Here is a 144179-nt window from a genome sequence, read left to right as displayed (position 1 = left end):
ATGTTGTTGTTGTTGTGGCCTTCAGTTCTTAGATGGGTTTGATGCAGCTCTCCATTCTACTCTATCCTGTGCAAGCTTCTTCATCTTCCAGTACCTACAGCAGCCTACATCCTTCTGAATCTGCTTAGTGTATTCGTCTCTTGGTCTCCCTCTACGATTTTTACCCTCCACGCTGCCATCCAATTTTAAATTTGTGATCCCTTGATGTCTCAGAACATGTCCTACCAACCGATCCCTTCTTCTAGTCAAGTTGTGCCACAATCTCCTCTTCTCCCCAATCCTATTCAATACCTCCTCGTTAGTTATGTGATCTACCCATCTAATCTTCAGCATTCTTCTGTAGCACCACATTTCGAAAGCTTCTATTCTCTTCTTGTCCAAACTATTCATCGTCTACGTTTCACTTCCATACATGTATTAAAAACAAAGATTCCAAGACTTACCAAGCGGGAAAATGCCGGCAGACAGGCACAAGAACAAAACACACACACAGAATTACTAGCTTTTGCCTAAATATGTCTGCTTGTGTCTGTGTATGTGCGGATGGATATGTGTGCGTGTGTGTGTGTGTGTGTGTGTGTGTGTGCGCGAGTGTACACCTGTCCTTTTTTTCCCCCTAAGGGAAGTCTTTCCGCTCCCGGGATTGAAATGACTCCTTACCCTCTCCCTTAAAACCCACATCCTTTCGTCTTTCCCTCTACTTCCTGAAGAAGCAACCATCGGTTGCGAAAGCTAGTAATTCTGTGTGTGTGTTTGTGTGTTTTGTTCTTGTGCCTGTCTGCCGGCATTTTCCCGCTTGGTAAGTCTTGGAATCTTTGTTTTTAATATATTTTTCCCATGTGGAAGTTTCTTTCTATTTTATTTACACTTCCATACATGGCTACACTCCATACATATACTTTCAGAAACGACTTCCTGACACTTAAATCTATACTTGATGTTAACAAATTTCTATTCTTCAGAAATGCTTTCCTTGCCATGGCCAGTCTACATTTTATATCCTCTCTACTTCGACCATCATCAGTTATTTTGCTCCCCAAATAGCAAAACTCCTTTACTACTTTAAGTGTCTCATTTCCTAATCTAATTCCCTCATCACCCGACTTATTTCAACTACATTCCATTATCCTCGTTTTGCTTTTGTTGATATTCATCTTATATCCTCCTTTTAAGACACTGTCCATTCCATTCAACTGCTCTTTCAAGTCCTTTGCTGTCTCTGACAGAATTACAATGTCACCCGCGAACCTTAAGTTTTTATTTCTTCTCCATGGATTTTAATACCTACTCCGAATTTTTCTTCTGTTTCCTTTACTGCTTGCTCAATATACAGATCGGAATACATCGTGGAGAGACTACAACCCTGTCTCACTCCTTTCCCAACCACTGCTTCCCTTTCATGTCCCTCGACTCTTATAATGCCATCTGGTTTCTGTACATATTGTAAATAGCCTTTCGCAACCTGTATTTTACTCCTGCCACCTTCACAATTTGAAAGAGAGTATTCCAGTCAACATTGTAAAAAGCTTTCTCTAAGTCCACAAATGCTAGAAACATAGGTTTGCCTTTTCTTAATCTAGCTTCTGAAATAAGTCATAGGGTCAATATTGCCTCACGTGTTCCCGGAATCCAAACTGATCTTCCCCAGGGTTGGCTTCTACCAGTTTTTCCATTCGTCTGTAAAGAATTTGCGTTAGTATTTTGCATCTGTGACTTATTAACCTGATAGTTTGGTAATTTTCACATCTGTCAATGCCTGCTTTCTTTGGGATTGGAATTATTATATTCTTCTTGAAGTCTGAGGGTATTTCGCCTGTCTCATACATTTTGCTCACCAGATGGTAGAGTTTTGTCACGACTGGCTCTCCCAAGGCTGTCAGTAGTTCTAATGGAATGTTGTCTAATCCTGGAGCCTTGTTTCGACTCAGGTCTTCCAGCGCTCTGTCAAACTCTTCACGCAGTATCATATCTCCCATTTCATCTTCATCTACATCCTCTTCCATTTCCGTAATATTGTCCTCAAGGACATCGCCCTTGTATAGAACCTCTATATACTCCTTCCATCTTTCTGCTTTCCCTTCTTTGCTTAGAACTGGGTTTCCATCTGAGCTCTTGATATTCATACAAGTGGTTCTCTTTTCTTCAAAGGTCTCTTTAACTTTCCTCTGGGCAGTATCTATCTTACCTCTAGTGAGATAAGCCTCTACATCCTTACATTTGTCCTCTAGCCATGCCTGCTTAGCCATTTTGCACTTCCTGTTGATCTCATTTTTGAGATATTTGTATTCCTTTTTGCCTGCTTCATTTACTGCATTTTTATATTTTCTCCTTTCGCCAATTAAATTCAGTATTTCTTCTGTCACCCAAGGATTTCTATTAGCTCTCATCTTTTTACGTACTTGATCTGCTGCCTTCACTACTTCATCCCTCAAAGCTACCCATTCTTCTTCTACTGTATTTCTTTCCCCCATTCTTGTCAATTGTTCCCTTATGCTCTCGCTCAAACTCTGTACAACCTCTGGTTTAGTCAGTTTATCCAGGTCCCATCTCCTTAAATTCCCACCTTTTTGCAGTTTCTTCAGTTTTAATCTACAGCTCATAACCAATAGATTGTGGTCAGAGTCAACTTCTGCCCCTGGAAATGTCTTACAATTTAAAACCTGGTTCCTAAATCTCTGTCTTACCATTATATAATCTATCTGAAACCTGTCAGTATCTCCAGGATTCTTTCATGTATACAACCTTCTTTCATGATTCTGGAACCAAGTGTTAGCTATGATTAAGTTATGCTCTGTGCAAAATTCCACCAGTCAGCTTCCTCTTTCATTTGTTTCCCCCTTCCATATTCACCCACTATGTTTCCTTCTTTCCCTTTTCCTACTGCCGAATTCCAGTCACCCATTACTATTAAATTTTCATCTCCCTTCACTGTCTGAATAATTTCTTTTATTTCATCATACATTTCTTCAATTTCTTCGTCATCTGCAGAGCTAGTTGGCATATAGACTTGTACTACTGCCATAGGCGTGGGCTTCGTGTCTATCTTGGCCACAACAATGCGTTCGCTGTGCTGTTTGTAGTAGCTTACCCTCATTCCTATTGTTTTATTTAACCTACTCCTGCATTACCCCTATTTGATTTTGTATTTATAGCTCTGTATTCACCTGACCAAAAGTCTTGTTCCTCCTGCCACTGAACTTCACTAATTCCCCCTATATCCAACTTTAACCTATCCATTTCCCTTTTTGAATTTTCTAACCTCCCTGCCCAATTAAGGGATCTGACATTCCATGCTCTGATCCGTAGAACGCCAGTTTTCTTTCTCCTGATAAGGTCGTCCTCCTGAGTAGTCCCCGCCCGGAGACCCGAATGGGGGACTATTTTACCTCCGGAATATTTTACTTAAGAGGACGCCATCATCATTTATCCATACAGTAAAGCTGCATGCCCTCGGGAAAAATTACGGCCGTAGTTTCCCCTTGCTTTCAGCCATTTGCAGTACCAGCACAGCAAGACCGTTTTGGTTAGTGTTACAAGGCCAGATCAGTCAATCATCCAGACTTTTGCCCCTGCAACTACTGAAAAGGCTGCAGCCCCTCTTCAGGAACCATACATTTGTCTGGCCTCTCAACAGATACCCCTCCATTGTGGTTGCACCTACGGTACGGCTATCTGTATCGCTGAGGCACACAAGCCTCCCCACCAATGGCAAGGTCTGTGGTTCATAAATGCACATATTACAGCTAATCTTTCCAAGTCTGACACAGAGTAAGATGTTTCTGCTTCTGATAATGTGTGACTAGCAAAAGTGATAACTTTGGGCACTTCTTTACCTTCTTCTCCCATCTGGAACAATCATGTCCCCAGCCCTTGAGAGGAGGCATCTGTGCGTAGACATGTCAGGGTGGCAATGTTCGCACTTACTAATGCCTAATTAATGTTATTAAAGTCCTCCTCACACTTATCATCCCCTAACCAAGGCTTTTTTTTAACAAGTTTAGTAATGCATCACTGTTCATCAGTTGCTGTGGTACGAAATTACGAAAAAAAGATGATAGTCCTCAAAAAGCTTTTAGTTCTTTTTTATTCCTCGGAGCTGGACAATTGCTAATGGCATCAAGTTCTTTCGGATCAGGTAATATACCTTTTTCTGACACAACATGTCGTAACAAATTGACTTATTTCCTACCAAAACTAGGCATTTTTAAAAATTTGCTGTTACTCTGTAATCTGCAAATCTTTGAAGCACCTTTTCAATGAGCCTGGTATGTTCTAACCAAATGGGTGTGGCTATCAGCATGTCATCAACATAAACAGTGACTTTCCTTAGCAATTCTGGTCCTAAAACCCTGTCCAATGGAGATATAAACACCCCTGCTCTAATGTTCAGTCCAAAAAGTAGAACGTGGAATTTGTAACTTTTGCCACCACAGACAAAATTTTGTGTATTTTTGACGTTCTTTGTTGAGCTTTATTTGCCAGTAGGGCATCTTGAGATCGAGTATACTGTGATATTTTGTGTTGTAAAACTTTAGAAGCTGTTCATCCAAGTTGTCTGGTTTTATGCATACTGCTCCTATAATCTTATTGATACCTGTAGCATCGAGAACTAATCTTACAGAACCATCTGGTTTACTTAATGGTAATGTAGAACTACAATATGGTGAATATGAAGATTATATAATTCCCCATTTAATTGTATGATTGATCTTTTCCCTTGCCGCCTCTTGTTTTGTCCATGGAATAGGATATGACATTACACAAATTGTTACATGTGGATAGACTTCAAATTTATATTCATAGTCTTTGATTACGCCTGGCTACTTATTGAAAACATTTGCATACTTAAATAACAAGTTAGAAAGTTCTTGTTGTTGCATGTCATTTAGTATCTGTGGTTCACTTAGTTTCTGCTCTACCATTTCGTAACTCACCTCAGTGTTTGCTTCTTGTTCAGTATCAAATTTGTTTGTGAAATATACAGCTGGAAAGGAATATTGTACTACTACATTTGACTCCTCATTTCGTTACTTTCATCAGGTGTTTTGACTGAATCAATAGAAAAAATATGATCCTTTACATAAATGTGACATTTACCATTACCTTTGTCAATCTGTGTTTTGTATGTTCTAAACGTGTCCATGCCAGTAAGACAATTAACTATAAGTTTGTCAATTATAAGAAAATTGCACTTCATTGTAAAATGTTCAGTTTGTAATGGAATAAGTGCCTGATGTTTAACCAATTTAGTCTTACTGCCTGTAGCAGTTTGCGCCTTGCAATTTTGGACAGGAAATGTTGGGAATTTGCCTCTCTTGTTCAATTCACAGAAAAATGCATTTGACATTAGGTTGGTAGTTGAACCTGTATCTAAAATTAACTGTGTGTCAATATTAAATATTTTCACCTTAATAATTGCTTGTATTTATTCTTCCTGTATATTATTTGTTGTATCTAAATCATGCTGATACAGATCATCCTTGATGTCACCTTGTTTGTCAGACCTAATGAAACCTGTTTGTAGTTTTGCTTTGCCCCCACTCCCAGAGAGGTCAATAGCCTGGGGCTTAACTACGACTGTTTGGTGTTTTCCAATGGTGTGGTGTGACTGAATTCATTACCTGGAGTAATTTCAGTTAGTTGCACAGTGTGGGTACTTCGCCAGTTTGTGTCGTTGGCTGCTGTGACGCTATTTTGCTTTCCAAGGGTTGGCTGCAGTGCAGCATAAGGCGTGCACTGTTCCCACGTGTTGGCCACTGATGCGGCTGACTGTTTCTGTTTATGTTTGGCATAGGGCCTTGTGATAGTGGATTGTAATTCGCTCGTGCGTTGAAATTACTCGCGTTGTTTTGAAAAATTCTTTTAAATGGTTTATTTTGTCCGTTCCCATTACCATACTCATCACCTCTGGGTATGTAACTGTGCTGTTCAAACAAATGGGAACATGCAAAGCCACTATTTGTAAAATTAGGTTGCCATGCAGTTGTTTTCACACATATATATATATATATATATATATATATATATATATATATATATATATATATATATATATATATATATAAAACAGAAAGAAACTTCCACATGGGAAAAATATATTAAAAATAAAGATTCCAAGACTTACCAAGCGGGAAAGCGCCGGCAGACAGGCACATGAACAAAACACACAAACACACACACAAAATTACGAGCTTTCGCAACTGGCAGTTGCTTCGTCAGGAAGGAAGGAAGGAGAGGGAAAAATGAAAGGGTGTGGGTTTTAAGGGAGAGGGTAAGGAGTCATTCCAATCCCGGGAGCGGAAAGACTTCCCTTAGGGGAAAAAAAAGGACAGGTGTACACTCGCACACACACACACATATCCATCCGCACATACACAGACAGAAGCAGACATGGCCTTTAAATATGTCTGCTTGTGTCTGTGTATGTGCGGATGGATATGTGTGTGTGTGTGCGAGTGTACACCTGTTCTTTTTTTTCCCCTAAGGGAAGTCTTTCCGCTCCCGGGATTGGAATGACTCCTTACCCTCTCCCTTAAAACCCACACCCTTTCATTTTTCCCTCTCCTTCCTTCCTTCCTGACAAAGCAACTGCCAGTTGCGAAAGCTCGTAATTTTGTGTGTGTGTTTGTGTGTTTTGTTCATGTGCCTGTCTGCCGGCGCTTTCCCGCTTGGTAAGTCTTGGAATCTTTATTTTTAATATATATATATATATATATATATATATATATATATATATTTCCAAGACTTACCAAGCGGGAAAGCGCCGGCAGACAGGCACATGAACAAAACACACAAACACACACACACACACACACACACACAGAATTACTAGCTTTCGCAACCGATGGTTGCTTCTTCAGGAAGGAGAGGGAAAGACGAAAGCATGTGGGTTTTAAGGGAGAGGGTAAGGAGTCATTCCAATCCCAGGAGCGGAAAGACTTCCCTTAGGGGGAAAAAAAGGACAGGTGTACACTTGCGCGCACACACACACACACACACACACACACACACACACACACACACACCCACACACACACACATATCCATCCGCACATACACAGACACAAGCAGACATATTTAAAGGCAAAGAGTATGGGCAGAGATGTCAGTCGAGGCGGAAGTACAGAGGCAAAGATGTTATTGAAAGACAGGTGAGGTATGAACGGCGGAAACTTGAAATTAGCGGAGGTTGAGGCCTGGCGGATAACGAGAAGAGAGGTTATACTGAAGGGCAAGTTCCCATCTCCGGAGTTCTGACAGGTTGGTGTTAGTGGGAAGTATCCCGATAACCTGGACGGTGTAACACTGTGCCAAGATGTGCTGGCCATGCACCAAGGCATGTTTCGCCACAGAGTGATCCTCATTACCAACAAACACTGTCTGCCTGTGTCCATTCATGCGAGTGGACAGTTTGTTGCTGGTCATTCCCATATAGAAAGCTTCACAGTGTATGCAGGTCAGTTGGTAAATCACGTGGGTGCTTTCACACGTGGCTCTGCCTTTGATCATGTATACCTTCCGGGTTACAGGACTGAAGTAGGTGGTGGTGGTGGGGGCGTGCATGGGACAGGTTTTACACTGGGAGCGGTTATAAGGGTAGGAGCCAGAGGGTAGGGAAGGTGGTTTGGGGATTTCATAGGGATGAACTAAGAGGTTACGAAGGTTAGGCGGAAAGACACTCTTGGTGGAGTGGGGAGGATTTCATGAAGGATGGATCTCATTTCAGGGCAGGATTTGAGGAAGTCGTATCCCTGCTGGAGAGCCACATTCAGAGTCTGATCCAGTCCCGGAAAGTATCCTGTCACAAGTGGGGCACTTTTGTGGTTCTTCTGTGGGAGGTTCTGGGTTCGAGGGGATGAGGAAGTGGGTCTGGTTATGTGCTTCTGTACCAGGTCGGGAGGGTAGTTGCAGGATAAGAAAGCTGTTTTCAGGTTGTTGGTGTAATGGTTGAGGGATTCCGGACTGGAGGAGATTCGTTTGGCATGAAGACCTAGGCTGTAGGGAAGGGACCGTTTGTTGTGGAATGGGTGGCAGCTTTCGTTTTAGAATGTTTCCAAATATGTACATTCATGGGCCCCAGCCCTACATTGATACTGGTGAAAGTCATTTTCCAATAGCTGTTATTGTTCCAGAGATATTTTGGGTGGACAAGATAGCTGGGACACCCTGTATATTAGAGAGAGAAACATTCCACGTGGGAAAATGGGAAAAATATATTAAAAAAAGATGCTGTAACTTACCAAACGGGAAAGTGCTGGTAGATAGACACAATAAAAAACAAAGAAACACACACACAAATATCAAGCTTTCGCAACACACGGTTGCTTCATCAGGAAAGAAGGAAGGAGGGAGAAAGATGAAAGGATGTGGGTTTTAAGGGAGAGGGTAAGGAGTCATTCCAATCCCGGGAGTGGAAGGACTTACCTTAGGGGGGGAAAAGAGACAGGTATACACTCGCACACACACACATATCCATCAGCACATATACAGATACAAACAGACCTATGTAAATATATATAATGTTCTAATTTACATAAAAATAATTTATCTAGCGAGGTCGTAAAGGAAGACTTCTTTGTTATAATATCAGAAATAGCAAGAAAATAGATGTGCCATTCTTTAGTTTGTCAAAATCATTAGATAGTTATAATGTTTTAGGCTTAAAAATGGATAATAAGTTACCCTTAGAAATAAGTAATTTACCATTAAATTTATTTAAATGCAAGTTGTATAACAGATTAGCTGGTTTACCTTTTTATTCTGTTACTGAATTTTTTGAATACAATTTTATGGGAAATTACAGTATGAAACATGAATGAGGAGATACCTGTCGATATATTAAGAAAGTCTATCCAGCATAACTTAGTGTATAAACTTATATATGCAGTCTTTTACTTATTATTATTGACTTTGTCTATTGCTTGTAAAAGTTCAATGACAGTAAAATTTATATTATTATTATTATTATTATTACTACTACTATTAATTCTACTACTACTACTACCACCACCACCACCATCATTGCTGTGTGCTTAGATCACATTTTACTGATTGATTTACATAACTATGTTGTTGTGCCTGAGTTTCTGTTGCTCTTATTCGGTACAGGTCTTTCCTCATAGTTTAAGTCGACAGAATGAAGCACCGACAGAAAATATTCAATGTCGTGCTCTGGTGTTGTGACTAACTTTTCTCTAATGTGCAGTGGTAACCCGCTTTTCAAAATTTTTGACACATCTACTTGTGATATTGGGTTTGTCCAGTAGTGTGTCTTGTTCAAGAATTTTTCAAACTATGCACGTAGACTACCGTATTTGCCATTGAATGATGCAGCATTGAAAACCTCGTGTCTGAGACTTTCTTGCACTGCCTCAGACCAGTATTTGTCAAGGAAAGCTCGTAGAAATTGGATATAAGTGGTGCAACTTTTGGCCACCTCAGTTGCCCATAAAAGAACATCACCTTGCGTATATCCCACAACAAATCTGATTAAAGCACTGATAAATTCTAGTGGATTCATTCTTTTACCTTCGGTAGTGAATGTAGGAAACTGTTGTCTCAACCCTTTGTCTGCAAAAATAGTTGATAGGCATGTGGCATTTTCGGTTGTATTTATGTTATTTTTGTAGTTACCTGTAATTTCGGTTGGTTACTGTTCAGGTACCAGAGTTATGGGTATGTTTACATTTTCCGCACTACAACTGTCACTGGTACCTGCTGTGGTGCTCGTGACAATCTGTGGATAAATACTGACAGGTTGCGGTTTGTTCACTGTAGCCTGCGTATTATTTACCTGCTTCTTTAGAGATCTGGTTTTATTTATTTAATCGTATGGCTAGGACCCCCCATTGGGCAGACTGTTCACCAGTCTTTCAATTTAACATCACTTTGGTGACCTGCAGTCTATGAGAATGATGGGCGGAGAAAATTTCCTGACCCAGCTGGGAATCGAACCCAGGCCCAGAGGATTGACAGTCCGTCACGCTGCCATTTTTTTAAAATCTCGTTTTGTTCTAAACCGTTCACTGAATTTGGTCGTAGCGGATGTATGATGACACCCATTCATATTGTTCGTTGATCTGTTCACTCAGTTTTTTTATTACAGATGGTAGCTAAACCCTCTGACCAAACATGCTGAGCTACTGTACCGGCGACCATTCAGCTACCGGGGGCGGACAAGACGTCCGGTGATATTTTCTTCTAAAAATCTGCAGATTTTATTTTAGGTTCATGTTTACCTTGTTCACTATTTCATTGTATTTTTTCTGAATAGCCTTCTACTACATCTGTGTACAACTTACTAACATACCTGCTTCAGCTTGACCAATGATATCACTTAGATGTACATTGATCGTCTCTCTCTCCTCCTTTATGTCAACTTCTAATGTTGCTGCACTTAAAGTAAGCTCTTCTGCAGCTAGAGATACACCTTTATAGTCGTTATTTATTTTGTTTATGACAGTGGTTACCTTTTACTGTCTAACACAACTGGTTTTGTGTGGCTTCAATATTTGTGTTGGCATCTGTGATGTTCTTTATCTGTTGCCCTACAAGATCATTATGGTCATCAAAAGAATCTACCTTCTGTTTTAACTCTGTAATGTTAACTGTTAACTTCAGAAAGTACTTCATGGTTTACTTGTTTTCTCACATCATTCAATTTTTCGTCGATTTCAGTGTGAAAATTGTTGGCTAAGTCTTCTAAATTCTGTGAGACCTTGTCCTGTAAATCTTTGAATACTTGTTTTTGCTCTTGTTTCATTGTATTTAGATCTTGTGTGATGGTGTTCAGATTGCATGTCAAATTTTCAATTTTGGTATTCATATCTTGCTTTATATCACTGAAATTGGTGTTCATATTGTGTTTAATATCATCAAATTTTGTGCTTATGTTAGATATTAACTGCCATAGCAGCGCTTCAGTTGTACTGCTGTGGTTGCTGTCAGTTGTACTTCCCAAATTAATGTTTGTATTGTGACAAAGTGGTGTTTGTAAAGTGTTGTCAAGATTCATATTGGAATCACTCTCCAATGTTTCATCCATGAGTGGTATGTCGCTCTCAGAGATGCGTGACATTGTCTCATCAATTGTAAACATTGTGTTGTCAAGGCTATTCTGCTGTGGAGCATCGCTATCATTTGCCACACCTGTGACACTTACCTCTGACCTACTTACTCTTTCTGCAGTAGGTATGCATGGCTCCTGAACTTCAATTGTTCGATCTCGCAGTTCTATGCTATCTTGGCTGATTGCGTTTTCACTGTTGTTATCAACAATGGACATGTAATTTTCTGCCATTCAGTATGAATACAAAAAAATAAAAAAAATCCACAGAAAACATTAAAATTTCATTTGCTAATTATTACACTTGATAATTGTAATTTACGCAAAGTCAAAAGCTGTTTTACGTCTATTGTGGTGAGCAGACTATTGGTCGCAATTCTTTATGTTTAACTGATCACGTGTATCACACTACAAAATTGCTATAAATTTTCCACCATCAAATTCAAAGAAGGGAATAATGAGGAAAAGAATTCTATCTACAGCAAAAGAGGTGTTGCCAAGTGTAACCATGCAAGCAACTTGCATAGCCATCCTAGCTTTCTGCACCAAACCAAACAGTTTACTATGAAAAATTTTATGTAACCTGTATCCAATTCTTATTCCTTTCCAAAATTTTCTCCTCAGTTTTTGCCTTTTTGCTACCCTTGCTTCCTGTGGTGATTCATGTAAACAGAAAATAAGATTTTATGACTCAAACAGTGTCATAGAAATTTCTTACTATAACAATAGTTAACAAACCCTTCTCACAACCAGTGTCCTGAAATCCTGCCACTCAGGTTGCCAGTTGTGTTACAATAATAAAAATAAACAAATATACATATGAATGGAAAGAAAAAAATATAAAGTATATTACAATTGTGTTATTATAAATGTGCTTGTACAATTTTTGGCTAATCGGACTTCCTCTCTAACATTTCAATTGTAGATGCAGGCACCATACTTCAAGGACACCAGTGCCTGTCAAAAAGAAGAAAATCATCTTTACTTGGTTCTTCCTCACTTCAATAAAAAAATATTTAATACTGATATCAAATCTTCTCTTATTTCACAACATGTCTGATACTAAACACTCGTGGCCCATCATACTTCAAACTGCACATCTTAGCAGAAACTTCTACATAACAGAGAGTGAGAAACAAAACATGTATAAAGAAAAATGATTTTTTTTCCCTCCCTGCACTTTACCGTGAATTCATAATTGACGTCTTTGCCAACACTTTTGGTCGATCTGTGTTTCATTTTTTGTTTTTAATAAATTTTAACTGTACCATATCCAGGCGGGGTGGGGGTGGGGGTGGGGGGTGGTTTTATCCACCATGTACCTACACAGAGGGAAAGGATAGTAGTGTACTGGTGGGAAGAAAGATGGTTGCTATGCAGCATCAGGAGATTGTTGGGCAAGGATGTGGGGAAGAAAGGAGAGGAGCAGGGAAAGATAGGTGGATGCATCATTAGAGGTCTGCAAATAAACAGAGTGGGAGACAAATAAGGGGAGGAGAAGACAGAATAGAGGGGGTGGAAACTGATGGGTGGAGTGTGCAGGGACAGTACGTTAGCATAGACTGAGAGCAGGATAATTACAGGAGTGGTAGAAGGAAGGCTCCAGATGGCACGAGTAGTGAAGCAGCCATTGAAATCAAGTGTGTTTTATTTAGCTGCATATTGTGCCACAGGGTGGTCTACTTAGCTCTTGGTGTGTATGTGCGGATGGATATGTGTGTGTGTGCGAGTGTACACCTGTCCTTTTTTCCCCTTAAGGGAAGTCTTTCCGCTCCCGGGATTGGAATGACTCCTTACCCTCTCCCTTAAAACCCACATCCTTTCTTCTTTCCCTCTCCTTCCCTCTTTCCTGAAGAAGCAACCGTCGGTTGCAAAAGCTAAAATTCTGTGTGTGTGTTTTATTTATTGTGCCTATCTACTGGCGCTTTCCCGCTTGGTAAGCCTTGGAATCTTTGTTTTTAATATATTTTTCCCATGTGGAAGTTTCTTTCTATTTTATTTACAAATATTTATTAAACAAGATTACTTGCTTCATGCCAGAATAACGGTGCTTTCCCTACATACCTCACTGCTGATGTAACAGGCGTTCTCACATCTAGCCGCAGTGCCTCACACTATCATCCACTGGCCGGACCACCAGCTCCTTCAACCAGCATGGGGCCTGAAATCTTACTCCCAACTGTGTGTGTTCTGCAGTACTGCTTTACTCAGTGAATGCTCCATGATATCTGCAGACATGATACAAAATTGTACAACTGATAAATCAGGAAATAAAATGTGGCTTGAACAGAAGGTGTACCTTCCATCCTCAATTAAGCCTCCAATAGTCACAATCAAGATAAACTTCATCAATAAAATAGCTCCCATACTTCAGTCAAACATCAGTGGGGCACATGAGGAACTGAAACTCCTTATGCAAGAACATCACATGTGCTTGTGTTACAGGAAACACATTTTAAATTTACATAGGCCCCTTTGCTAAAATATTATGTCCTTCACTGATGGCCTGACGAGGAAGAGCCAAGGGAATGGTAGTTGTGTTTGTAAACAGTACTCACCACTCCTCTGCTCTGGCCTTGGTTACTGACCTGCAACCAGCTGCAGTTGAAATTCATGTCGAAGGATTGCTCTCCTGCGAACCTTCTGTAAAGTTTGGAAGGTAGGAGACGAGGTACTGGCAGAAGTAAAGCTGTGAGTACCGGGCGTGAGTCGTGCTTCGGTAGCTCAGGTGGTAGAGCACTTGCCCGCGAAAGGCAAAGGTCCCGAGTTCAAGTCTTGGTCAGGCACACAGTTTTAATCTGCCAGGAAGTTTCATATCAGCGCACACTCCGCTGCAGAGTGAAAATCTCATTCTAGTTTAACATAATTCCAAGAAAACATATAAAAACCTTGGCTAACTAAAGGATTAAGAATGTCTTGCAACCATAAAAGAGAACTGTATCTAACAGCAAGAGGGAGTACTGACCGCGAAATTGTTCAATATTATAAAAACTATTGTACAGTACTGAGAAAAGTTATTAAAAAGTCCAGAAGCATGTGTATCATGTCTGAGATCAGTAACTCTGATAATAAAATTAAAGCAATTTGGAATATTATTGAAAGGGAAACAGGGCAACCAAGAGCACAGGAAGACTTTAGTGCCATAAAACTGAATGACAAGTGTACTAACAAACAATCAGAAATTGGAAATATTTTCAATAATCATTTTTTAATTGTTGTGGATAAAATAAGATCTAGATCTTCACTAGAAGAGGCGAGGCTTCCAATAAAAGAGGCCATACCTGTGCAGTTTGAAACAACTGTATTTCCACCAACCTCTCCCTCCGAAATCAGTAAAATAATAAACTTAATGAAAAGTAAAAGCTCTTACGGAATTGATGGCATTTCCAGCAAGATACTTAAAGTTTGTTCCCCACAGATAAGTAGGATTCTCAGCCACGTATGTAATAGCTCTTTGGAGCAGGTGTTTTCCCCAATAGACTGAAATATGCCATTGTAAAACCATTGCATAAAAAGGGGGATACGTCAGATGTCAACAACTATCACCCAATCTCTCCTCTGACAGCTCTATCAAAAATTGTTGAGAAAGTAATGTATTCAAGAGAAGCCTCCCATATTTGTAAAAATAAAGTACTAACAAAATGTCAGTTTGGTTTTCAGAAAGGCTTTTTAACAGAAAATGCTATATATGCTTTCACTGATCAAATATTAAATGCTCTGAATAACCGGACATCACCCATTGGTATTTTTTGTGATCTCTCAAAGGCCTTTGATTGTGTAAATCATGGAATTCTTTGAGATGAGCTAAATCATTATGGTTTGAGGGGGAGCAGTGCACAAATGGTTTAATTCATACTTAACTGGAAGAATGCAGAAAGGTGAAATAAGTGGTTCATGTAATGTTAAAACAACAGCTAATTCCTCAAACTGGGGGGGGGGGGGGGGCTAATCAAGTACGGGGTCCCACAGGGTTCAGTCTTAGGTCCTTTACTGTTCTTGATATACATTAATGACTTACCATTCCATATTGATGAAGATGCAAAGTTAGTTCTTTTTCCTGATGATACAAGTATAGTAATAACATCCAAAAACCAAGAACTAAGTGATGTAATTGTAAATGATGTTTTTCACAAAATTATTAAGTGGTTCTCAGCAAACAGACTCTCTTTAAATTTTGATAAAACACAGTATATACAGTTCCGTACAGTAAATGGCACAACTCCAGTAATAAATATAGACTTTGAACAGAAGTCTGTAGCTAAGGTAGAGTTTTCAAAATTTTTAGGTGTGTCCATTAATGAGAGGTTAAACTGGAAGCAACACATTGATGGTCTGCTGAAACGTCTGTGTTCAGCTACTTAAGCTATTAGGGTTATTGCAAATTTTGGTGATAAGAATCTCAGTAAATTAGCTTACTATGCCTACTTTCATTCACTGCTTTCGTATGGCATCATATTCTGGGGTAATTCATCATTGAGTAGAAAAGTATTCATTGCTCAAAAACGTGTAATCAGAATAATTGCTGGAGCCCACCCATGGTCATCCTGCAGACATCTATTTAAGGATCTAGGGATCCTCACAGTAACCTCACAGTATATATATTCACTAGTGAAATTTGTTGTTAATAATCCAATCCAGTTCAAAAGTAATAGCAGTGTGCATAGCTATAACACCAGGAGAAAGGATGATCTTCACTATGCAGGGTTAAATCTGACTTTGGCACAGAAAGGAGTAAATTATGCTGCCACAAAAGTCTTTAGTCACCTACCAAACAGCATCAACCAACATTTAAAAATAAATTAAAAGAATTTCTAGATGACAACTCCTTTTACTCATTGGCTGAATTTTTAGATATAAATTAAGAGAGGGAAAAAAACTAACTTAAACATTAGTGTCATCCAATATTTTGTGTAATGTAATATCGTGTACAGACATCTTTCATTAACCTGACAAGTTCCACATCATTACGAATTGCTGTATTCATGATCTATGGAACAAGTATTAATCTAATCTCTAATCTGAGCTTTGTATGAAAGACGGTCAACTATTGTCTCATCTGGATATTAAAGACAAAGCATCTTCTTAGCCAATCTCAGTGTGAATTCTAGAGACATCGATCCACTGTCACAACATGACCCTGCAAAGGGCAACTATCCTACAGGCTTTTGTAAATGTGCTGTATGGTATAGGAATATTTTTTCACGCCAATATGGCATTTGACAGTACTTGGAGGCACAATATTCTATGACAGATCCACAAATAGCATTTCTGTGGTTATATTTTTTTAACAAGATGCTCTTATAGGTATTGAGTTGGTCATGTTCTGTCAAACAGTTTTGAGCAGGAGAATGGCATTCCCAAAGAAAATGTTATGAGTGTCATCCTCTTTGCCAAAACCATAAACTGTATGATGTATATGGTAAGGAGACTGTGCATTTCTCATTTGTGTGGATGATTTTGATGTTTTTGTTGCTCCTCCGACACTGCAGCAGCAAGAAACTCTTCAGTTAATACTTGCAGTGAAGTGATTGGAAGAGTGAGCTGCAAAGACAGGCTCTAAATGTCCCACAAATAAAGAGTGTGTGTCTTAATTTTAATTTGTATCATCATATTTTTAATTTACCAGACTTGCATATGAGGGAAGCCATTCTATATTTCAGTCACTCTGTGAAGTTTCTGGACCTCATTTTTTATTCAAAACTGTCAGGGTTATCATACATAAAGGACATGAAGGCAAGGACCAAGAGAGCACTGAATATCTTGAAGTGATTTAGCCACAGCTCTCAGAGAGCTCTGGGACATCTCAGAGAGCTTTTATGAAATTGCAACCTAAAGCTGCACAGTGTGTGGATCAGCAACCTGACGATCATTGACTCTATCTGCCATGAGGGGATAAGGCTGTCAATGAGTTCTTACAGGATGAGCCCCATACTCATTCTCTTTGCTGAGGCTGAAGAACCAGTGTTCACCATCAGGCAAAACACCTCATGGTGTGTCAAGCATACAAGTTCTTTGCTGCTCCCAAATCACCAGCATACCACATTGTTGCTGGTCCAGCTATGAAACATCTTTCTTCAAATCATCCCCATCAACAAGGGGACCTGTGTGAAGCATGAGCTGGAGTCATCTGGTGTGGGGCAAGTACAAACACAAATCCAGGACTAGAATCAACTTGCCACCCATGTTACTGAGAGGCCAAGAAAAATTTTAGATGTAACAAGGCACAGGAGAGATTGCAGTCCTGCATCTGTTTTAATACATTGCTTTTCAATATTTTGAATGAGCACCACAATTGTATAGCTTTATTCATGGATGGATCTAAATAGGGGGCTCCCTTGGGTGCTCTGGTTTTTCTGATAGTGTCCTCAAGATCCAGTTACCTCAAGTATTCACTGTGTTCAATGCAGTATTATAATCAATCCTGAGGGCACTGGAGCAACTGAGATGGGTTGTTATTGTTATATTCCTCTACTGTCCCAATTGCCTGCTTGCCCACATCTCTCTACAACAGCTGCACCCAGCAGATATATTAGTCCAGAATGTCCAGGACACCCTTCTCCACTTACAAAGTGTAGAGAAGGAAGTCTCTCTCTTCTGGGTACCACAGCATGTGGGTATTAAGGGAAACAAAATGACAGATGTAGAAGCCAAGGAGAAGTGTTATAATAATCAGATAGTTCAACATGTCATCTCCCTATATGCTATCACTTCACTGCTGAGGCACAGTCATGTGTGGATGGGACCAAGACTGGCTATAAGTGACAGACAATAAGTTGCACATAGTTAAATCAAGAACTGAGCTGTGGTGTACCTCCTTTCAGCCACACAGATGGGGTGAGATCCTTCTCACTCACCTTCCCATAGGACACAGCCCTGTGATGTAGTGCTTCTTGCTCCATCAAGATGTCTCAACAATGTGTAGTGCTTGTGGCATGTAGATCACAGTGCACATCATTTTAGTTGACTGTGTTTTATATTCAGACAAGAGAGCAACAGCTAATTAACCTACAGATTTGCCCCCTATTTTAACTTATGACAATATGCATGTGAATGACTTAAGATTCTGTGAAATGTCTAATTTGTTGCCTATAATTTTAGGGACAAGCTTTTGTGTGTTACCAGGGCAGCTGGCTCACATACATTTGTAAATGATCAGTCAGCCAAGTATCCTTCTGTAATTCTTTGAGCTTTGCTCTCATGTTACTTGTTTTTTAATTATCAGTTTTAGACCACCTGACTACATTCATGCTCTCTTCAAGAATGGGATTGTGTGTATAATGACCATGAGTGCTATTGGAAGAGAGAAAAGAGAGAGAGAGAGCGCAATTTTATGACACATGATTGTCAGTTTTTTATAACAGATTACATGAGGTAACTACATTCATTTCCACAAATGTTTGTATGGGTGTTGATGACCTCACCATTGTGCATCCATAAACTTCCCTTTGGGGGAGGAGGGGGGGGGGGTTGCTATCTTCTTATGTAGAGCAAACAAGCATTGAAAAAATTGAAGTCTGGTTTTCTCAGCATGATTAATAGTGGTGTGCTTCTGAGTGGTCTGCTGAGTCATTGTTTTCATTTTATGTGCAATATTTTGATCACTAAAGCAGTGGTCTTGTTCAGTTTCTGCTGGTTTTGCTCTTATGTGTACTTACTGCCTTATCTCCAGCTAGACTGTGATTTTTTTTAGTCTCTTACTGTTATTAACGCTGAGTTCCATTCCTGTTACCCACTACACCCTTTGATACTCTTTTGTTTTTCAGAGCCCACACTGATATTCTGTGAACTGCACATTCTCTCAACATTTTTTGGCTATGATGGAGTGACAGCCAGCATGATCTTAATAAACTGAGTGTCAGACCCAAAGCCTAGTTTAATTGAAGTCTCTGTCCCTGTTTACTAGGTTTTCTGAAATCTTTATGTAGCAGTGTGAGGCCAACAATAGTTCCCAATCTGTTTGGAGTCCAGGCAGCGAGTACACATAACAGCAAAACTCACAGCACCCGAAGAAGATGTCTGGATCAGTCATTGAAATATTCTGCACAAAATGGAAGAAACAACTTAGCAGAACACCTGGAAGGACATAATTAAGAACTGAAAAATTAATGAATTTTGTAACTAAAAAACTGTAGTCTTTCACTGCTGGGCCAAGAAGTTTTCATCTTCTGCTATACATTATGAACACCACAGCACATATTTGTTTTTGTGCTGTTAATTGTACAGCATTTGTGTACAAGCTTATTATAATTATAATGTAGGAAAGTGGTGTTTGATGAAAATCTGCTGGTTCTGGAATCTACTCAGCAACTATAGATACAACATATATTTTCATGTAATACACACAGACACATCATACCACACATTATTTTGTCTTGTATGCTTCAACAGTATCATGTGGAGCCATGGAATAAAATTCAGAAACAGGGATAATATTGGCCCAACAGCTGTGTTATGTACATATCAGTAAACTTTCTGGTAGTCTGTTTCTAGATTAGTATCTATTTTTTCTCTGCACCTTACAGATCTATGATCAGTTGAAAACTCAAAGTGACTTGGGACTCTCACATCCTATACAGTTTCTTTATGATTTGATGGCACTTTTAATTCAATTTGGCTGTGGAATATTGTTTTAAGCACAAATATGCAAATAATATAGCCTACTAATGTATGATCTCTACCATTTCTACTATTATTCAGCTTCAACATTTCATTGACAGGGATCAGCAACTTTATTTAACCCTTCAGTGGCTTCACCTGTGGCAGATAGCTGCAAGATTTAATTTTTTGTTAGTATCACAGATGTTGTTACAGTTGCATCCATGTCCAGATATGTATTTGTTGTTCTCAACGGATGTCACCACTTACGACATTTGTGCTATTCATTCTTTCAGCAGTTTGCTCGCTATTGTTGTTTGAAATGTGAGTGTTGCGTTTGCGGTGTGTTTGCTGCAACACGCCTTGTGGTGTAAGTAATTTCTATACTTGTGTTTTTCTTTCACCTCAGGGCAATCTTTCTTTTATGTTAGTATATAATGAATATTGAAATTGGATCAAAGTTCCCATATGCAATTTTCATTACTTTTTACAGTCTTGGATATTGATTTGCTATAATATATTACTTTTACAAATACATGTTTCATTAGGTCTCTTAAGCGTGGAAATGGAGAAAAAGAAGGCATTTGACAGGCACCGTCTAATTGCACATCTTGAAGACTATGAGGAAGTACTGCAAGAATTGTCAGAAGAAGAATTACAAGAATTGTTAGATTCATGTGAAACTGAGTTGGAAGAGGAAGTTATTGAAGAAGAAAACCACAGCAGTGACTCTGAACAATCAACAGAGGAAACAGATGACCACCTGGTTGAAGAGGGGAGACAACAAACAGAGGAAAACTGCTTTTGAGTAGCAATAGATAAAGAAACTATTTGGATAAGTAAAATGCTTCCTTCTTCTCCTAAAACCAAGGCCAAGAACATCCTAAAAATTTTGCCATGTCCAAAAGCAAGTGCTGAAATTATGGAAAAAGAAATTGATGCATTTTACCTATTTATTACTGATAGGATGATTATTTTTCCTTAGGTTAAAAATGAAAACTAATTGTGATGCAAAAGCTGCAATGCACCCACTCATGGAAGCATGAAAGCCATGCCCACCGAAGGGCTAAATTCCTTAAAGCATCTATTTATGGTCCTGTCAACAGTTGCACTAATTTACGAGATGACTATTTTCGAACCCTTACAGGTTCATTCTCAAGCCTGGTCCACTGAGGCTGCACTGACAGTGCTTGATGTTAATAATAAAGTGAAATGACAACACATACTCTATAAAAGTCAGCAGGATGAACGTCACAATCCACACATGCCAGTTACCAACTAAAACTCTAGACAGAACCATCAATAAACACTTTAAAGGATTTCTACTATATGTTGAGAGAGAATTCAGCCAACTGTGTTGAAACTTAAATTTTAAAAAATAATTTACTTTTCCATCTTGGTTGCATATTTTATTTAATAGCAAGATTAATTTTAGTCAACACTGATCATCTTCAGATTATACACTTATGTAAACAACCCATCATGTCTATACAGTAACTCACTATGAGACTACTGTGAAGTATTCTGTTGAGTTCCTGAGTTCATAAGAGGTTTCTCACACATCAAAATAGATCAGAAGATGATCATCTTTGTTTGAAACTAGCCATACTGTAAAAAATGTGTGTTTGAGATGAGAAAATAATTACTTACTAACTTTCCATTGCTTGTCTTTGGTCCAGATGTTTCATCCACAAATGAAACAGGGCATTTTTGTGTAGCCGGATTATTGACCACTTAATATGCCAGTTACTTTTAAATTCATACATATTGCTCAAGAATGTTTCTCATGGTTTACATATTTCGATACCGATTTGAGTTTTTCAGGATCTTCTTGTGGTGTACTGAACGTCTGAGTACCATGTGTTGTATGTGGCTTTTGTAATGATCACCAAGCTTTGTACCAAAGTAGGCATAGCATACATTTTCCATGAAACTATTGATGTCCTGTCTTTGCTTAGTAATTATCACAAATGTAACAGGATATGTTTCACTTATTTAAACACTTGCAGGAACTCATTCCTAAGAAACGCAAAAACTGTAACCTCATGACACTTCAGGATGTCAACAATCAACTAAAGTTTCCTACCTAACAGAGAGATGGGTGTGACAAGTGTGGCCAACTAATCCATCTTACTACAGTAAAATTTCCCTTACTTGCAACAAAATTTCTCTTGTTGACCTTCAGTTTAAATGAAAAATGTGTTTACTTGATTTGTGAAAATAAAATACACAGTAGAAGAAAAACCTAAAACAGATCTGAAAGTAGCACTGAAGTAGTACTTCAGAAACAATCAAAATTATGCAGACATCACAAATTAGATTGCTTGGTGTTATTTGTTAGTTTTAGAACTTTTTTCTCTAATATCCTCATTACCATCTTCTATTCTTTGAAGAGACCTGCCTCATCATAAGAATGTGAGCACTTTGGTGGATAACTGTAGATGATTTCCATGTAACATGTTTTGTTTATTTTCTGAATAACTCTTGCCTTTATCTAAGATTCCTTTGATGCCTGTAATATTACTTCTAATTTTATTTTTTATAATAAAGTCTACATTGAATTTCCATCTCAATCCATTACTGTGTAATAAACTATGCATGTTTTTGCCATACTTTTGATACCCCACTATTCCATTTCATCTTATTTAACTCCTCTTCTAACTATCCTGTTTTCAGGTCTTGAAGTTCTTCAATTATCCAGTGGTAGAAGCAGTTGGGATTCTAAGGTATACATTGTTATTTATTTTGCCAAACTCCTTGTAACAAAGTGTGGATGCAGAAATAGTTGGTCAAGCCTCTGGCCTAAAGCCATTGACTGAGTTCCCTCTGTACACAACTTTGCACACCAGTCAGAATACTGACATCACACAAACTGACATATAGCAGTTGGGCATGTGACTACTACTGCCAGAGGAAATCCAGTTAAAAATACTGGTCCCATTACATTATGATATAGAGGCTTAACATGTTAGTATTATTGCTTGGTTTGAAGTTCTCAATAATATCGTTGCCATGCCCTCAAAAATTCTATGGTGTAATGTACCACATTATACTTCTCACCTTTCCTGGGCTGTACACTGATTTTGCTGCATGGTTATATTTTGGGGGTAACCACTCACTATACAGTTGAGCAATCAACAAGCACACAAACAAGACTGAAAACATGGATGAGCTTTCATACAGTGCCGTGTGTGTGCACATGCATGGTCACATTGCCCCAGTGCTGCAGTTCAACTGGTCTGAGTAAATATGTTGAATGGAATGGGTGAGAGGAGTAAGGTAGTAGGGAAGGGAGACAGACTGCTGATAGGAGAGGCAGGAATGAAATGTGATAGAAATGTGGCACTGGTGTGCCTGCTCTTGTGCAGGCATAGAAGGTTCCATATTCTAGCTAAATATTTTTTTAAAAATTTTACTTCTCATACTTAAATATTGTACATGATGAGAGAGTATGTTTACTTTTATTTATCTATAACAATCAAATCCTACACAAAGCTGGAATGGAATCATGCTATCTGTTTGGGTCATAAATTGTTGTCAAGAAACTTTTCTTTTGTATGAAATGCTAGTAACATAAAACATTGTAATATTTCATAATTTATGTTAACAAACATCTTTCATAAAACAGGTACACTCCAAGCCAAAGTTCCCTGTGATTTTAGCTGGTGGTATTTGAATAAGATCACTGAAAATGTTTCACCGTGTCGCCTATCAGGAAAATCATCAAACTTCTTTAATGTAATGTCAAAAACTGCAGACTGCTTTTTCAGATATACAGAATGGTTGAATATAGGTGAAGCTGACTCTAAACTCTCCCACAAAAACCATGTCTTTAATAAATGGCACTTATCTCACAATATTTTTGAATTAAGTTGTGACTGGGATTGCTTAAATAATACGCACGACTTTGAATAACACTTTGCTTTAAAATTATGTTTTCATCACTCATTCACATTAATTCAGCAATAAACAGCAATCAGAATCAAATCAGCAAAGGAATGTGATGTGAATGAGAATACAAATAGTAATGTTCAAGCACAGTGGCTAAGATTATGTAAGGGCAAGGAAACTAAATCGTAGAGACACGATACAAACAATGTTATGTAAGTACCTACAGCAGGACTTGTTGGTGTAAGACAAGATATTTGGTGGATACCACCATGATGGGGGTTACTGTGGTTCATGGCCAACAATCTTAACAATGAAATGAATATCATTAGAAAAATATTCAGAACAAAAACAGCATTGTGGTTATGACATACACTCACTTTCATTTAGCAAAGAACAAGAGTCCATTCTATTAACTGCCTAGTTAAAATTTCTGCTTGTTGCTTCACCAAATTTAAATCACAAAGCAGATCATTAAGATTCCTTTGATAAAAAAGTGTGCCTCATTTGATTCACAGTGGTTTTGAAACTTTCAGTTGGCATGCATATCTCCTTCTCTGTCTTCTGTTAATTTGCACTATATTTGCCTTCACTCACTTCACATTCTCACCAGGCCCTAGTATCGGCAAGTCTTCACTGTGACATACAGGCATTGTAACAGACAGTAATTTAGGAAACTGCACAATTTTCCTTGTTTACAAGCTTTTTCCTCATACACTGCCTAAAAAAAGGTGAAGCCCCTGGCAGACATTGTCAGATGCACATATACATCACTGGTGGGTCAGAAAACTATAAAAGTTGCAATTCTCTGTGACAGTACAGTCACCAGGCTGCACCAGTGTTGTTCATGTTTAGTGGTGTTACCAGGCCTGAAAGAGTAAGTAAGGAGTGTGAGCAGTGTCAGATGTCGAGTTATCACTATGATGTATGCAGACAAACCACATACTTGTTAGAGATCAGAAATGGAGTGAGTCTGGCTCTAATGTAGCAGGTTGCGTACTTTACAGGTCAAGGCACGACAGTTATATCAGTGCTATACCACCTTCCTTCTTTCCTTCCTTCCTGGCTTGCTTCCTTCCTTCCTTCCAGCTGTAGTTCTACAATCATGACAAATCTGAGAACAGTGGTGATGCAGTAGCTTACAACTTGTTGACTCTCTCTCTCTTACTAAAGTGTGCAGGAGTTTAGGGATGGTCGTGACTTAGTACAGTAGTTGAGGAATGATCATACTGTAATACAGTAGCACTGAAAATGTAAAATTACTGAATGTCAGGATCAGTTGGCTTTTAATGAAGCTGTGTTTTGTGAGACTGTGGAGGGTGTACGATGAAAATTAAGTGATGCAGCATATGAAATTGCAAATGTGTTCCATTAAACAAAAGGTGATATATGGAGTAAGTTCCAAGCTAAACTGCTGGAATTTCTGTTCTGCTCTATGCCGCATAACCACTGTTGGTGAGTATGGTGGTGATGTGGGAAGAGATCCCTTTCTTCAAACATTTTGGAGACACACAGTGGTGCTACTCCTAGCATTATGGTATGGGGAGCCATCAGGTTTGAGTCCAGATCAGGCTGGCATGATTGAGAGAATTATGAGAGCACAACATTACATAATGGGCATACTATGTCCTTATGCGTTGCCTCTCATGTCACAAAACCTTAGTGCCATTTTTCAATAGGTCAATGCTTGCCCACAAGTGGCATGCATGTCTGTGAGATATTGAGGTACTCCTGTGACTAACAAAAACCCCAGATCTGTTTCCAAAAGAAGATGTGGGGAACCAGCTTGGATGTCAAATCCATCTCAATGACCGTATCCAGGATATCAAGGGTCAGTTAACCTTTTCATGGGTGAATTTTTTGCAACATCTTAGTGGAGGTAACTGTCCTATTTTTGAATAACAGTACTGATCCCACAAAAAACAGAAACTGATTGTTGTAACAGTTTTCATACACTTGGTACAGTGTACTACCACAAGATGTCAGGAGCAGACAGCAGTAGTAAGACATCTTCCCAAAATTTTTGGGATACACCTAGGTTGGTGGTAAGTATGCTTCCCAAGGACCCCAAATGGCAGATTAATTTTGCGATAAGAATACTTCCCAAGCCCCTTCCAGAAACTACTTTGGTGGTAACTATACTTCCCAGTAAGCATTAAAACACCATTGTTTGTTGGGATATATGTTTCCCACAGTCCTGAGGGCTATATTACACAGTTATGAAGGCTATATTACACAGAAACTATAGCTGGTGCAACAGACTGCCACTACATGCCAAAGTGTACAGAAGTGGTAACATATATTCCCTTAAACATTGTACAGAAATAATTTTAGTGGGAAATATATCCCCCATGGCCCACAAAAGGATGAAAATAGTAATTGTGGAACAACTTGACTCAGTGGAGGGTACAATAGCTTTGTAACATCTTTCCCAACAACATCAGTGATTGCATCAAGGTCAGCTGGCGTATGACATCGCACTGATAAGTGGTCTCATACTGACAAGCTCTTCATACATTTGACTCAATTTTTTAATCACTGAAATAAAATCATGTACCCTTTCTACCATTATGTCTCATTTAATTTCCTCCTCCACTTTTCGGTGCTTCACTTTTTTTTGTCATGAAGTGTATTTTTTGTCAGACAAAAATCATCTGTTACATGGTCTGCCAGTTTGGCAATCACAACAATTCATATGCTATAAGATAGCTTTAAAACTGGGCATTCTGAGCTGGTGGAGTTGGTAGTCATGCATGTGTGAAGAATACTTGCTTGAGTGAATGTATAGTGTGTGCTTCTGTTTCTCCAATGAAGGCTGTGGCCAAAAGCTTATGTGTAAGTATCTTTTATTAATTGTGCCTGTCTCTAGCTTAGCATGTCATCTTCACAGTAAGTAGAACTACAGTCTACTAAAGGGGACTGATGACCTCAGACGTTAAGTCCCATAGTGCTTAGTGCCATGTGAACAGTCTACTAAAATGTGATACACTGTGGTCTGTGCCACAAGCATCACACATCGGAGGTTCCTCTCACCAGGAACCCATGCATCATAGTGCTGTGTTCTATGCACAGATGAATAAGAAGTACTTCATCCTGCCTGCATGGCTTAAAGGAGGTACATAGCCAAGTTGTTGATTCTACCAGACATAGCTTATTGTCTACCAGTTCCCGCCACTCCTGTTTCCACCGACACATGACTGTACCTCAACAGCAAAGTGATAGTATGTAGGGGGATGGCACACCCAATAACCAGAGTATTGTAACAGTCTTCCTTGGCTCTGCGTCTGTCATTTTGTTTCCCTCAACACTCCTGCTCCCTGGCACTAAGCAGAAAGAGACCTCCCTCTCCAGCCTTTGTAGGTGAAGAAATGCACCCTGGATTATTTTATCCATTAGGTACAAGTGTTGTAGCGAGTGAAGGGCATTCAGGGATTCTGAGCAGATGAGGAATTTGGCAGCTGGAACATATCTCATCTGCTCCATTGTGATCAGGATCATGTATAATTCTGCAACAAACACAGTAAACTGTGGAGGCAATTAGATCTTGAGGATTCCATCATGGAAAACAACAGAGCAACCAATGGAGTGCCCCTCTTTGTACCTCTGTATAGCTGGCATAAAATGTGGTATTAAAAACAGATGTAGGAATGCAGCCTCTCCTTTCCCACACTATATCTAAAATTTTTCTGGGCCTCTGCAGTAACTATGGTGGCAACCAGTTCCAGCTTTGGATTTGAGTTTGAACTTTTCCCACACCAAGTGACTCCAGCAGATGCTTCACATGGATCCCAAAGGGACTTGCTGCTTATGGATGATTTGAGAAAAGGTGTTGCATAGCTGGACAAGCAACACATGGAATAGAGATCTGCATCTGGCCTTTATGCTTGCTTTAATTGCCGAGTTCATGAAATTGTGTGAAAGTCCAGCAGACTTCAGTGTAGTCACTTTGCACGCTATGAATAACTGCATTCAACTTCACTCATGCTCAATGCTTGAACGGCCCGACTGTCCTCTCTAGGAAAGGGCGATCGCGAGTCGATGAAGTCTGCACAGTTTTAGCATACTGGTAGTGTCAAATACTTCTGGGGAGACAAACAAATTACCAAACAACAATGCAGGCCTAGTATCTTGTGATTTTAATTGTTCATTTTCAGGTAACTCCAAACTTATCCAAATTTTTCCCTCAGTGATGACGCTAAAATACTTGGAGGTGTATAAAATTTTGGTGACATAGAGATTATATGTTACCTCTGATTGACAAAACAAACATCAATGTCCTGTGTAATAGAGTGAGTAATAATATCTGTGATGGTTTAGTATGTGTCAAGCCTCTGACACTGATGTAATTCTCTCCAGCAAATGACGTAAGGATCTGTCTACCACACTCCGTGTACCATTTATTATGCATTCCCACTGGTACTGCACATCTTACAGTGGTGATCCCATCTAACTTGCGACGTCATAGTGTTGAGTAAATCTACCATACCGGTTGGACACCCAACAATGCTGTCATTGTTCACCGCATCCCTTCATGGCATCAACGAAGTTGCTGAGGATATTTCACAAACAGTGCCATGTTGTGATATGAAGATTCTGTGTGACGATTTACAATCAACATTTGACGTGGACTAGAGGAACTGCAGAGTGAGATTTAGACAGAAACAATGCTGAGTGGAGTAATGAACAATGGTGCCCTGTTTATCCTGCAACTGTTACCTCATATGCTCCTTGTTTTTCCTTTGTTCATGCTCCTTTCCAGTGACTTTTCAAATGGTATTTTCCAACTATAATTCTATACAGTTGCTCCTAACAGCACCTTTCCAATGCATCAGCTATGGACTCTGTCAAATAATCATGCCATTATCTCACCTATCGCTTTGATGTGCAGACAGCAAATTATGATGGCCAATCTCGCCACATTGTCTGAGTCTCATGTTGCAACTATTTCTGCACCATTCCTTCTGCTCAAAAGTGATCCCCATCCATTTGACAGTGATGTCACGATTGTTGCAGTCACTCCTCCCATGCCATTCACTGTGTTTAAGCTAACCACCACCACACACCTCAGGACTCACGCCTCTCATATGCATTCTGTGTACAGTGCTAACATGCCTTGCAGGCCAGAACTTTTGCAGCTTTCACCACTTCAGGCTCCATCTACATTGTGCCAAACCTTGCCTGATGTCATATCCACAACAGTCGCACCACGCACTTTTGACTTCTTGTACACACTAATGGAGACAGGACATGACCATTCAATTAACTGAGCATTATACATCCTGTGCCTGCCATCTCAGTTTTTGAGCCACACAACACCATGCTTTTATGACCTATGCTCCATACAACATGACACCCATGCCATCCATGTCACATGCTTCTGCAATGCCACCATTCAGGCATTTCCAAGAGATGCAGAATCCTCATTGTACATGCTTCATTGCTCCATGCTGGCTGCTTTGGTCAATGCCATGCTCTGGCTGGCCCCACGTGTATAACCCATGGACAGTCTCCACACCATCCGGTCTCTTTTTAGACTGTCCCCATTCTGTAACGACCTTTCAGCAGTGTGGTTCACTCAGCGTGAGCGCTTGATCTCCAACCACAGGATTGTCAATGAAGACACAAGATCTATGACCTTACTCAGCCATCTTGGCAATGACGCGGACATAATTAGTGACCTGTTCCTGGCAGCAACCACTCACAACAAGTATGAGATGACTACAGCTTTGCTCCACCAGCACCTCTCACATACCCTCGAACAGCAACTATAAATAGTCATCCACAAAGAGACGCTCTTGAGACAACCCACCATCCTCACTCTGGCAACACCTAGGGACGAAGATTGATTCTGCACTGGTGCCTGAGTAGATGCTCTGGACACAGTGGCTATTGAAACATCCCATACACATCCAGACCACAGTGCTGTCATGATAATGATCCCCTCAACACCAGACTTCACCTTGCAGCCCAAATTCATGCCTGGTGCAGCATCATACTCTCATCAACAGCTACTCTGACGTCAGCAAGGCCATCGCCCTGCTCAGCTACGAGGTGACCAAAGCTAATTTCTGACTACTGCCAAGCTGGCCCGAGCTCTACCACTCGCGGCTGGCCACCATCATTGCCTCCACTCCATACAGCCGCGACATGTCCAAGGCTGCCCCTCCCCCCCACCCCCCACCCCCACCCCACCACCACCCTCACTGCCACGCCACGCAACCTTCACAGTGCCGAAAAGACAACAATCGCTGCTGAATGATACAGTGAATACACTCACCTCCCCTGCCTGATGTCCCCCCCCCCCCTCACCACCAGGCACTGTTTAGAAACAGACGCCACTTCAGAGGACAATGCTGTCCATCTCCAACCCTTCAGTGGCCAAGCAATACTGGCGGTTCCACAGCAGATTCAGACAGGAGGCTAGCAATTTCAGAGTGCCTTGTGCTTACCCACATGAGCACAGCAGTGTGCTGTAGGTGCATGAGGTCACTCTACAACCACAAGAGGTCTTAATTAACCATACCTGCACAATTCTACCCCCTCACGTTGCCCTTCTGTTGGCTCATGCTTATATGTTTATGACTGTCTCACCTCACATTGCCCTTCTGTTGGCTCATACTTATATGTTTATGACTGTCTGATCCAAACCCACTTCCTCATCAACACAGGTGCTGATGTCAGCACACTCCCACCAGCTCAAGTGCCAACTACTCTCAAATCAGCATGGCATCAGTTACATGCCACAAATGACTCTGTCATTGCAGTTGCCAGCACCACCTCAGTCATTGTAGTTATCAGCGAAGTTCTCCTGGAACATTTTGTCCACCTTCCACCATTTTATCACACAGAAATACACCACTGGACTTCCTCCTGAAATGTTTAGTGGTCTTCAGCAAACTTCGCTCTCTGATGTCCAACTATTCTTTTTGCTACGCACAGCAAATGACATCACAAGGTGCAAAAACACAAATCTTTGGCAGCCCATTGCTGACACTACGGCACCACTTCACACTCCCAATCACAACCTTGCTGTTCTCTGACATTCTCAACAGCCATGCTGCATGTCTCCCTCTTTGGAGGACACTAACATACCTACAGAGCCTATCTGCAAGGAATCTGAACAAGTTAGTGAAGTGCTGTACCCAACTTCATTGCATGGTTCTGACAGTGTACCCACTGCTCTGTCCAGTGACCTGGCTCTACAACATGGCATTTTCCCGGCCACAGGTGTGCACCGTACTACCAGGCCACATGCAGTTTGAGCTATTCACGATGGTACTTTTCATCGTATGAAACTATACCCAGCCCTCCTGTCCAATATAGACCTTCATGCTTTCCTCACCACATACTGAGAGTGGCGAAGGCCGCCATGGACAAACTAATGGAGGCAGGCATCGTCCATCCATCGGACAGCCCCTGGGTGTCAACTTTAAAGCTCATTTTAAAGGAAGACAAATTGTGGTGCCTGTGTGGTGACTACAGGTGGCTCAGTGACCAAACTGTTATAGACAATTATCCAGTCCCTAAGTTACAGGACTTCACTCAGTTGTTAGCTGATGCCAAAATATTAAGAGTTATTGACTGTAAAACAGTGTATGTCCAGATTCACCTGGTGGAAGAAGACATACCAAAGACAGAAATCACTACACCTTTCGGACTCTTTGAGATTTTGTATATGCCTTATAGATTAAAAAACATTGCACAAATGTGGCAACGTTTTATTGACAAAGTTTTGTTCAGTCTACCATTTTGTTACGCCTACATAGATGATGACGTTATATTCTCAGCATCTGGGGAAGAACATAAGGCTCACTTAGAACAAGTCTTTGACAGACTAGCTGCCTGTGGGGTTATCATTAATGAAGACAAATATAAGTTATGGCAAGCACACCTGACATTCATCCACCACCGCGTAGATGCCTCAGGCATCTGCCCAACACCGAAGAAGACCAACAACTCTTTCCACCTCCCTCCATCTACGAAGAGCTACACAAATTTTTAGGTGTCATAAATTTCTACAGGAGACACAGCCTGCACATGGCTGAGACTCTCCTTCCTCTGACTAGAGTCCTGCACAAGAAGAATACTGTGTGAAAATACTGCCTCAAGCGCTCAGTCTTTGATGTAATCAAGAATGGCTTACTGCACACGACTACACTGGCTCATCCATATCCCGACACCAAATGTACTAAAACAACAGGCACAAGTGACCTCAATATTGGTGCCATGTTACAACAGGAGATAGCCTACATTTCCTACCCTCTGCAGTTTTTGCCTTGTAAACGTTCAGATGCACAGCATAAGTGTTCAACCTTTGACCATGAGCTACTCACCATCTACAAGGCCGTCTGCTACTTCCGACAAGAGATAAAGGGCAGACCCCTTACTGTATATGCAAATCACCATTCCCTGGCTGACGTGTTACACAACCCATCTGAGGACCAGTCCCCCTGATGTTTTTGATACCTCAGTTTCATTTCACAGTTTGTGACTGACGTGTGCTACATCAAAGGCTTTGACAACATTGTCATGGACTATTTGTTGTACATCATCTCTTCCTCTGTCCAGCTCAATTATGACCAGATTGCTGAGGTGCAAGATGTGGCTCAAGACTTACAGAACCTCCTTCATGACCCACACAAGCCACAAACTTGAGTAACATACTTCCCTGGCTTCACCAAACCAGTTTGGTGCAATGTGTCTTGTGACTGGGTCTGACCAGTTGTCCCAAAACCTTTTTATAAAAAACTCTTCAATCTCATCCACAACCTCACACATTTTGGGGCATGGCCCTCTGTACTTTTAGTGACAGAACATTTTGTGTGGCCCCAAATGTGGAAAGACAGAGCCACATGAACCAGAGCATGCATCCCATACCAAAATAGGAAAACAGACTGCCATGCTCAGTCCCCTCTTGGCAAATTCCCAATCCCCAAGGGGAGGTTCCAACATGTGCACATGGGCATATTATGACAACTTCCAGTATCAGATGGACAGCTTTACATTATATCACTAATTGATAGAGTTACACAGTGGTTCAAGGCCACACCTACTGCTGATACATCCGCCAAAACTATCAACAAAGTTTTCGTCAACATGTGAATTAAACAATTTGGTTGTCCTGTGTCGCTCACTACTGACCAGGGCAGAAAATCTCAGTCCTCTCTATTCAATGGACTGCATCATCTTTGCGGCTGCAACCATTTTCGTACCACCGCATTCAGTCTTGTCGAAAGATTGCACCACATGTTAAAAGCGGTGCTAATGTGTCATCCTGAACCATGGACAGAAGCCCTTCCCTGGGTATTGCTTGGCATCTGCACCATCCATAAGGAAGACCTTGATGCATCTTTAGCTGAGATCCTGTGCAGCGAGACATTCTCTCTTCCCACTGATCTTTGTCAGATAGGCTACATCCACCTCTGATCATGACCTACCAGAGCTCATCGCCCACATCAGATGCCACATACAGAACCTGCTTATACCCCCCATCACATCATGCAATGCCATGCGCCTTCTTCCATAAGGACCCATCCAGCTGCTCACATGTGATGCTATGCATTGACGCTGTGAGACTGGCTATGCGTCCGCTGTAGGCAGACCCTCATAAGGTAACTGCTCCCGCCACAAACAAATTCAACATCATGTTCAGGGCAAATGATCAACAGTGTCAGTTAATAGACTGAAGTCACCTTGGACCACCGCAAAACTGTCTTCACAGCTGTCATCTAGCCCTGCACTCAACCAACCATCTTTTCCCTTTCACACTGCAGCTCAACCTTTCTAACTTCCTCCCTGAGGATATATTTGTGACACTCATTTACAAAAACCTGTTCATCTTCGTGCAATCCGAAGACAGGAGATCCAGGATCAGCATGATTTCACACTGTTACCACCACTACACGCCTATACCAACTGACATCTAGACACAGTGTAATTGACATCCTGACTCACTACCGAGGACTCCCTCATAACTACTCTGGTTTATGGTACAGCTGTCGCAACAACATCCGACAATAGAACTATACCACTGGCCACACCACCCTCAATGCTAACAGCCATGGCTGCTACCGACAACAGTACACTGGTACAGACTACTTCCCAATATGGACGTGCCCTATGGCCTCCTGCCACTGATATCTGTCTTCCTTCACAAGTAACTGTTAGCTATTAAATGGTATAAATGCTGTGATGGCAAGCTGACAGAGTCCGCACAGTTTTAACATAGTGTCAAACACTTCAGGGGAGAAAAATGAATTACTATCAAATTATTCAGGCCTAGTATCTCAGGTGATCTTAATCATCCATGTTCAGAAAACTCCAAACATATATGAGTTTTTCCCTTGGCAATGACTGATTATGTGGGAGAATCATCTGCTACCAAATTACAGTAGCCTATATGTTATATCATAAAAGCAATTAATTTTTCTCCATATCTCGTGAAACTGCAGAAGCTCTTCATGCCTCTCCCTTCTTAAATTGATGTTGTAAACAGGAGCTTCTAAACATTTGAGCCTAAGAATTACACTGCATCTTCCAGTAAGTCCCAAGAGCTGAGACCTAGGTATAATCTAAGTTTTCTTGAGGCCTGATACCCAGCTAGTACTGCTTGGAACTCCTCGGTACAGTACAGAAGTTTTTGTGGTGCTTACCACTGTTGCCAATCTTTATGAGGTGACAATGAATGGCACTGTAGTAGTCACCATGCAGTGAACAGCTTATTGTTTGACCTTGAACTGTGGCCTTAATTTCATTTCATATTCATTGTTACATATACCACTCTTGAAAGTAGTTGTAATGCATTTTCAAGAAATCTGGTTACTTCCATGTGTCATTAACATTGCAGCAAGTGATGAGAATGTAGCACAAAGTGCATATGGTGTCAGCACTGCGAGACATCCTCCCACCGAAGCATTCCTCGCCGAAGACACCATTGGCATGGCTCAAGAAAACTTTGACAGATTATTCTTGTAGTTCACACTAACATAATGTAGTTTTAGAGTGGCGGTGGATTCCACTCTGCAATTTCTGTCTGCACTTATGAGCAAGTGTCCAGGTTATTTCACTGCCATGGTAGTAACCAATGCACACGTTGCGTACTGTGGTAATAGCTGATGTGTGTACTGCGTATCGTGGTAATAACCAAGGCACCTGCTGCATATTATTATGACTACTTTATAACTATTTCTAACAATGCTGAATTGGTAGCACTAAAGTTTTGCAGAGAGTAGAGAAGTGCACCAATACAACAATTCGTGCTAGTTTCTGCATGGCTCACTCAATAGATAAATATGAAAACTTGATAGTGAATTAATAAAGGATTGCATGATTGCAGCAGTTGAAGAAACATGTCCAGGAAAAGCTAATTTATTTGAAAATATAATACTGTCAGCAAACATTGTGGCTTGGAGAACAAATGATAGACACGTTGTGCGACTGGCTCCAGTACTTCTGTTCTGCTAGGGTCATCTTTGCTTTCGATTTACCTCTGGGCAGCCTTGAGTCAGTTGTTCATTGTGGGTCCAGCAGGGGTGATGTGTGGTCTGTTGGTCAATTACAAAATCGGGAGGTTGGCCCTTACTTGATGTGCATGCTCATTGCACATGTTACGAGTGGTATGCTGCAGCCGGAGACGGCGGAAAAGTTGGATTCTGGCAGGATGCATGGTGTTTGGTTTTGTGCTTTTGTGCTCACCATGCAGTGAACAATGAAAAGAACAGCTTGCCAGAGCATCACCTGTCCATCTGCTCATACGATTTGATTAAAGCAGGTGCAACTGTGTGCTTAGTTATATCTATTAATGGTTAATCAATGTTGTCTGCAGTCTGTGAGTTTGGCCCCAAGTGTGCCATGGCAAGTTAAGTCACACATGTCATGATAATGGGCCTCAGGCATTCCATCTTGGTTTCTTACTACTTGATAAATGGTCAGCAGATATATGTATGGAAGGCTGGTGAGCTGCTCACTATTTAGTGATTGTAGGTTTATGGAGGTGCTAACCATGCCTTTTAAAAACAAGTATCTACATGTATGTGATGAGTAACAGAAGATAATGCTGTCTCATCAAATCACGTCATGTTTCATGAAAATATAATTCTGCTTGTCCTTGTCCTTAAAATAAACTCAGCTGTTACTATCATGTGGCGTTATGGTGTTTAAATGAATGTTTAAGTTGCTGAGTAAAAACTTTTTTTTTTTTTTCAAACAAGCTTTCCTGTTTTAAATGTTAGTGTTTCATGTTTTGTGTAGTATGAATGTGGAAATGCAGGTGTGCTGTTGTAGTTGATTTATGTTTCAGTTACTTATAGTACACTGCATTTCGTCTTGTACAGTGGAGCATGGCATCAGGGCTTGATGACTTGGCCATTGCCAACAGAACTGTGATTGTTTGACTGGTTCCATGTGGAGGCCCTGTTCCTCAGTACATTTTTAGATTGCATCTCTGGCTCCATCAGGTCACTAAGCTTGCTACCCCATTCCTCTGCCAATGTACTTTGGGGTTGATGTACGACTTTGAACTTGTAATGTTAAGTGGCACTATGTCATTAGTGTCCGATCAGATTCATTAAGGCTCCACTTGGTTAATTGTCCTTTTTTTTATCATTCAGGAGGTTGTTATTTGTACCTTTTGTGTGAGTTATAAAGGCTTAAATTTTTATAAAGCAAGGGGTTTTATGTGTTTATCTTACCAAGCAATCTTTAGATGCAAAGGATCTTTTTTATTAATTGTTTGTTATTTTAATTAGTGTTTATCTGTACTGGCACCTACTTGATCATTCTGTAGTCAGAAGTTTGGGCATTGGCTACCTTCAGTATGGATCATTGAGATTTTACAAGCGTCCTTTTTATTCCTTGGGTTTTGTAATATTTATTTACTTTTATATCTTTGGTATTAAATAATATTACAAATGGAAGTCATTGTATAGCCTAGTCTTGCCAGTTTTGAGTTTGGAATATTTTGGTTTTATTAAATGTTTGTGCCAGGAGCAACTTTAATTAATGCTTTATATATTGGTTAAGTCCCCCGCCCATGAACCATGGACCTTGCTGTTGGTGGGGAGGCTTGCGTGCCTCAGCGATACAGATAGCCGTACCGTAGGTGCAACCACAGCGGAGGGGTGTCTGTTCAGTGCCAGACAAACATGTGTTTCCTGAAGAGGGGCAGCAGCCTCTTCAGTAGTTGCAGGGGCAACGGTATGGATGACTGACTGATCTGGCCTTGTAACACTAACCAAAACGGCCTTGCTGTGCTGGTACTGCGAACAGCTGAAAGCAAGGGGAAACTACAGCCATAATTTTTCCCAAGGGCATGCAGCTTTACTGTATGGTTAAATGATGATGGCGTCCTCTTGGGTAAAATATTCTGGAAGTAAAATAGTCCCCCATTTAGAACTCTGGGCGGGGACTACTCAGGAGGACATTGTTACCAGGAGAAAGAAAACTGGCATTCTATGGGTCAGATCCCTTAATCGGGCAGGTAGATTAGAAAATTTAAAAGGGAAATGGATAGGTTAAAGTTAGATATAGTGGGAATTAGTTAAGTTTGGTGGCAGGAGGAACAAGACTTCTGGTCAGGTGAATATAGGGTTATAAATACAAAATAAAACAAGGATAAAGCAGGAGTAGGTTTAATAATGAATAAAAATATAGGAATGCGGGTAAGCTACCACAAACAGCATAGAGAGTGCATTATTGTGGCCAAGATAGATACAAAGCCCACACCTACCACAGTAGTACAAATTTATATACTGACCAGCTCCGCAGACGATGAAGAGATTAATGTAACGTATGATGAGATAAAAGAAATTATTCAGATAGCGAGGGGAGATGAAAATTTAATAGTCATGGGTGACTGGAATTCGATATTAGTCAAAGGAAGAGAAGGAAATGTATTAGGCGAATATGGAATGGGGATAAGAAATGAAAGAGGAAGCCCCCTGGTAGAATTTTGCATAGAGCATAACTTAATCATAGCTAACACTTGGTTCAAGAATCATAAAAGAAGGTTGTATACATGGAAGAAGCCTGGAGATACTGAAAGGTTTCACATAGATTATATAATGGTAAGACAGAGATTTAGGAACCAGGTTTTAAATTGTAAGACATTTCCAGTGGCAGATGTGGACTCTGATCACATTCTATTGGTTATGAACTGTAGATTAAAACTGAAGAAACTGCAAAAAGGTGGGAATTTAAGGAGATGGGACATGGATGAACTGACTAAACCAGAGGTTGTACAGAGTTTCAGGGAGAGCATAAAGGGACAATTGACAAGAATGGGGGGAAAGAAATACAATAGAAAAAGAATGGACAGCTTTGAGGGATGAAGTGGTGAAGACAGCAGAGGATCAAGTAGGTAAAAAGACAAGGGCTAGTAGAAATCCTTGGGTGACAAAAGAAATATTGAATTTAATTGTTGAAAGGATAAAATATAAAAATGCAGTAAATGAATCAGGCAACAAGGAATACAAACATCTCAAAAACGAGATCGACAGAAAGTGCAAAATGGCTAAGCAGGCATGGCTAGAGGACAATTGTAAAGATGTAGAGGCTTACCTCACTAGGGGTAAGATAGATACTGCCTACAGGAAAATTAAAGAGACATTTGGAGAAAAGAGAACCACTTGTATGAATATCAAGAGCTCAGATGGAAACCCAGTTCTAAGGAAAGAAGGGAAAGTAGAAAGGTGGAAGGAGTATATAGAGGGTCTATACAAGGGTGATGTACTTGAGGGCAACATTATAGAAAGGGAAGAGGATGTAGATGAAGATGAAATGGGAGATGTATTACTGGGTGAAGAGTTTGATAGAGCACTGAAAGATCTAACTCGGAACAAGGCCCTGGGAGTAGACAACATTTGATTAGAACTACTTATAGCCTTGGGAGAGCCAGCCCTGACAAAACTCTACCATCTGGTGAGCAAGATGAATGAGATAGGTGAAATACCCTCAAACTTCAAGAAGAATATAATAATTCCAATCCCAAAGAAAGTAGGTGTTGACAGATGTGAAAATTACCGAACTATCAGTTTAATAAGCCTCGAGTGCAAGATACTAATGTGAATTCTTTACAGACGAATGGAAAAACTGGTAGAAGCTGACCTCAAGGAAGATCAGTTTGGATTCCGTAGAAATGTTGGAACATATGAGGCAATAATGACACTACAACTTATCTTAGAAAATAGATTAAGGAAAGGTAAACCTACGTTTCTAGCAATTGTAGACTTAGGGAAAGCTTTTGACAATGTTGATTGGAACACTCTCTTTCAAATTCTGAAGGTGGCAGGGGTAAATACAGAGAGTGAAAGGTTATTTACAATTTGTACAGAAACCAGATGGCAGTTATAAGAGTCAAGGGACATGAAAGGGAAGCAGTGGTTGGGAAGGGAGTGAGACAGGGTTGTAACCTATTCCCAATGCTATTCAATCTGTATATTGAGCAAGCAGTAAAGGAAACAAAAGAAAAATTCAGAGTAGGTATTAAAATTCATGGAGAAGAAATTAAAACCTTGAGGTTCGCCGATGACATTGTAATTCTGTCAGAGACAGCAAAGGGCTTGGAAGAGCAGTTGAACGGAATGGACAGTGTCTTGAAAGGAGGATATAAGATGAACTTCAACAAAAGCAAAACGAGGATAATGGAATGTAGTCAAATTAAATTGGGTGATGCTGAGGGTATTAGATTAGGAAATGAGACGCTTAAAGTAGTAAATGAGTTTTGCATAAGGAATGAAAGAGGAAGGCCCCTGGTCGAATTTTGCACAGAGCATAACTTAATAATAGCTAACACTTGGTTCCAGAATCATGAAAGAAGGTTGTATACATAAAAGAAGCCTGGAGATACTGACAGGTTTCAGATAGATTATATAATGGTAAGACAGAGATTTAGGAATCAGGTTTTAAATTGTAAGACATTTCCAGGGGCAGAAGTTGACTGTGACCACAATCTATTGGTTATGAACTGTAGATTAAAACTGAAGAAACGGCAAAAAGGTGGGAATTTAAGGAGATGGGACCTGGATAAACTGACTAAACCAGAGGTTGTACAGAGTTTCAGGGAGAGCATAAGGGAACAATTGACAAGAATGGGGGAAAGAAATACAGCAGAAGAAGAATGGGTAGCTTTGAGGGATGAAGTAGTGAAGGCAGCAGAAGATCAAGTACGTAAAAAGATGAGAGCTAATCGAAATCCTTTGGTGACAGAAGAAATATTGAATTTAATTGATGAAAGGATAAAATATAAAAATGCAGTAAATGAATCAGGCAAAAAGGAATACAAAAGTCTCAAAAATGAGATCAACAGAAAGTGCAAAATGGCTAAGCAGGCATGGCTAGAGGACAAATGTAAGGATGTAGAGGCTTATCTCACTAGAGGTAAGATAGATACTGCCTATAGGAAAATTAAAGAGACCTTTGGAGAAAAGAGAACCACTTGTATGTATATCAAGAGCTCAGATGGAAACCCAGTTCTAAGCAAAGAAGGGAAAGCAGAAAGATGGAAGGAGTATATAGAGGTTCTATACAAGGGCGATTTACTTGAGGACAATATTATGGAAACGGAAGAGGATGTAGATGAAGATGAATGGGAGATATGATACTGCGTGAAGAGTTTGACAGAGCACTAAAAGACCTGAGTCGAAACAAGGCCCCAGGATTAGACAACATTCCATTAGAACTACTGACGGCCTTGGGAGAGCCAGTCCTGACAAAACTCTACCATCTCATGAGCAAAATGTATGAGACAGGCGAAATACCCTCAGACTTCAAGAAGAATATAATAATTCCAATCCCAAAGAAAGCAGGCGTTGACAGATGTGAAAATTACTGAACTATCAATTTAATAAGTCACTGCTGCAAAATACTAACACGAATTCTTTACAGGTGAATGGAAAAACTGGTGGAAGCCAACCCTGGGGAAGATCAGTTTGGATTCCGGGAACACATGAGGCAATACTGACCCTATGACTTATTTTAGAAGCTAGATTAAGAAAAGGTAAACCTATGTTTTTAGCATTTGTAGACTTAGAGAAAGCTTTTTACAATGTTGACTGGAATACTCTCTTTCAAATTGTGAAGGTGGCAGGAGTAAAATACAGGTTGCGAAAGGCTATTTACAATTTGTACAGAAACCAGATGGCATTATAAGAGTCGAGGAAAATGAAAGGGAAGCACTGGTTGGGAAAGGAGTGAGACAGGGTTGTAGCCTCTCCACGATGTTGTCCAATCTGTATATTGAGCAAGCAGTAATGGAAACAAAAGAAAAATTCGGAGTAGATATTAAAATCCATGGAGAAGAAATAAAAACTTTGATGTTCGCCGATGACATTGTAATTCTGTCAGAGACAGCAAAGGACCTGGAAGAGCAGCTGAACAAAATGGACATTGTCTTGCAAGGAGGATATAAGATGAACATCAACAGAAGCAAAACGAGAATAATGGGATGTAGTCGAATTAAATTGGGTGATGCTGAGGGTATTAGCTTAGGAAATGAGAAGCTTAAAGTAGTAAATGAGTTTTGCTATTTGGGGAGCAAAATAACTGATGATGGTTGAAGTAGAGAGGATATAAAATGTAGACTGGCAATGGCAAGGAAAGCGTTTCTAAAGAAGAGAAATTTGTTAACATTGAGTATAGATTTAAGTGTCAGGAAGTCTTTTCTGAAAGTATTTGTATCGTGTGTAGCCATGTATGGAAGTGAAATGTGGGCGATAAATAGTTTAGACAAGATGAGAATAGAAGCTTTCAAAATGTGGTGCTACAGAAGAATGCTGAAGATTAGATGGGTAGATCACATAACTAATGAGAAGGTATTGAATAGAATTGGGGAGAACAGAAATTTGTGGCACATCTTGACTAGAAGAAGGGATCGGTTGGTAGGACATATTCTAGGCATCGAGGGACCGCCAATTTAGTATTGGAGGGCAGCACGGAGGGTAAAAATCATAGAGGGAGACCAAGAGATGAATACACTAAACAGTTTCAGAAGGATGTAGGTTGCAGTAGGTACTAGGAGATGAAGAAGCTTGCACAGGATAAAGTAGCATGGAGAGCTGCATCAAACCAGTCTCTGGACTGAAGACCACAACAACAACATTGGTTAAGTTAATGTTCGTAGGGGTTTGAGAAAAGTCATATTGTAACGGTGGTGAGGTTATTAAACTCCAAGCTGCCTTGTTGTATTAAATTGTGTAAGGTAAATAAAATTGTTTAACACAAGATGTGTATGTTTGATATTATGGCCCTGCTGCTTTCTGTATAATGCTAAGGTGAAAATGCATGTAGCAAATGGTAGCAGAGCCTTCGATTCCTTAAAAATGGGTGGTGGGATTGGGGGGGGGGGGGGGGGGGGCAGATACATACATGATACATAGCTTGTGGTGTTGTTGTTTGTGCTATTGATTGTGAACTTGTATACATATTCATCTATATTAATTCTGTTGTGTTTTGCACTTACCATGGTCATGATTAATGCACACACCGTTCCCAGCATTCCTCATTTATGCAAGGAACATCTGGTATATGAACTCCAGATCAGAGGATTATCTGCCAAAGGAGAAGTGTCTTATCTTTCTTCCTGTGTCTGTGCCACAGTACAAACATGAATTACCTTCTCTCCGGAACTTTTGCTGCTCTTGGTGTCTCAGTAGCAGTTCAGGAAGTAACACAAACTGTAGAATTTTTAGAATTGACTCGATCTACCCAACATCAAGTGTATCATGTTCAGGATCATTTGGCACATTGAAGTAATTATTTGGCTGATATAACAATCATCAATCAGATGGAGTTGGATAACCACCTTCATCAGAAATTATGCGATAAACTGCGCTCATTGCAGATTCGCCTGGGTCCTGAATCTGAGGTCGAGATACAACCTTTATTGACTGATCAGTCGGCACTGGATAGTTTAGCTGACCAATTTGCTCATTTGCCTAACCCGATATTGTTGCTTATTAAGGATATTAAGGAACTATTCTTGGATTCTGTGAGTGGTTGTTTGTATGTCTTCAGGTTCATGTGAATGTTTTACAGGTTTGTCACCCCATTTTGCTAGTCTTACTTTATCCAGTAACTAAAGGCGGGTTAAGTATACTTTGGGCAGAAGTCTTGCAGGAACTTGGTTTGTTAGGGCAGCTTAGGCAACGTGTGTTTAATCAAAAACTGTCAGCATGTGTGCGTGTTCATTTAGAGCAAGAATATTATTGGAAAGTGCAGGCACAGCAGGAAACCTTGGGACAATATTTTGACTGCATATGTATCGCTGTCGATGCATTAGACATGCGCATCCCAGAAGCACAGAGCATTGACCACATTATTGAGCAGATGCGGCCCTAGGACCATTCACATTTTATGTTTGCAAATAAGCCTTCATCATGGAGACAGTTGCAAGATCTTGTAGATACAGCAGAAACTCTTGTGTTTGCTGACAAACAGTGCGTTGCTATGAGGTTCAGCACAGGACAGTGTTAGTAAGTCCGCGTATAAACAGAAGCAAACACCCAAGATCCAACATTGTTTTCACTGTGGCGCTGATGACCATTTTATTCACCAGGGTTCGAAGCAATGAGCTTCCTGTCCTAATAGTTGACATTTAAAGAAGAGTGGGTCGGCGCATTGTAGGAATTGGCCAGTTAATCATAAAGCTACTGGTCCATTGGCCACCCGCTCCCTCCCTTATATTTGTACACGTTTTGGCAATAAACCCATATGTGCCCTGCTTGATTCAGGCAGTTCAGTTTCTCTCATTGATCAGGGCTGGAAACTGAAGTATCGACATTTATGTCGATTTTCGGTTTCGAGGCTGGTCCCACAAAGATGTAGACTTGCGGACGGCCAAGAGTTGTATTTGTTAGGCAAGATGTGTAGCAGTTTAGTGGTGCAGGGATTTTCATGGTCCATGGAATTTGCTATTGCTAAAAACTAAGCATACTGGTCATCCTAGGCTGTGATTTTATGTGTCATACTGGGTTAGTACTTGATTATCCTGGCAGTACCTTCCACTTTCAGTTCTCACCTGGAGACTGTTTTGGTTTCTGTGTCTGCCATAAGGGCAGTGGGGTGCATACTGTGCACAGCTGTGAGGGCAACATAGATCTTAGTCACTTAGTTGATCTGCAGTGTAAGTCTATGAGGGAATGGTTGAATCATTACCCTGATGTTGTATTGGACAGGCTGGGTGTCACGACCTTTATCCAGTATGATATCCATCTTCTTGATAGAATTCCTGTGCACTATGCACCCTACAGACTTTCTCCACCTAAGATTAAAATCCTTCATACTAAAATTGACTGTTTGTTGTAGGATGATGTTACTTGTTGTTCTACCTTTCTTTATGCTTTGCTGGTCTTGCTTGTGCCTAAAGGGCGGGGTGGCAATTTTCAAGCTGCCATTGATTATAGGGCACTGAACAAGAGAGTCATCCTGGAATCAGTTCCCCTGCTCGACCTGCAAAATTGTTTCACTTGGTTTTCAGCAACACACTTCTTACCCATACTGGACTTAAATCAGGCATATTATGAAACTCTGCTGGCTCAGAACTCAAAGGTGGCTACAATGTTCTGTACCACTTGGAACTTATTTGAGTTCAATTGAGATCTTATCAGCCTTGCCACTGGCACAGCTGTTCTTTCATGTCTGTTGGATAATGTTCTGGGAGATCATAAGTATAACTGTGTTTATAATTATCTAGGTGACTTGGTTATTTATAGCAAATCTTTCTCTGACCATCTTGATCAGGTTTTTTCTAGACTGTGAAGGGCTGGTCTTATGGTCAAGCCAAATAAGATTAGCCCGTGTCAGCCTTGTATTTCATTTTTGGGACATGTGGTCTCTGCCGATGGTGTTAGAATTGATCAAGAGCGTACTAAGGCTCTCAGGCAATGTCCTCCCCCCAAGGATAAGAAGGGCATTGCCAGGTTTATTGTCATGATGAATTTCTTTTGTAAGTTCATTGCTAATTTTGCGCAACTGGCCTCACCACTTAGTGAGCTGCTTAAGAAGCATTACCCGTTTGTTTGAGGGGAAGAGCAGCTGCATGCCTTTGAAGCGATTAAAACTGCTATCTCCAATCCTCTGGTTTTAGCAGTACCTAACTTTAATGAGACTTTCATTGTGAAGACTGATACTTCTCATGAAGGAACTGCCACTGTTCTCCCTCAAGAACACAAGGCGAAAGGTGTCCTGTAACATCTCATCAGCCTACTTTGGCCGAGGCTAATTATTCCACCTATAAATGTGAGGCTTTGGCGGTCTTTCTCATGCTCACTCTTGAGAAGTTTATTTTTTATTTGGAATGCCAACAGTTTCTCCTTGAGATGGACAGTCCAGCCCTGAATTGGGTGTTAGCCAGACCTCACAAGACCGGTCAGATAGCCCATTGGGCAGTCCGGATATCTGCCTTCCACTTTGCTGATGCTCTTAGCCAGATGCTCACAGAAGAGTTGGGGAAGGTGAGGAGAAATCTTAGGTGGTTCTTGGAGTGAATAACATCCTAACTGAGGCACCTGGGCTCTTTGGTGATCTGAAGGCTAAGCAGGGAGAAGATCACATATGGGGACCCATTCGCCAGCACCTTGAGGCGGGAAAGCTGAGTGCAGAGTACTTCGTGAGTAAGGGCATTTTATGTAAAAGGGTGGGAGCCTGGCAGGAGTTGAGGGTCTGCCTATCTGGTGATTTGGTACCCATGGTGCTGCACTATTTTCATGATTCTGCTGTGCCATCTTGGACTTTATAAAACTGTGAACCAGATCCATGTGGGATTTGTGTGGCCATATATGTATCACATTGCTCATCAATTTGTGGTAAGGTGTGATCACTGCAAACACGCCAAGCCTGTTTCGGGTGCCCATAAAGGTCTTCTTCAGCCTCAGAGGGAACTCTGTCTGCTAGATAGCCTCATCATGGATTATATAGGTCCTCTGCATTGTAGGAGGAGAGGTAATTGTTATGTCTTAGTAGTTGTCGATGTATTTTCGTGCTTCATGTGGTTGCTCCCTACTCACTGTGTTACAGCTGAGAACACTATCAACCAGTTGTCTAAAGTCTTCTCTTGGTTTGGTCCTCTGAAATCTCTTGTGCGTGATAATAATCCTGCTCTTGGTTCTAGGCTCTTTAAGAATTTTTTGCTTTAACCATGGGATTAAACACATCACACCACACCATATTATCCTAACCTGTCGTTTGCAGAATGGATTAATAGGAGCCTTAAGGCTGCTCTTAGTATTTACCATGCCACGACTCCAACCCGCTGGGATGCGACTTTGATGTGGCTTAACCAGGCTTTTAATTCAGCCTGCCATGAGGCTACTGGGACAATGCCTGTGTCACTTATGTTTGCCTACACTCTCAATTCTCTATTATCTAATCTCTGGATTATTAGTGATCTTTTCCCTGCAACTATTACTCTGGTGGCCATAAGATAACATTGGGATTGAGCCAGGTGAAATATTGCTAAAGAGGCTTCTAATAAATCTGAGTCCATCTGTCTTTTTGTGACATTTGTCAGTTGACACAGTTACAGTGTGTTTTGTGTAAAGGACTGTTCGAAATGTCTTCTGACTGGGGCCACAAAAGAGTGAAGTGTGTTGACTATTTGCAAATCCATAAAAGAGTGATATAAAAGACAAACAAAAATCAAATCTTGTTCAGGTTGGTAATAAGAGTTCTCATTTGAAGACTCCGTTTAAAAGTGAAGGTGTTTCCGGTGATGACTTGTTGTGTTCTAAATGTTTTGACAGAATAACAACAATGATAGCATCTGAACAAGCTGAAGCCTCCCATGGTACAGATGATGCAGATTTTGCATCAATAAAGGAAGAATTAAATACCCTGAATCAGTCAACTACATAGGTAGCTTTAAGTCTTGTTAAGAAACTGTGGTCAAAGAAGTTGAGTCATAAGCTCCGTGCATCAAGAAAGTGCAGACAAATTACCAAAGCTATAGATGAACACACTACAGAAAAATTGACCACACTCTTCTAAATATAAATTCCATCTTCAGAAGAAAATGAACCAAAGCATTCTTGCACCTCTTGCCAGGAATTTTTCGCAAATATCAATTCAGCTGTTGAATATTGTGCATCCTACAGTGAAAAGGTACAAGTTTTAACTATTACTCCAGAGACATTTTCAAACAATTTTGAACCATGTTCCATCAATATCAAAGTACATAGTAGACAAATCAAGAAATGTGACATCTGTAAAAGGAGTCTTTGGAAGACAGATCCCTATTATGGTCATCCTGTAGAAGCAGCTCAAATTCAAATAGTGCAGTCATTTTATCTGGAAGATAAATGGGACTGTTCTCACCAGAGTGCCAACAAAAAAGACACTATAACTGTAACAGCTGAAGGTCAAAAAGTTGTGAAAGTAAAGAGGTACACGAGTCACAGTATTAGAGAAACTTTTGCAATTTATAAGAACAACTATACAACTTCACATATTGGAAGATCAAAATTTTATGCATTACAACCTAAGTGGGTAGTTCCACACCCACCTAGAGATGTCTCTTTATGTGAGTACTGTGTGAATTTTGAACTTTGTGTGGTAACTTTGAAGAACTTAGTGGAGCAGGTGACATATGACATCTTGGTTGAGCGTGTGAAGTTATTAGTAGTCTGTGACGTAAGGCAGGAGACTTGTTTGTTTCAAGAATGTGGTGACTGCCCTGGAAAGGGACTGTCTTTACAGCCACTTGGCCTGGAAGACATAACAGATAACTCTGCAGAAATTACATGTGCAACATGGGAGGAAAATAGACTAATTAAGAAAACTGCTGCCTTTAAAGTTTCATTGATGTACTTGGTACTTGGTCAGTGAGAGCAGCAACACCAGCATCTGAAGAAATTGCAAAAACAACACATTGCAGAAGTGAAAGGGTGTGCACAGGCTGAAGAACTTTGTTTAGTGCTTCACAGTGATTTTTCTGAGAACTAGTCTGTAATTCGCCCACAGAAAGTACAAGGGTATCATTGGAGTAATAACCAGGTTTCAATTTTTGTAGAAGTGACTTATTTTCAAAACAAGACCGCAAGTGTTGCAGTTATAAGTGATGACACAGGACATGACTCAGCACATGCTTTGCTAGCAATGTGCAAAATTCTTCAATTGCAACCAGGGGCAGAGAAGATCATCTTTATTTCTGATGGTGCTCCTAGTCGTTTTAAAAATCATTACCAGCTGTTTGAATTTGTCGCCTTACACCAAGCGAGGTGCATTTTGGCATTTACCGGTGTGATGAGTGGCTTGTGAACAGCCGGCCGATCATGAAATCCAAGTTTTCGCACCTCCTGCCTAACTGTCATAGTACTTGCAGTGGATCCTGATGCAGTTTGGAATTCCTGTGTGATGGTCTGGATAGATGTCTGTCTCTTACACATTACAACCCTCTTCAACTGTCGATAGTCTCTGTCAATCATGCTGTACATGTCCTTCACATTTCCATTTCACAATCACATCGGAAGCAGTGGACCTAGGGACGTTTAGGAGTGTGGAAACTTCCCTACAGATGTATGACACAAGTGACACCCAATCAACTGATGACATTCGAAGTCTGTGAGTTCCACAGAGCACCCCATTCTGCTCTCTCAATTATTTTCTAATGACTACTGAGGTCACTGATACGGAGTATCTGGCAGTAGTTGGCAGCACAATGCACCTAATATGAAAAACATATGTTTTTGGGGGTGTCTGGATACTTTTGATCACATAGTATATCTGCTAATCCTTATCAAGTAATAAGAAACCAAAGTGGAATGCCTAAGGCCTGTTACCAAGGCATGTGTCACTTGACTTGCCAGGGCACACTCGGAACCAAACTCACACTGCAGACAACACTGATTAACCATTAATAGATATAACTAAGCACACAGTTGCACCTGCTTTAGGCATAGTCAATATCAATTCAGGCAGGCTAGGACAAAATCTTACCTTCTTAGTCTCAGATATAATTGAATATAACATTTATGTTGAATTTAACATTTATGTTAAAATCAAGGACTAAGTAAGGAACATCTATTTTTCTGTTCTGTGATACAGCCCTCCAAAGATGACAAGGCGTATACCATTTTGATGATGCAAATTTTGGAAAAAAGTTTTAAAATGCTGTTTTTGGAACAGTTCTAGATATTTTGTTGGTTTTTTTATTATTTGAAAAGATAACTGCTTTATGATTACAAAGAAATCCTCAATTTGAACTTATTTGTCAAAGTTCTTCTACTAAAGTGTTCTTAAATTTTTTTGTAATTTATGGAAATTTTTTTTCAAAAATGCCAATTCATAAAATTTTGATTTTTTTCTGTTGATTAGTACCATATAGTTCTACATTCCCTGAAAAGGGAGAGCTTCCACTTTTAGACTGAACAGGTTTTGAAAACAACTGAAATTTTTGCCATAATTAAAACCTCTTTTATTACCACATTATCACATAACAGACTCATAAAAATCAAAACCTAGCCATATTTAACATAATTTTAGTTTTCAAAGATGAGTAACAGATTCATTTTTCAAACATTTAAAATGGTTCCAAAATGTTTATGAAAGACCCAAAGACTTAAAGGTTTCAATTTATACAACTTCTGTGCACTCTGTTTTGCACTGAAATTAGCCAGTCAATGAACTAAAAATGTGTTCCACTGCTTAAGTATCTTCCTTTGATATAGAGTGATGCCTCACTGTTGAACCAATAGGAACTGGAGCACTTACAATCTTCAAAACACTGCAAACAGGAAGTGAACAATCATGGCATTGTTGCTGCCCTTCAGCTGGAAACCTGTATCCAGCACCTGGTCCATGTGGTACCATAAAGTTCACTACAATTTCGTTTAACTCATAACTGGTGTCTATAATCACTGCAATCCACAAGTCATAGTTGTTCACACACGTCACAAACATCCCCCTTGTCCGGTTGTGAATCTGAATATTATGCTGCTGTTTCTGAGGCGTTGGCCAAATGAACAAAATTTCATCTTTCTTGCTCTTTATAGTGCATGCAGTATGAATTCGCTCATCACTTTGACTCCAAAAATGTGTCTTTTGAATTCCTTTCACAGGAGTAGTTTGTTTGGACAATTATTCTTTTTTGTGATCATCGAATTCTTCGTTTTCCTCTTTGGATAAAAGAATGAGGACTGTGGATGTGTAAGATTTCACGATTCTTATAATATCTTCAGCATCCTGAATCACAGCTGTATTTGGTCTGGAAGTGTTATGTTTTGCAGCATGGTGCTTAAGCAGGCCTCCTACACCATCATAATGCCCCTTCCCGTGACTAGTAGCACTCTATACTCAGTCAGTTGGCACAAGCGACTTACTCAATTCAAACAGCTAGTAATTATTTTTAAAATGACTAGGAGCACCATCAGAAATAAAGATGATCTTCTCTGCCCCTGTTTGCAATTGAAGAATTTTGCGCATTACTAGCAAAGCATGTGGTGTGCATAACTGTAACACTTGTGGTCTTGTTTTGAAAATATGTCACTTCTACAAAAATTGAATCCTGGTTATTACTCCAATGATACCCTTGTACTTTCTGTGGGCGAATTACAGACCAGTTCTCAGAAAAATCACTGTGAAGCACTAAACAAAGTTCTTCACCCTGTGCACACCCTTTCACTTCTGCAATGTGTTGTTTTTGCAATTTCTTCAGATGCTGGTGTTGCTGCTCTCACTGACCAAGTACCAAGTACATCAATGAAACTTTAAAGGCAGCAGTTTTCTTAATTAGTCTATTTTCCTCCCATGTTGCACATGTAATTTCTGCAGAGTTATCTGTTATGTCTTCCAGGCCAAGTGGCTGTAAAGACAGTCCCTTTCCAGGGCAGTCACCACATTCTTGAAACAAACAAGTCTCCTGCTTTACGTCACAGACTACTAATAACTTCACACGCTCAACCAAGATGTCATATGTCACCTGCTCCACTAAGTTCTTCAAAGTTACCACACAAAGTTCAAAATTCACACAGTACTCACATAAAGAGACATCTCTAGGTGGTGTGGAACTACCCACTTAGGTCGTAATGCATAAAATTTTGATCTTCCAATATGTGAAGTTGTATAGTTGTTCTTATGAATTGCAAAAGTTTCTCTAATACTGTGACTCATGTACCTCTTTACTTTCACAACTTTTTGACCTTCAGCTGTTACAGTTATAGTGTCTTTTTTGTTGTCACTCTGGTGAGAACAATCCAATTTATCTTCCAGATAAAATGGCTGCACTATTTGAACTTGAGCTGCTTCTACAGGACGACCATAATAGGGATATGTCTTCCAAAGACTCCTTTTACAGAGATCACATTTCTTGATTTGTCTACCATGTACTTTTGATACTGATGGAATGTGGTTGAAAATTATTTTCTTTGAAAATATCTTGGGAATAATAGTTAAACTTGCACCTTTTCACTGTAGGATGAAAAATATTCAACAGCTGAATTGATATTTGTGAAAAATTCCTGGCAAGAGGTGCAAGAGTGCTTTGGTTCATTTTCTTCTGAAGAGTGTGGTCAATTTTGCTGAAGTGTATTCAGTATTCAGTTTATTCACCATTGACCACTTACAGCGGAATAGGTCTGAACATTAAATATACAATTAACAATAACTTTACAGTAAAGTTTTTACAATTTCATTCCTTTTCTTTTAGGAATATTCTTATATACTAATGTCAATGATTATTTCAAAATATTCTGTTATCTTATAAAATGGGTGTTTGAGTAACCAGTCATAAACCTTACGTTTGAAAATATTACTGGTCAGTAACCGAGCAGATGCTGGAAGTTTATTGAAAAGTTTTAAACTCATTATTTTGTGTGAGTTTGCAGTCTTTGTGAGTCTGTGTCTACATATGTTGCAGTCCTGTTTGCCTCTGGTGTTGTGAGGATGTATGTTCTCTCTGGTCTCGAACTCATTTAAGTTGCTTTTGACATAAAGAAGTGCTGTGCAGATGTATAGATTCACAACAGTTAATATCATGTGCTTGATAAATAGGGGGTGGTAGTATTCCTTGGGCTTAGCTTTGGTTATTATTCTGATTACTTTTTTTTTTTATTTTATTTATTTTTCAGAATTTACTGACAAAGCAAGAATGTCCCCATAACAATAAGCCATAGGAAATGTGTGACTGAAAGAGAGCAAAAAGATACCACCTTTAGATATTCATCAGTGACTACATCTGTCAGTCTCCAGATGAGATAACACACTCTTGCTATTCTCTTACAGATATGGCTAATGTGTTCCTCCCAGTTTAATTTTGAATCAATGTGGAATCCTAACAATTTTATTGATTTGCTTTCAACAGCTGTAGTTAAATCCATAATTAGTTCTTGTGTTTTATCAGGATTACACAGGAGTTCATTAGAAGAAAACCAATCCATTACTAGTTCTAGTTTTTCCTGTGTTGCCTAATGCAGTTCTGTTGTGTTATGGTGTGTATTGAGCAATGTTGTATCATCTGCAGTTCTGTTGTGTCATGGTGTGTATTGAGCTATGTTGTATCATCTGCATAACACACAATTGAATTTGCTCCTACATGGTAAGGTAAGTCATTAATTGCAATGATGAACAGAAAAGGTAATAGGACCGAGCCCTTAGGCACTCCAGTCTGAACTTCCTTCAGTGAGGAGCATCTATTTCTTAATTGATACAAACTGTCCCTGTTACTTAAGTATGATTCGATTACATCCAAAGATGGTTTGTGTATGCCATAAAATTCCAGTTTTTGCAAGTAGGGTGTTAGATGGTATGCAGTCAAAGGCTTTGCTAAGATCACAAAGTATGACTGGTACTAGATCCTTATTTTCGAATGCAGTTAACATGTGGCTAACAACTTCAGTGACAGCAGTAGTGGTATTTTTACCATGTTGATATGCAAACTGTCTGTTGGAGAGGAGATCATGCTTATCAAAACAGTTATTTAGTTGACTGTACATTACATATTCAAAAACTTTAGAGAAAATTGGGACAATAGAAACTGGTCGATAGTTTTGGGGCAGATGCTTATCTCCCTTTTTAAAGACTGGTATCACTTTAGCAGTTTTGTGTGCATCTGGGAAAACTCCAGATTCTAAACACACATTAAAAATGAAAGAAAGAGGTTGACAGATAAGGTGTATTATTTTTTTCATTACACAGTTAGAGAACCAATAACAGTCCATACTTTTGGAGTTGGTGAACCTTGCCACAGTTTTTACAATATCCTCTGGGGTGACAACATTCCAGTGGAAAGTATACATCCTATGGGGCACAGCACCAGGACGATCTAGTGCACAAGTGCCATTTTGCTTGATTTTGTTTTTCAGCTCACTCACTGAGGTTAGGAAGTAATTATTTACTTCTTCTGGGACCAGCATTGCATCTTGTGTATGGGTTTGTGAATTGTATTGGTTGATGATATCCCATGCTGCTTTACATTTGTTGGGAGCACATTCAATGTAATGTTAACATGCTTGTTTTTTGGCGAAGGACAGTTTGTCTTTGTAGATTTTTTTACATTTTAGATAAGCTCTATAAGAAGCATTATCTAGCTCAGGTCCTTGTTTACAAGAATTTTTATATATTCTGTACAGTCTGAGCATCTCCTCCCTAGTGAGAGCTAGCTCATCTGTATACCATTTTAGCGGTTTGTTTTTCTGTTTATGCTTAGGGCTACTTTTGATTGATGGTGAGCAGGAGTACCATAACTCTATGAGTATTTCCAGGAAGTTGTTAAACACCATTTCACCAGCACCCTTCCCAGGTTGTGTGTTGTATACAAAGTCCCAGTTAACAACAGATATTCCGTCAATAAATAAATTAATATATTCATCTTTCTGCCCTCTTACCCATGTGACATTAGACTTGATTCTGACTGATTTGTCTGATTTAGGCAACTGATCACAGGAGAATGTTAAAATCAATGGTTCATGATCAGCTAGGGCTCCACTGACATGTCTGATGTCATACATATCTCTAGAAAAATTCACTATAATATTATCTAAGCACGCCTTATCCCGTGTTAGTGGGTAATTTGTACATTGTAAATTTAGTGACCTTAAGATATTAAAGAACATTCTAGTAACATGTTCATCACTGTCAGCCATTTCAATGTTGAAATCGCCACACATAATTAGTTTTATGTTAGATTTTAGTATTTTCCTCATAAGCTGCTCAAATCTTTCGAAAAATGTATTTACATCTCCTCCTGGTGATCTATATAAGCTAACAATTATAGTATTCTCTATGTTTAGTCTTATACAGCTAAATTCTCCATCTAGTTCTGCACAGTAAGAGCTAACATCTATTTTAGTAAACATTATACTATCTTTAACAAATATTAGGACACCCCCATTCTTTCTTTCACTTCTACACATAATGTCTCCAACAGCATACCCTTGAGGAACAAAATATTGTACTAGACCTTCTGTCAGCCAATGTTCTGAGATACAAACAACATCAACATTTCCAATACTGCAAAAATGTTCCAATTGTAATACTTTGTTCCTAATGCAGTGAATGTTCATTTGCATCACAGTAACAGATTTATTGTACTCATCCATAGCTTTGGTAATTTGTCTGCACTTTCTTGATGCATAGAGCTTATGACTTAACTTCAATGACCACAGTTTCTTAACAGGACTCGATAGCAATTGAAACTGAGCCAGATCACACAGCAGTTTGTATAAGTGAGCAGTCTCAATCTGCAGAGGGTGTCAAACAGGACCCTGCACCTGCTGCAGACCTTTTTGCAGCTTTATTACACAGATTTGTGCTCTTGCTGAAAACAATGAAGTGCAGCTGCAAAAGAAAGAGAACATGAGAAATCACAAGCTGCTAGGGAAAGAGAATATGATAAAATGCCCATTAAGAGAATCGCAGAACATGACAGGCAACACGATGAAATGCAGGTGGCATAAGAAAGAGAATACGATAAAATGCAAGCACCAAGAGAAAGAAATCACAGTGAAGCAATAGCAGCATAACTGAATACTAGTTTCAAAAGTATTATGAAAGAAGTCTCAGTAATGCAAAAGATCACTAAATTCCTGGCTGATACAGTAACTTAATTAATGGGCGATGCCAATGCTCTACAAACGACACAGAAAACCATTGAAGGGACTATAGATCAGTGCAAAGGGCACAAAAGAAGATGGAAGAGTCTTTTGCACAATTAGCACAGGTAGTAAATAGTTTCTGTCTGAATCAGATCCAGCTGCTATGGCTAAAACAGCTGAGCAAAGTGGGACTGTAAATAAAGAATTCCACGACTGGTTGAGAGAAAAAGAAAAATGATACGTAATCTGATTAAATCAGAAGTAAAGAGCGCAATAGCCAGCACTAGCGGCGAAGAAACCATAGAACTAAATAAAACTAAGAAACTAATAGCCACCAAGATGGAGCAGCTTAAGCAGTTTGGGAAGGACAAAATACCAAAGTGACGCAAAGAAATCGTGACACAAATCCAGTATATTTGTCGTGTTGCGGTAACATTACTGCAACAACCACGTAGTGTATCGCACCCTGATGTACACATGCTTGATGGGTATGAATCTGTCCATAAAGCGCAGGATCAATTTATGAAGAGTATAGTTATATGTGGTGTGAACTCAAGAACATCCTGCAGAGGCTTGCTTAGGGATCTAGGGATGCTAACTACTGCTCCCCAATATATTTATTCCTTAATGAAATTGGCCATTAAAAAATATATCACTTTTTCAAATCAATAGCTCAGTTCATGGAATGAATACTAGAAATAAAAATAATCTTCACAAGGATTTAAAGTCAGTTACTCTTGTACAAAAAGATGTGCATTATTCAGTAACACACATTTTCAGTAACTTGCCAGCAGCCATAAAAAGCTTATTAACCAATGAAATTCAGTTTAAGAGAAGTGTAAAGGATTTATTGGCTGGTGGCCAATTCCCAATCTAACTTCTGCACCATTTCAGTGCAGTAATGTGTTCACTGTTAATAAGTATTGTAGTAGTTCCATTATATGTTTATTACCTTATAAAGAAAAAAGAAACATTTTTTTGACTTTAAATTCAGTGCATTAGTGTGATCTTAGTAAATGAGCATTGTAAAATGATCCTTTTATATAGTGTTCATTAAAAAAATTAAAAAGATGATTACTCCACTTGGGACCTGTGGAAGGTACATTAGCTTTTTTGTTTTAGTTGTAAATATTTGTCATTTATTATTGTTTCTGTTATGTTCTGCATACTGGGGGATCTCCTTGCTACGGATCAATTGGAATGAAAGTTAGTCTAATCTAATTCAATCAGAGAGAGCACCCCAACATATAACAATCACCTAGAGCGATGGTGGCAGGCAACACTTTGACGGGTGTTTTAATGGATGAGAACCTATTAAAATACTGGCAGTTTCAAATATTCATACCAGATAAGATGCCAGTACACCCGGTTGTATTTATGCAGTTGTTTAGGAATGTGCTTCCTAAAACATGGAATGAACGACAATGTATACAGTTTGTAGCATTGTACATCCAAGGCAATGGAGCCTTGTGGGTGGCAGAAGCTATCGAGAATTATGATACATACAGTTAATTTGAAAAGGTATTTCTGTCGAAGTATTGGTCTGCAGGAGTACAAGAGATATTACAAAAAAAGGTCTTTTCACTGGAAAAGTACAAGCCAAAAGTAGAAGAGTTACGCACAGAAAGTGCTCCAGCTGTTAAAGGTGAAGTTGCCACCCAATATCCGAGATATATTAATTACTGTTCCGGACAGGGACTTAGAACATTTTCTTTCATTGGTGGACAGTATCGATTTGATACAAGAGGATGTGACAAGTAGCAACCAGAACCAAAAAACACGAAATGATATGCACAATGGACATGGCAAGAATCGCCATAATAATGGCGGCTCACACCATAATGATGGTACCTTGGATGCCAGCACATCAACAGACGGTGACGGTAACAGAAATGGTCAATGAAAACAATCATATGTGCAAAGACCACACAAGAATAACAACAGATTCCACTCTGGGTACAATAACAGGAATAACCACAATGTTTATTAAAAAAATAACAACAATCTGAACCGTAACTACAAGGGGCAAGGTAATACATCTAACGTGCATGCCCAGAATCGAAATGATGATTGAGCCAACAGGTAAGATGTGCACATAGTTGAAGTGGCAGAGGTGCCAACCTCAACTGCGATGCATCTATAAAATAAGTATAGCTGACTTGTGAGTCACGCTCCCTGATGGCAGCCACACGATAAATTGGGGCAGAACTTTGCTAGCGAATGTGCACATGCTCTGGTACAGTGACGACCAGGACATGAGTCATTTACAGATAAGGGAACAACTTCTGAACAGAATTGTGAATTTGTACAGGTTGCTGTGCAAGCCGTAGTAGGAGGTTTTCCTACACTGTTCATTTTTGACACAGGCGCAAGTGCAAATCTTATTGAAGCAAATTTTTTTCCACAGGATTACGCAGCATCGAAAAGTACCGATGTTACCAGTACAGAATTGTGTGATATCCACTGCTATTGGCTCCAAAGACCAATGATTTATGATACAGGCACAAGTAGATATTAAATACGAAAGTGGATCCGACAGATGCACGTTCTTTGTCGTGAGAGGTCTCACAGTGTCATGTCCTGTAAGCACTGAGTATATGCAGAATAGGGAGGTAGCTATCGATCTTCCTCATGGTCAATATCAGTTGAGGATTGGAGGAGAATTAAAAATTCTGAACCTGAGTAAAACAAAAGGTCGGTATACCAGGCTGTGAAGATATTCGTGTGAAAATCATAAATAGAAGGTTGCTTTGGGTTAAGACGACCCTAGATACCATAGTCTCGCACCAGGTGAATGGGATAGCTAGCAGTATGATGTAAACTCTTATCACCATTCAGAAAAAGTCTATAGAAGCAATGTCTTTGTCAGATGAACAAAGACAAGATTAACGTTTACTTTTGGAGAGATATGCTCAGGTCTTTTCCAAAGGCCTGGCATCACAAAATGATACGAATACCGGATGGTTGTATGCCCCCATAAGACCTCTGTACATGCAACCTACTCCATCCCATGGTCTAAGTGTGAGGCTGCCAAATGATTCAGTGGTGCATCATCGAACCATCTTTCTCTCCATAAGCAGCTCTCTCTTAGATGGGGGCAAAGGAGATGGAGGGGTGCAAATTGTCCTGGATGCAAGAACAATCAACAAGATTATTGTTCCAGAGAGGACTCGACCTGAGAGTTTAGAGGAACAAGGAATTTTATTGGGTACAGTACTTGTCATCACTTGACTTGTGCTGCTCATGCTGGCAAGTGGAGTTAGCAGAAGAATCTAGAAAGCATACTGCTTTCATGTTTGCTGGCAGGTCTTACTAATTTAGGGTTTTTCCCTTCGACCTTAGTGTAAGTAATGGAGAGTTTATCTACGCCCTGGACATGGGCAAGGGGCCGGAATTGCTGGATCAAGTAACATTGTATGTGGATGATTTGCTAGTTGCAACACTCTTGTGGGAAGATCAGTTCAGATTTACTTCTTTTTACATCTTTATTGCCATGCAGTGAACCGAGTAGAGGATGTCAATGAAAAAATTCAATGCCCTCATCTAAGTGTTGCTGCTCTGGAAAAAATATATGAGGATTTGATTTGTATATTGAATGGAAGGCATGACAGTTTTGAACACTTTTGGGAATTGTGTTTAAAAAGAAAACCTCCGTAAGTTGATGATTCTTCACTTCCTCGGAATCGAAGTATACCAAAAAAGTATGAAAACAACAAAGCCAGCTCACCACACACTTTTAAAACCCAAAGGTATACTACAAAGCTATTTACATTGAAGTTTGTGAAATGGTGCAACCTTGCATTACTGAGCGGTTTGCTTCAATTGGACTCACACAGGCCATTGCAGTTGAACAAGAATGATTGCTTTTAGTAAACAGAAGTGAAACAAATTCAGAAAAATGAACTGAGTATTTCAAAAATGACCTAGACATTGAGAGACTGTGCTTACAGTTGAATATGTTAGCCGACATCACTAATAAAAAACAACTGGTGTTAAAAAACACGCATGATGTTAGAAGGTACATTACACATGAGCCTGCAGTTGTAGAAATGTTATGTGACGTAGTGAAGTGCATTAAGCTTCTCCAAGTAGTTCCAATCACAACAGCAACATCAGAACGATCGTTTAGTGCCCTTAGACATCTGAAGTCCTATCTACAATCAACAATGGGACAGAAGTGACTGAACAACTTGGTTGTTCTTCATGCTCACTGAGATGTTTTGGATGAATTGGATATCTGAGCAGTCAACAACAGCTTCATATTCAGTAATCCAGTCAGTCAGTCAACATTTGCACCTTTCTAAAGACACTCTAGCCCTAATAATGGCATTTAGAGCAATATTAAAAATCTTGATAAAATAGAGAATTAAATACCTACATAATGTTAAATTTTCATTTTCGAAATATTGGTACTAGTTTAGTACTGTATTACTATAGTACTGTATCAGTTATTTTCAAATACCTAAATATTTTTAGGGTGTAAGACCCAATTAAAACCTGCTATTTACATAGTTTTTGACTGAAAGTATTAGGCATACTGTATTAAAGCATTAACTTTGTGGTACTGTTTTTATTTAATAGTTCACTTATTGATCAAAGTGCTATTACTGTGCAACAGCAATATTTTATGTTTTATTCTTTTAGTGGTAGTTATGATTTATTTATACATAATTTCAGTCTTTTCCGAGCTATATATTAAGTGCTCTGTAATAGTCTATAAGCAAGATTATTACCGTAAATTAAATTTTTACGAAAATACCATGTGTGTTTATGTTTTGTTTCTTTTTTCAAAGCTAAAAAATGTGTCAGGCTTGTCAAGTTTCCCGGAGTGTTGAGTTATCAACAGTCCAGTTTTCAGGGTTCTAATGTTGATCATATTACTCTAAAATTCTTAAAAATTCTTAAAAAACTTTAAAACTCACTATTTTGCATCTAAAATTTAGAAAATTTAGCAGGGCAATACCCCAAGTCTGCCCCCTCCCCCCCCCCCCCCCCCCCCAATATTTTTTTATAAGTCGATACCGCTGTTGCATATTGCTTTCAGGAAACTTTTAATCCCGTCATACCTCTCTTTATACATCCTACAGAAATATATTTACTTCAGAGGGTGTCTATTTAGTACTAAATTGTGGCACTGACATTATGAAGAACGTGAGCTGAGTTTTGTACAAGTTATGTTTTCAGAATCAATGCTAATTGCAAAGTTTGATGTTTCAAGTGAGTCATCATGTTTCAACTCAGATGTTCTAACTGTCTGCTGCAAACAGATGTGATTGATATAGAACTATAATTCTGTGTATGATTTGTCAATTCTTTTTCATATATAGGTGTAAGCTGTACTCTTTTTGAATTACAGATAACACATCTCTGCTCAAGGTAAGACGTAAATTATGGACAAAAGAGGAGCTAGTTCACTCAATTTCTGTGCAGAAGTTGATAGTGGGCCCTGGGTCCTTACTGAGTTTTTGTAACTTAAGCTGCTTTTCAGTACCGCTAATACCAATCACTGTTTTCCTCATCTTAACAGTGACAAGGCTATTTAATGACTATATACCACTATTTTCCTTTCAGAAGGAACATTTGAGACAAAATTGAATATTTTGGATTCTGTTTTGCAATTTCCTACTTCAGTTGTTTTCTTGTCACGATTACACGAGTGAATTTACTTGATGTTTTGTAATAGGTCCTGTGATATCATTTTGCTACGAGAGCTACAGGAAACATCACACATTACCATTTTAGTAGTCATGAGTGTTACAAATAATATCTGCCTATGAATGGATTTTAGTATTGTTTTGCAGCTATCGTACAGTAGCTGCTATTTCTTAAATAGCTTTCTGGTACTTTTTATATAGATAGTGTTCTCTGTCCCTGTAATTATTCTGCTAGGTACATATTCTTTTTAGAGCTTGACCAACTATCTATTTCAGCTTGAGTTGTAATTCCTGTATATGTTCACTAGGCCTTAATAAAATGATTCTAGGTGCTGATGAGAAATGGGATAGGCTACTCATTATGTTTTTTACTGAATGCACGAAATTTTCTGCTTACTGGCCCAGATAGTCATGTGGGTTACAGTACCACTTCCTGGACATAGAGGTAAGTCAACCATGGATTGAATCTGCTCGGCGGATTAACAATGAGGTTTGGTGTGTCAGTCAAACTGCATGCAGTTTCCCACATCTCACTAGGTGAATACTGGGCTAATACCCAAGTCCCACACCAGTTACATGATTTCACAAATGTTAAGATAACTTTTGCACACTTTTACTTGGATAATACTATGTGCAGACAACTTTAGTGCACACATTCCATTCCATCCAGGGGCAAGGGGTGCTCCTTGTGCCTTTTTGCTGCTACAAATGTTCCCCAATCTCGATATGATCGTTGTTAAATGGGTTGGATCTTTTTGTCAACAAGTAAAATAACTTTCCGTAATTGTTGCGAGGCCTAACGATTGGTTGCAAGTAATTTTCAGAGAATGCTTTTACAATAATTTTACGGGAGGTTCTCTATTATCTGCTCATTGTGGAGTTGTAAATTTACCACTCAGTTGTGAGGTGACTGTTATAGTATGACTTGAAAACAATTGTTCTAGGGCATAGAGGTTTCCTCTGAAATTCTCATTTATTTCTGGAGTTGAGTGGTGGCAAGTAGAATGACCCTGCTATAGCTTTTATCCCAATTATAATTGTTATTCAGGCACAAACCATTTCACATATAGACAACTATGAGGGTAAATCAAATATAAATGGGATTTTGGTTCCTGAGCATCTGTGGTCAGTAAGATTGGATTGGATCCGTGGGGAGAAATCACTGTTCCAACTTCCAATCAATTCATCAATAGTGCTCACGATGTCAAAGCAAAGCAGATGAAGGCAGATGAAAACAATTGTGTGCTTAAAGACATTTTCAAAGTCAACAGATGTGTGTATCCAAAATTACAGAACAGTTCAGAATAAGTTATGGGAGCTGCCAAGCAATCATCACAAATGACACAGTTCCATTTAGATTGTGCCAGGTGGGACCCTCGCCTTTTGACTGCAGATCAGAAGTTGAGGTGGTCTGACAGAGGCTTACAACAAAGTATGCAAAAGAGGATGATGCATTTTTGAGTCAGATTATGATCTGCGGTGAAACATGGGCCCACCAATACACTCTTGAGTTCAAACAATCCAATAAGGAGTGACAGAGGAACAGGAACACAGCCCCAGTGAAAGCCAAGACTTGACTATTGGCTAGCAAGGCTCGTTCAAGTGTTTTCTTTGATGTTGTTGTTGTTGTTGTTGTTGTCTTCAGTCCTGAGACTGGTTTGATGCAGCTCTCCATGCTACTCTATCCTGTGCAAGCTGCTTCATCTCCCAGTACCTACCGCAACCTACATCCTTCTGAATCTGCTTAGTGTACTCATCTCTCGGTCTCCCTCTACGATTTTTACCCTCCACGCTGCCCTCCAATGCTAAATTTGTGATCCCTTGATGCCTCAAAACATGTCCTACCAACCGATCCCGTCTTCTGGTCAAGTTGTGCCACAAACTTCTCTTCTCCCCAATCCTATTCAATACCTCCTCATTAGTTACGTGATCTATCCATCTTATCTTCAGTATTCTTCTGTAGCACCACATTTCGAAAGCTTCTATTCTCTTCTTGTCCAAACTAGTTATCGTCCATGTTTCACTTCCATACATGGCTACACTCCAAACAAATACTTTCAGAAACGACTTCCTGATACATAAATCTATATTCGATGTTAACAAATTTCTCTTCTTCAGAAACGCTTTCCTTGCCATTGCCAGTCTACATTTTATATCCTCTCTACTTCGACCATCATCAGTTATTTTACTTCCTAAATAGCAAAACTCCTTTACTACTTTAAGTGTCTTTGATAGGTGAAGCATTTTTCTCACTGATTTTTTGCATCGGTGATGTCAATTAATGGTTTTTACTATTGTGATCTGTTGAAACAGATAAGGGCTGCTTATTGCTGCAAAAGACATGACAATGCTACACCCAACACGGCATCTCTAATGGTATCAAAACTTGAAGAAATGCAGTGGACTCACTTGATCATCCTTCCTACAAACTTTACCTATCCTCCAGCGATTTTCGTTTGTTTCGGCCACTTAAAGAAGCTATAGGAGGGTACTGTTTTGAAGATGAGAGCATGGAGGGATTCATGCACAACTGTCTCCTGACACAGCCGGCTTCATTTGACAATGCTGGGATACAGAAACCTTCATTTTCACTGCGAAAAATGTATTTCTAAAGGGGGAAACTATGTACAAAAATAAACTGTATTTGCCTTTTATGTTTCAATGAATAATTTTTTTAAATAAAATACCGATAATAATTGAGTTACCTTTGTAAATTTCTCAAGCGATTAAAGATTCTTGTCTGTTGGTATAAATACACTGCGTCAAACCTCATTGAATTTGTCTTTCCAGTAAACACACTTTTCCCACAGAACTCTCACTAATATTGTTTTGAATTTGAGCACTTTTCTGCACGTTTGTATAATTTATCTCTGATAACTTGACATTATTGTATATTTTGAAGCATTTCTTGAGATCTGATAAGAATACATTTTGGAGCCCGCCGCACAACATTTATTCTGGCTGGATGGAAATTTATCTATTCTAAAGTCCCTGTATACATTGCCCACATAGTCAGCTGTGTCTGACATGTTTATGGAGACCCTGCACCCATTAATCCTGTGGCACAAATCTAGTAGTTCGTGGCTTCAGTTGTCAAAGAATCTCCAAAGTCTCTGTTCAGACCTTCGGCTCAGCACAAACCTAGTGGTCCACAATCACAGTCATTTCTGAAAACAATGTTAAGATTGTGAACTTCACCACAACATGACAAGCAAAACATCACCTTCTCTGAAAGGAACCAAATATGACCTCAGAAGACAGGTGACAAAAATTTGTTCCAAAATATGCAGTAATATGCATGTTGTTGCACTATGTGCCTTCAGTTGCTGTGGATGGCCTCTTCAACCTATTAAATAAGTTCCCTTACCATACATACTGAGGACCAACAGATCCCTTTCCGTACACACTTCCTTTGATATCAGTATGTAGATGGTTTTCCAATGGTACAACTGTACACAGTAGTTCAGGTTACCTGCCAGTTTATAATAGCACTCCATACTTGTTTGTGGTGGTTGTTTATCTATAGGTTCTACCCATATTCTGCTTCCCTTGTACAGAGTACTTGGTCCTGTTACAGATGAGCTAAGTAGGCTTCTCTGCAGAGTAAAGTAGGCTTCTCTGCAGAGTAAACATCATCCGTGAGAGTAGACAATACTTGCTGTACGTGGGTGTGTTCAGGTACTTTTTTGTTGGGATAGTTCGTCCAAAACACCCTCACTCATTTGATCACAGTTCCTTTGAGAATATTCAAGGTAGATTTCAACCACGCACAAATTTCAGCCAATCCATTCCAAGTCTGGAGACAGCATATTCAATAGGGTTCCACCCTATTTGAGTTGCATGAATGTACATCCTACACGTATATTGAATGTCTACTTTTATGACATTGACTTTTAGACCACTGAAAGTTCAATATCATAAATTTGTCCGCCAACTGACCACTGACGAATAATTATACTAGTATTCTCTCACAAACCTGCTTTGAATGTCACAACTACCAAAACAGATGTACTATCTCCAGATTTAAATAGGAACAAATTTTCTCAATCTGTGTTTGATTGAGAAGAAAGATAGCGGAATATTCCCCTGAGAAAGTACACAAAAAATTCTCTCATTTGAAAGAGTAGGAGCAATTATTGATTTTCCAAATACAAACATAATAGCAGATGGGACTTCCTTACATTTTAAAACCGTGTGTCATACTATGACTCAAACCTGGACCTTGGCTTTTGCAGGAAATTCCATTATGAAGTTAGCCACGCATCACATGCCTCAAAACTTCCCTCCTACCTCCCGAGCTTCTCAGCAGCATTCCTCATACCTTGTTAGACTAGCATCTCTAGGAAGAAAGGATATTACAGAAAATAGCTTGGGTAGATCCTCTCTTCAGTGGAGATGATTCAAATGCCAAATATTGACCACTGTGAGCAGTTAATTGTCTTGCATTATTCCAACTGTAAGTTATACATAAACAAAAATGCAGAAAAACAGTTTACAAAAGAAATAAGAGAAGTCACTTTTAGGTTATTTGTGTTTTTTTATTTGTTTTCTTTCTGGCTCATGAACAATACTGATAAATCCCGTCACAGATGGCTACTGTGAGCAGAAGTGCCACCTTTCAGTGAAAAGTAAGGGCTAATACCTTAAACACCACTCTAGTGTGTATCCACTGCAGATAATGCTTTGATCAGATGCATTTTATTCTGTTAAATTCTCTTCTACCCCTTGCAATCGGGGAGAGCCCTTTGAATTCTCATTATTATTTAACATTTTATCAACCCATTCTTCATTCACTATAGGATTCGGTCAAAACACACAATTGCTAAACATGGTTGTTTATAATATACACATTACCTGGAATGTAAATACCTACAGCAACTTCTATAATAACTGTATTCCTTTTTTCTATAATTCAAATTTGTTTGCCACCTGGAAGGTCTGTCCAGCACAGTACAATGGGCCAGCATGTTTTTTATCTCTGTCTCCTCACTTGTTAATGGTTACAAACACACGTATCATATACAAACAGTTGGGACATCAAGCAAAATGATGGCTTAAAACTAAAATATTTGTACTGTAGGCTAATTACAGAAGTCTGTTAGCATAAAGGTTTCATTCATTACATTTAAGGACACTGACTAGTAAGTGTGTGCTTCAAATAATTTGAGTTAAGCTGTTAAAATATGCTAATAATTATAAAAATTAAATATGATTAACAAAACAATATGTAATAACATAATCACATTACAGAGTATAAATACTAATCTCTTATGACAGTGGCATTGTGTGGCACCCAATACTACAAAGAGAATTTGATTGAAATTGTTTTAATGTTAATCAAACTTGAGAGTAAAAACTAAATCACCATGTTACTTCCTTCCATTCACACTATTTTTCAAAACAATTGCTTCATTATTAAGTATCTAGTTACACATTTTAACAAATTAAAGACTAATGGAATGATTTTATTTTAAAATCTTTTTATGAAGCAAATGTTTTAAAATTTTGCAAAGACATAATAAAACATCACATTGACTGAACAGACTGCTTTTTTTCTACAATCTGGAGCAAATATGTCATATAAATAAAATATTTACATTTTATAAATGCAAATAAAACTTAGGCATAAATAGAAAATCTTTCCATAAAGCCTTTACAATTATATCACATTTCTGGACAGGCATGAGAAGTTTAACTTCTACACAAATGCACAACAATAAAGCATTACAGTAGCACTATTCCATGATCACGTTCCAATCTGCGTCTAGCTTTCAATGAAACAGTTCCCATTAGGTCAGATGGTGTGGGTAAACCAGCTGTATCGCCAGTACTCTGTTGATAGAATACTTCTGTATTTCCACACTGATAACCATAAACTGTCCTATCTTCACACCTGGAATTAAAAGGAATATATTTGAAACTGTATTAGGGACTGTCCAAAATCATAAAATTCCAATAGTCAAAAAGTAAGTACGGTTTTCAAAATGTTTCAGATTGCTGACAACAAAAAGCAAAATGTCAGGATCTCAAGCTACTGGAATCAGAAGTATTCTTTGGAAGGAAAACACGGGTATAAGGCCGAAACCACCTGTGTCACAGAAGCCGCCACACTGATATAACAATACGAAATCATGTTATGGAATAGAATCCCATCACCAGAGAGCAACAAGTAGGAATTTAATTACTAATGAGTAAATTAGCTTCCTTGCCAGAAATAAAACAACAAAAACCTGGAAGAATAGTATTTAAGATCAAATGTTGGTTGAGAGAATAGGTTGTGGGATGAGAGTGAACACAGTACCAAGACAATTTTACAAACATATTAATAATACTTCACTGATTTCATCACTAAATCAAGAAGGTGTAGTGACAATATATCACTGGCAACATGAAAAAAAGTGGCTTCAAAGAAAAAGAACTGTGCTAACAACAGCACTTCACGCAGTATTTCCCATAGCATAATTTCACATCTAATTCAGTTCCACACACTAAGATCCTTAGCATTTTCCACCATTAATAGTTATGTGTCATAGCTACAATGGGAGACCTGTACCTGTTTAATGTTTATCTGCACACCTTATTCCACAACACAATGTGTAGATTTAAAAAATGCACTGTCTACCATGATCAACAACAACAACAAGCTAAATCTGCCAGGAACAATATAATTCTCTTCAGATTTCTCTGTCACGTGTACAATGTCTAACTCTGTGTTAATTAATAAAAATTTTCAACAAACAGCACCTTTAAATTTTTATACACTTGAAAGATGATCCACACTGAGAAACTTGCATATTAAAATTACATGAAATTATGAACAAGGATTCTCATTATAATAACAGCAATACTATTTTTGTTTATGTCCTTTATTGTGACATGAGTGAGACATTAGAAAGTTGATATAAAAAATATCACTTAAAGAAATGTGGAAAAGAACTCATTCTATACTCTGGCATTACCAAAAGAATTAGTATAATGAAAGGTAAGAAGAGTTAAATATGCTGTCAAGGGTAACTTCAGTAGCATACTATCCAAAAGGAAATGGGGGGAGGGAATCACAATGATTCAGCTCAAAGCCATCATCCCACCATTCACTACAGTCACTTCAGATAAACCATAGAAACCCTAAACCTGAATAGGCGGACATGGATTGAACTTTGCTCTTCCTGAATGTGACTCTAGTGTCTCAACTACTATACCACCTCAATCTGTACATGGTAAAATATCTTGGATGTTCAGAAATAAAGATCTTCCCAGTACATCTACTTTTACTTCCTTAATTCATACTGAAAATTATCATCTCCAGCATGAACACCTCTCATTGCCCTCACCTTATAAATTCTTGTTTTCATACTTCTATATCTATTGCATTCTTTCGTGCACTGTAAAATATATGTCTTGTATGAGAACATACTTCCTGCATAGACTGTTTTTATTAACATTGACTCTTGTAATTGTTAATAAATACAGCGTATGCAGGAAAAATGTTCTCATGTAACTACAAGACAGAATTATTTCATTATGGATACACCACAGTGAGCTGTATATTCTTTATTGTCTGAATAACATAGTCTACATTTGATATTTTTGAAAACAGATTTCAGCCAGTATAGACCACCCTCAGAATTGAAAATGCACACCACTTGCTACAAAGATGTTTTGGATCTGAAAATGACTTATACTGGCTTAAACTGGTTACCATATATATATATAGTAAAATTATTGTATATACTGTGTTATTCAGACAAGTTGTCATGTAAAACATGTACTTCAGTTAACAAGTATCTTAATTCTGCATGTTGATCCTCAGGTTAGTGAAGATGCTGTTACTCAGACAATTCATAACTAAAAATATACATTTACCTTACAACAATTTCCGTAAGATTTGGTGAATGAATAAAGCTTTCATGTAGGCAGCTCACTGTATCAAGTTCTGATGGTCCCCATGGCCCTCCTCTATGCAGCATATCCCAGTTAGGGTCCAAACAGAGGAAACTATACTGGTCTGAAACTTCTGTGTGAGGGAAGTATTCCAGACAGTGTTTCAGACGAGCCTCCAGATGGTTTAAGCCATTGACACTGGTTTGCCACTGACAGGAAGAAAAGGCAAAATAATATTTATAATTTTTGCAGATACATTATAAAGCATGTAAACGGAGACTGTACATGTCTGAAAATATGTTCAGCATACACTAATACACTTTTCATCTAAAAAGTTGAATAAAAAAAAACACAAAACAGCTCTTCAAAATTCATGCCAGCACTGTGATGTACCTTATTTCCTAATACATACAACAACATCATAAACATGTCATAATAGCTTTGTAGCAAGAAATGTCACAACAACAGTCATAAGAACGAGTAAGATTACATATGTAAGTGAGACGCCGATTGCAGTTTATGAATGCAGTTGGAATATCCATATAAATTGCTAGTGCAGACCATCTTGATCATTATTGCTATGTCATGGCTCACAGACCTCCACTACTGCAGAATTGCATCACAGGTGGCCTATGTCACAGGTCACAGGGGCTACATTGGCTAACATCCCACTGCAATTCTGAGGGCATGCCTCACTGGCAGGTGGTTGCGGTATCACTACCAGAGGGCACAGTTGGCATAGCTTTAATTGCTTATGCAGGTTCATGTGCTCAAAAACCGGAGTCACTGTGTTCTGGCACTTCAGTAATATTTAAACTAGCACTCGCCATTCTCAATAGATGTGTTCTCTGGGCAATTACATAAACCACTGCTGCGGTTCCTCAGTCTGAAGCTTTCCTAGAGTCATCCCACAACCTGTCGGCCCTTATCAGCCTACCAATCTTATGCCTCCAGTGTGATGTGGAGCACCCAGCAATCACCCTCAAGCTACACAGAGACCTCTCAGTGTGGACCTCCTGGACTTTGGTATTTGGCCCAACACAAGTGTCGTATGCTTGGACACTCTTTGTGAACCACACATTGTTTCTAATAATTGTTATTCATATTTTTTGTAGAGGTTAGTCCTCAGGGCTTAACATTTCTTTTTCTCTCATTTGAAAGACAGAAACTTAATTGTGAAAAATTACCTATGTTGGCTAGTTATGCTCCAAAGAAGGAGAGTTGAAGTTTTATGTTCAGTTTAATAAATTTACTTTGCATTGTCCACCTGGGCTTTGGTTTCTCTGTGCTAAAACTGGTATGAGCTGCTTCAATATGGAATTATGTTTTCTGTGGACTCACTTTGTATATTTGCATTATGCCCCATGTAGACGTTGTCTCTGTATGTGCCTTCCAAGTTTCTGGTAGACTAACGTTTGTTATTCGCTCCAGTGTGTCTACATTTATGGGTGTGACCATTTAGGTCTTACAGCTTTTCCAAATCATGCAATAGGCTCAGGAGTTAATGTTACAGATGATGGCTGCCATCACAACCTTGCCACCAGGAATCTGTACATGGTTGTCTCACATCAACTTGTTGGTAAAGGGATCCTGGATAGAATTTTCACTGTGTCCAGTGTTTGACAAAAAGGTGAAGGCACAGCCCCCTTGAACAGCACATCATCACCCATTGGATATCAGATGACGCCCAGCAGTGTGGTCTCCCCCCCCCCCCCCCCCCCTAGCAGCAGCAGAAGTTTATCATCTGTTGCAACAGCTCAATTCTGAGGTCAAGTCTCATGCTTTGCATTATGAACGTTCAGAACCCTGTTTGTTGGACTATTTTGGCTCTCAAGTGAACTCCGCAGCTGCCCACAGCAAGTTTTTCAGCTGTTGTACACAAAATGGACAGTCATAAAGGGAGTGGGTAGCCCAGTTGCAAGGCCATTCGAGGGATTGCCATTTCCATTGTTCATATCCTTTGTGCAAACAGTTTTCCTGGTACTGCAGATCAAGCAACAAGCTGTTATGAGAAATGTATTGCCACCTGGGTTCCCCTCCCCTAAACCGTTTTCTATGCAGCTGTAAAGCTATAGTAATGACACCATCGAAGTAAAGTGTCCATTGAGCAGTCAAGTTCAGTACCAACAGCCTTCCTGACAGCCGACATCTTTGTGATCGACACATCAGCTGGTCCATGAACGTTTTGTGATAGAATGTACTCGATGCCCTTGGTTTGGAAGTCCACAGTTCAATCAATCGCATTAAACTGTCTGTCCCGAGCTTCTACCGTCATAAATGTTGTGCAAAATATGCCTCGGTTTTCTCACATCCATAAACCAGTGTCACCAATTTTGAAGTGCACTTATCTTTGTCCTTCAGTGAACATAGGTTTTCTTAAAGCATAGAATGTTCTGTTTGCTTTACACAACAAGCCTCATCTTTAGCTGCAATGCTTGCAGGAAGGAAGACTTCTGACCCCATTACAGTCAGTGGGTCACACCTATAGCGATCGTTAGGAAACCAAGTAGATCATTCAGGATTGGTGGAGATGCCCAGTTCATCATTGACACATACCCTATTCTTAAAGTGAAGGATATCATGGTGCGCCTTGCTGGAGGTGAAGTTTTTGCAGAAATGGAACCACAGGATACTTACTTGCAGCTTCCATTGACGGAGCCTCCAAATATATCTTGGTCATCAACATCCTATTTCGTCTTTTTCAATATAATTGTCCACCCTTTGGTATCATCAGCGCACCAAACAAATTCCAACACTATTTGGAACAATTCATATGGGACATTCTAGGGACAACAAATTATTTGGAGAATATCACTGTCACTGGTAAAAATGTGCAGGATCTTACACATAATTTCAAATTCTTGTTTGGCATGCTCCAATGGGCTAATTTGAAATGTAATAAGGAAAAATGTTGCAGGTGAAATATCTGGCATATGTTTTCAGCATAACTCAAATCAGTGTTAGGTCAACTGAACCACTGCAGAAAATTCATTCCCCATGTGGTAGCCATTGCCAAACCACTACATAAGCTCCTTTGCAGGAATGTTTAGTAGTAATGGTCCTCTGCTTGTGACAACACTTTTCAAGAGCACAAACAGGATCAATTCACTCGACGTGCCTCATGGTGTACAATCCTTCCAAATCCCTGATACTGGTGACAGATGCGTCTGACTGCACTTGGGTGCAGGTCTTTCTCACATTGACCACCTGACTGCATTTGTTTCCAAGACATCAATGCAACTGCAGCGAAATTACAATCAAATAATGTCTGTGTTGAAAAACTTTCAGAATTATCTGTATGAATGGAGATTCATCCTGTTAATGGATCATGCTGGTACACAGACCAGGAGCAACAACTGCCTGCAGAGATGGGCATTTTTCTCTTTGGGTACCACTATGGAATCTAGCATCGGTCCACAATGCAACACGCCACTGTAAACATCCCATCGTGTCTACCCTTGGAACAAGACCCTCAGATTGATATGGCTCCTGAAGCCTGCTTTTATATGATGCTGAAGTTGAAGCAGCAGTAGCCAGCTTGCCCTGATGCTGAAGTCAGGGGGAGGGGGGACATGGTCCTCAGTGCACATCAGCAGAGTTTTGCAGTTTTTGTGTGGAGAACTGCATAGCTTTGGCACATAAAGCACCATTTAACACTGCTTAAAATGGACTGTCAGAGAAGTTAATCCACACTTTCAAAACTCAACTGGCACCTGCACTGGCAACTGCACCAATATCATGGTCTCCTACAGTCCCTCTCTGGCCTCGCATCTGGTGTCTGTATTGTCACTGCTGCTGTCTATACTGCCACCGCTATGCCTTTCAGGATATAGTCTGGGGGAATAATTTTTTCCAGGGGTCACCAAGTGGGTGCCGACTCATGCCATGCACCTTGTGGGCACAGTAATGATCAAGTTCTAACTGCCTCATAACTCCCATTCCAGAAAGCATATCAACCTGGTGTGCTCTCGCAAGGTGTCAACCATCCAGACAGAATAATCCCCACAATTTTCTGTTCCAGAGTTTTTCCCATCAAGGCCTAGGAATATCGATCACGACCATGACCACATGAAATTTTGTTTTCATTCTAATAAACTTAATCTTCATCCAAGTGTCTTTCTTCAGGGCTTCAAAATTATGGAAATTGCATGGGGGGGGGGGGGGGAGGGGGGAGGTTGGGACTTATGGAAGATGTGTAAGGGCTTCCCAGCAAAACTTCCGAAGCATACTCTAAACAGTCTTGGCAACTTGTGGGCAGGCAACTCTGCAATAGAATGAGGTTATCCAACAACATTCCCTGGCATTTAGACTTGATGGGGGCACCTCTGCTTCTACAAAGCCACCACATACTACTGTGCATTAATTGTGGTGCCGTGTTCCAGATAGTCAATGAACAGCAGGCCCTTTCATTCAAAGAAAAAGGTTATCACAACTTTTCCAGAGGTGGCATTTGTGTTGTTTTGAGTTTGCAGCTGAAGTTTTGCTGAGAAGCCTTCACACATACTCCATACCATTCCAACCTCTCTCTCCATGCAATTCCTGCAATTTTGGAGTCCTAAAGAAAGACATTTGCAGCCTTCTATCTGCTTCAGATGAAGATTGGTCCAATCATGGTTCCACAGGCAACTGCAAACATTTTTCCACAAAGCCACTGATCATCTTGCCTCTCAGCAGGATAAATGTATTAACACCTATGGCAATTACTTTTGAAATAATGAACCATTTCTTACTTTTCCCAACCTGTCTTGGTTTCATTTGACTGCCCATTGTAGAAGATATAATGCATCCAAAGAAATTCATTGTGAATAATCCTCCTCCTCCTTTTTAATAATAATAATAATAATAATAATAATAATAATAAATAATAATAATAATAATGTGATTTCTCGAGTTTTTTTTTAGCATGATTTGCATGTTTGGTCCATTTCTCATTTTAATGCACACTACTTCAAACATCCAACATAGGCATCATGTTAAGATGCTGTGAGCTGTGTTATTACTCATATTCAATGCTTGAACTCCATCTTCACTGTGAAGTTTTGTTGGTGTCATACTGCTACTGATGGCAGAGATGGACTTCTGAAGCTCACTATGCTCTTTGATGTTCTGATGACAAGATGGCTGGCAAGATCTTAATAAATTGAGTGGTTTCTTTAACTGAAACGTCTTTCTCAGTCTATTAAATTTTCTGACATCTTTTATAATATTCAAGACAGTGTTCAGTGACAGATGATCCAGTTCTAGTCAGGTATATCACCGATGCTCCTTGCATTTTTGCTCAACTGTCCTAATAGTCTGATCAAAATACGACATGCCACATTCGCATGGAATGTCGTACACACTTGGTTTTTGGAGACCTAGATCACTTTCAACATTACAAAGACTTATTTTTGTTTATGGGAAGGAAGGAAGATTAAGAGTTTAACATCTCGCTAACAATGAGGTCGTTGGAAATGGAGTACAAGCCCAGATAAAGGAACGATAAGGAAAAATCAGCCTTACCCTTTCAAGGGAACCATCCTGGGATTGCCATAAGCAATTTAGGGACACCGTGGAAAATCAAAATCTGGATGGCTGGAGATTTGAACTCTTGTGTCCAGTTTGTTACCCACTGAGCTACCTTGCTTGGTCTTTGTTGATGGGGCTGAAACACAATGGCTGGAACGTTTCCATGGGAATCTACTGATCCTTTCCAGAGACTGGGCCAGAATAAGGCAAGTAAGTCATTCTTCACTCTTCTGTTTCTTAGTTTCAAGCTTTGTCTCAAATGTTGATTCTAAATGCAACATCCACTAAATATGCCAATCTGAGCAATGATTCCTCAGAACATTATTAATAGGTGCTGTAATTCTTCAGTGAGGCTCTCCTTGTCTGCCAGTGTTCGAGCTCTCTGGATCAAAGGCTATGATGTATATAAGTACCAGATGTAGAAGCATATATCACTAGGGATAAGATAGATACTGCATACAGGAAAACCAAAGAGATCTCCACAGAAAAGAGAAACACCTTTATGAATATCAAGAGCTCAGATGGAAAACCAGTCCTAAGCAAAGAAGGGAAAGCCGAAAGGTGGAAGGAGTGTATAGAGGGTTTATATAAGGGAGATATAATTGAGGGCAATATTATGGAAATGGGAGAGAATATAGATGAAGATGAGAAAGGAGATATGATACTGCATGAAGAATTTGACAATGCACTGAAAGACTTCAGTTGAAACAAGGCCCCGGGAGTAGACAACATTCTGTCAGAGCTTCTGATAGCCTTGGCATAGCCAAACATGACAAAATTCTTCCACCTGGTGAGCAAGATGTATGAGACAGGTGAAATACCTGCACACTTCAAGAAGAATGCAATAATTTCAATTCCGAAGAAAGAAGGTGCTCACAGGCTTGAATATTACCAAACTATCAGTTTAATAAATCACAGTTGCAAAATGCTAACACGATTCCTTTACAGAAGAATGGAAAAACTGGTAGAAGCCAACCTCAGGAAAGATCAGTTTGGATTCTGGAGAAATTTAGGAACATGTGAAGCAACACTGACCCTATGACTTCTCATAGAAGATAGGTTAAGAAAGATTAACTTATGTTTATAGCATTTGTAGACTTATATAAAGCTTTTGACAAAGTTGACTGGAATAATCCCATTCAAATTCTAAAGGTGGCAGGGGTAAAATACAGGGAGTCAAAGGCTATTTACAATTTGTACAAAAACCAAATGACAGTTATAAAGAGTCGAGGGGTATGAGAGGGAAGCAGTGTTTAGAAGGGCGGGAGACACAGTTGTAGCCTACCCCCAATGTTATTCAATCTGTATACTGAGCAAGAAGTAAAAGAAACAAAAGAAAAATTTGATGTAGGAATTAAAGTCCACGAATAATAAATGAAAACTTTGCAGTTTGCCAATGACACTGTAATTCTGCCAGAGATAGCAAAGGACTTGGAAGAGCAGTTGAATGGAATGGACAGTGTCTTGAAAGGAGGATACAAGATGAACATCAATAAAAGCAAAATGAGGATAATGGAATGTAGTCGAATTAAATCAGGTGATGCTAAGGGGTGTAGATTAGGAAATGAGACACTTAAAGTAGTAAAGGAGTTTTGCTATTTGGGAAGCAAAATAACTGATAATGGTTGAAGCAAGGAGGATATAAAATGTAGACTGGCAGTGGCAAGAAAAGAATTTCTGAAAAAGAGAAATTTCTTAATATAGAGTATAGATTTAAGTGTCGGGAAGTCCTTTATGGAAATATTTGTATGGAGTGTAGCCACGTAGGGAAGTGAAAAATGGACAAATAAATAGTTTAGACAAGAAGAGAAAAGAAGCTTTTGTGTGTGTGTGGGGGGGGGGGGGGGGGGGGGAGGGAGGGGTGTGTGTGTAAAAATCATAGTGGGAGAGAGAGCGAGAGATGAATACAGTAAGCAGATTCACAAGGCTGTAGGCTGCAGTAGTCACTTGGAGATTAAGAGGCTTGCACAGGATAGAGTAGCAAGGAGAGCTGTATCAAATCAATCTTTGGACTGAAGACCACAACAACAAATACCAGGGAATGAGATCAGAAACTGGAATTAATGGAAAGCTGAAGACAAATCAAATAAAAAAGAAATAAAAGCCAGACTTCACCATTTCTGTCAGTTCTACCAAAGGGAGGGAAACATCTCAAATTCCTTTAATGCTTGTTCTTTTCCAGCCTTGCCATAAAGTTTTGGAAATATTACCTGTTTGAAGACACATCTCTGCAATTTGTATCGTGTCTTAGGGGCCTCCATGTCAAAATACAGGTTGCATTACTCAAAAGTCCTGCACACACAGAATAATTCTACATAGACACAAAAATGACGGAGAACAGAATTGCTCCAACTTATTTCCACAATAATCAGACTGAGACTACCCTTTGCTTGATTGGTCACTCGCATGTAAGGAACAAGCAACAAGTGAAAACTGATGGACTTCAGAACCACTACATGACAAGTTCTATCATGCTCACCCTCTGCATACTCATATGGTGTGGTTAAATATCTGCTTATGAAATGGAGACACACACATACACTATGATTTTCGAAAAGAAGGTGTTTTCCACGAGAAATTGCCAAATAGCAGAAGGTTTCTCTGTAAAATTACAACTGCTGAAGGTGTGGTACTGCATCTAAAACCTCTACATATATAGCCAAAGGGTCCACATAAACTTTATCACGCCAACACATCATGGGGGCAACAATAAAAGCAAAAATTACAATGCTGAATTAAAAATACAAACTATCCCTGATTCTTGAAAACACAGAATTCCAGTAATCTGCTGACCACACACCTATCACTTACAGCTCAGCTGAGCACAATAGACCAAATAACATTTAGGTAAATAAAACTCAGAAAATACAGCCTAAAATCTTTGCATTCCACATAATATGTAAGTGGAAGCTAGTCAATGCTAAAACATTCCCCATTATATCGCACTCAGGAGTCATCCATACCAGGCCTCCAGAAAATCTTTCTGCAATTGGCATCATGAAAAGCTTCATAATACTGATTGAAAGTCCACGAACCTTAGGGCCTGTCAAATTGTCCAGAATTCTTTTACAGTGAAACAATATTAATGTTACTTTTTGTACTATTTATTATTAACAACAGTCTTGTCACAAGCTTCATTAAAGTCTCTAGCAGTTTTCTTGGTAATATCTTTGTCTGACCGGTCATAACAAATTGTTTTCCTTTGGTGTCATTACTGTGGTCTTAAATTTGAAAACTGGTTTGATGTGACCTCCATGCTAGTCTATCCTGTGAAAATCTCTGTCTCTGAATAACTACAGCAACCTATATCAATGTAAAACACTTACTGTAGTCAAGCCTTGGTTTTCCTGTAGTTGTAGAATTACAACCCCCCCCCCCCCCCCCCAAACACACACATACACAAGAAAACCATCACACTGTTACCATATTTGTGGTTCCTTGCTGCCTCAGGATGTGTCCTATCAACCAAAGTTAAGTTATGCAATTCATTTCTTTCATCTCCAATTAAATTCAGTACCTCTTCATTGGTTATACAGTCTATCCATTTAACCATCAATATTCTTCTGTTCACCACTTTTCAGTAGTTTATTTTCTCTGCTTGTCTGAACTGTTTATAATTCACATTTTATATCCATACAAGAGTACACTCCAGACAAATACCTCCAGCAAAAGGCTCCTAACATATATTTTTTTTTCCAGGAACATTTTTTTTGTGCTATTATTAGTTTGAATCTTATATACTCTCTACTTAACTCATGATGAGTTATTTTGGTGTCCAAATGACAAATCTCAATTACTAGTTTTAGTGTTTCATTTCTTCAACCAATTCCCTTAACATCGCCTGAAATGATTTGACTACATACCATTATTCTTGTTTTACTTTTGTTGATATTCATCTTATAACCTCTTTTCAAGACACTGTCCATTCAATTCAACTGATCTTTAAAGTCCTTTGCCATCTCTGACAGAACTATGTTGTCAATGGCAAATCTTATAAAGTTTTTATTTTTTCTCACTTAACATTAATTTCCTTTCGAAATTTCTCCTCGGGTTTTGTTTACTGCTGGGTCGCTGTACAACTACTGCCTCCCTCTGAGATCCTTTGACTCATATAACTGCAATCTGGTTTCTGTACAAGCTGTAGACAACATTCCACTCTCTTTATTGTATCTCAGCTGCCTTTGGTATATCAAATAATGTATTCCAATAAACACTGTCAACAGCTTTCCCTAAATCTACAAATGCTAAAAAGTTAGTTATATCCTTTTCAGTCCATCTTCTACAGTAAGTTGTAAGGGCAGTAATGCCTTGCATGCTTCTACATTTCTCTGCGAACCTAACTGCTCTTCCCCTAGGTTGGCTTCTACCAATCTTGCTAGTCTTTTGCAAATAATTCTTATCATTCTAGCAACCGTGACTTATTAAACTAATGGTTCAGTAGTATATTTACTTATTTTATTTATTTAAGCTAATCTCATCACTCTTACATCAAACCATGGTTTCACACATACAGTGCCATTTTTACACCATAATTACCTAAGAAATATCAATTTTAATATGACAAATGTTATTACACGATCTGAGTGTCTCAAGTGGCAGAGTGAGTAAATTATACTTCCTATGCAATACACTGAAGCACCAAAGAAACTGGTATACACATGCATCTTCAAAATACAGATATATGTAAACAGGCAGAATATGGTACTGTGGTCATCAATGCCTAAATAAGACAACAAGTGTCCGGCACAGTTCTTAGATTGGTTACTACTGCTACAATGGCAGGTTATCAAGATTTAAGCGAGTCTGAATGTGGTGTTATAGTCAGTGCACGAGCGATGGGGCACAGGACCTCCGAGGTGGCATTTAAGTGGGGATTTTCCATATGACCATTTTTGGAGTGTACCGTGAATATCAGAAATCTGCTGAAACATCAAATCTCTGACATTGCTGCAGCCAGAAAAAGATCCTGCAAGAATGGGACCAACAATGACCAAAGAGAATTGTTCAACATGAGAGCAGTGCACCCTTCCGAAAATTGCTGCAGATTTCAATGCTATGCTATCAACAAGTGTCAGCATGCAAGCCATTCAATGAATGTCATCGATATGGATTTTCAGAGCTGAAGGCCCACTTGTGTACCCTTCATGACCACACAACAAATGCTCTATGCCTCGCCTGGGCCTGTCAACACTGACACTGGACTGTTGACGACTGTAAATGTGTTGCCTGGTCAGACGAGTCTCATTCCAAATTGTATCGAATGGCTAGACATGTACAGGTATGGAGACAACCTCATGAACCCATGGACCCTGCATGTCAGCAGGGAACTGTTCAAACTGGTGGAGGCTCTGTAAGGGCGTGAGGCACATGCAGTTGGATTAATATGGGACCCCTGATACGTCTACATATGACACTGACAGGTGACATGTACATAAGCGTCCACTCTGATCACCTGCATCCATTCATGTCCATTGTGCATTCCGACGGACTTGGGTAATTCCAGCAGGACAATGCAACACCCGACAAGACCATAATTGCTACAGAGTGGCTCCAGTAACATTCTTTTGAGTTTAAACACTTCTGCTGGCCACCAAGAAGATTATTGAGCATATCTGGGATGCCTTGAAACATGTTGTTCAGAAAACATCTCCACCTCCTTGTAATATTACGGATTTATGAACAGCCCTGCAGGACTCATGATGCCAATTCCCTCCAGTACTATTTCAGACATTAGTAGAGTCCATACCACATCCTGTCATGGCACATTTGTGTGCTCATGGGGATTCTAAGCGGTATTAGGCAGGTGTACCAGTTTCTTTGGCTCTTCGATGTAATAAAGTTAATACTGGCAGTACTTTTACTATTGCAGCGGCTGCCACTAATAGTGATGATGATGCTGATGAAGATGATGATGATAACAATATGAAAAAGAACAAGAAGAATAAGAATAACGATGACAATAACGTTAGAGGCAGACAGAAGAAAAATTTACATGTGTACAAAATAGATTTTTCTGGTATAGCGAGTTCTGGGGAAAGGAAATTCAAGGAGACTGCAATGGCTACGAATGCTGGGAATTGAGGAAAGTTGGAAAGAACGATGTAAAAGGGTAACAAGTGCACACAGGAATAATGGTAATCCTTAATGTTGCTTTATCAGATATGTCATTAACTATCTTCTGAAGATGATGATGATGTTACTCAGTTGTATAATATAATGTAGGATGTTATTCCAGAGTCAGGTTCCTGCTACTGAGGTGCATTTCAAGAAAGAAGCTGAACAATGTGTGGAGTGGGACACACAGAATTTTGTTCTGATAGGAGTACGCGTTTCTGTCAAGTTGTTCAGGCAAGAGATTTAAGATCGATGAGAGATATGAGGGACAGTTTTCATTAATAAGCCAGTAAAGAAGACAGAGTACGGAAATCTTTGCATCAATTGCCTGCATGCAGCCAGGATATTTGTGCATAATATGGTGAAATATGATCAAAGAGTTGAACATAACAGGCATAATGAACAAAAGCATTCACACCAGATCCAGGTACCACAAGCTTTCCTGAGAATGGCCTTCCAGAATAACATCGCTCTAATCAATAATTGGAAGGATAACTGTTTGTACATGTTTCTTACTCAGGTCCAGATAGAGATTATTTTTGTATTTCTGTAGGGCACAGAGAGATGCTGATGCCTTCTGTTCATTGCAGTTATGTGCAAAGTCCAATTTAGATTTTCTTCTATAATTATTCCTAGACTCTTTGCTGAAGGAGAGAAGTTGATATTTTTCCCATTTATAGTCAAAGATTGAAGGCATTCCTGATATTTTGGGCTGATGAGCCCAGAATTACCATTAAGTACTGCTTGGGTTTTGGATGGGCTGAGCTTTAACTCTATATGCGTTCCACCTATTTTGATAGTGCACCCACGTCAGTAATGAGATTCTTGATAACTGTCTTCAGGTTTAATGCTTTTGCTCTCGGGTACAGCTGGAAATCATCAGCGTGTATGTAGTATTTGCAGGAGGACAAAACTAATGAAATATCATTTATACACAATGAAAAGATTACAGGACCTAACATTGGGCCCTGAGGGATGCCTAATGCTACCCACCTTCACTGTGACTTTATGGTTCCGGGTATGTTACACTGCTGGTGAAACATCAGGTATGAACAAAACTCTTGCAGTGCACTTGGCAAGAAATTTAAGCTGCTCAGTTTGGCAAGTAAAATGTCATACTCAACAGTGTAAAAGGTTTTGCTGAAGTCTAAGAAGCATATGATAGTTGCCTCTTGTGCATCTGCGGCAAGATTCAGATCATCTGTTACCTTTATTAAGGCAGGTAATATGCCGCAATGTTTACAGATGCTGATCAGTATTAGTCTATTCCAGTAGGTTGATTGTAGTTAAGTCATTTGTTAGTTGGTGATGAACAATACGTCCTAATGCGTTGGACAGTGCGGGAAGCATCCAAATAGGTCAGTAATCAGAGGGTACTGTGGCAATGTCCCTTTTAAGTAATGGATTTAACTAGTCCCTGTTTCCATACACTTGTGGTTAAAGACTGGTTGACAATAATCTGTTATATTGGGCAGTAGTGGGTCATTAATACACTTCATCATTTAGACTGTGATGTCATTATGTCCAGTAGATGCTGATCTGATACATACAATGGCTTTCTGATGGCACTGCAAGTAACATGTTTAGATAGAATATTTCAGAGCTACAGTCACTTACCCCCATGAAGTAATCAATGAATCTCTGTTTTGTTTGTGGTTCAACTGTGGTTGTAGGTAATGTGAAGCACCAGTTCAGTTCATCGTTTGGAACTGTAGGATCAGTAGCAGCTTTTACTTTGCCTATACCAAGACCACACAGGTTTTTCCATAGGGCAGTGGTCCATTTCTGTTGTCAGTTATTGTATGGGCATGCCCGAGTTTTGCATTTCTCACAGCTTGACTAACTCTGTTTTGCTTCTGCTTGTAAGTAATATGTTTTTCAGATATGGGGCATAGTTTATATGCTCGATGTGCAGTGTCTCAGAGATTCATATTCACACCTGCCTTTTATGGAACTGGAATGATTTTTTTTTTTATCTTGATGCCTGAGGGTATTTTTCTGTCCCATATATCTTGTATACAAAGTGTGACCGTTATGTTACAGCTCACTCTACCAAATATCTCAATAATTCCATGGGAATGTCATCCATTCTAGGTGACTGGTTTTAACTTTGTCAAATTTTGTCAAATTCTTCTTGCAGTATCTTTTTTCCCATCTCATATACAGTCACGCAAGCATCAAAACCGTCTTACATTTCTCGTTTAGCCTTTCCTGCTTTTGCATTTTTTTTTTTTTGTCAGTATCATTTTTTTAGATGATCTACCCCCTTCCACCTGCTTCACTTTTATATTTTCCCTTTTCGTCAGTTAAATGTATCTTGGATTATTCAAGGATTTCTTCTGGGCCTTGACTTTCGGCTTATTTAATCCTTGGCTGCCTTCACCATACAATCTCTCAAAGCTACCACTCTTATATTGTATCCTTTTCCTCTGTTTCTGTCAGTTATTGCCCAAAGCTCACTTTCAAACACTCAACAACCTCTGGGTTTTTCAATTTATTCACATCTTCCTTAATTTATTCGGTATTAATCTGCAGTTCTTAATCAATAAATTATACACAGAGTCCATAGGTGCACCTAGAAATGTTTTGCAGTTTAAAATTTGGTTCTGAAATTTCTCTCTGACCATTATATGGTCTAACTGAAAAATCTTCACAATTATAGAATTCTGTATGTACAGCTTTTGGATACACTGGACTTGAAATTAAGATTATAACTGCTTTATTAGTGCAAAAATACAATTAAATTAATTATACCCAGGTACATGAATGGCTTGAAGACTTCTTAAGTAACAGAACCCAATATATTGTCCTCAATGGCAAGTGGTCATCAAAGACAATGGTATCCTCAGGAGAGCACCAAGGAAATGTGATAGGACTGCTGTTTGCTGCTGATGCTGTGTTGAATGGAAAGGTGCTATTGTTCAATGATTGTAGGAGGATACAAGATGCTTACACAAATTTTCTAGTTGGTGTGATGAATGGCAGACAGCTCTAAAAAAAGAGGCTATGAACAGGACACTAGTGCGACCCACCGTTAAGTACCTTTTGAGTTTTTGTGATCCACACCAGGTCGGATTAAAGCAAGGTATTGAAGCAATTCAGAGGCGAGCTGCTGGATTTGTTACTGGTAGGTTCAAACAACTGACAAGTGTTATTAAAGAGCAGTATTGAGAAAATTTAGAAACCCGGCATCTGAGGCTCACTGTAGAGAAATTCTATTACCGCCAACGTACATTTTGCATAAGGCCATGAAGATAAGATTAGAGAGATTAAGACTTTTATAGAGACATATAGACAGTTGTTTCTCCCTCATTCTGTGAGTGGAACAGAAAAGGAAATGTTTAGTAGTGGTACAGGATCTCCAAAACGCACTATATGTTAGCTTGCGGAATATGTTTGTAGATGTAGATTATTGGCTGTAATGGTCTTTCAGTCAACGTTTTATTTGTATCATGTTTCTATCACTGGACTATGAAATTTTTGCTAAAGACTCCAAGTATTCTGAAAACCAAACTTTTAATCAGTAGTACATTTATGAAATCAGAGCTCTATTTGCCACATACAAGTAGTGCTATGCTGTGACAGACACACAGAAAGGGCAATAAATTGCTTAGTTTTTGGGCAATGTACATATGCATGCAAGGATGGGTGTTTGGTGGGGACAGGGACGAATAGAAGAGGGTTTGTAAGGATCATGCCAGTGTATACCTTGTAGGTGCACTCAGTGGAGGTGGCAGGCACCTGCATTTAATAGTACTAGGATAGTACTAGGAACAAGAATCTTAAGTTGGATCACATCTAGAGAGGAATCAAACTGTCACACTATATAACATTAAATATTCTGTGATACAGAAATATTTACGACCATTTAAGGTATCAAAGCACAAATGCCAGTTCTGTCAGATAATATCCACTCCCAAAATGAGACAGGACCACAACTAATTCTTGAGAGGCTACACCTATGTTGTGGATGAAATTAAGTTCCACAAATTTAGATACATGGAGGACTCATGTTTAGGTTTCCAAAACATTGACTCCAAGGAAATATTGTGGAATTTGCACGTGATCCGGCGGCAAACTCATGAAGACTATTTACAACATATCCACCAGAAAAGCTTAAGGAGTCACATGTTGACTTATGTTGAACATTGTGTTTCTCTAGTCCCCATCTTCATCAAATATGCCAAAATGACAATCACACACCTTAACAACTATGGAAAAAAGGTTTTTTTTTTTTTTTAAGAATACAACTAATCACTGTCGAATGTAACAAGAAAATAGCTCATGAACCAGAGGTGCACAGCAATTAAATTTGCCTCCCCTACAGAAGTTTTGATTTATGAAAGATTTATTTTTTCTGTGTTGGAATACACCAAAACCACCACTTTGAACCCTCTCTAGCCATGATTTTTCCCAGAACTGTTTCTCCATCTCTATGCTAAGGTAGCACTTCAGTTTTAGAGATGGCGGCCAAGTCAAAAGTGTATCGTGTGTCTCCACGAAAAAATGTAAATTTCAGTAGTAAAAGGAAAACGTGTGCAAGTTGTAAGAATGAAATACTGAAGCTGAACAAAAGGATATCCAGTCTACAGTTTACAATCGACACTCAAAAGGTGGAAATAAGTAAACTACAATCTGAAAAATGTGAGACGCTAATAAAGAAAGAAGACTCAGTCTCTGGAAAATGGAAGATAATGACTGAATGAAGTTGTACTCAGAAGGTGAAAGATCTGATCTGAAAGACAGTGAACATTTAGTGCAAAAAAACCTCTTTTGAAATGCTTTCTGCCGTGGATTCAGTGAACATGTCAGAATGGGTTGAAAAGTTGGAAAACAAAGTAGGCAAACCGTTGCTCATTGTAAGTAGGTCAAACAGTGAAAATACTGCATCAGGAGATATTCTAAAAACTCTGAAAATAAGAGCGCACACCTACACTACCACAGACTTCAATGCAACAAAGGTAACTACTTTAAAAAATGCATCTCCAGCGAAACTGCAAACTGAAGAACATTTAGAATATGTGCGGCAAAAAAACAACACTAGTCAGGTGAGAAGAAGAACCTAAATCCTTACAAAAAGTGTGAGACACAAAACAATTTGTGATAGTCACGGCCATGAAATTTCTGCAGTGTTGTTGAGAACATTTAGTTTCAAGGCATCTGGTTTCATAAAGCCAGGGGCTCCATTGAGTGAAATAATGGACCTAACAACATCAACTGACGTAGCTAGTTTGAATAAAGATGATTTTGCCGTGTTAATAGGAGGATCAAACGCCATCTATAGAAATGAGACATACAAGGTTATTACAGAAATGAGGAAATGTTTAAATAATTTAACCCACACAAATATATTCATTGTGAACATCCCACATTGTCATGATTTACCACCCTGGTCACGTGTGAACCGCGAAATTAATGTTGCAAACAAGTGTATCATTGAAATATGCACTAACTTTAAGAATATCGATATTGTAGATATAAACAGATTGGAGCAAAGGTTCCATACAGTCCATGGACTTCATTTAAATATGCCAGGAAAGAAATTACTAGCCGAAAAAATATGTACTCGCATCTCGAAGAAGAGTGAAGAAAAAAGTATAAGTGACACACAAAAGGAGACTAAGAAGTGCTTTAGACGAGTTACAAGCTGTGCCATCGGCCAAACACAAATTACCAAGTAGTTTAAACCAATTAGGCGAGAAACAAACAATCAAGTTGTCAGCCAAACGAAAATTACGAAATGGTTTAAACTGAAGAGGACAGATGTGGCTGAAGTAAAACTTATACAAGCTCCAGAAGTTAACTCACCTGCTGACTGCCACCAGCAAACAGAAGCCACACACAAGAAAGATACCAAAAATTTTTTAGGGTAAGTGCTATATTAGAAATGCCATTAGATAAAAAATCAGAAACCGTTTCAACTAAAGTTACTAAATACCCAGATTTTGCTATACTACACCATAATGTTCAGTCACTCATAAATAAAATTTCCATGTTGAAAGCACTACTACAGTATGCATTAAACATAAACATGATTTGCATTACTGAACATTGGCTATGAAATGATGAAGTAAAATTAACCTGAATCTCAGAATATAGATTAGAAAGTCATATTTGCCCAGAGTTTTCTGAACATCGTGACTCTGCTATCTTTGTGAAAGAAAAAATAAAGTTCTATGATGTCAGTAAAAGCTATATTGACCCACTTGAAAAAGACTTTGAATTTTCCATTACTAAACTGCCAGAGCTTAATTTCATTTTCATAGTTATTAACATATATAGAGCACCAACTGGAAACCTGCCAGTCTTCATGAATAAACTAGAGGTTCTGCTGAACAGGATCAGTACATTAAATATAAAGACAGTGCTTTGTGGGGATTTCAATATTGATTTTTCAAAAGGCAGTGGCACCAGAGATGATTTGATAAATATGACCAATACATTCAATATGATCCCCACAATACACTGCCCAACAAGATTGACAGTATGCAAAAATTTCATTATTGACCAAATATTCATCTCAGAAACAAGTTACAGTTTGGCAAGCAGAGTACTGAGCATGGGTGATAGCGATCATGAGGCACAGCTGCTGTGTATAGAAGTGCCAACAAGTAGTAGTAGCTATAAAATAGTAGTCAAAAAACTAACCTTTTCTGAAGATAACATTAGAATTTTTAATCTCTTACTGGCGAATGAAAACAGGGAAAGCATTGCCACTCATAATGATGTTCACAGCATGTACAAGAGTTTTCAGAGCATCTTTCTTCACTATTTTAATGTAGCATTTCCAAAAGTAGTAAAAACAGTAAAACCTAACAATAATAAGCAATGGGTAACTAAAGGAATAAAAATTTCCAGTGAGAGAAACAGATTTCTGCAGTACTGTTGTAAGAAATATAGAATAACCCAAGAATTTGCAGATTATTCAAAAGCCTACAAAAGAATCTATGGTAGAGTATTTGAAGAGACAATAATTATGTGGAATGACAATTTGATAAGAAACTCATCTAACAAAATGAAATCCACATTGAGAGTTATAAAGAAAGAAACTTGTAGTTCAACTCCAAAGAAAAAGAATGTTTCATTAACACTAGAAGGCTCAAAAGTCACAGACCCAAATTCAGTTGTGGAAAAATTAAATGAACACTTCATTTCACTAGCTGAAGACCTCATTCAAATACACTGTCAAGGACTAGCCCCAAGTTTTTCCAGCAAGTCAGTGATCTCGACTGCTTCTTTGTATGTTTATGAAAGAAACCCCAATGAAATTATAAGTAAAATTAAATCATTAAGCAATAAAGTGTCAAGTGGTCTTGATGAAGTACCTGATTTCATATTAAAATCATATGTTCACCACATAGCCAACCCCTTAGCAAAACTTTTCAACCTCTCTTTAAAAACTGGTGTAGTTCCAGATATTTTTAAAACAGCAAAAGTTTCACCACTGCTAAAAAAAAAGGTTCTTCTGAAAAAAATATCGAACTACCGACCTGTATCACAGTTAAGGTCCTTCTCAAAAACTCTATAAAAACTCTTCTATGACAAGCTTTTAAGTTTCATGAATAAATATGCACCTCTTACAGTACAACAACATGGTTTTAGAAAGTCTAAATCAAAACAGAAAGCAATTTTCGAATTCTTAGACTGCATTTTAAAATCCCTTGATCAACATAAATTAGCTGCAGGTATTTTTCTAGATCTATCAAAAGTCTTTGATGCCCTGGACCAAAACATTCTGCTCGAAAAATTAGAAAGATGAGGAGTAAGAGGTGTAGCGCATAGCTGGTTGTGTTCAGACCTAAAAAACCGCAGGCAGAAAGTATCACTTCAGTATGAGTTCAACAAAATGAATAAAATAAAAATATGGTGTACCGCAGGGCTCAATCTTAGGTCCACTACTATTCTTGATTTATGAGGACGACTTAGTTGGATATATGAGTCCCACAAAACTATCCTGTTTACCAATGACACCAGCATATTGCTCGCTGGATCCAGTCCAGAAACTTTGCAGGCCACAGCAGAAAGTTCTGTGAAAAGACTTTGAGTGGTTCACAAAAAACAAGCTCATTATAAATACTGAAAAAACTGTGTGTGTTTATTTTCATTTAATTGCTCCAACTAATCAAATGTCTATTCAATCACAATTAAAAAATGATCCCCTATAAAATGTAAGCGTCACAAAATTTTTGGGTCGATGGGTTCAGCAAGACAAAGTGGGACACACATATAAATAACTTGTCTAGAAAACTATCATCTGTGTGCTATGGCCTAAGAATTTTGAAGGCTACAACAAGCAAAACAACAGTACTGCAGGCATACTATGCACAGTTCCACTCACTAGTCCGATATGGGATTATTTTCTGGGGATACTAAACTCACAGTGTATAGGTTTTTAGACTGCAAACAACAGCTCTAAGAATAATTTGTGGCCTTAAAAAGATGGAGTCCTGTAAATCCCATTTTACTGAGCTTTGTGTTCTAATGTTCCTTCGTGTTCTAATGTTCCAAGTTTATTCATTTATGAAACTATCTTGTTCATTAGGGACTACCTCCTGAAAACAGGCAAACTGCTACACAACAAAAATGTACACAACTATAGTACCAGAGGAAAATCAAATATACATCAAAAATATCACAGAACAACCACATATCAGAGGAGCATAATTAACATTGGTGTAATACTACACAATAAGATACCAGAGAAAATAAAAAATGCAACTCATCCGATATTTAAAGTTAAACTAAAGGCATTTCTAATAAAGCACTGTTTCTATTCTGTCAGAGAATTTCTGAAAACGTAACAAAATTAATTGTAATAGGTACCTATTTTTAATTTGCCTACTATTTTGTTAAGACTATGTATTATTGTAACTCATGTTTGACCTGTCCAATATCAATTATACAATTTGTGCTATATGATAAAACTGGACTAATAAAAATCAAATCAAATCAAATTAAATCATATGTCTGGCGCACTGAATAACTAGTCCTTAAGAAAACCATGATCAAATTCCTAATGAATATTCTCAAGTCTATGAAACCATCATGTAAAAGTCATTACATATTTTAAAATTTAGTCTCCATTTTCAACAAACACAAAGTTCATAGAGAGGAAATTTTCTGTACGAGACAATTATTCTTAATCTGCAAAAGAGTAAAAATAATCTATATGAACTGATCTTGAGATCGCAGGCGACTGGTTTACACACTGGCAGTAAGGTACAGTGCAATGGTATGTAGTAACACTTCACATGTAACATATTGTCTGCAACTTATCTTAACACATCCATCAATATATATGCGTTTTTCCCAAAGGACATTTTAGTTAACATATTGATCATGGCTGCATCATACAAAGAAACCCAAATGGAACTTGGTCTACGTCCTGATTGCCAAGACATATGCAAGTTTTTGCAGTGTTAGTTGAACATCCACTACTTTAAAATTAACCAGAAAATGAAAATGACATCAAAAGATGCAGTTCACAGGTAAATAATTGTCTATTGTAAACTATGGTCCTACAAATGAGCTATCCATATACCTGTTGAATACAGCTCAGGACGTCAATCTGACATTACCTCTCTCACACTTTCCAAACTCTGGAAGGCTGTCCTGAATAACCCATTCAGTAAATGCACTGTTCATGAAACTCAAAGATCTGAATATAAGGTCATGTGTGGAGCACAGTTTTTAACTATCAGAAAGTTTCACAGCAGCATAAATTCTGTTGCCAAGTGGGAAGATCATTTTGGAAATTTCCTTGTTTCCTCTTTTCACTCTAATGTGAAGTTTACTTACAGTACTGGCTAATTAAATAAACACTTGTCATTTCCATGAAACTCTACATTTGCAGTTATAACTTACCAGTGAATGAATAATCTCAGGATCCTGAGCTGCAGAAAGTTCTAACACAAGTGCCATGGTCATATGCTGCTGCCTGTATACATATAAACAGGCTTCTTTTGGTAATGCTGATTGGCGGACTTCCTCCTCCATTTTTATGGTGTTACCAGATTTCTCTGTGCACTTTCTATTCTCTGAGTTGGCAGGAAAAACGGATTCTTCATGAATTTTTGAAAATTTTAAATCTGAAAGTTCATTAACGCTTTTATCTTTTTCACTGATGCCACCTGACTTTTCATCATGAGCTAACAAACTCAATTTGGACAGAAGAGGGGTGAGTTGCAATGGACCAGTATATTTTGGTAGCACTGGAGAGTCAACTTCACCTTCACAGCATGAAACAGATCTCTGTCGATCACTGTCTCCACAATCTTCACTCATGTTAATTGTTTTTAAAGGTAAGCTAAGAGAACGTCTGTACATTTCCTGTTTGGACAATGAAGCACCATTATCTGACGCACTTGCAATTTGACCAGTTGGAGCAGACTGCAAACTGCTGGAGTTGGCGTGGTTTTCAGTTGTTGCATTTGAAGAATGGCTAACATCAGGTACACTAATTTCATCCTCATGGGACACAAGTTTCACATTACTTGCAGCAGTATTTTCTTGTGTTCTCTCCATATCTAAAAGCTCATAATGGCGCGAAACATATTCATCAAATAGGGAATGTGATATTGGTACACCATCCCAACGAAAAACAGGAAACAGAGGATCTGTAATCGTATTAAAAAAATGTTTCCCTGGAGATAATTTTTCTTCTGGAGAAATGTCTTCCTCGTGGCACAATTTCCGAGTAACTCGTGGAAGACCAAAACTGTAGCACCTTAATGGAACTCTTTTACTTGTGATCTTTGTGTTTTTATTAATATCATTTAAGCTGAGGCTGTGACCTTCAGTTTCACAGTAATTTGACAAAAAATTGTTGATTGACTTGGAATTTTTCAGGGTCTTTTGTTTAAGTATCATCTCATTGTTTCTTTTAAGGAAAGAAGGAACTTTTTCACATTTGGGCTCATCATTATTCACTGTATTATTTGAGCCACGACAAATTGACATGACCTTTGCATGCAACACCTTACCCACATTCAGTTCTTTTAATGGTGTTGCGGCAATACTATATGATGGTTTGTCAGGCATGTCATTGTTTAGTGATGCATTTTCTCCATTTAAGCCATTGAAACTAGTAGTAGTTTCAACATGTTCTCCATCTTCTTTTTCTTCTGGCACTGTAAATATTCTTGAAGTATCTCTCTTCATAGACGACAACTGTTCCTTTGTTGTCTGTGGTTTTCCACTGGAGACCTAAAACAAAGAACTACAGTAGAAGTGGAACGTGTGGCAAAATATCACACACATATTCTTCTAGTACATCTACTTTAGTAGTCCAGAAAAAAAATTAGAGTGTAACCAAATACAGTTACTTGCAGTTTTAGTTACTTTGCTCCCTTTTTCATTCACAGTAAAAATAAGGAGATGCTAAATGAATGCTAAATATATGCTTTGATTTCAATTTCTTATAATTCATCTGATCAATGGTGTTTTTACTATAAAATGTGTGCAAAAATATTGTCTTTATACACAACCAACAAACGTATTACAGGAAGTACGACTTCTCTTGTAATCTAATGAAACTTCCTCACACACTTTGTTCATTAGTAACTTCAAGTATTTACAGTCAAAAACTGTATGGTAACTCTGAATAGAGCCATATCAAGGAAAGCAGCTGGTGTGCAGAATAGAAATGTACGAAGAAGAGGCAGCAGGTGTAAGGGATAGTATTATGACATACGGATACTGGTGTTACCAGGTTGTGTGATGCACAATGACAGCGACATGAAGGTCTGGATTGGGAGGGGGTGACAGGACGAAGAAGAGTGAAACTGTTGGGAGGATGGTGTGGATGCAATGGTTTATCAGAGACTGAGATCAGGATGATTACAGGAGAGAAGGATGTACTGAAAAGATACCTCCCATCTGCATGGTTCAGAAAATCTGGTGCTGTGGGAAAGAACACCGACGGCAGAGGTTGTGGGTGGGGGTGGGGGGAGACCTCACATGTATGTATGTATGTTATGTGCTCTCTATCTTGTTAAAGGATTTTTTCAAAAGTCATCAAGTTTTTATTGTCTTTCATGTGGCTGTCAACAACTCAGCACTTCTAATATTCAGTGAGTGGTCTTGTTTACTCCTAAATTATGTGCATTCTACCATAACTTTTCTTACTATGTTACTTACCATATTAAGTGTTTATCTGAAAAGATTGACATGTTTTACCTATTTTCACTCTATTATGATTAATAATTTACTGTGGTAATAAACATTTGCTTCAGAAACTAAGCTGCAAGCCAACTGAGCTTGACTAATAAGTATAATGAATAGACCTTTACAAAAATCTTCAAATTTAAGATCCTCTATTCTTTATAGCAACATATCGCTATACTGTGAGATTCAGCAAGGACTCACTGCATATACAAAAGCAATATTATTACTCACTAAACAAAAACTGTTTCGTTGACATTTCTGATAAACATTCTGCTATTTGATTTGAAACATACAGTACGAATTGACAAAAATTAGAGTATATATATAAACAAAGATGATGTGACTTACCAAACGAAAGTGCTGGCAGGTTGATAGATACACAAACAAACACAAAAATACACACAAAATTCAAGCTTTTGCAACCAACGGTTGCTTCATCAGGAAAGAGGGAAGGAGAGGGAAAGACGAAAGGATGTGGGTTTTGAGGGAGAGGGTAAGGAGTCATTCCAATCCAGGAAGCGGGAAGACTTACCTTAGGGGGAAAAAAGGACAGGTATATACTTGCGCGCACACGCACACACACACACACACACACACACACACACACACACACACACACACACACATCAATCCGCACATACACAGACACAAACAGACATTTGTAAAGGCAAAGAGTTTAGGCAGAGATGTCAGTCGAGGGGGAAGTACAGAGTCAAAGATGTTGTTGAAAGACAGGTGAGGTATGAGCGGCGGAACCTTGAAATTAGAGGAGGTTGAGGCCTGGCGGATAACGAGAAGAGAGGATATACTGAAGGGCAAGTTCCCATCTCCGGAGTTCTGACAGGTTGGTGTTAGTGGGAAGTATCCAGATAACCCGGATGGTGTAACACTGTGCCAAGATGTGCTGGCCGTGCACTAAGGCATGTTTAGTCACAGGGTGATCCTCATTACCAACAAAAACTGTCTGCCTGTGTCCATTCATGCGAATGGACAGTTTGTTGCTGGTCATTCCCACATAGAAAGCTTCACAGTGTAGGCAGGTCAGTTGGTAAATCAAGTGGGTGCTTTCACATGTTGTTCTGCCTTTGATCGTGTACACTTTCTGGGTTACAGGACTGGAGTAGGTGGTGGTGGGAGGGTGCCTGGGACAGGTTTTACACTGGGGACAGTTACAAGGGTAGGAGCCAGAGGGTAGGGAAGGTGATTTGGGGATTTCATAGCGATGAACTAAACGATTACGATGGTTAGGTGGACGGTGGAAAGACACTCTAGGTGGAGTGGGGAGGATTTCATGATGGGTGGATCTCATTTCAGGGCAGGATTTGAGGAAGTCGTATCCCTGCTGGAGAGCCACATTCAGAGTCTGATCCAGTCCCAGAAAGTATCCTGTCACAAGTGGGGCACTTTTGGGGTTCTTCTGTGGGAGGTTCTGGGTTTGAGGGGATGAGGAAGTGGTTCTGGTTATTTGCTTTTGTACCAGGTCGGGAGGGTGGTTGCGGGATGCGATAGCTGTTTTCAGTTTGTTGGTGTAATGGTTAAGGGATTCCGGACTGGAGCACATTCGTTTGCCACGAAGATCTAGGCTGTAGGGAAGGGACCGTTTAATGTGGAATGTAATGTGGAATGAGTAGCAGCTTCATAATGGAGGTACTGTTGCTTGTTGGTGGGTTTTATGTGGACAGACGTGTGAAGCTGGCCATTGGACAGATGGAGGTCAACGTCAAGGAAAGTCGCGTGGGATTTGGAGTAGGACCAGGTGAATCTGATGGAACCAAAGGAGTTGAGATTGGAGAGGAAATTTTAGAGTTGTTCTTCACTGTTAGTCCAGATCATGAAGATGTCGTCAATAAATCTGTACCAAACTTTGGGTTGGCAGGCCTGGGTAACCAAGAAAGCTTCCTCTAAGTGACCCATGAATAGGTTGGCGTACAAGGGGCTATCCTGGTACCCATGGCTGTTCCCTTTAATTGTTGGTATGTCTGGCCTTCAAAAGTGAAGAAGTTGTGTGTCAGGCTGAAGCTGGCTAAGGTAATGAGGAAAGAGGTTTTAGGTAGGGTGGCAGGTGATCGGCGTGAAAGGAAGTGCTCCATCAGAGCAAGGCCCTGGACATGCGGAATATTTGTGTATAAGGAAGTGGCATCAATGGTTACAAGGATGGTTTCCGGGGGTAACAGATTGGGTAAGGATTCCAGGCGTTCGAGAAAGTGGTTGGTGTCTTTGATGAAGGATGGGAGACTGCATGTAATGGATTGAAGGTGTTGATCTACGTAGGCAGAGATACATTCTGTGGGGACTTGATAACCAGCTACAATGGGGCGGCCCAAATGATTGGGTTTGTGAATTTTAGGAAAAAGGTAGAAGGTAGGGGTGTGGGGTTTCGGTGGGGTCAGGAGGTTGATGGAGTCTGGTGAAAGGTTTTGTAGGGGGCCTAAAGTTCTGAGGATTCCTTGGAGCTATGCCTGGACATCAGGAATGGGATTACCTTGGCAAACTTTGTATGTGGTGTTGTCTGAAAGCTGATGCAGTCCCTCAGCCCGACGATTAAGTACCATGGTCATGGAACCCTTGTCCGCCGGAAGAATGACAATGGATCGATCAGCCTTCACATCCCTGATAGCGTGGGCTTCAGGAGTGGTGATGTTGGGAATAGGACTAAGGTTTTTTAAGAGGGGTTGAGAGGCAAGGCTGGAAGTCAGAAATTCCGGGAAGGTTTGGAGAGGGTGATTTTGAGGAAGAGGAGGTGGGTCCCACTGTGACGGGAGGACGGAACTGTTCCAGGCAGGGTTCAATTTGGATAGTGTCTTGGGGAGTTGGATCATTAGGGGTAGGATTAGGATCATTTTTCTTCGTGGCAAAGTGATATTTCCAGCAGAGAGTACGAGTGTAGGACAGTAAATCTTTGACGAGGGCTGTTTGGTTGAATCTGGGAGTGGGGCTGAAGGTGAGGCCTTTGGATAGGACAGAGGTTTCAGATTGGGAGAGAGATTTGGAGAAAGGTTACCTACTGAATTAGGGTGTTCCAGATTGTGTTGATGGGAATTTTGAGGTTTTGGAGGGAGTCGGGCTGGAAGTGGGAGATTGAGTAGATGGGAGAGACTGGGTTTTGTGCAATGAGAGGAGGTTGAGGTTTGCTGGAAAGGTTGTGAAAAGTGAGTGAGTTGCCTTTCCGGAGGTGGGAGACCAGGAGATTGGATAGTTTTTTGAGGTGGAGGGTGGCATGCTGTACTAATTTGTGATTGGCCTCTAGGAGAATGCTCTGAACAGCTGGTGTGGACGTGGGAGAAGAAAGATTGAGGACTTTTATTAAGGATAGGAGTTGACGAGTGTGTTCATTGGCTGAGTTGATGTGTAGGTGAAGGATTAGGTGGGTGAGGGAAATGGATTGTTCAGTTTCGAACTGGTATAGGGACTGATGGAAAAAAGGGTTGCAACCAGAGATGGGAACTTTTTAAGTGTGAGGCCTTTGCGGGTAATGCCAATCACCTGCCACCCTGTCTAAAACCTCTTTCCTCATAACCTTAGCCAGCTTCAGCCTGACCCACAACTACTTCACTTTTGAAGGTCAGACATACCAACAATTAAAGGGAACAGCCATGGGTACCAGGATAGCCCCCTCGTACGCCAACCTATTCATGGGTCGCTTAGAGGAAGCCTTCTTGGTTACCCAGGCCTGCCAACCCAAAGTTTGGTACAGATTTATTGATGACGTCTTCATGATCTGGACTCACAGTGAAGAACAACTCTAGAATTTCCTCTCCAATCTCAACTCCTTTGGTTCCATCAGATTCACCTGGTCCTACTCCAAATCCCATGCCATTTTCCTTGACGTTGACCTCCATCTGTTCAATGGCCAGCTTCACACGTCTGTCCACATCAAACCCACCAACAAGCAACAGTACCTCCATTATGACAGCTGCCACCCATTCCACATCAAACGGTCCCTTCCCTACAGCCTAGATCTTCATAGCAAACGAATCTGCTCCAGTCCGGAATCCCTTAACCATTATACCAACAAACTGAAAACAGCTTTCGCATCCCGCAACCACCCTCCCTACCTGGTACAAAAGAAAATAACCAGAGCCACTTCCTCATCCCCTCAAACCCAGGACCTCTCACAGAAGAACCCCAAAAGTGCCCCACTTGCGACAGGATACTTTCCGGGACTGGATCAGACTCTGAATGTGGCTCTCCAGCAGGGATACAACTTCCTCAAACCCTGCCCTGAAATGAGATCCATCCTTCATGAAATCCTCCCCATTCCACCAAGAGTATCTTTTCGCCGTCCGCCTAACCTTCGTAACCCCTTAATTCATCCCTATGAAATCCTCAAACCACCTTCCCTACCCTCTGGCTCCTACCCTTGTAACCGCCCCCGGGGTAAAACCTGTCCCATGCACCCTCCCACCACCACCTACTCCAGTCCTGTAACACGGAAGCCACATGTGAAAGCACCCACGTGATTTACCAACTGACCTGCCTACACTGTGAAGCTTTCTATGTAGCAATGACCAGCAACAAACTGTCCATTCGCATGAATGGACACAGGCAGACAGTGTTTGTTGGTAATGAGGATCACCCTGTGGCTAAACATGCCTTGGTGCACAGCCAGCACATCTTGGCACTGTGTTACACCATCCGGGTTATCTGGATACTTCCCACTAATATCAACCTCTCAGAATTCCAGAGATGGGAACTTGCCCTTCAGTATATCCTCTCTTCTCGTTATCCACCAGGCCTCAACCTCCGCTAATTTCAAGTTGCCGCCGCTCATACCTTACCTGTCTTTCAACAACATCTTTGCCTCTGTACTTCCGCCTTGACTGACATCTCTGCCCAAACTCTTTGCCTTTACAAATGTCTGTTTGTGTCTGTGTATGTGCGGATGGAGATGTGTGTGTGTGTGTGTGTGTGTGTGTGTGTGTGTGTGTGTGTGTGTGTGTGCGTGTGTGCGCGCGCGCAAGTATATACCTGTCCTTTTTTCCCCCTAAGGTAAGTCTTTCCACTCCTGGGATTGGAATGACTCCTTACCCTCTCCCTTAAAACCCACATCCTTTCTTCTTTCCCTCTCCTCCCATCTTTCCTGATGAAGCAACTGTTGGTTGAGAAAGCTTGAATTTTGTGTGTATGTTTGTGTTTGTTTGTGTGTCTATCAACCTGCCAGCGCTTTCGTTTGGTAAGTCACATCATTTTTATATATATATATAATCATCATTTAAGACTGATTATGCCTTTCAGCGTTCAGTCTGGAGCATAGTCCCCCTTATAAAATTCCTCCATGATCCCCTATTCCGTGCTAACATTGGTGCCTCTTCTGATGTGAAGCCTATTACTTCAAAATCATTCTTAACCGAATCGAGGCACCTTCTCCTTGGTCTGCCCCGACTCCTCCTACCCTGTACTGCTGAACCCATGAGTCTCTTGGGTAACCTTGCTCCTCCCATGCGTGTAACATGACCCCACCATCTAAGCCTGTTCGCCCTGACTGCTACATCTATAGAGTTCATTCCCAGTTTTTCTTTGATTTCCTCATTGTGGACACCCTCCTGCTATTGTTCCCATCTACTAGTACCTGCAATCATCCTAGCTACTTTCATATCCGTAACTTCAACCTTATTGATAAGGTACCCCTAATCCACCCAGCTTTCGCTCCCATACAACAAAGTTGGTCGAAAGATTGAACGGTGCACAGATAACTTAGTCTTGATACTGACTTCCTTGTTGCAAAAGAGAGTAGATCATAGCTGAGCACTCACTGCATTAGCTTTGCTACACCTCGCTTCCAGTTCTTTCACTATGTTGCTGTCCTGTGAGAATATGCATCCTAAGTACTTGAAACTGTCCACCTGTTCTAACTTTGTTCCTCCTATTTGGCACTCAATTCGTTTATATCTCTTTCCCACTGACATTACTTTTGCTTTGGAGATGCTAATCTTCATACCATAGTCCTTACATTTCTGATCTAGCTCTGAAATATTACTTTGCAAACTTTCAATCGAATCTGCCATCACAACTAAGTCATCCATATATGCAAGACTGCTTATTTTGTGTTCACATATCTTAACCTCACCCAGCCAGTCTATTGTTTTCAACATATGACCCATACATAATATGAACAACAGTGGAGACAGGTTGCATCCTTGTCTTACCCCTGAAACTACTCTGAACCATGAACTCAATTTACCGTCAACTCTAACTGCTGCCTGACTATCCATGTAAAGACCTTTAATTGCTTGCAAAAGTTTGCCTCCTATTCCATAATCTCGTAGAACAGACAATAACTTCCTCCTAGGAACCCAGTCATATGCCTTTTCTAGATCTATAAAGCATAGATACAATTCCCTGTTCCATTCATAACACTTCTCCATTATTTGCCGTAAGCTAAAGATCTGGTCCTGACAACCTCTAAGAAGCCTAAACCCACACTGATTTTCATCCAATTGGTCCTCAACTAATATTCGCACTTTCCTTTCAACAATACCTGAGAAGATTTTACCCACAATGCTGATTAAAGAGATACCTCTGTAGTTGTTACAATCTTTTCTGTTTCCATGTTTAAAGACTGGTGTGATTACTGCTTTTGTGCAGTCTGATGGAACCTGTCCCGACTCCCAGGCCATTTCAATTATCCTGTGTAGGCATTTAAGACCTGACATTCCACTGTATTTGATGAGTTCCAACTTAATTTCATCCACCCCAGCTGCTTTATTGCACTGCAATCTATTGACCATTTTCTCCACTTCCTCAAATGTGATCCTATTTCTATCCTCATTCCTATCCCATTCTACCTCGAAATCTGAAACATTACTGATCGTATTTTTACCTACATTGAGCAACTCTTCAAAATATTCCCTCCATCTGCCCAAGGTATCCACAGGATTCACCAGCAGTTTTCCTGACCTGTCCAAAATACTTGTCATTTCCTTCTTACCTCCCTTTCGAAGACTGCTAATTACACTCAAGAATGGTTTTCCAGCAGCTTGATCCATAGTCTCCAACTTGTTTCCAAAGTCTTCCCAAGATTTCTTCTTGGATGCTGCAATTATCTGTTTGGCTTTGTTTCTTTCTTCAACATAACTTTCTCTGTCTACCTGAGTCGTAGTATGTAGCCACTTTTGATATGCCTTCTTTTTCCTTTTCCAAGCTGCCTTGACTGTGTCATTCCACCAAGCTGTTTGCTTCACCCTACCTTTACACACTACTGTTCCAAGAAATTCTTTAGCCACTTCTAGTACTGTGTCCCTGTACATTGTCCATTCCTTTTCCAATGAGTGTAATTGACTACATTCAACTAACTGGTACCTTTCTGAGATCATTGTTATGTACTTGTGCCTGATTTCCTTATCCTGAAGTTTCTCCACTCTTATCCTCCTACATATGAACCTGACCTCCTGCACTTTCGGCCTCACAATACCAATTTCGCTGCAGATTAAATAATAATCAGTGTCATCAAAGAATGCCCTGAATACACGTATCCCCCTCACAGCCTTCCTGAATTCCTGATCTGTTATTATATAGTCAATTAGCAGTTATTATGATAAACAATGTCTCCATGATGTTTCTTCTGTTTACACCTTGGTTCTTCAGTTTTTCAGAACTATGGCAATACAGACTGGCTGAATGGGCCAATTCTCAAGTAGAAAGAAGGAAAGGAACCACCTCCAAGGTGAGCACACTTGGACTGAACTAACCTCGTACTTGCCAAATGTAATATAAAGTAATATACTTCTCTTTTTAAACCAACAGTTCAAATCATAGAAACAATACAAGGAATATGGCTTAAGGTCAGTCACTTTAGTCCATAAAGGTGCCCTTCATCAAGGAAGATATTTTCTACAGTCGTCCAACAGCTATAAAAAGTTTAGCTATCAATGTATAGCTTAAGAAGGGCCTAAAAATTAATGGTGGACAACTTTCCCTACTCCACTGATCAGTTTCTTAACAGAACGAATTGATGCACAGATTATTAACTATATCACATTATAAGGATGTTATGTAATGGCAGCTTCAAGACTGTAATGTACGTATGTAAGAGAAGATATGAAGAATGATGAGATGCAATAGTAAACCAGTGAACCTGAACTCCAAAACAAAATTTTGAAGGTTATTCGTTAATATTGTCTGAGTATTATCAGGAATAACTGTTCCACTGACTCCAGTGGCTCATTGCAGAGAGCTTTCATTTCATTTGATTTTTTTTACCAGCACTTATCTTTGTATTTGTTTTGCGTTGAAAACATCTGCACAACAGTACAAATGTCAACAATGTCCACAGTGTGTCTTGCCTGAAAACAATGATGCCTGCTTTACTCTTATCCCTAAATCTTGCAATCAGTGCTGCTCAGTTCTTTTCATTTTCAGGTTTGTTCCTTTCTGGCAGGGAGAGTTGTGCAGTAGCATTGATGTGCAACAATATGTGTAGGTTTACTGATCAAAAGTCAGTTACTGTGAACCCTGTGTATGAGTTCTCTGAATACACTGGGAGAGAGGCATGACGACTATATGCTGAGCTGTTTGCACAGAACTGGCAATCACACTGCAGTGATTTTGCATCTGAGGATCATAGCATTATTTTGTGTTTTGCGTTTGATACTTTCACATTAGTGATTGCCTAGTACAGGGTTTTTCCCTTCTATGAAAGTATTTTCATAGAAACACAGATAGTTGGGAACAAACTAAACTGGGAAAAATCATAATTATGTTGACATGATCCACCAAAGAAAACTAACTCTTATATCAAAATACTCAGAAAATATCCTTAAACAACCTATCAAATTTTGTCAGTGGAGTTCAAACTCATCCTGTACAAAATTTTAGGCTGCAAAATGACATTTGTGAAAACTGATTTACATATAAGGTACCATCTCCATTTTCCTGTATATATACTCATCTAACATGACAGTGACACATGGGGGCAACAAGTTCTCTTTTTCTGTTTATGTCACATTCTCTGAAAAAATTAGCACTTATTATGATAAACAATGTCTCCATGATGTTTCCTCTGTTTACACCTTGGTTCTTCAGTTTTTCAGAACTATGGCAATACAGAATGACTGAATGGGCCAATTCTCAAGTAGAAAGAAGGAAAGGAACCACCTCCAAGGTGAGCACTCTTGGACTGAACTATCCTCGTACTTGCCAAATGTTTTAGTTTATTTTCTCCCAGTAATATCTTGAGGACTACACCGCCCTATTTTATACTACCAAGATTTTTTTCCTAATGTGACAAAAATAGTTACACAAATTTTGTACCTCACAAGCATGAATGTACCAAATATAGACATTAATAATGACAAGTCACATGTTTAACTGAAACCCTGTGTATAAAATGTGTTGAAATCCATGGTGATGACCTGTTAGGGAACTAACACACTGATAGGCGATCAATCAAGTTCAGCAAGCCTCACGCTATCACTATTCTAGCCTGCAGACAAAAATACTATCTTATAAAATTTACATTGTCTGTCTCGTTAGATAATTATTTTCTGAGACAATGCTGCTTAAGATGATGTATTTTTGATACAAGAGCAAGTAGTAAGATTTGTTGTGAAACAGATAATTAGTATTTCACAGAAAATTCTCCAAAGATCTTCGAAGTACTGCACTCATTTTCTAGTACACATGACCTTTAGTGATATTTTTGGTTGATAACAACAATCAGTTTATTGGAAAATGTGACACAAACAACCTCACCACTACACAAGAATCTTTATTCGTCACTGACTATGCATGTAGCCTATGGCTAGGAGTGGAAGTCTATATCCCGATGCAAAACTCTCTTTACAAGTTGAGCATAAATGTAATACCCAAGATTGGTTATGCCTGCAAAATTCAAAGTTAATTAAAAGCATTCTTAACCTCAATAAATTATCTGATGATCTACATACAGAATATATGAATACCTTTAGTAGTGCACTAGATAATGACACTGCAATCATGATCCTTTGAAATTTATTAGTGTACCCATGAAAATGATTCATGTTTAAAAAAGCACCAGGAGATAAAAAATCAATTGACTGTTATAAGTTATAGTGTGACAGTCTCCTTCAGTGTTGGATCTTTCTTGCTAATTGCTGAGATGCTCATTTAATGCCTTCATGTGACAAATCTGATAATCACAAGTTAGTGTTAATTTTATTATAGCAACTATTTATTGGTTCACTTATACCCCAAATTGTTTTACACCCTAGGTGTTCTGCTCCATAATGTACTCTTTGAAACAATTAATGAAAGGAAACAAAGAAGACCAAATCAATATAGTCAGTTCTTTAACTCAGAATGTCAGCAGCCTGGTATCACAAAAAACGACCAGTCCAGATTGTGAATTCTGTTTATTTTTATAAACATAAAGCATCTGCAATAAGGGCAGACTGTTTTTTGTTTCAGTGTACTCAGCTGTGATGTAATTTATTTCCCTCTCCATGAACCATACTGATAATATGAACCCTATCATAAAGCAAGGATAGGTCTTAATTATGATAAGTACATTGGTAAATATCATCCTTTTACCTTTGGTTGCTGTAATTTTTGTATAGAAATATTCTTGACAGATGTTCCAATAGTATTCAAATTTGTTAACATTTTACTATATTCACTTCCATCGACATACACTTTTAACAGCTGCACACCTATTGGGAGGTGGAAATGTGTTTCAAGGTGTTCAGCTGGTGACTGAAACAGAAAGACCAGAGAGATTGAGCTATCTTAAATAGTCCCACTGGTCAGCTGTGTTAAGAACCACATGTCAAAATTTATTTTCTAGTATAAAATAGTGAAATGAAATTAATAATTTAAACAGGTGTGCTTTTAGTACTTACTCTAATTCTATATGGATCAGTGTAGATAATTGTTCTTGTGAGATCTGGGCTCAGTTGTGTTGCAACAATCCTACAAAGACAGACAAAATTTGTGTTTATGAAACAAGAATAGCCAGAAGAAGATCTCATAAATTCTTTAACTTTTGAATTTACCTATTCTGATGTAGAATTGTTCCACTCAACACACCTTTCTTCTCTTGACAAGAATGAAGGATTTGTATTGCTTCTAGGAAAATACTGCTGGCACTCTGAAAACATTTATTAAAAATTTACCAGGTGCTCTCAACAATGACAAAAAAGACCAATGATTATGAGGTATATTACAAAAGTTACTGAAACTGGAGCAAGGCAAATAGTGGCACAAAAGGTACATTTGCTGACTCCAACTACAGAATATCTACATGGGGAAATTTATGGCAACATAAGCAAAAATTTAATTCAAAAAATAATAAAAACATGAAGCCAAACAAGAGTGGGCAACATGTCAGAACTTTTGACTAAAAACAGGCATAAAAGGCAAACATATGATGGTGCATGCACATTACAATATATGTCCCTTTTGGCAAGAAATCTAAGGCACTTTTCCTCCTCTTCACTACAGTATATCATTTCTTAGGCATTGTCTTGGCCTTCCAAAAGAAGAAGCACCAGATCTGAAAGTTCATTACTAATTGTCTTTGCAATTTATGTGTGCTGAAAATCTAAATTTAAAAAACCAATTAGGAACATGCTCCCCATCCTTCTATATATGACTCCAATAACTTAATTAGTTTCTTATATCTGTAACACGTTTCTCAATGGAGAACTACCAAACAGTCAATAAATGTTCAAAGATTGGTTTCCTTGCACTTAGATACAATCTGTAGTATTAACGTCTACATCTACATCTACATCCATACTCCGCAAGCCACCTGACGGTGTGTGGCGGAGGGTACCCTGAGTACCTCTATCGGTTCTCCCTTCTATTCCAGTCTCGTATTGTACGTGGAAAGAAGGATTGTCGGTATGCTTCTGTGTGGGCTCTAATCTCTCTGATTTTATCCTCATGGTCTCTTCGCGAGATATACGTAGGAGGGAGCAATATACTGCTTGACTCTTCGGTGAAGGTATGTTCTCGAAACTTTAACAAAAGCCCGTACCGAGCTACTGAGCGTCTCTCCTGCAGAGTCTTCCACTGGAGTTTATCTATCATCTCCGTAACGCTTTCGCAATTACTAAATGATCCTGTAACGAAGCGCGCTGCTCTCCGTTGGATCCTCTCTATCTCTTCTATCAACCCTACCTGGTGCGGATCCCACACTGCTGAGCAGTATTCAAGCATTGGGCGAACAAGCGTACTGTAACCTACTTCCTTTGTTGTCGGATTGCATTTCCTTAGGATTCTTCCAATGAATCTCAGTCTGGCATCTGCTTTACCGACGATCAACTTTATATGATCATTCCATTTTAAATCACTCCTAATGAGCACTCCCAGATAATTTATGGAATTAACTGCTTCCAGTTGCTGACCTGCTATTTTGTAGCTAAATGATAAGGGACCTATCTTTCTATGTATTCGCATCACATTACACTTGTCTATATTTAGATTCAATTGCCATTCCGTGCACCACGCGTCAATTCGCTGCAGATCCTCCTGCATTTCAGTACAATTTTCCATTGTTGCAACCTCTCAATAACACTGTTATCTGTCTCTAGTGTCTGGTAGAATGTGTGTTCATTTCTCGAATTCCTTTTGAGTCTACTTAAGTACATTTGACCTGGTTATTCTCCTTTAATTCTTATTTGTTACTTTGGGGCTGTTTCATCTTGTACCTCTTGCAAGACTTTTGTCAGTCTACGAATCTCATAGTCAATGCTGCCTTCAATCTATAAAAGGTTGCATGTCACTACAAACTGATATAATTTCTGCCAGTCTGCTTTACTAAATAGAAACTGTGTGTTGTGTGTTTTTGTGTCACACTTGCAGCAAAGTTTGTGATTATGACATTATGATTGCTGTGTGTAGCCATGTTGCATACTTCCCTATTAGATGTTTTATTCGCTACTGTAAAGTCAGTGTTTGCTTTTGCTTCTGCTCTGTTGCTGTATGTGTAGGGCTGACCTCCCTGTTAGCTATATATAGGCTGGTCATGTTTCTCTTGTCATTAATGCAGCATCCCTGGCTTCCTGTCCATGATGAGTGCCATAATGTTGAACAGTTGTTCATATCTGCAGTGATAATTAACTTTTCTCGTTGTTCATGTTGTGCAGTTCTCTCTATCCATTCTCCATGAGGATGGGCTTCATCAGAGAATTGCACATAAATTGATGAGACTAACTGCCTGTCATTCCATTTACATATTTCTCCAGAATTACCTGGTCAAAGCATAGTTGTCACATCTTTGTCACAGTGCACAGCCTGTTGACTAATGTGACCACAACTTCTGGACTGGTACCCCCTGTGATCACTATTGCACGGTTTGCGAGACGAATCAGATGTTCATTCCTTGTGTATGGCTCCTAGGAACATACCACATCCCCACAACTCATCCAGGGCCTTTTGCAACTCCACATTTATGACAGTGCTCTGTACAGTGTTTAGTTGCAACAGCTCCAGGGATGATTGGTGAAATAAGAGCATTTCATGGCTGTTCCTGGTCAGGACAAAGACTGCATGCCATGTGCTCTTGCAGACACACTGTCCATTTGGTCCAGATCGAACACTTGCAATCTCCACATATATGCTCTCCCTATGATTACATGGGGATCTGTTGGGAGAGTTTCAACCTGTAAGATCTTTTGGTCTGATTGTTCTCTACAGGAGAAACATACTATGCTCCTCTTCGAGTTCATCTTGCAAGTTATGAAACACTGTGAGGTTTCAAAGATATCTTGATGTTGCAATCTGTAAATGCACAAGTTCTGCTTTAGGGTTCCAAAGTCACAGAAGCAGTTTTGTTGGATTTTGTGAGCATCTTATTCTACACTCCTGGAAATGGAAAAAAGAACACATTGACACCGGTGTGTCAGACCCACCATACTTGCTCCGGACACTGCGAGAGGGCTGTACAAGCAATGATCACACGCACGGCACAGCGGACACACCAGGAACCGCGGTGTTGGCCGTCGAATGGCGCTAGCTGCGCAGCATTTGTGCACCGCCGCCGTCAGTGTCAGCCAGTTTGCCGTGGCATACGGAGCTCCATCGCAGTCTTTAACACTGGTAGCATGCCGCGACAGCGTGGACGTGAACCGTATGTGCAGTTGACGGACTTTGAGCGAGGGCGTATAGTGGGCATGCGGGAGGCCGGGTGGACGTACCGCCGAATTGCTCAACACGTGGGGCGTGAGGTCTCCACAGTATATCGATGTTGTTGCCAGTGGTCGGCGGAAGGTGCACGTGCCCGTCGACCTGGGACCGGACCGCAGCGACGCACGGATGCACGCCAAGACCGTAGGATCCTAGGCAGTGCCGTAGGGGACCGCACCACCACTTCCCAGCAAATTAGGGACACTGTTGCTCCTGGGGTATCGGCGAGGACCATTCGCAACCGTCTCCATGAAACTGGGCTACGGTCCCGCACACTGTTAGGCCGTCTTCCGCTCACGCCCCAACATTGTGCAGCCCGCTTGGTTGTGCACTGTGTGTGTGTGTGTGTGTGTGTGTGTGTGTGTGTGTGTGTGATTTCCCTACAGTACACTGGCACATTCCATTATCACTAATACATTCCCTGTTTATGACATTATACTCTAATTCCTCAATGTGTAAAGCAAACACTATTTGTGTAAATGTGTGTTGGTATAGTCCATGCTTCAGTTGCCAAGCTATATTGTAGTCCATTAGGCCCTGCATTACAATCTTCTCTCAGTAGTCTATCATACCAAGGTATATGATACATATTTCAGTCAACAGGGCATGAGGCAGAGAGCATGTTTGCATGTTGACTTCGGCCTGGGCAACTGTGTTATGCCAGGCACATATCCTGGTAGAGAGTGATCTGTACTACTTACTCATTGTGTTGGAATTGAAGTTTACGATGCAATCCACTTGCTCACTGTCATTCTCTTGTACCATGTCTGTGAACATGTATATGGTCATATACAGTGATGCAATCTCTCTCTAACATAGTTTTCTGTATGACACACTCTCCAGTCCACCTACCTTATCGCAGTTCTTTATTCACCATTTGCGCAGTGTGCACCCTACACTTTCAGACACCCTGCAATCTGACTGTTTGGAATCTGGTTTGCCACACTTGGCACAAGTTACTTCCCGTTCTCTACATTTATTTTCTGCAAGGTCTAGGTCTTAAAAATTACAGCACACACAAAATCTTGGATTCGCAGCTCCTTAAGTCGATGTATACTTGGTCCTTCAGGGGTAGAAGGTAGCGAACTTAAGGACTCTCTTCAGTTATATTGTTTGGAACCTTTTACCTCTTTCTCCTATTCTGAATCATAACTTGACCCATCTCGTGAATTCCTCTTTATCTAGATCATCACTTAAGATGATTTTATACAATTTGGCAAGAAAGTTTTCATCAGAAAGTGTTATCAGCACTTGATACATTGCCAAGCATGGCCGCCTCTTTTCTGACTCTTCACACCTAATGTCCTTTTATCAGAGTGCAGTTTTACCTACATCTTTTTGTGGTCAATCTGTGATGCTTTTTCTACTGTTGCCATGATGGCTGTGGATCTGATGGTCTTTACCCTAATTTTGTATTGTCTAGGATTGAGTGTCCTCATCAAGGTTACCCTAACAGCATACATATCTTGATTATTGTTTACTTTGAAAAACAGAACATGTGTTTGCTATGCTCACTACTCCTATCCTAGGTTCTACATTATTTTCTGGCTTGCTCGCAGTGCCAGCCCAACTATCTCCATAAAGAAAGTGGGAAGTGGTCTTACTTGGTTTCCAAGTTGTATACATTCCTGCTTCAGTTGCTTTATTCCTACCTCTAGTCTTCAGTCTTGTCCTTCCAGTGCACTCGCTGCAGCCAACTCGCAGCATAGGTACTCAATTTTCTAAATGTGACACTTTATTCTGTTTTTCAAATGTTACTTATGTCAATGTGAAGGCCCAAGTTTTGTTTCTGACTTTCACTGTGATTGTTGTCAACAATCTTGTTTGTTTCATTCAATCTGAAGGTCACTCAGTATCTCATCGACTGCTGCAATTTTCTCTGTAGTTGAGGTGCTCTAAATTGCATCTTGATCAGCTACACTACCTGAATTAGTTTTCATATTAACACCTGGTTTGCTACTCAGTGGTCTCCTGATCGTTTGTTTGTTTTGTTTTAGGAGGCAAAAACAACTGGGGTCACACGCACGCAAGTCAAAAGTACAGAACACAAAGACGGAGAGGAGTAAAAAATAAATAAAAATAAAAGAAACTTCCACATGGGAAAAATACATTAAAAACAAAGATTCCAAGACTTACCAAACGGGAAAGCGCCGGCAGACAGGCACAATGAACAAAACACACACACAGAATTACTAGCTTTCGCAACCAATGGTTGCTTCTTCAGGAAGGAGAGGGAAAGACGAAAGGATATGGGTTTTAAGGGAGAGGGTAAGGAGTCATTCCAGTCCCAGGAGTGGAAAGACTTCCCTTAGGGGGAAAAAAAAGGGACAGGTGTACACTCGCACACACACACTCACATATCCATCCGCACATACACAGACACAAGCCAATAATTCTGTGTGTGTGTTTGTGTGTTTTGTTCAATGTGCCCGTCTGCGGCACTTTCCCGCTTTGTTATATATATATATATATATATATATATATATATATATATATATTTTGTCTGCTTGTGTCTGTGGATGTGCGGATGGATGTGTGTGTGTGTGTGTGTGTGTGTGTGTGTGTGTGTGTGTGTGTGTGTGTGTGTGTGCGAGTGTACACCTGTCCTTTTTTTCCCCAAGGGAAGTCTTTCCGCTCCCGGGATTGGAATGACTCCTTACCCTCTCCCTTAAAACCCACATCCTTTCATTTTTCCCTCTCCTTCCCTCTTTCCTGACGAAGCAACTGCCAGTTGCGAAAGCTCGTAATTCTGTGTGTGTGTTTGTGTGTTTTGTTCATGTGCCTGTCTGCCGGCGCTTTCCCGCTTAGTAAGTCTTGGAATCTTTGTTTTTAATATATATATATATATATATATATATATATATATATATATATATACAGGCGCAATAAATAAAACACACACACGGAATTTCTAGCTTTCGCAACCGACGGTTGTTTCTTCAGGAAAGAGGGAAGGAGAGGGAAAGACGAAAGGATGTGGGTTTTAAGGGAGAGGGTAAGGAGTCATTCCAATCCCGGGAGCGGAAAGGCTTACCTTGGGGGAAAAAAGGACAGGTGTACATTCGCACACACACACACACATATCCATCTGCACATACACAGACACAAGCAGACATTTTTGCTTGCTGCTTGTGTCTGTGTATGTGTGTGTGTGTGTGTGTGTGTGTGTGTGTGTGTGTGTGTGCGCGCGAGTGTACATCTGTCCTTTTTTCCCCCTAAGGTAAGTCTTTCCGCTCCCGGGATTGGAATGACTCCTTACCCTCTCCCTTAAAACCCACATCCTTTCGTCTTTCCATCTCCTTCCCTCTTTCCTGAAGAAACAACCGTCGGTTGCGAAAGCTAGAAATTCTGTGTGTGTGTTTGTGTGTTTTATTTACTGTGCCTGTCTACCGGTGCTTTCCCGCTTGGTAAGTCTTGGAATCTTTGTTTTTAATATATTTTTTTCATGTGGAAGTTTTTATATATATATATGTAAGAGGAGACATCTAAAAACAGGGATGCGGAGAAACAGCTATAACAGACACCACACAGAAACGGAGATCCAGAACTAAAAATTAAATGGCCTTTGACATATTGCTACAACAGGTAAAAAGTAAAAACTGGTCGACAACCCTCATGTCATTTGCTAAAACGGCCAATAACTCAGATGGCATACCAAAGCAGGAATGTAAATGGTTAAAAAATGAGCATTCCATCAGGAAGTGACGGAAAGTTAAAACTTGGGCGCAACGTGCACAAAGGGGGAAGGGGGAGGGGGCGCCACTTAACAAATGACAATGGGTAAAAAGGCAGAGCCCAACATGCAACCTAGTTAAAGTGACCTCCTCCCAGCGAGAGGGCTGAGAGGAGGTCGTCGAAGCCGCAGGGAGAGGCTTAATAATGTGGAGCTTACTCCCATGAAGGGAGGACCAATGGCGATGCCAAAGTGATACCACCTTCCGACAAATGGCAACAAAGAGATCATGGGAGGGAATATAGGAATTAGTTGGCTGAGGTACAAGGACTGCAGCCTTGGCAACAGTGTCAGCAGCTTCATTTCCTGGCAGCCCGACATGACCAGGAACCCACAAAACATCACACGGGCTCCACCAGGAGTGAGCAAGTGACAGTTTTCCTGGACCTGTTGGACTAACGGATGGCTGGTGTACAACACACTTAGACTTTGAAGGGTGCTGAGAGTGTCTGAGCAGAGGAAACAATTGAATAGTCTGTGTCGCCAGATGTAATCCGTGGCCACATACAGAGCGTAGAGCTCGGCTGTAAATACTGAGCAGTGTGCCAGAAGCTGATATCGAAAAATGTTGGTGCCAATGATTAAGGCACACCAGACACCACAGTCAGTCCGAGAGCATGTATGCAAAGTTACTATTGCGAAGTTCCATGCGAAGGTCGTTAAAGGTGATAGAGTGAGGCTGCAATAGTGTCTTTAAGAAGTGAATGACAGCCAAGGTTAACATATGCCACTTCACGAAACCAAGGTGGTGAAGGGTTCACACCCACTGGGAAAGCTGCAGGTTGTGTGAAGTTAAGCCACTGGCGAAGTGGCGAAAGTGGACCCCAGGAGGTAACAGAGAAGAGGGACAAACCCCCTACTGCTGATCAAAGGAATCATTGAAGAAAGAGGCATAGGGTGGGTGGCTATGAATGGCAGACAGACAGCATGCATACCTGCTGAGGGGAAAGTCACGGTGATAGGGCAGTAGTAGTTCAGCAGCTTCAGCATACAGACTCTCAATCGGGCTAATGAAAAAGGCACCAGTGGCCAAACGGATGCCATGATGGTGGATAGTGTTGAGACAGCATAATAGGGATGCACATGCAGATGCATAAACAAAGCACCCATGGTCTACTGTCGAAAGGACAAGGGACTGGTACAAATGGAGGAGAGTGGTTCGGTCAACACCCCAGGAAGTACCACTGAGGACACGTAGGACACTGACAAACCATGTACATGCCAGGTAAGAGACATGCAAGGACCAAGAGTGTCATCTACCAAGCATGAGCCCCAGGAATTTCATAGTTTCAATGAACAGAAGAGCAATAGGCCCAAGATGTAAGGATGGTACAAGAAACCAATTGCGCCACCAGAAATTCATACAGATGGTTTTATCAGTGGAAAAACAAAAGTCATTGTTGACGCTCCAGTAGTAAAGATGATCAAGACATCACTGAAGATGCCGCTCAATGAAACAGGTCTGTGGAGAACTCCAATAGATGGCAAAATTGTCAACAAAAAGGGAGCCAGAGATGCACGGCAGGAGACAGATGACAGCAAAGAGGACAAAGCTCAGGACGGAACCCTGAGGCACACCAGTTTCCTGGATGAAGGTGTCGAACAAGGCAGAACTAATGCGCACCTTGAAAAGTCAGCTTTTAAAAATTTCTGAAGGAAATGGGGCAGGCAGCCATGGAAGCCCCACATGAACAGTGTGCGGAGGATACCAGTTCTCCAACAGGTGTCACAGGCCTTCTCCAAATCGAAAAACACGGCCACTGAAAACCATTTATGACTTGGGTGGACAAAGTGACGAGATGGTCAACTGCAGAACGGCGCGCTCGAAATACACACTGTGCAGTCGTTAGTAAATTGCAAGACTCAAGCCACCACACCAGCCAGGCATGAATCATAAGTTCCATCACCTTGTAAACATAGCTCGTGAGATAGATGGAGTAGTAGCAAGAAAGAAGGTTTTTGTCCTTTTTAGGCTTAGGTATGGGTATGACGATAACTTCATGCCAACGTACGGGAAATGTGTCAACTGCCCAGATGCGGTTGTATGTGTTAACAGAAAGTGCTTGCTCGCAAGAGAAAGATGTTGCAACATCTGAATGTGGAAAGCCTCTGGCCCTGGGGTGGAGGATCGCTATGGATTGAGAGCACGATTTTTCATCATAGGATGACAGTTAAAAATGCAGAACGCCTACCTCCACGCGCGAATTGCATTGTGGCATGCCTCAGTCTACCAAGGGACTGGGACACGGCACGCTAAAGAGGAAGTGTGAGGAATGGAACACTCTGCAGCAGTAAGGATAATGTTTGTGAGATATTCCACCTGGTCATCACAACTGCGGAAATATTGTTCTTCGAATGTCGCCAGGGAGGAGTGAAGCTGCCAATCAGCCTTAGTAAGCTGTCATTTAGGTGTGCATGAAGGTGGGGTAGAAGTCAGAAAACCGACAGCACATAGGAAATGGTCACTTGAGTAGGTGTCAGGAAGAACAGACCACTCAAGATGATGGACAAACTGGGCGGTGCAGAAGGATAGGTCCAACAGTGAATAGATGTGCGAGGAGTCGGAAAAGAAAGTGGGTGCTCCAGTGTTAAGGCAGAAGAGGTTAAGTTGGTTAAGAAGGTCAGCCAAGAGGGCACCTCTCTGACAGGTCGTGGGAGAACCCCAAAGGGGATGATGCACATTAAAGTCACCGAGTAGCAAAAATGGGGAAGGTAGCTGCCCAATAAGCTGAAAGAAGTTTGCCCTGGTGAGACTGAATGACAGAGAGACATAAATGGCACAAAAGGGAAAAAGTCGGGTGGGGGAGGAAAAGGTAAACTGCAACAGCTTGAAGATGGGTAGTCAAGAAGATTGGGTGATTATGAATGTCATCCCATATGACTAGCATGATGCCCCCATGAGAAGGAATGCCGACCTCAGGGGGAAGGTCAAAATTTACTGGGAAGAAACGTGAAAACTCAAAGCACTCATGAGGACACAATTTTGTTTCCTGAAGGCAGAATATGCGAGTGTGTGCACACATGTCACAGAATGGTAAAAAGATGTTGTGAAACCACAATGACAAGCTTCAGGTGTGGATAAATAGAACACTCTCTCAGGTAAAAACGAATACCAGAACCATGACTCAAACAGCAGAAGCAAGTAGTGGCCAATCTTCAGTGTTTGCAGCCAAGTGGAGTGGGTCCTCCCATATGTAGATCTGACCATGAATCACACAGATGTAGCCAATACAGACATGACAAAACAGATAGTCCCGTTGGGAAAAGTGAAGGAAAACTCGCTTTACAATAGGGGGATCTTCCATTGCTTGTTGGTTGTTTGTAGCAGTATAGATGTCTTTTGGAGCAAGAAATTAGTCAAGATCTGAGTGGAAGAAACATCAAGCTCAACAGAGGAAAATGGAAGTCAGAGCAAAGAGATTCTATATGAAACTTCCTGGCAGATTAAAACTGTGTGCCAGACCAAGACTTAAACTTGGGACCTTTGCCTTTCACGGGCAAGTGCTCTACCAACTGAGTTATCCAAGCATGACTCACAACCCTCCTCACAGCTTCAATTCTGCCAATACCTCATCTCCTACCTTCCAAAGCTGTGAGGACGTGTCGTGAGTTGTTCTTGGGTAGCTCAGTTGGTAGAACACTTACTGTGAAAGGCAAAAGCCCAAGTTTGATTCTCAGCCCAGAACACAGTTTTAATCTGTCAGGAAGTTTCATGTCAGCACACACTCTGATGCAGAGTGAAAATTTCATTCTACATTACATATAAACTGCTGCAGCAGCACCAAACCTGGGTTGTCTTTCTAGGCGAAGAATGCCACTGCTGGGGAAAAGGATATGGTGATTCAGGTGTTCAGGACAATTGCAAACATGTATTGTTTAATTCAGTAACAACTTGCAATGCCTTATATGTAGAGGAGGAATCCCAGGAGTCTGTCTAAAAGGCCAACTGGAAGTCTCATCCCTGAATCATGCACAGGGTGTAACACACATTTTGCCAATTGAAAACTAGAAGTCATGGGTGAGAGCCCACAGCTGAAGTTTCATTATGGCAGCTTGTAGCTGGTGTTCGGCAACAGTCGTAACTGAACAACTGCAGTAAATACAAATGTCAGTGTATAGGAACAGTGAGACCATAAGCCCCATAACCTGTGTGTGGGGCTCCTTTCTCTCGTGTATGAAGTGTACTGCAGGATGCTCGACTTGAATGTGAAACAACTGAAAAAATGGAAAATCGTGAATAAAACTCAGATGGTGAGTTCTGAAACCCCAATCACACAGTGAAGTAAATATGTGGTAAGTCCAAGAGGTGTCACAAGCCTTCCAAAGTTAAAGAAGATAGAAATGAGATGTTGATAATGGGAGAAATCCATCCTAATCACAGATTTTAGGTGAACTGAAAAGTCAATTGTTGACTGACCATCAAGAAATTCACACTAGGAGTTGGACAAAAGAACTTTTGGCTCAAGAAATCAACACACTATTCTTTTGACTATTTCCATAGAATAATTGTGAGGCTGATAAGTCCAAAGCTCTCCATCTCATATGAGGTTTTACCCAGTTTCAAGAGTGGGACAATCATGATTTACTGGGCTGGGAACTCACCCTCACTCCAGAAATAATAAGAGATCACAAGAACATGATGTCAGTAAACCACAGATAGGTGTTGCAACATTTGATTGTAGGTTCTATTAGGTCCTTGGACCATGTCATGACCGAGGATAAGAGTGCTAAGGAGTTTCCATTCAGTGAAAGGAACATTATATGGTTCCAGATGTACTAGTGTAGTGTAATCCTTGATCCATCTTTCATGCAGTTGGAGGGTGGAAGAGTAGTTGACAAACACAGATTATCGAACGAAGTTTCCACCATGAGTTCCAATACAACAGGAAGGTCAGTATGAAAACTGCCCGTCTAAAAGGATAACAGGAACACCGGTTGCTAGCTGGCAGCCATATATACAACATGGCTTGGCCCACACCTGGGAAAAAGAGGCATGGACGCCTATGATAGTGACATCATATTTCCCTACACAACATCTTACGACATTGTGTGCCCAAGCACAGGGCCCTTTAAACCAATAAGGTTTCCCAATGACAGATGATAATTATGTTGGTCGGGAGTGTCAGCCAATGATCTATGATTGCCTAGGAAATTTTCTGCGCCCAGCATCAGACTGGTTTCTGATGAGGCTTTCCTGAGAAAATGGGCATTGTCACGTCTGCTACTGTTAGTCTAGTGGTGGTTGTATTCTGTAGTACATCATCAATAATCCATTGTGGAGTAGCACTGAATGGTTTGGTAGAGGAAGGTAACACTCTGCTTGGGTGTGCTATTTGAGTGAGACACTTTTCCAGCAGGAATTCATGGCTCAGATACAGATATGGTGGGAAGACAGAGCACATTGTCACAGTCATGAGGTTGGTTGGTTGACTGATTCCGGCAAAGCAATCAAACAGCGAGGTCATCACTCACATTGGATTAGGGAAGGATAGGGGACGAAAGCTGGATGTGCCCTTTCAAAGGAACCATCCCGGCATTTGCCAGAAGAGATTTAGGGAAATCATGGAAAACCTAAATCAGGATGGCTAGACATGCGTTTGAACTGCGTTCCTCCCAAATGCGAGTTCAGTGTTCTAACCACTGTGCCAACTCGCTCAGAACTTTCATGAGCAGATGTATTCACACAGCCACCAGAGCCAAACACTGGCAGAAATGTGAATGTGATCACCCTCAGTATAACTAGGACTTAGTCATCGTATTTGCACAGTTTACTGTCATTTCAGTTGGATGTAAGCATTCACAGTTTTTCCTCATTTCAAAACATGAAACACAGTCAACAGTTTTTACTCTGGTTCTTCATTCCTTCTCCGAAACAGGACAATTAAAAGACTGAGGGGAATATTGTCCTCGACTGTTGATATATATTAGGAATTGGTTGCACGAAGTATCCTCATGCATCATCTGTCCACAGTTTCCACACATGGAGGACATTTGTGCTGTGTTACGACTTTTGCCCAAAATACAAACATTTAAAATAGCATGTGGGGAAGAAAGTATGGCTTTTCATTGCAACATTAAACCATTAACTTTACCTTTTTCTGGTAATATGTCCCCTTTGACAACCAAAATATATGTACAAGTGAGTATACTGTTATCTTTTAGTACCTGTTGTCTATGGTAGACGCAACGGACACACAGCTGTTCCAAGTCTGTACACAGTTCTTCATCTGTCTGCAAGATGCAGTTGCAGTGAACAACAACCTCCTGGGCTATATTGCAGCTCTTCTCATGAAATGACGATGATGATGGGAATCTCACCACGCTTTTCTCACAGAACTGTCACTGGGTATGGTTACAATTTTTATCAGGATGGAGCTGCTTCGCATTTTGTTAATAGATATTCCTTTCCCACAATTTCACTAATACGGAAAGAAAAAAATGATCTTATGGTCTGAAAAATATATATTCAGTTTGAGCACAGTCTAGGTACTGAGGGGAGCTTTCTCAGAGTTCCTTTTGAATCTGTTATCCTCTTATAACACGACCAGAGAAGGAAAAGATTTGGGATCGTACACCATGTGATCAAAAGTATCCAGACAACTGGCTGAAAATGACTTACAAGTTTGTGGGGCCCTCCATTGGTAATGCTAGAATTCAATATGCTGTTGATCCACCCTTATCCTTGATGACAGCTTCCACTCTCGAAGGCATATGTTCAGTCAGGTGCTGGAAGGTTTATTGGGGAATGACAGCCCATTCTTCACAGAGTGCAGCACTGAGGAGAGGTATCGATGTCGGTCAGTGAGGCCTTGCATGAAGCCAGCATTCCAAAACATCCCAAAGGTGTTCTATAGGATTTAGGTCAGGACTCTGTTCAGGCCAGTCCATTACAGGGATGTTGTTGTTGTGTAACCACTCTGCCACAGGCCATGCATTATGAACAGGTGCTCGATCATGTTGAAAGATGTAATCGCCATACCCAAATTACTCTTCAACAGTGGGAAGCAAGAAGATGCTCAAAACACCAATGTACGCCTGTGCTGTGATAGTGCCACACAAAACAACAAGGAATGCAAACCCCCTCCTTGAAAAACACGACCACACCATAACACCACCACCTACGAATTTTACTGTTGGCACTATACACTCTGGCAGATGACATTCACCGGGCATTCGCCATACCCACACCCTGACATTGGATCACCACATTGTGTATTGTGATTTGTCACTCCACACAACCTTTTTCCACTGTTCAGTCATCCAATGTTTAAACTCCTTACACCAAGTGATGTGCCGTTTGGCATTTACTGGCATGATGTGTGGCTTATGAGCAGCCACTCTACCATGAATCAAGTTTTCTCACTCTCCCCCCCCCCCCCCCCCCAACTGTGATACCACATGCAGTGGATTCCGATGGAGTCTGGAATACCTGTGTGATGGTCTGAATAGATGTCTGCCTACTGCACATTACAACCCTCTTCAACTGTCGGCAGTCTGTCAGTCAACAGACGAGGTCGCCTGTATGCTTTTGTGCTGTACGTGTCCCTTCACATTCCCATATCATTATCACATGGGAAACAGTGGACCTAGGGATGTTTAGGAGTGTGGAAATCTTGCATACAGATGCATGACACAAGTGACACCCAATCACCTGACCATGTTCAAAGTCCATGAGTTCCGCGGAGCGTCCCATTCTGCTCTCTCATGATGTCTAATGACAACTGATGTCACTGCCTGGCAGTAAGTGGCAGCACAATGAACCTAATATGGGTGTGTGTGGTTACTTATGATCACAGAGTGTATCTTTCTACATTGAAACAATATATTCTCTCCAGTGAGAATGCTAGGGTCTTGCAGCCATCATGAGAAAAATTGATCTTCTTCACTGTGAATCATCTGTTATTCTGCCACCTGCTCTGAGCAGTGGCTCTCCCTGTAGGAGCCACCCCACTATAGCAATGGCTGTCCTACACAGTAACTGTTGCCCAGAATCCCCATGCCCCAGAAACTGACAAGGGGGTTTTCCAACTTTGTCACCAACAGATTATTCCTTGCACTGTCAGGTAACAAAGACGGCAGCTCCTAGGAAATTTCACACAATGGACTGGCTGCTGTGTTAGGTTTCAGGTACCTAACTCTATCCACACACATACAAAAGGTGATTATGGGACAATTGCTCGGTGGGAGGTATGTACACCATTCTTGGCAACCTTCCCCGCATAGCAGACACAATTGTAAAATTTTGAAAGAATGGTGGCCAAATCCTGAAGCAGGAGCCAAATGTGAGTTAATCAAAATTAACGGGGGGGGGGGGGGGGGGGGGGGGGGGGAAAGATCTGCAAAATCAAAGCAGCCCAACCATAACCAGTTGTATAAAAATGCCAGGTTGTCAACAAGGAATTCGTCCTACATGCTATGTCAGGGAAAAGTGATAGTGTGCCAAAATGTAGCACAGATAAGGAAGGAGTACTGCAATGGTTAGGAAGCCCATGTTTGTGTTGTATTTATCCTCAAAAAAGCTGGGCCCTGTGAGATGAATATAAATCAGTTACAAATAATTAATTTTCTTGGGTTTCAAATAGTGAAACTGTTTCACTTTTCCTTTTGGTTGATAAACTACTTAGTGACATGTCACACAGGGTGTAGAATCAATATGATGTGTTTTGAAATTCATACTCTTTTACTATTTCTGAGTCATTAGTTCATGTATTAAATAAAGCCAACTACTTTACAGTGCCATTGAAGTAACCAATATGCAGCCATCTATGAACTGACTATTAAACCATGAAACCTTGACAGATTAGAGGATGACACATCTACTCTAAAACAAAAATCTAAGTGTCTACTAAAATACAGCCTTCAAGCTCAGAAGAAGATCTTAATAGTTTAGCAAATAGTCACCCTTTTTTTCTACTTTTAGTGTTTCTCCATGACTAAGCAGTTCATCTTATCACTGACCCATCCCTTAAATGCATGCTAACTTTCCGCCTGCAATTTCCCACTATTATACTTGTACAGCGACAAAAAAATCTTGTTCTCTGTCTCTATCTCTACAATACTAGAAAGTCCAAGATGGAATACAAAATACAAACAACTGAAAATGTGAATAAAACCACTCATAGTACTCCTACGGCACTGAGCAACACACAGACACACAAACAAGAGTTTTATAATTGATTCATTCAGTGAGAGAGCTTTCAATAAATGTCCTCCTTCATTCTGACAATAAATAAATCAATAAATAAACAGGCTGGTCAAAAGTCACTACCTGTAACAACCTAATTGATAACAAAACAAAAAATTGGAATTCAGAAATAGCTGAACACTTTACTGAAGTCTATACTTGAACACTTTACTACGGCTACATGATTATTTATAACATTCCTTCTCAAAGTGTTTTCCATCACTATTGATAAATTATGTCAGATGACCTACTAGTACAACATCAGTGAGTCATTGTCGGAATTGGCTAACTCATGAAAATACCTGGGTGCAACACTTTGTAGGGATATGAAATGCAATGGTCACACATGCTCAATCGTGGGTAAAGCAGATAGCAGAATTCGGTTTATTGGTAGAATACTGGGGAAAGACAATCAGTCTACACAAAAGATTGCTTACATTATTATTATTATTATTATTATTATTATTATTATTATTATTATTATTATTTGCTTAAAGAGACTAAACTACTGGGTCATCAGTCCCTCCATTACATGAGAGAAGCATGTAAAAAGGTAAAATGTGAAAAAAGTTTGGACTTAGCTGCTCCAACTATATAAGCAAGTCAAAGATTAAAAAATGGTGTTACAGTAGTTTAACTTGACAGGTAAAAGAAAATTCAGATAACCCAGGCAGCATTGTGCACAAGACGCTCTAAAGGCACAACAAGGTGAGAGGGGAAGAAAGTAATCTGACGCTGCGTGGAAGGTACCCACTGCTTAGAGAGGCACTTTCCCCCCCTCCCACAACCATCCCTAACACTGAAACTGGGGGTGTATTATAGTTTAGTGTAAAATCCACTCTCTCTCTGGAAATTCAACATTTTGATAGTGGCTCTCTCGTCATCTGCAAGCATCCGAGGCAGTGGGGTAGGCAAGCTGAGAGTGTGGTGCAGATTGGCAAGCAGGGCGCACACAACAAGAACATGTGCTATCATCAGTAGACTACTACAGCTGCAATGAGGAGGGTCCTCCCGACACAGAAAGAACTCACGGATGAGTCTCATGTAGGCGATGCGTAGTCGGCAAAACACAATGGCATCTTTCCGAGAGGCCTGGAAAGATGTATGCCACAAGTTAGTGGACTCCTTAATCATGTGTAACTTGTTTTGGGTCATATGGCCTGTCATTCCAATTTCCAGAGGCTCAAAATATTGCATCAAAATTGCAATCGTACATCTGTGCCCAGTATTCTGATGTCACGATGCTCTCCTGTAGTTGTGTCTTTGGCTAGATGGTTGGTGAGTTCATTTCCTGGAATGCCTATGTCACTCAGTGACCGGATGATGACAACTTACTTTCCAGAGCTGTAGAGGGCAACCAGTAGGACCTGGATGTTGGTGACTAAAAGATTTTTGGGATAACACAGGGATATGCCTTTTAAGCAACTCAGGGAATCGCTACAGATCAGAAAGTTCACTGTGACCAAGGATTTGATGAACAGCAAAGCCTGACATATGGCAACTAACTCCACAGTGTATACACTGCAGGGAGTGCTTCTCATGTCCCATTGCACATGCAAAAGTGTAGCCAATCCTGTAGTCAACTTTTGATCTACCCATGTACATGCATCTGAATTAGAATAATTGTGGAGGATTGAAAGAAACACTAGCCAGAGAAGGGTAGGACCAGCATCCTTATCGGGGCCACAAAAGAGTCCATCAATATCATAGGATATATGGTCCAGCTCACAGGGGATGTCAAGTGGGAGCTCTACGAACACAGACTAAGAGACTGTTGGAGGTCCTTCAGTAGAAAATCGAGTCAGATCCCAGCTGGTCTTCCCAGTTTTAGGTGATGCGCAAACAGTCTGAACTGTTGTTAGTGGAACAGTGTTGAATGACATGGGTGAGTAGGTAATAGAAAGACTGTGATTGCGTAACTTGCCAGAAGCTGCTGTCGTCTAACCACAGTGGCAGGACACTGGCTTCCACCAAGAGGCTGTCAACAGGGCTCATACAGAAGGATCCTGTTGCCAACCGCACGCCAGTGTGGTGAACAGGGTCCAGCAGGCTCAGTACAGATGGTGCTGCTGACCCATAGGCAACACATCCATAGTCCAAGCAGGAAAAAATCAGCGCTCCGTAAAATCTCAGAACTATGTGGTCCTTACCCCATGAGGAGTGACTAAGAAAACAGAGCATTCAGCTTCTTCATGCAAGATGCCTTGAGCCAGCAAACATGCGGCAACCAAGTTAGCTTCCTGTCAAATAAAATACCTAAGAATTGAAAAGTTTTAATGATTTCAAGTAACTGGACACCAAGATAAATTTCTAGGTGTGGGTGCACAATATGGAATAGAAAAAATGCATGACTCGTGATTCCGCATGGGAAAATTGATAGTCGCGTTTCAGCACCCACTCATGGACTCTCCAGACAAACCCCTAAAACTGGCACTCAGCAATGCGCAATGATGCAGAGGAATAGTACAGGCAAAGATCATCCATGTACAGTGGTGGAGATACTGTGGGGGCCACTGCATTTATGATACCATTGATGACTATAATAAAGAGCATACAGTCAGAACCGATCCCTGAGGGACTCCAGTTCCTTTATATATTGGCTGCTGACAGTTAAACCTATCTGGACCCGAAAAAGTCAGAGATATAGGAAATTCTGGATAAAAATGAGTAAACTACCCCAGAAACCCCACTTACGCAGTGTAGCTAGTATGTGATGTCGCCAGGTGGTATCGTATGCCTTCTGTAGGTCAAAATACACAGCAATCAGATGTTGGCAGTGCAGAAAAGCATTGTGCACTCAGATTTCAGATGAACTCAATGATCTGTGGTGGACTGGAAACCCTGAAAGCCACTTAGAATCATGATATATGCCCTCCAGCTACAAGGCGCCAACAAAGACGATGATTGACTATACGTTGAAGTACCTTAAACAGTCAATTTGTCAAAGAGATTGGCTGGTAGTTAGTTAAAATATGTGGGTCCTTTCCTGTTTCAGGACAGGAATAATAAAACTTCCCGCAGTTAAGAGGAAATTCTCCTTCCAGTCAAATATGATTAAAAAGCCCAAGGGTATGTTTCCCGCTGTTGGCATGAAGATGTTTCAGAATTTGCTTGTGGATTTTGTCAGGTCCAGGGTGCACGTCTCAACACTCTACCAAAGCACTGTGCAACTCCCACTCATACACTTCAGTGATGTGTGTTGTGACAGTGCCACGACATTTAACAGTGCCGCCACGACAGTACGAGCAAACGGTGATAGTGGCGCTCCGCAACTTGGCTGAGCGTGGGAGCGCCACCTAGCTACAAACGGAGCCGGCCGCATGTCACGGCACGGCAGTCGAACAAGAGATACTGAGTTGTTATCATGTAACCAGCTATTGTCTCTAAGTGAGTGTGTTTGAATATCCACGCAATTATTGGTGATTAAAGGTTATAACACTTTTTGGCGACGAGGTTGGATATTTTCACTGCGTTTGTGGGTTTGTGTGTTTGTGACGGGGCAGACATGGAACAGCTTATGCAAGTGCTCATTGAACAACAAACATAGCTGATGGCTGCTGTTCAGGCACAACAAACACAGCTGACGGCTGCTATTCAGGCACAACAAACACAGCTGACGGCTGCTATTCAGGCGTTGTCGACGTCGCTTACTCATCGTCTGTCTTCCTCTTCTCCGCCTCCATTTCCTCCTTACAACGAGGCCGCTGAAGACTGGGAGGATTTGCGGCAACACTTCTTGGTTTTCGGCATTGTCGACGCTCCTATGTGTAAGTCATTATTTCTATCTTGGATTTCCCCATGGATCTATCAGATGCTATCTCAGTTAGCCCCTCTGCGGGAACCTGCCTCTCTGTCCTTCCAAGAAATGTGTGACTTACTGTCTAACTATTACCGAAAAAACACCCATGTCATTGCTGCCCGCGTGGCGTTCTACCGGTGTTGTAAACAGCCCCATCAATCTTACCGGGCCTGGGCGACGGAACTACATGGTCCGAGTAGGAAATGTCAGTTTGTCACGGACACTCATCATGAGTCTTATGCTGATTCAATGGTTAAGGATGCTATTCTACAGCTTGCTCCTGATAAAGAAGTTCGGCAATGTGCCCTAGAACTGTCAAACCCGTCGTTGTCGGAAGTTCTAAGCATCGCTCAATCCTTTGAAGTGTCTCACGCTGCTGGCGCGCAAATAGATGCGTGGCGTGATGTAGGCGCTGTACAGTCAACATTCGACACAGACAATTTGCCTGTCTCACAGGAGAACGAAGATGTGGCGTCGGTTCACTCACGTAAACAACGTCGCGTTGAGCCGCAACGCTCGCAGCGAAAACAGCAACCACAGTAACAGGTTCGTTCCGCACTTCCTTCTTGTCCACATTGTTTCGTACAGCATGACAGGGCCACGTGTCCAAAACATTGGGCCACGTGTAATTCATGTAGGAAACAAGGCCACATTGCTTCTGTGTGTCAGTCCCCTAAAGTTCCAGTCGACGAAGGTGAGGCATCGGACATGGATGTTAACTGTGTGCTTTCTCAAACAAATAAGTTGTTTGTTACTGTTCGTGTTCTGGATAAAGACATTCGCATGCAAGTAGACTCTGGCTCTGCAGTAACTCTCATTAATTCTCACATGTATTTGGAGTTGGGCTCCCCTCCCTTGTCTCCAGTTACGTGAAAGCTGAGAACTTATAACAAACAGAAAATTCCTATCATTGGCCAGTTTGATGATTCCACTGCCTACAAGTCTGTTGTTAGGCCCCTCACATTTTATGTGGTGGATCATGCGGGCACTGAAAACCTGTTCGGTTATGATGCTTTCCAGTTTTTCAGGTTCTCCATTGATGATGATGTGCACCTCATATCTGAGGATATTCCGTATCAACAGCTGGATGGATTGTGTTCTGAATACTCATCCGTGTTCTCTGCTGGTCTGGGTCGTGCCAAGGATTTTGAAGCCCACATTACTCTTAAACCTACAGCTCGCCCTAAGTTTTTCCGGGCATGCGCTATTCCGGTGGCGTTGCGTGCACCTGTCAAGGCTGAGATAGACAGGTTAACAGCTTCAGGGATACTCCTTCCTGTTACCTCCAGCAAATGGGCATCGCCAATCGTGGTGGTTTCTAAACCAAACGGGAGTCTGCGATTGTGTGGTGATTTTAAAGCCACTGTCAACGCTCAGAGCCTCATTGACACTTATCCTCTTCCCCGTCCTGAGGAGTTATTTACCAGGCTCGCTGGGTGCCAGTTCTTTTCCAAACTTGACTTATCGGAGGCCTACCATCAGTTGCCGTTGGATGCTTCTTCCAAGGAATTTCTCGTCATCAACACTCCTTGTGGGTTGTATCAGTACCAGTGGTTACCATTTGGTGCCACTACTGTGCCGGCCATTTTTCAGCGGTTTTTGGAACAGCTCACGGCTTCCGTTCCCGGCTGCATAAACTATCTGGATGACATTGTTGTCACGGGGGCCTCCACTGAAGAGCACCTTCGCAACTTTCGTTCACTGTTTCGGGTTTTGCATTCGGCTGGGTTGAGGTGCAATCTGGACAAGTCACAGTTCTTCCAACCCTCCATTGTGTATCTTGGTTTCCACTTGTCCCATGAGGGTATACGTCCTCTACGTCAGCTACCTCGGCCGTCTACGGTCAAAGAACTTCAGACGTTTCTAGGCAAGATTGCTTATTATCACAAGTTCATTCCATCCGCGGTGGCGGTAGCTCATCCTCTGCATCAGCTGTTCCGCAAAAACGTCCCTTTCTGTTGGTCCGACAAGTGTGAGCAGGCTTTTGTCTGCTTGAAGGCTCATTTGCAGTCGGAGCCTTGCCTTGCCACATTCTGTCCGGGTCAGCACTTGATTCTGGCGACTGACGTGTCACAGTATGGCCTAGGGGCTGTTTTCGCCCATCGGTATGAGGATGGGTCGGAACGACCCATCGCCTATGCTTCCAAGACCCTCAACGATGAGCAACGGCGTTACACTCAAATCGAAAAGGAGGTGCTCGCAATCATTTATGCTCTAAAAAAGTTCAGCGTTTTTTTGTATGGTTCTAAGTTTCACCTCATCACTGACCACAAGCCGCTGGTCTCTGTTCAGCCCATTGGCGTCGCTTCTGGATAAGGCAGCTCACCGCCTGCAACATTGGGCCTTATACTTGTCTCATTTTCACTATGAGATTCACTATTGCCCCACGGCCCAGCACGCCAATGCTGACACATTGTAGTGGTTGCCGATGGACCCCGACCCGGTTTTCGATTGTGATGAACTACTGTTTCCACATTGATGAGGAAGAACGTCGTGCGGTCGAGGGTTTTCCCCTTCAGGTTCGCAGGTCGCGTCGGCTACTGCGCGGGACCCGGTCCTGCGACAGGTGATCGGTTTGTTCAAGGGGGTTGGCTGGACAGGAACAAGGGCCGGGCATCGGATCCCCTTCGCAACTACCATGCCTTGCGCCTTCGTCTGTCTGTTTGTGATGGTGGTGTTCTTCTGGCCACGATGGTGCATCTCTTCGCAAAGATGTTCTCAAACTGTTGCATGAAGGCCATTGGGGTATTTCTCGGACTAAGTCCCTGGCCCGCAGGCACGTTTATTGGCCCGGTATTGATTCGGACATTGCCCACATAGTTGCTGTGTGTGGTCAGTGTGCTCAACAACTGGCTGCACCTCGTACAATGCCCTATCCTTGGCCTAATCCGGCGCAGCCATGGGAACGGGTGCACACTGACTTTGCCGGCTCCTTCCTCGGTACTTATTGGCTACTGTTGATTGACGCCTTCTTGAAGTTTCCGTTTGTTGTTCGATGTCCGTCGTCCACCACTGCGGCAATGACACTGACTTTGTCCAAAATCTTTGCGCCTGAAGGTCTTCCATCCACGATTCTCGCAGACAATGGCCCTCAGTTCTCTTTGCAGGCCTTCATTGATTTTTGTACTGGACAAGGGATTCATCGTGTTACAGCTCCGCCCTTCCATCTGCAATCGAATGGGGAGGTTGAGCGCCTTGTCCGCACTTTCAAAAGCCAGATGAAAAAATTCCTTAGTGATTTTTCCACAGATGATGCTCTGCTGCAATTTCTGAGTTCTTATCGCTTCACGCCTCTAGCTGATTGCAGCCCTGCTGAACTCTTGCATGGCCGCCAACCGCGCACGCTACTGCACCTGCTTCACCCTGTCAGGCCTTGTGCTGTGTCCCCTAGTGTGGGAAAATACTCGGTGGGCGCCGATGTGTGGGCACGAGGGTATGGATCTCGCCCTAAATGGATTCCAGGGGTGGTCAAGGCTCTTCGCGGCTGCCGGCTTTGTGAAATACGTACGGACGACGGCATGATTGTTGGATTACGACCAGATGCACCCATGAGTGGTGGCCACGCAGGTGCCACCGCCCCTTCCTTCGCCTCCACCAGCCCGAGAAGCCAGTCCTGCCGCTGCTGCCGATCTACCGTATGTGTTGATGCAGCCGACGTCGCTACCGCTTCCGAGTACGCCGGAACCAGCCCCTGTCGTGACGCCGCCTTCTCCGGGACCCATCTCGCTGGAGCACACCCCCAGGTCCACGACACCTATGGATGCTGCTCCGGAGTTTTCACCCATCATCTCGTCCAGCAGGCATGTTCCACGCATTTTCGACCATACTCTCATTTCTCTCTGCAGGATCTACTCGGGGCCTCACAAGAGGCTATGGATATCTCCGCACTGTCTATGTCTCCAAGCAAGTGAGTGTATTTCTTTTTTTTTTCTTTTTCCAAGGAGGAAAAGTGTTGTGACAGTGCTCCAACATTTAACAGTGCTGCCACGACAGTACGCGCAAACGGCGATAGAGGCGCTCCACAACTCGGCTGAGAGCGGGAGCACCACCTAGCTACGAATGGCGCCAGCCATACGTCACGGCACGGCAGTTGAACAAAAGATAGTGAGTTGTTATCATGTAACCAGCTATTGTTTCTAAGTGAATGTGTTTGAATATCCACACAATTATTGGTGATTAAAGGTTATAACAATGTGTGCCACAAAACATTTGGCAAGTACCACGGGATCAGTGCAGATGTTACCACTGACGTGATGGGGTGGGTTATTACATAGGTGACACATACTGCTCCCAACACTCCTGCTTCATTTTCTTATTAAAAACTATGCTTTTACCTGGAGTCCTTTGAATCCTATTAAATTATCCATAAAGGGTTGGCACTTGTGCCACTGAAGTGCCAGGTTAGCACTTGTGCCACTGAAGTGCCCTGCGGCATTCCCTTATAGCTATATCTTCAGACCAATATGGCACTGATGGTCATCGGAATGAGCCAGAGGAGTAGGGTATCTTTGCTGCGGCAGTACCACTTTGTTGATATCCGTCACATGACTAGCTGCAAAAAAAGTGGCTGTCGAACAGATAGCCTGCCAGTCAGCTTTCCGAAGCAGCCAGCATGGAGCACGTTCCAGATAGCTGTGAGTGGAGAGGGAGAAAATGAAAGGAAAATGGTCGCTGTCACACACATTGCAGAGGACACACCACTGAATCAGGGGTAAGATATTCAGGCTGCAAGCTGTGAGTTAAGTAGTTGATTATTTTCTGTGGGCTGCACTGAAATGTATTGTACCTCCAGCATTGAGTAGGCAGTTGTCCAAGTCTGAAAGGAGGTACCCAGCCTCTGAGAGATGTAGTATCGCCGCCCTACAGATTATTATGAGCATTAAAATCCCCCAGAAACAGGAAGGGAAAGGTAGCTGTTCCACTCACTCTAACAGTTCGTGATAATGAAAATGTCCATCTGGGGATAAATAGACATTACACATTTCATCCGAACTGATGAGACACTAACAGTCATGGCCTCTAACTCAGTGGTAAGGGGCACCTACTCACAGAAAATATAAGAGCATATGAAGGTACCAGCGCCACTCTATGTTTTCTCAACTTTAAGCGATTGGTATAGTAGGATTTTTAGTTTACCAGAGCAGGGAGATGTGTTGCTGTAAACAGTGTTTCCTGAAGTGCTATGCAAATTCCAGAGTAAGTAGCCAGTAAATGACTGAGTTTGGTCAGATGGTGATAGCAGCCATTATAGTTCCACTGACGGAGCACTGGAGTCAGGTCTGAGAAAGTGGTGAATGGAAAAGGTGGATGTGATTACTTTGCCACCAGGCTGCAGTTCACCTGGTTGTGTAATATCTTGTCAAGATGCACAAGTTTGACCTTCACAGGGGTGGGGAGTGGAACATCTGAAGTCTCAGAAAGTAGTTTATCTTTCTGCTTGTCCTGCTTATCCACGTGAGACTTCAATTTCTGTGAAGATTTCCCCAAAGATTTCCTCATTTTATGTTCTGGGAGTGAAGAGGACCATACTTTTCACTGGCCCACAGTCAGTGGCTGCTAGTCCTTGCCTCAAGAGGGGGGACCTTGACAGATGTCCTTGCCCTGATGACAGCAGAAGATGACTAGGCATCTCTGGCCACACCTATGGTGTGGCAACCACCAGTGCTGCAGGGATAGGGGGTGAGCGATCAGACATTCCCTCCCCCAACTGTGGGGTAGGCCCTGGAATGTGACCAGGGCCAAGAGGTGTCATGCAAGACCTCGTCATCGCGTGAGGTACAGACTGTGACACGACAGTCACAAAATTTGAGACCTTATCAGTCAGGTAAAGTCTTTCAAACTTATTCTTTGCATCTTGACAACACAGGCAGTCAAGGGTTTTATTCTCCTAAATTTGCTTCTCCCTCTTAAATACTGAGCATTGTGGTGAACGAGGACATTGCAGTTGACACACTGAGGGGGTTGGTCACAATAGCTGCCCTCATGGGATGCCCATCTATATGCCCGCAGGATAGCCTCATTAGAACAGTGGGATGACGTGTGTTCCAACATGGCATCTGAATCATCTCTTCGGAGGAGGAAAATAAGACGTGAAATCACACCTATAAACCATGACCTTAACTTTCTCTGGCAAAATGTTGCCGCCAAAGGCCAGGCTGAAAGCTCCAGAGTCCATTAGTATCTTTAGGTCCCTTGTGGAAGAAGTGAACAAAATGGACTCCACACTGCGCCAGATCACTATGCAGCTCTTTATCAGTTTGTAGCATTAGGTCCCGATGGAAGATAACATCTTGAATTCTACTGAGATTTTTTTGAGGAAAAATAGTGACTGTTATATCTCCTGTCTTTACATAGATCTGAAATGCCCATGATTGTTTGGCATGCGATGTTTGGTCAGCACAAATCCATTTCTCATCTTTTCTATTGCTGCAACCTCCCCAAAGCGATCTTAAATATTCTCAATGAAAAACAATGGCTTTGTTGTAGAGCAAAGGAGAAACCATAAGTTCGGGAACAAACGAAGAACTCAGCAAACTGTCCACGTCCATCTCTCCTTACCTGGCTCTCGTCTTGAGGCACGGTTAAAGATGGAAATGCCATAGATTGTAAACTTCTGCAGCAAAATTACTGTTCCTGACTGTTGAGGCAGCTGCGTTGACACAGTCACTGTTAAGATTCATTGCAAATCATCCACCCTGATGTGACTCACTCCGATCAGAGGCTACCCTGTGGGTGCCATCCCACCAAGGCAAAGGCCACCTCGCACAGTAGTCATAGCCCAGTGTGCCAATACCCCAAAGTTGATAGGCACCTACTCCTTGGCCATCATGGGGAGGTTACAACTCAGGTGTCAGCAGTCAAATCCCTGCATAGTCACGGGGCTACCACTGAGAGGGTACTTAACACCCCCACCATGACAGACTGGCTACTGTGCTGGATTTTGGGTGCAGAGTAGATCCACTTGATTGGGAGGTGCAAAAGATAACACCACACTGTGGAGAGTTAATGCACCTCACTAAGGTATTGTTTCCAAATGCCCCAGTCTTCTGTAAAATTTGGAAAGTGGAGATCAAACCCAAAATGGGGACCAGAATTTAAAAACTAAAAAAAAAGGGCAAGGGAAAAAGCATTAAAAAAGCAAAAAGAGCGACAACCTCCAGAAGTCAAAAGAATAATCAAAATATCAAGGTAAGACTGTGACCAAATAAAAAGACACCTATTAGTCGCCTCTTATGACAGTCAAGGAAGGGCTGCGGGTCTATTCTAGACCCCGACACCACAAGTGAAAAGGTAGCTAACAAATAATTGGTGTAACCAGTGGCAAGGGCAGCGTGAGTGCTCACAGGTTTGTTTGATCCATGGGGAGAGTCACAGAGACAATGAAGAAACTGAACTGGCAGACTCTTGCAGATAGACGTAAGCTATCCCATGAAAGGCTACTAACAAAGTTTCAAGAACCGTCTTTGAATGATGACTCTAGGAATATACTACATGCCTCTAGGGATCGTGAGGATAAGACTGGAGTAATTACAGCAGGCACAGAGGTATTCAAGCAATCATTCTCCTTGAGCTGCGTATGTGAACGGAGTGGGAAGAAAACCCAGCAAGTCGTACAATGGGATGTACCCTCTGCAATGCACATTACCGTGGTTTGCAGAGTACAGCTGTAGGTGTAGAATGCTTAGGCATACTTTTTTATAAAGTTGTTTATTAAATTCAGTATCTTCAAAAGACTTCTTTCAAGTCCTTCATTGTTTGTGATTTTGTAGTGTACACTTTATCTTCAACATAACCCCAAAAGTAGAAATCCATTGGTGATCTAGGCAGCATTTCTACTGGCCTTGCTGTTCAATAACTTTCCCGCCAAACACCTTGTCAACACAGTTTTGCAATAACTATTGCATAACACGGTGCACACCATCACGTTGAAAGTGAAGTGAATTGAAGTCACTGTAGTTTATTTGTAGTCCTGGAATGACATAGGTTGCCAACACTTCCAGATAGTTCTTCAGTTACTGTTCCATCAAACAACCACATCCTAATTAGCCCAGGACAAGATATACCATCCCTGATGTAACATCACATTGATTTAACTGGCTCTCAAAAACAATTCTATGGTTCTCTTTATAAAAATAGGTAAAGCTGTATCTATTGAAATGGCCTGATAATTTGAAAGTTGTCTCATCACTCCAAATTACCTTAGAAAATGACTCATTATTATCTTCTCTGAATTCATGTAATATTGTTTCACAAAACTAGGACCAGGATTGTATTCCAATATCCCATCTGTGAACAAGTTATGTAGTTTGAATTTGAGAATAATAATGAAAAGGATAGCTGCTACTCACCACACACACACACACACACACACACACACACACACACACACACACACACACACACACACACACAGAGTCTCTGGCAGAAGAGGCCAGAAAGTTTAATATTTGAATCTGACGTTCTGTAAAATTCTCTACGTAAAAGTTGATAAATAACCTACTTTTTATGGCTCTGGATAAGCACTTTTAGAACTTTAAGCGTAGTTTCATCACTTATCAATGGCCTACCTGACCTGTAGCAATCGGATGCATTTGCACTTTGCTTAAAATGTTTCCATAAATTGTAGACACCCTTCCTTGTAGATGGAATAGTGTCGAATTATTATTCCACTCGTTTATTATTACACTGTTAGCGCCTTAATACCACATTTTTAAAGCAAAAACTCTGTCTTCATTAGAAATCATCATCAGAAAAGGTTAGAATCAACAATGTCAGGGATGCCTGGCTTAATAGCAGTATCATCTGGTGTCTGTATCTATAATTATCAGTAACAAATAAGACTGACTAAATGTTTTCAATGTGTTACAATGGGTAGTCACTTTTGACCCACCCTACATTATTGAACTTTGTTAATATAAAGACTATAATTACTCTAAAAATAAAAATACAGGATTGCTTTAACAATTTCCAGTATTCTTACAACTCATGAGTACAAACCTTTGGCAGACGAACGGATGGCATGTTTGCAAAAATATTGCCAGAATGCTGAACTATAGGCACATATATTTCAAAAATCTGCTGCAATTTCTCTGCAAATTTGCTTCCATCTGGGCCAGCAGATGAATGTATGGTCTCAAAATCATTATGATAAAATCGAAGAAGATCAAGTAGTACTTTAGATCTGTATTTAAGTATCCATTCATCAATGTTCTGGTCCGTGCCCACTGTCTGTTAAAAATAATTCAAAATATGAAATACACAATAAATTATGGGCTAGCAGAATTTCTTCAAAATTATTACACAAATATATTAAAATTCAATTAACTTCTTAAAGATTTTTTCTTGTGAAGGGGGATTTATCAGTTATTGTGTTGCTTATGAAGGAAAGTACAGAATGATAATATGCAAAATAAATGTTTTCCAGAATTAGTACAATTTTATTCAATCATCAGTTAATTATGTATAATGTGATCATGGTGGACAGTAGTCAAGTCATTCAAGTAGCTTTTTCCAAGCCATATTGAGAGACATTAGAACTCCCATATTGAACTGCCGGTCATTCGCATCTTTCTTGCATGATATTTCAACTGTGTGACTTGCAGCCTTCTTCAGGTGCTGTCTGACACTGATTCCAGAACAGGACAAGTCCGGTATTTATGCCTATGTTATGCTAGGTGCTGTGTCTGTGTCTTGCACTGTGTCAATTGAAGTATCAGGTGCTCAGTTTGTGGTACATGCCAACCAATAACCGTGACTGTAGAGTTTTCTTCCAGCTGCGGCTGTTCAGAACGCTGTGCGTGTACTATATGTAGTTCTGAATGACATAGAAGTCATACTAGACATTTTGTGTTCCAACTATTGTCAATTAAACCCTCCTGTGATCTTGGACAGTTACCGTGGCATGCTGTGTCAGGCACTCCATCTGACCTAAGAATACAGGCTTCATACCTAAAGATGTTGTACCAAATCTCAAGCGGCAATTTGAACACCACCGGCCTGAAAGTAACACTACAAGCCCTTCTTGTGGGCACGGGCCTTGAACAAAATGCCTGATATGGCACACCACAGTAACAGAATGTTCTAGATCACAGGAAAAATTTGGAAGATAAAATGTCTAGCATGTCATTCAGAACCTCATACAGAAAGATTGACAACAGATAATAACCACAAATTATGCGCACAGCAATTGTAACAGCTGTAGCTAGAAGATAACACTACAATTGCTGCTATTGGTCAACGCATAAAATTGCCTGGTGCATCGTGGATCAGAAACAGAGCACCTAGCACAACACAGGCATAAATATCAGACTCGTTCCACAGTGTAATGAGTATAAGACAGCACCTGAAGAAGACTGAAAGTCACGCAATTGAAATATCATGCAAGATAGATGCGAATAACTGGCAGAAACCCAACTGCTCAAAATGACAACACCTCGGTACATAATCCTGAAGACATTAGAACTGGTTATACCATTCATCAGTAAAATTCTTCACATAATTCAGTGCTTCATGAATATATCTTCAAAATTTTGCTGATGTCTCTAAGTCAATGAGAATTTTATGTAGAAGGGCAAAAAGAAAATGATGTAATAAACCTATATGATTGTGACACTTCTCATGCTTTAAGAACTGACACTGATTCACTCCCATAAAGCCATAAAAGATAACACATGCAGGATACCTTATGTTAAGAGATATGGGCAAGAACAACTAATGTATACAGACTATAATACAAACATCCAGTCATTTGTATCACTGTACATAAAACCTACTGTAAACCAGAAAATGACAATTTACAGGCCTAAATTACACCAGGAAAATTGAGTAATGCAGCAGCTAAATTAAATGTATTCTTGAAACATAGCGGATTCTTTGATTTAAAAGAGTTCAGATTCATCGCAGTGCTCTCATAGTGCCTATACTGTATGCAAAATATTCCAAGATGTGTCCTTAAATACACGGACAATGTATGTTTTGGAACAGCAACTATTTTGGGGGCCAAACATTTGTAGTTGGAAAAATGACTTTTAATTAACATGTTCTCCTTGTGACGCAGTTACTCTTCAAGAAGATAGAACTGAAAAACAAAATGCCAAATGAGGAAATCAAATTTTTTCAGGCAACATATGAATTGAGGAAAGGATGGACAACGGGAAAAATAAGATGATGATGATGACAAGGAGGAGGAGGAATGCATTCATACAATTTGTTTTGGAATGACCCAGTATTCCTGGGTATCAGGTGGTTCAGTTTGTTAGAATGTTTATCGGCCTACATATATCATATCACGAATCTCAATTTGGAATGATACTGCAGATTAAGATAAGAAAGGAAGAAAAGATTTTAAAAATCCTGTCGATATTAAGACTGGAACACTTGCTAAGTCTTGTTACACATGGAAGAGGAAATTAATCACACCTTGTTGAAGAAAGGATACCAGCAGCAGAGGCATACCAGGATCTAGGGAATTTTGTCATCTCCAATGTCAGTTTAATAAAAATTAAGTGTTTTTGAAAACTGTTACCAAATGATCTACATAGATGAAAAACATTGCACACAATAAATTAAATGTAACATTGTAGTAAATAAATTACATATTGTACAAACTTTCAAAAAAAAAAAAAAAAAAAACTGAGAGTAAAACAAAATCTATGTCTTATAGTTTATAGCAGCTACCCGACATTCATTTTAGTATGATACATAATAAAGAACAAATTTTATATGCTGCTCATTAATTATTAACAGTGCATAAATCATTAATCCATTGTTAAAGAAAATGAGCTACAATTGAATGTTGAGAATACATCCCACTCCAAAAATTGTTTTTTATTATAATTTTACTTTCCATTTCCTTGCTTTGAGCAAAGCAAAATCATTGATTACTTCACTGACACCAAATTTAGAAGCAGTGTCATACTCTACCAACAAAACAGCTGAATCTGAGTCTGCTACACCTGTACATGGCCTTACATAGCATTTTTTTGATCATCATTGATTTGCTAAAACTGCACTGGCAAAATGCTGCAGTCACTGGAACTGGCATAAACAACATCAAAACTTTACCATCCTCTGAAACAGCATATCAAAACCCACAAATTAAAAAAAAAAAGAATAAACTTCAAAGTAACCAAATGAGAAGCTGTGGCAGTGCTCATCATCAGCTCTTCTACTGGAGTCTGAAAGCCACTGTTTCATTAACTAGCTCAGCTTAATCAATATTTCTGTTATATTTGGCGCCAGCATTGCTGCATATATTTTAAACTGAGATACAGAGCTATCACTTAAGATGACCATGTCAGCAAATTAAAAGTGAGATCAAATAGTGCATTATATGTGAGATCTGTTTACCATTTTATTTACTATTCTATCAAATATGTTGAAGCAGTCTAGCTTCAATTGTTTCACTCTAACCCTCAGTTGGCAGAGAAAGCGAAAAGTCAGAAGCCTTAGACTGTTAAACAACATGTTTGCTTCAGCACCTGCTAGTCAACCTTTGAGGTCCTACATTACTGGAGCAAAGTAGGAGCAAAAATTCTAGTGTTGAACACGAGCTAGCAGTGTAGGTGGTATCAGTATGAACCAGGCACACTGATGACACACACCCACATGTCGCCCATTCGGTAGCAGCTATTTCTTTATGACATTATTTGGATGAAATGGCAGTGTGACAGCAGTGTCTCTCTACAATTTGGGGTCAAGGGAAAGGATTCTTCTCACAAGAAGATACAACCATGCTCATAAATTAAGGATAATGCTGATAGATGGTGAAACATCGCTCTGGTGGGCAGTTTGCGGGTTTAATTCACCTCAGGGTATGACCTTGTGGTGTATTTGACCTGGGGTCGTTGCACGGTGGGGCTGGCAGCAGTCCACATACACAGAGGTGTGTTGGTGCATGTCAGAGTACGGTGCAGCAAGTAAGTGTGCAGACATTTTCAGACATGCTAATAGTGAAACTGTGCTGAAAATGGCTCAAAGAGCACATATTGATATCGTTATGAGGGGTAGAATATTAGGGCGACTGAAGGCTGGCCAAACACTGCAGGTTGTAGCACGGGCCCTCCATGTGCCACAAAGTGTGATCTCAAGATTATGGCAATGATTCCGGCACACAGGAAATGTGTCCTGGTGCTACAGTACGGGACGTCAACAGTGTACAACACAAGAAGACTGATATCTCACCATCAGTGCCCGCAGACGGCCACGGAGTACTGCAGGTAGCATTGCTCGGAACCTTACCACAGTCACTGGAACAGTTGTTTCCAGACACACAGTCTACAGACGACTGAACAGGCATGGTTTATTCACCCGGAGACCTGCAAGCTGTGTTCCACTGACTCCTGGTCACACGACAGCCCATAAAGTCTGGTGTCAAAAACACAGTACATTGTCATTGGAACAGTGGTCCCAGGTTATGTTCACGGACGAGTCCTAGTATAGTCTGAACAGTGATTCTCGCCGAGTTTTCATCTGGTGTGAGTCAGGAATCAGATACCAAGCCCTTACTGTCCTTAAAAGGGACCCATATGGAGGTCGTGGTTTGATGATGTGGGGTGGGATCATGATTGGTGCACATAACCCCTGCATGTCTTTGACAGAGGAACTGTAACAGGTCAGGTTTATCAGAACATCATTTTACACCAGTTTGTCCACCTTTTCAGGGCTACAGTGGGTCCCACCTTCCTACTGATGGATTATAATGCACAGCCCCACTGAGCTGCCATTGCGGAGGAGTACCTTGAAACAGAAGATATCAGATGAATGGAGTGGCCTGCCTGTTCTCCAGACCTAAATCCCATCGAGCATGTCTGGGATGCTCTTGCATCTACATCCACATTTATACTCTGCAAGCCACCCAACGGTGTGTGGCGGAGGGCACTTTACGTGCCACTGTCATTACCTCTTGGTCAACGTATCGCTGCATGTCTTCAAATCCCTACGACACTTCAAGAGCTCTGACAGGCACTGGTGCAAGAATGGATAGCTATATCCCAGCAGCTGCTCCACCACCTGCTGTAGAGTATGCCAACCCGTTGTGCAGTCTGCTTATGTGTGCATGTGTTTTGGGACGGTTTTCTCAACTTATCACCAATACTATGGACTTACAGATCTGTGTCATGTGTGTTCCCTATGTGCCTATACTATTAGCACCAGTTTTGTGTAGTGCCATGTTGTGTGGCACCAAATTCTGCAATTATCCTTAATTTATGAGCATGAGTGTAGGAACACGAAGGGTATGAGAACTTTGGTGCTTTCCTGGTTAATTTCTAAAGAGTCCAGAGTCTTAACCACTTTGTTACTTTTACCTAGGTATTACAATTACGAACAACTTAAATTGGAAAGGACACACAGAAAATGTTGTGGGGAAGGCTAACCAAAGGCTGCATTTTATTGGCAGGACAGTTAGAAAATGTAACTGACCTACTAAGGAGACTGCCTACACTACCCTTGTCCGTCCTCTTTTAGAATACTGCTGCGCGGTGTGGGATCCTTACCAGATAGGACTGACGGAGTACATCGAAAAAGTTCAAAGAAAGGCAGCACGTATTGTATTATCGCGAAATATGGGAGAGAATGTCACAGAAATGATACAGGATTTGGGCTGGAATACACTAAAAGGAAGGCGTTTTTCACTGTGACGGAATCTCCTCACGAAATTCCAATCACCAGCGTTCTCCTCCAAATGCAAAAATATTTTGTTGACACCGACTTACATAGGGAGGAACGATCACCACAATAAAATAAGGGAAATCAGAGCTCGTACGGAAAGATATAGGTGTTCACACATTCCGCGCGCTATAGGAGATTGGAATAATAGAGAATTGTGAAGGTGGTTCGATGAACCCTCTGCCAGGCACTTAACTGTGATTTGCAGAGTATCTATGTAGATGTAGATACCTCAACTGACAACATAAAAGTGTGTGTTTTGTGTAGGGCAGGGGAGATGGGAGGGGACATCAGGGGCAGAGGGGCGGGGGGAGGGGATGGTAGCAAGAGAGTGAGACATGGGTCTAATGAAATAAGCAGGAAATAAATGTAGCAAAATTTCAGGATATATTGTGACAGAGGAGCTCCACTTTCTCACCAGGCACAAGGAAGTATCTACAAATGTTCAGTTTTCATGTCACTACAAAAATCACACAATACGTGGCTAGTGTTTTCCTGATTTCATTTATCTTCATATGAAACTCTCAAAGATATTACACGTGTTAACTGAGCTGTTACAGAAAGTACAGAACAACAAATTTCTCACTGTTTAATATGACGAGCTCTGCAGGCCATACTAACCACATTTAAGAAAGAATACTAGGCACATTCCACATACTTTGCACTGTATCTGTTGAACATACATCAAAAACAAAGAAAGTTGTACATACTATAAAATGACAAAATTATTTGGCAATGAAACTTGGAAAACATGATCAGCAGATGTGTGGGATAGTATTTCTTGCAGAACTACTTTACATTACTGGTAAATCTCTCAGCTTCCATCACATAAGCCATTACACTTGTTAGAACACAAACAATGTCCCCCCTATACCTATAACAGTAATAGGTGTACTTACCAATATGAAAATGGTCTGCTGTGGGGTGATTAAAATGAAAAGCTTTAATTTCACTACTCACGCAGCCTGTGTTGAAACAATGCTCAGGACTTGGGACAGGCATCTTTGTGGAAGATTATTCAATTGAAAATATGATCTTGTACAGAATCTAGTCATGAATTATACTTAGCTTTCAGATGAAAATTGATATAAGTAAAATAACTACCTTCATTTATACTTGACAGGTCATTGAAATATTGGAGGGAAAGGATTTAAGACACACACAGTCTACGATATGAGTTATTGCTCTCATCATGCCTCTCTGTGATTAAGTAGTATAGTTTTATTTACAGATCCATGAAGTAATAGTTCATAGGGATATGCGGTATGACATATTACCAGATATTTTCCTAAAATAAATTCTTTGACTTTTGTAAGGTTTTTCTTGCAGTGGCACGATTTAGATGTCTGCTACATCAGATTTATCAACATTCCAGTGTCAGTTCCTCGCATGTTCACCTACAGTCAATTATATTTCCCTTCATTATGTAATTCTACATTACCCCAATTCAAAACTGATCACGCACTTTACAACAATAGTCCAGATGATGTTACAGATTTGTTATATAAGCAGTCTCTTACACAAATTAGTGCAGTTTTAAAGTTCTGAACCACTGACCCAAAGCTTCCCATCGCCATGCCCAATAGCTATAGTTCTGTATTCAATTAACTCCTTATTTCAGTATATTGTAGCTCACAGCTCTCTAATCACATTAAAATATTTTTAGATGGTACTATCTTACACATGGACTGAGAAAGGGGCGTCTTAGACATTTAGTAGATTTCAATGTCATACAAACATAATATCATGTTGCATTTAATACTGAAACATTAAAAACACACACTCCATGACACAAAAAATGCCCCCGAACAGGCTGTCTCAATGTAAGACTGATTTAATGATGGATAGTGTCTAATTGTTTAGTGATATTATAAATGTTCATATAATGAACAATTGATAACAATAAAAACTCACAAGGATAAATCTTCCACACTGCCATACAAGGAATTTCCCACTGTTCAGGCACAAGATATTGGGACAGCTAAAAGACGACCTGAAGAACTGTGTTGCCCCCATAAGCTGCCCACACAATACCATTTTCTGCTGCTCAGTTACCCAGGCAGGATGAAAATAAACAACAGCTTCTTGTGGATCATCCTCCTCCTTCTGACACTTTTGTGTGTCGTACACAAACATAATAAACAATTCCCTGAAAATAGATAAGTCACGTAAAAAGAGTACCAATAAAATATTGAAACACATAGACCGAGTCCCATTCTGTAACTGTATTTACACATCTGGTTCTTACTTTGCCATGTTTAAAGTTACAACTCTTTCATGTGACCTAGTGGGTGACACTGGATCGTAAATGTCCGGCACTCGTTTCGACGGCTTACAGAGTATATTTGTTTACACTGGCTAAAACTTCAGTTCCAAACTGTTTTGCTGTGCTAGGGGCGGGTGCGTTGCGCACAGCTTTTGGAACACATTGTGTTATGTAAGCGGTCAATTATTCAGCCCATATTTTCTTCTTTCTTTTTTCTACTGGATGACTGCATGCAGGTGGTCATGCATTCCAGAAATTACATGGCAGTAGCCAAGTCATCCCGAAAAGGGTGTGTATTTCCAAACTTGACAGTGCCCAAATTCATCAAAACACGCATGATCAAGCTTTCTAGCACTAGCTGTCACAAACTCCGACTATTAAATACAATCTTTGTTCATTGCGTCAGAGATGTGCGTAAACTATCTTAAATTCCCTCCGATTTCGTATTTGTTGTCCAGTGAACAGCCAGCTGAAGTATTACTTAACCTGTTTCATTATGATAGTTGTCACATAGATGTTTTGGGCTTTTTTTCAAATGTAGGCAAAATTTCACAGAAACATTTGACTACGCAAGAATCTAATTTGCAACACCTGTTCCATGGGCTACATTGTTACGTAATCTTTAGACTTTCTCTACTGCACATCGGAGTAGATTTTTCGCATCTTCGTTTGTCAACTACCTTACCTTAGGGGACGAATCTAGGAACATCGGACAAATCGCTACCACTAACTTCATTTCCATCCTTTCATACGTGAATTACCATTCACTTTGTATATACATGTATTATTTTCTGCCACAAGACTTTCCTATGTTGGTAACATTTTGATTTAAATGTTAAATTATATAGACCTATTGCATTGCTACCTGGCTTTCTAAAAATTATTGAACATCTCTTTCGAAATTGGATAACAAAATTTTGCAATCAGAATAATATATTACCAGAAAGCCAGGATGTGTTTAGAGAACAGTGTTCCACAGAGACTACCGAACGATGTGACGCTGTGGTTCGGAGATTGGACTCACATTTGGGTGGACAACGGTTCAAACCCGTGTCTGGCCAGCCTGATTCTGGGTATCAGCGATTTCCCTAAATCGCTTCAGGCAGATGCCGGGATCATGCTGATTTGCCCTTTGAAAGGGCACGGTCGATTTCTTCCCTAATCCTATGGGAACGATGACCTCGTTTTTTGGTTCCCTCCCCAGAGCCAACCACCCACTGAGACTGCTACTGTTAATTTTGTCAACCACGTCTGAAATGCAGTTGACAAATATTCCAAAATAGTAGATATTTTCTTAAGGCCAGTCAACATGCATCGATCTATCTTCGCATATCACATCGGCGCAGATAGGTCATTGCGTGTGAATAAGAGATTTGTGCAGATTTGAGTTGTGTGCAAACCTTGAAGTCGGAGGTTTCATCGGAATTGCTCTAATCTGTGGGTTCAAATCACATCTTCGCAGACAAGTTGGACCTTGTAGACTGGAGGTCGCCACCCATCTGGCGCTAAAACGTATTTGAGTCAGCTGTTTGTTCACTCGAGTGTTTCTCGACTGTGTGTGTGCATAGTAAATTTGAAAATGGTAGACACACATCAGTGTTATAGAGAATTCATTAATAAATTATCCAAATGTATAGGAGTAATATATGTTTGTGAAAAATTAAAAGCAGGGAATACAGCATTAGGACTAAACAGGCAGCTGCTTATGATTCTTTAATTGAGAAATTACGAGGGGTTCACCCAACGGCAAATAGGAAAACGGTACCGCCACATAAAAAAGCAAAGTAATGAAATCTTTTCAATTTGGTACCTGGTGGAAGGGACCGCTAGCATACTTTAACTCAGCAGCGGTACTGTGCTTTGCCGTAATTCAATGTGAATTGTGCGAGCGTAACAGAAAGAAGTAGGGCATATTTGTTCTAAAGGAGAGTACAGTCAGAATATTGTGTTAAGCTGATGGCGGAAGATCTTGGAATAGTGTCTTCAGAGACATACCTATTATTATGCTTGTTTTACTTCCTAATGTAATGAATGTTTCATAACAAGAGTGCTTTAGAGATGAACTGTCGAATTCACGTCTACAATACTAGAAGCAAAACGTTCCAGATACAAAACATGGAATTTTATATTCTCGTTCTAAAATCGCTGGTAATCTTGGCTTAGAAACAAACTGAGCTCTAGCTAATTGGCTATGTATATATTTTCGAAAAATCTAATGTATCTCAAACACTTCTAAAACTGTAAAAATATTATCTCCAACTGAGGTACAGAATTTTACCTGCTTTCATGAAATCATGCTGCGGGGCAGCGTAAATAGCTTCACGTGTGGTGGGTGTGATTTTATTCAATGCTTGTTTCGAAATTGTAGTAGGAAATTCTAGATCCTTGTAGTTCCTGTTACCAGGCATCTCTCCTCGTACAAGTCTTATATGCTAGAGACTATGAGTGTCAAATCCTCAAATAATTACACAGTTGTCGAGATCGCCTTGCAATTCCTCATTTAAATTCATGTGCAAAAACATCTTAGCTTAAGCAGACGCTATTTAAACTATGCTGATCTGTCTTTCTGTTTCTCGCATTTTGTTTGTATTTTTTTTTTTTAGCAACACAAGTTGTGAATGCAGACTGTAATAGAATTTCCTCCATTTCTGAATAAATGAACTAAACTTTGGGGTCACTGTAAGATTGTGTAGTCGCTTGCCACATCAACAGATGGAATGAGAGCAGTAGATTGGAACTGGTGTCATGTGAACATACTGTGTTTGCAGCACTCTATTGCATGCACAGACATTTTCTCAGAAATCTCCATAGATCGTTGCCTGTGGACAGACCTTTAGATTTGGCAAAGGCTTTTGATAATATAGATCAGGGTACCACTACACAGAGCTACCACAGCCTAACATAACATATGTGATAGACTGAAGAACTACCTTCCATAACTATCCTTACTGTCATCCAGAGTACCACAGGGCTCTGACTTAGGACCACCTGTGTAAAGAATGCAGAAGTAGTACTGTTTGCAAATGATACTAGCCTGCTTATTGAAGCAAAAAATACATCTCTTACCACTTCTGTAGGTATCATGACAGGTGAAGTTTCTCGGTGGCTTATAGAAACAGTCTCATTTTAAACCAACAAAAAAAACTGTTATTTTACGAAACAGGCTCAGCAAAAAAGCAGAAAAGTCAGTAAATCACATCAAGAATCAGGATACTGAAAATGTCACTGAAACAAAAGTTTCAAGGCCTTTGCCTACAACAAAATCTAAAATGGATTTCCCACACATCATCCTTAAAAATCTCTAAGTTAACATACAGTAGCGCTCAAAAGTATTTTGACAAACCATATCAATTAGATTAATTAAAAACAAATATGAAACATGAAAATCATTAATTTATTTCACTGATGGATATTCAATGTTCTACAGAATAGTGACCAAGTAGCCCTTGCTCGCAACCTAATAGAGTGTATTTTTTTGAATGAGGAGAATAGTGCTGCAAAAGTATTTTGTCATTGTTGAAAAAAACATTCTTAACTCGTAATTACCATCTAGCATAGTAAGAAAATCAATATTTAGTGGGATATCCCTTGGCTTTTATGACAGGCTCACACTGTCCTGGCAGTGACTCGACCAATATTTGGAATCGATCCATCTGCATTTTATCCCACTCAGTTTTGAGAGCTTCAAAAAAAGCGCCTTTGTTCGAATATTTTTTTATTCTTATTCTGCTATCAAACTCCTCCCACAGATGTTCTGTAGTATTCAAATCTGGACCATGACTTGGCCACTCCAGAACCTTGACCTTTTTATGTTTAAAAAAATCGCTAATGTACTTGGACTTATGCTTGGGATCGTTATCTTGTTGTAAATACTGTCCAGCTGGTAAGTGGCATTTAGCGTTTGGTAGCATTTGAGTCTTCAATCCTTGTTCATAAACGAATCGATCCATATTACTTTCAAATTGAACTAACGGTCCAGCTCAAGACCATGAAAAACATCCTCAGTCCATCACACTGCCACCTCTATATTTGACTGTGGGAATTTGGTACCGAAAGTCATATCTTTGATTTACAGGATGTTGAACGTACTTGATACCATCAGATGACATTAAATGAAATTTGCTCTTGTCATTCCACAGAATCTTACATCACTCTCAGCTTGACCATGATCTGTGCCATTTTGTAAACACAAAGTTAATAATTGGGTAATTAGGTTGTGTTCGATGAGTAAACTCATCTGAAGTTCATGTGCATGTCTACTCCTACTGTACACTCCCTAACAAGACAAATGTCCACTTTTTTGATGATTGAAGTGTGAATAAGCATACCATATAACAATGACCAAACAAGAGGAGGCAATTGTCTATTCCCAATGCCATCCTCACATTTGCTACTTCATTGCTAGACAATACGACGGTCATTTCGTAAGTTCATATTTCCAGAAACTGTGATGTAGTTTAATATTTAGATTAGATTCAGTTGTCAAAAAGTATAACATAAAACATTTGAATATAATACTTACTATCCAGATCATTTGTCGG

General features: G+C 40.3%; 1 protein-coding gene across 1 annotated transcript; it reads right to left on the bottom strand.

Annotated features, from left to right (window-relative positions):
- Window positions 1-64735: 64735 nt before the first annotated feature.
- Window positions 64736-140201, bottom strand: LOC126357092 (uncharacterized). Its single transcript, XM_050007424.1, has 9 exons — window positions 139621-140201; window positions 139287-139521; window positions 131703-131933; window positions 102854-102948; window positions 102701-102770; window positions 102393-102554; window positions 89586-90926; window positions 68082-68308; window positions 64736-66111 (listed from the first exon to the last, which is right to left on the bottom strand). The coding sequence occupies exons 1-9, from the start codon at window positions 139626-139628 to the stop codon at window positions 65943-65945; spliced, it is 2538 nt and encodes an 845-aa protein (XP_049863381.1). The 5' UTR covers window positions 139629-140201; the 3' UTR covers window positions 64736-65942.
- Between the last annotated feature and the right edge of the window lie 3978 nt (window positions 140202-144179).

This window comes from Schistocerca gregaria, chromosome 1 (genome assembly GCF_023897955.1).
Source record: "Schistocerca gregaria isolate iqSchGreg1 chromosome 1, iqSchGreg1.2, whole genome shotgun sequence".
NCBI lineage: Eukaryota > Metazoa > Arthropoda > Insecta > Orthoptera > Acrididae > Schistocerca > Schistocerca gregaria.
This window is presented reverse-complemented; position numbering and strand designations above follow the sequence as displayed.

Coding starts and splice junctions, on each gene's coding strand:
- LOC126357092 (XM_050007424.1), bottom strand. Junction 131,934..139,286: donor AGTGTGGAAGATTTATCCTT/GTGAGTTTTTAT, acceptor TATTTTTAACAG/ACAGTGGGCACGGACCAGAA. Junction 90,927..102,392: donor AAAAATTACAGCAACCAAAG/GTAAAAGGATGA, acceptor TCTTTGTTTTAG/GTCTCCAGTGGAAAACCACA.